Source organism: Anser brachyrhynchus (genome assembly GCF_964034855.1).
Source record: "Anser brachyrhynchus genome assembly, chromosome: 10".
Lineage (NCBI taxonomy): Eukaryota > Metazoa > Chordata > Aves > Anseriformes > Anatidae > Anser > Anser brachyrhynchus.
Window position 1 is genome coordinate 5,548,244 of NC_137705.1, and position 130,663 is coordinate 5,678,906.

A 130,663-nucleotide genomic window follows, 5' to 3' on the forward strand; every position below is an offset into this window, starting at 1 on the left:
TTAAAAGCGGCTGAGATTTTTTTTACTGTTTTTCGCGTGCATGCCGAAAAAAGTTGCACACGGCCAACTCGGAAGCTGAACGTGCAGTTCCAAACCCGGAGCCGATAGCGGTCTCACGCTCAGAGCAGCCTGCCCTGCTCCACGCAGCACGTTGCCAGCGGTTCCTCCAACTCGAGGGCTGTTTGTCCTGGGGGGCGGCGGCGATTTTGTATCGCAACGGCACTTAGGGAGCGTGGCCGCGGTTGCATTCCGCTCTGCAGTCGCTGGTTGCGAGGCAGTGCCCTCCCCCGTATTTAAGCACCTGGCTGCCGCTGAAGCGCGTATTTGGCCAGCACCGCTGGAGCGGGCACCGGGGCTCCGGGAGGAGCGGAGGGCGCGCGGGGAGTTGGGGAAGGCTGCGCGGAAAGTGCTGCGAGAGCCGGGCTGCCTTTCTGGGGGGCTGCTGCAACGTGCTGCCCCCGGCTTTGCTCTCAGCACCGCCTCACCTTGCACTTTTTCCATCGCAAGCACGTTTCCCAGCCCGCTCGTTTATTGACAGCGAGCGGGACCGTGGCGCACGGTGACACGAGCCGGGGGGGGCGGCTGCGGCCCGGCCCCTCCGCCCCCCGCTCAAGTTGCGGCCGTCTCCAAAAAGATGCTGCCAACTCCGGGCGGGCTGCGAGCTGAAGCGGCGTCTCCTTCCCCATCCCTCGGCTGAGCAGAGCCCGGCGCCGGAGCTGGAACAAGGTCAGGGCTCCGGCGGGGGGGGGGACCCGGGCAGCAGGGGGAGAAGCGGAGGGAGGCAGGGGGGAGAGAAGCCGGGGCAGCGCCACCCGGCTCTGGAGAGGAGAGAGGGGAGGGGAGGGCACCAAGGAGCCGGTGCGGAGCCGGTGCGGGGCTGGTGCGGAGCATCCTCCCCGCAGCCCGGGAGGGGAGGCGGCCGCGCTGCCCCGCTGGATGCGGCCCCCCCGGGTAAGCGGCGCCGGGGGCAGAGCGGGGAGGGGATGGGGGGGGGTGCTGGTGGTGGTGGTGGCTGGGGGGCGGCTGAGCTCAGCCCCCCGGGAACTTGCGGTGGCCGCAGCCGCTCCCCGGCTGCCTGGGGCTGGCTGGGTGCCGCCGCTGTCAGCCGAGCCCGGGGCGAGTCCGGCGGCTGGGCGGGAGCCGGCTCCGGCACCGCGATGGGGGAAGCCGGGCTGCACCGCTCCCAGGGCTCGGGAGAGGCTCCAGTGCCCGTTGGTACCCGCGTCCGGTGATTAATTCGGGCCGGTAATTAATTCGCTGCCGTAGTTACTCCAGCGAGTCCGGGCATTTGGATGGTGCGAGCAGCCGGACAAGCTCGCTTGCAGATATCACTCTTTCTCCCCACCCCCCCCCCCCCCCTTTATAAATGTTTTTAATTTCAGCTACCAATTTTACAGCTTCTGAAATACTTCCATTTCCCACATCAGGTGGTTTCTCGCTGCTGGCACTTTTACCTTTCTGAGTGGGAGATGTTGAAGATTTACTTTCTTTAAAATAGAGCAGTAACAATGCCCACTTCTTTCAGTGAGACGTGTTATTTCCTGACCCCACCAACTTCACTTGGACAATAGAAGCTGGAAATAGTCATTTCAGAGACGCTACTTTCCCTCTTTCAACAAGTTGCATTATTCCCTGCTCCAGTAATTTCCTCTAAGACTCCCGTTCGTCATCGTTATGTAGATGGTGTGTGAGATGCGTGATGTTCAACCTGCAGTCACTGGGGATTAATGCCTGGGCATGACATCATCGACAGCCAATGAGGCGGTGGGTTTGGACCCAAACTGACCCAAACTGTCTTCAAATTGATATGGTGGTCCTCCCCTGCTCCGAGGGAACAGCCCAAGTTTGGCCAACGGGGCTGGTTTCCGAGCACGGGCTCCTTGCGCTGCCCCCTCTGGGATAGGCAGGGCCCGTTAAACAGCCCCGTGCGTGCGGTTGGTCTGGTGGGTCAAGGATTTCATTTCTTGGCAGAGGACGTATCACTTTGCTGATATCGATAGTTACGGTGTGACTGAGCTGGCTGTTGGCAGCGTATAAGCAGCCAAAGTGTTCTCAGCCTCTGTGGCAGGAAGGCTGCCTGAACAGTGTGCTGGAGCACAGCGGCTTTACCTGTGCTAAACGCCTCCCTTTCCTCACTGCTTAGAGCTGCTCACCTGGAGGTAGGCACGGACTCGGTGTCGGAGGAGTTGTAGGGAAACTGTGCAGGCAGGAGGGTGCTGCTGCAGCTCCCCAGGCAGGACAGCGTGTGTCCCCTGCCTGCCGATCCTTGATGTGCTCTTACCTCCACCCCAGGACCTCGGCACCTCCGTGCCACCAAGGTCCAGCAGCTCTGAAGCCCTCGGCCTCTGTCCCTGCTACGTTGCTGTAGGGCTACTTAAAACTCAGCTGCCTTGGGTAGCTTTTGCAGGATCACAGCAGGTGTTATTAAGCACGGCCTGCCTCCAGAAATGGACATTTCTGCTTCCTTAACCTTCATCGTTTCACAGCAGATTTGTTCAAGTCCCCGCAGGTCAGCTGGGGGCTTCAGCGCAGACTGCCCGAGACCCTTTGTGTCAGGATCACCAAGATTTGCACACAAATCTTGTGTGCCGGTTTAAATGTCTTCTTCAGGTTCGCTGGACTTCCTACTGTTGAACGTAAATTTTTGGTCCAGAGTTCATTGCAAAAGTCTTAATATTTTTTTTGGATAGTTTATAAGCAGGTGCAGGTGAACTCCCCTACCGTTGCCTTTGCACCGAGAGCCATTTATATCGAGGGAACCACGCAGGATATTAGCAGTACGGCCAGCAAGCCTCAGAGGTGTGTGCAGTTCTTACGCCTTCAATACCAATAAAACATGACAGGATACATCTAATGAATTACCTTTAAATTAGAAAGCAGTAAACAAGCCGTTATTGGATTAGGGGAATATTAAAATTAGAAAAATGTTAGTGTCTTTTGATATCCCGTGGCACATTTTTACTGGCTAGGAAATGACATGGGTTACTGCAGAGAGAGAGGGTCTCTAGAGAGCTGTAATGATTTTCATCTGTGTGAAATAGATTTTTTTTTTGTTTATGCTATTACTTACAGCATTATCTAAACATAAGATGGTAGCAGATTTTTTTTTTCCTTCTACTTTTACACTAATGTTTGCTATTGTTTTTCTGAGTGACTTAGTGCTTGTGGAAGGTGTAGATTTGATGTACTCTGTTAGCTAAAAGCTCCTAATTATACAAGAAAAACACATGCAAAACAATACAAGAGGCTTAGTGATAGATTTCAGTCCAACACTGAAGAGCTTTTCTGCCTTGCCAGGGTGCAGAGATGATAGCTTGGGTTCATGCCCACGTATTCCATGTCGTCCTTGCTCGGCTACCTAGAAGGCTGCCCCAGCTCTGGTTTATGATTTAAATCGCATGAAAAGATTCCTACTGGCTTCACTGGGATTTACATCTACTCCTAAGAACTAGACTAAATCCACCAGCTCTCCCAGTTATACATCTCACCATGCAAGCGCTCCCTGGAATTGCCTCCCAGATGTGACTGCTCTGGATTAGATCTGAATTGGCAACTGGCTGGAGGTACTTGTGCAGAGCAGCTCCTGATCTCCCCATGCCAACCTTTCATTAATCCGGGGCCAACACCTGCTGTCCTTTCTCCGGCAAGATGCCCAACTAAGGACTGGGTTTTGAATGAAAAGGGCAAAATCTGGCCAGCACGGCTCAAGTGGTAGAAAAAAATGTATATTTAAGAGGCAAATACTAAAATATTTGGTGGAAAGTCATTAATTATCAGGTTCATCTAGAATAAAACTTCTTGTGAAATCTTGAAATTACTGTGATCCTGCAATACCAGGTAACTCTGGCCAATGGAAAATCAAGCCCTTAATCTAGATCTAAACTCAAACTAAACTACAACAAGCAGTGGTTTTGTTTCAAATATTAATATTTAAGAATACTCTAAGACAAGTTTTTTTTTAAACTCCTTATCAATATGAACATGGAGCAGCAAGCTGCCTTTGAGAGCTAAGCCTCATTCCAGTGTCCTGAGGAAAGTCTTGAGGATTCTGCTCTGTCCTGGATTTTGGAGGAGTGTTCAGAATAAAGAGCTCTTTGGTACGTGTGCTCGTCACCCAATATACTGCATTTTCCTTGTCTCACTCACACAGTTTATGGCCCTGGAACTTCTTGCCCCCTCTCAAGGTCTACTAGGAGAACTCCCTCAGCATCTCTTTTTCCCTTTTAAAAATTTGATAACCGTCATGCAAGCTGTTGTTTTGAAGCCAGTGTCAGCCCTGTAGATCAGGAGATCACAGCACACTTTCACCTGAGGTTAGGCAGTGCAACGTGAGCTGCTTTGCAGTGGCAAAGCATCCTGAATGCTTGCAAGCTATGGGGATTTCTACTGGGCTATGTCACTGAATCCAGACTTCTTTGCTTTTCTACAAAGGCTTATACAGAGGAACAAAGGGCTGCAGATTTCACCAGTTTTGGTTTATGTTAATTTTTTTGCATTGATTACTTTGGAAAGGCTGGTTAGCTGAAAGGCTGACTTCCTCAGAGCCAGCGCAACTGCTCCAGAGTGAAGCTCAAATAAAGGAAAGTAGTATCAGGTATCTCTGTGCCTCAAAAGGTGACCCGTTGTTTTTATTGCCCTTCTGTTGTGTTTCAATTTCAGTTACACTTTACAGAGAACATCTGTGGAATAAAAACTCTGGTGGGGGTCAGGCCTTTCTCCTTGGAGGATATTTCCCCTTGTGCAGCACCAGTTTTTCTCCCTCCCTCCTTTAAAATAACAAGTCAGGTGCCATGAACAGAAAGGATTAAGTGGCAGCACTTCCAGCCTCAGCCTCACATGGTGGTGAAATTCTGATTAAAGAACTTAGTCCCCAGCCCTCGATGCAGAGCTTTTGCCCCTTTCTGCTCTCCAACCTGCCACTTGCAGTACACCTTAGCTGTGTGCGTTGCGTCCTTCAAAAACGGAAGGGTTATGGTATAGCTGGGGCCAGCGTGACTTGTTGTTTCTGGACTGACCAAGTAAAAGGAGAGAGCAGGACACTGATGGTTTAACTCTTAAAGAATTTGTAGGCTTTTGTCCAGTCTGCAAGAAACTGCCAGCTAAACCAGACGCATTTCAGTAGTGCCTAGACATGGATAAACCAGTTCACACAACTTGTTTTAGCTTTTTAACACACATTGCAAATCTCAGGTTCACATTTGCATAATTCGGGTTATTAGTTGATGTGTTTGCATTTCCTAAACTACGTGCCAAATTCGCATTTGGCATCAGCTTCAGAGTGTTAATCTGAGTGTAAAGGGGAAAAGGAGAAAATTCAGTTGTTGTAGGCAGCATCAAATGGTTAGTGACTTTTCTTTTCAACAAAATTAAATGACTTTCTTTTTTTCGTGAGTCATTTCAGGTGTTCTATGAAAAATTTGGAAATTCTCTTAATTGATAGGGTACCTCGTCTTTCACAAGTGCATCTCCTGGATTTATATATATTGAGAATTAATAAAGCTTCCAGCGTATATTCTGAGCCTGTGTAATTAAGGACTGTACTTCGATGTCATTTGTTGTGTCACCCAGACTCCAGTTGGGGAGACCAGGGTATTTTATGTTGTCATCTGCAAGCGGGCGCATCCCTGCATGAGTGAATCTGTTTGAAGGACCAAGCTGTGGCTGCTTTAGTCTAGAGAGCATAGTTACCCTCGGATTTCTCTGCTGCTTCCATTATTCAATGAGAATTATGTGTGTTTATGATAGTCTGATCAGCAAATAGAAGTGCATTGCAGATACAGATATATTGTGAAGTACAGCGGTTTACATTAATAGGAAGGATTTATCTTGTTGCAGTATTGAATTTATGATGCTAAGCTGTGATATTTTCCTGTTTCAGAAATGTTATATTGCAGTGAGCTGATATCAGGGTGATAAAATAAATGTTTCTTTTTTAATTTAAGCCACTGTAACATGCTAATAATGTCGGAGACAGGAAGAGAAATGTCTTACTTCAGAGATGAATATAATACATTGATATTGTAATTTCTCAACAAAATTCATTTAACTTAGACTCCTAAATGAAACTTCTTATTTTGTTTAAATGACAAAACAGATGTGGTTGTGGTCTTTGACAGAAGCATACTTTTGGACACCAGTTTTGGGGTTGATATGCTCTACTTAAATTAGTTTTTGGGGCTACTTCTTCCCTGTGATTCTAAAAGAGAAATAGAGAAGCTGTAGTGGCTGGTGATGGTCCCTTCGCTGGACATCCTTGCTTCCTTCCATCTTCCTGACAAATGCCTGACAGATGTGAATATCAGGAAGGCAGGAGGAGTCATCTTTGCTGTCATCTCCACTTCTGGCTGTTGCCAGGGACCTTGTCAATGCCAGGGCTGTATTCAGGACTCCCAGTTGCCCTGTTCCTAGAACATGGGATGGAGCGTGAAGGAAATCTTTGTGCTGATCTGCAGCACGCTTCCACTGCCACCTGCATGTTGTGTATATCAGCTCCTGGGGGGAACTGGCCAAGCCCCATATTACTCAGAGATGCTCCCTGGGTTGTGCCTTGTGCAGGGAAGGGGAGTTTCGTTGGCCCTGCTCATGGAGCTGAGCAGAGAGGAGGCTGCTGCGGCTTGGTCAGCACTGAAACCTGTTTCTGGGGCCACAGCACTGCTCCTTCCTCAAGGAACATCGGGACGCAGCGAGCCAGTGAGCTTGATGCTGGTCAGCTGGTAGTGCTGTTATGAAGCTAAACCTTTTCCTCTTTGCACATACGGAGCTTTGTCTCACCCCATGAAAGTTTTAGTGATTTCACTGGAATGGGTCCAGCATGAATACAGGTAGCTGTAAAAGACTGTCCTGACTGCCTGGTGGGCTCCTGTTGATTGTGTTGCTGTTTGCACTGAGCACCATCAGTGTAATGACTGTGAAGCACCGTGGTTAGAAGTCAAGTGCTATAAAAATTTCCCCAAACGTACATCCACAGCAGCAAGTGGACTTGCACAGAAAAAAGGCCATTGAATTGAGAAAAAGGATTCGTAATTCTGTGGAATATAGAAAGATTGTTGTCTGTGTGTATTCCTGTTACATTAGTCAGTGAAACAGCGTCTTTGAATCTTTGCATTGATATCCTTTACCTGTAAGAACATAAGAGAGTATTTGACATTGGCTTGTTTAGCTGAAAGGTACTGCTGGAGCAGCAGTTTGACTGTGGAAATATTTACCAGTTCCAGGGTGTATAGGTTTAACTGGAGATGAAGAGGGAAAAAGCAAAATATGTATTTTAGTGTTGAATTATTCCCATATTTTTGGTATGCTGCTAAAATGATCTGTTCTGCTTTGGAATAGTTATAGATACGTTTCTTTTTAGGGACAATTAAAAGACCAAAATTTTGTTAGAAAATTTACTTTTAAAACGCTGCACAGGTTCTCTTAATTTATGAGAGTATCAGGTAAGAAGGATTCTCCCCCTGTTTCTACACCGAATTGACACAGAGGGATGGATCTGAGGTGAAGCAGGGCAATTTCTGGCAGAATTAGTATAACATTCCACCTGAGAAATGAATGGGTTCATTTGGTTCGTTAACTGTTAGAAATTAATTGCTATTGAGCTTATCCACATACTTAATAGCGTTTCCCTCCAGAACATTTCCTTCCTGTAGATGTTTCCAATGTATTTTTGTGATATATACTTAGGTTTAACAATAGAATAGACGTAGAAGCCCTAAACCTCCAAGAATAATTACTGTTTATAGCACTGAAAAAGGTGCAGCAACGTTAAATACAATTACTTACCCTGCCGGTGGGCATCGTTCACCAACCATATGCTTCAGGTTGTGTTTGCTCTCTAGTTGTGCCCTGGGCTGAGCCGAGCCGTGCTGTTGGGTGGATGAACAGGTAGCTGCCTCTACCCAGCCTCTTTGCAGATGGCTGTAGAAATGAGAAGAAAATTGGGTGTTTTGAGCAAAACTCTTTTTTTCTTTCCTGTTTTCCAAGTGCTTCTTGAAGAGAATGTTCAGCAATGAATGAACTATTACTGTTAAATCTTGCTTGGAAATATACTCGAGAGGGACAGCTATTTGTAATTAGCATATTTGGAATATAAATAATTGTATTACGGCTGAAATACTGATACATCTTCTGTTTTTTCCTCATCTAAGAGAAAAACTAAAGATTGAATAAAGCCCAACTGATCTTGTTTTAAATGCCTTTTTCTACAGAAGTAACATCTTCTGTTACAGTTAATGAGTATTGTTGTCTTTTGCTCAAATTCTTTGTTATAGAGGCTTAGAGCAGAGGGCTTTAATAATTAAAGGGACACCTTCTCTGGAATGACTGTCTGATAATAGTCCATAGGATTTAAGAATAATATTTTAAAATAATTGGTTTTCAAGTGAATAATTGTGCATTACTAATTGGAGGGCAAACGGAAAATCTGTAACCTCCAGACAAATGGTGGTGTCTGTCTTTAAATAGCCAAACAATTTTTCCTTCTATTTTTCCACCCTCAAGACAAAAATAGAATAAAATAAATCTCATTCAGGTTGCACTTAAATATGACCAAACTGATAATTACATTATTATAGAGAAGGGCAGGGTAGCTGGAGGATATGTACAAGGTGCATTAGTCCCACAGATAGAAGCTGATTTACTTATTGATAGTAGAGACACGTTTTAGTCACTTTATAGAATTAACAATTGATCAGCTTGTTAGGTTCTAGTTCTTCATAAGCACAGCATGTTTATTCATTATTGTCATTACATGGTGCAAGCAGCTGAGGTCATGATTAGCGAGGCAAAATCTAGAAACATTTAAACTTGCTTAAATATAACTTCTGCAACAGGCAATTTTTGAGCAATGCACTGATTCTTGCTTTTCACAAATAAATATAACTTATACCTGCCTGGGTAATTTGCATTTCATTTACATTTTTTTGAACCATCTGATCTGTTTTCCAAATACCAGAGAATCAGGCTTATAGAAGTGTAATAAGATGGGCGACGTAAGATGGGCATTGCTTTTAAATTGCCTCGGTCACTGTAAATATACACCGATACATAGTATTGCAAATGATAAACTAAACACGCTGCTGGGGGAGAATGGAAAGATGTTATTCCAATAAATATATTCATGATTGTTTGTTACTAAGCGTAAGTTATTTTTTCTAAATCAGCATTGACTTAAGCTTGAGCAAACTCAATAGCAAAAGTTCCCACAGAGGCTTCTCCTGCTACATATGACTAATATATTAAAGAAGATAAATAGTCATTTTTAAAATTTATTACACAGTAGGGTTGAACACAAGAGGAAACCATTTTACAAATCTGAAAGTTAAGGTCACCCTGAGAAGAAAAGGACACTTAAGATGACTAGAAAAAGTCTGCTTTCTCAAGAAACCGAGATTCAAAGTTTACTCTTTTCACGGTGTCTTTTATAAAGCTTTAGGATCCCAAGTGTAAAACCAGGGGCTGTTTTGATGTGCAAATAGTTTGAAGCTGTACAGCGGACAGGCATTTAGACACTCGCATCTAACCAGTGCTATAGATTAGCTTCCAGTCTCTTAATTCATTCCTGACTATGAAGCTTTTTGATAGAGGGTTTTTATAATATAACCTAGTATTAGGGATGAACTCTCCAAAACATATTATTGAACTCTTCTAATAGTTTTTAATAGTTTTCCCATTTTCTTATTCTATTTACAAATATATATTTTAAAATCTGTTATGTGTATTTCAGTCACACTGAACGCCATTAAGTTTTGGTTCATAATTCAGACTTCTAGGAGTAGGAAAACTTGCTCAGTAGCATTTTCTTAGGGCTTGTTAATAAAGTTAATGAATTATTTTTCTATTAGGCTGTCTTATCTTAGCTAATACTGCTTGCTTGTTTGAGCTGTAGCAAATCAGGACAACATCGATTTTCTTTAAGAGATGAATAATGAAAGATCTAAATTCTTAAATATGTAGATAAAGATAAGTGACTTAATTAAAAAATTATCAGTGGAAGGTAGTAAGATGAGTTAACTGTTTTAATTTGTTTTATATGTCAATATGCTGTAACATAACCTGGAATATTATATAAAATCCATTTCTGATATACTTTAATTTTTAGTATGGTTTCATTGTGTCTTCTGTGAATTATTCTTTTGCAAATTGCTCATGTATTGTGAATGTTAAATCCTTGGAACTATCTGTTCCAGCGTTAGCTTGCACAGGCCTTGCCTCTGCAGATATTTAATGTCCAATGCAATGCATCCTGATGAAAATAGCCCTACTCTGATCAATAGTAATATTTACAGGCTTTGCCTTCAGTGGTGGAAGGTAGGTTATGATTGTTTTTCCAGTGACTGGCAAATTCTTCTCTTTGATCACATGCTATGAATACCAGAACCAGGCTCAAACTCTCGCGATTTTTTGACTAGCTTTACAAATTACTCGTGATGAAAAAGGGAAGTCTTAGGGCCTCCGTCTTTCTTCCAGTGTTTCTTCTGGTGTCATGTATCTCTTGTTAGTGCAGAATCCTGTTGCTGCAATGGGGTGACCGGCTCTGTAGTGCAGAATAAAGGCGTTTGTGAGGTTCTGAGTGTGTGCCAGACTGGCTGGGTGCTCTCATGGGCATGATAACTGTGTGTGGCCGCTGCTCCCAGAGGAGTTGTTAGAAGGAGCTGCTCTCTTAAGACATGGTAGCTGAACTCATTAAAGGAGCAGATAAATAGATAAATGACCTTCTCTATTGCAAACATTTCCCCCCCCCCCCGCCTCACATAATACAGCATGCACCCACAAAAATTGCACGGGTGGATTCCCCAGTGGAATAATGATGTGCATAGCACTGTGCCTTGAATAAGACTTTCACAATTCTCATGCTTAAATTCTAAGTGACTCCCAAGTCATGCCGCTTTTCAAGCTTGAGGATCCTGTTTTTCAGAATATATTTTCTCAAATCTCAGTGCAGCTACAAATATACCATATGACAAGCATGGCTGAGCTTCTGCTTCAGGTCCTTGGGTCATTGCCTCTCCGTCGCAATTGCATTGTCCAACAGTTGTTTTGAAATTTAGTTATTCCTATATTTTCTAGACAGCTCTGTTAGCTTCCTAGCATGAGACATTAGATGGTTCACAAAGATTTTCAGATTTTGCCTTCTCCTACAGCCTTGGCTGCTCTCTTTGAAGAAACATAGTTGGATAATGGAAAGGAAGGGTGTGCTGTGGGTAGGCCATGCTTATAATGGGAAGGGATTGGACAGTGCCTTAAAATTAAGGTATTGGTGCATAGGACACAAGCTGAGAAGTCTGTTGGGATGTCTTTGTCTAGGAGCATCCATGGGATGACTTGACAACACAGTGGGTGATTTGGTCCTTGGCAGACAAATCTTTCTCTGAGGTTGTTACCCAGCAGCTCCCTGCCAAACTGTGAAGAGTTGAGCATAGACTGGTGCTTCAGGCTTTGCTTTATCTTGTTTTACTCATTTTGTCTTGCTTCAGCTTTTGATTAAACATAAAACTCATGTCAATGAAATGAGTAGCAAACACCTGCCGCATTATGGATTTTGCTACGTTAGGAACTACGAATGGGAGCCCGTGTTTCTCATTCAGAAGAGAAAGACTGCCAGGATCAAAGATGTAAATAAGAGCCAAGGAAAATTAACTGCAAACCTGTCAAGTCTGGTCTGGCTTTATTTTTATTACAAGGTGCTCAGCAGATCTTTCTTGGAGATGTTTTTTTTTAAAAAAAAAAATTCTGCTACTTGTGCGAATTCAGCTGAAACTTACCCAGTCACAGCAGATGTACTCTTATTGGTCTTTCTGTACCAGGGGAGCAATGCTGGGATTTTTTCTGTTCATCCTGAACCATTTCTTTTTTTTTTTTTTTTTCTATGCTGTGCAACATATAGACACGGGGTATGGTAGTGGTTCTGCAGCTGGAGCATGGATGTCAGAAGATGGGTGGTCTCTGGTGGAGGAGACCTTCAAGGGGTCCTGGTGCTTAATCCAGGCTTGAGCGCTGTATGCAGAGAGCTCAGCTAGCCCAGCACAGATCCAAGCACGGAGCAACAATGACGATGCTGAACCCCAGTCTGCTGTCCCCTCAGTACAACACTCATGCTTCTAGCCTGAATGCTGACACAGAGCATGCAGACCTTGGCTCTCCATGCGATAGACAGCCTGCTCTTCATCTCCACACTTGTGCATCTTTGCTGGAGGAGGATGCGCTGTCATCGGCTGACCTATTTGACCCTAAATCCTTCCGAACGGAAAACAGGAAGCTTCAGAAGCTATTACTTTCCAGTTAGAGTGACTATCACAGGGATATTCCATTATTAAATTTGAAAATTTTCATACTCTCAGAGATCAGATGTTGAGGCCCTCAGGTTCAAAAGGCAGTAGATTATTCATGTGATACTGCGCCTTGCAGGTAATAAGTTGGATGGTGGTACTGCGAGCAGAGAAATAATGAGGAAGTCCTGTACGCTTGAGTCAAATTGAGAAGGACAAAATCATGGCTTAAGAACCCAACTGTTTTTGGCTTGAGTGCAAAAAATAATTTAAAATGATAAACCACACCCCCACTGGACGTTTACTCTGTTTTAAGCAGTAGTGTCTGTATATGAAGCAAGTTATGCTGCATTTCTGCTATAAAGATGCTATAAACCTCTTCATACTCACAAACACCTCCTAAAAATTAAACAATTTGAATGAAGCTGAACAGAACTACCCAAGTATTTATCCTATTTGCTCAAAGCCATCACCTTAATCGTGGTTGTGCTAATCGTGGCCAAGAAGCTTGTCATTTGCAAGAAAGGGGTTTCACACGGAGAGGGGGAAAAGTAAATCTAGTAAGTGATTTTCTAGATCTTATTATTTTTTCCTCCATTAGTGGTTCTGTTTTGCATCTAATTAGTAATCAGTGTTAAAGTGAAAGGCCTACGAAATTCCTACTATGATCCCTGAGATGTAGTGCATTTTTAATAACTGCAGATTTTCATCTAAAACAGCCCTGTGACTATCCTTGCTTTCTTTCAGGTTGTGTGGTTGCCTTGCATATTGCCAGGCTATGGAAATCCTTTGTGCAATAATCTGAAAAATTTGATTCATGATGTAACCATTCCACGGGACTCTTTAAAAATATATCTCATCGTGCAGGAAATTCAGATGGGAACAGTTAAAATGAGAGAGTTTCACTTTTGTGTTTCAGTTCATCAATCTTTAAAGAGACACTAGTAGGTCAAATGGGTCTAACACTGATCGATTTACAAGAAGAATCCCTTTTTAAAGTGAATCACAATTCATCTCCAATAGGAAATTGAAAAAATAAAATAAAATGCAGTCACTGTGGTCCTGATTGGGGAGTATTTAATTAGCTCAGTCCCTCACACACTTTAGTTGTTCGTCCCTTAAAATCCATAAGCCAGTCTGATCTGCTTTTTACAGTCCATTACATTTTTGTTCAGGTAGCTCTTACTAGATTTGAGAATTATTTTTGACTCATGCCTACCATCAAGAAGGGCATCTTTTCTTGGGTTTGAGGACGGGTTTCCTGCAATATAACAATAAAGCATGTCTGTCTCCCAGTCTTCCTACCAAAGGCTGCTTGCTTCTTAACTGTAATTTAGGAAAATGTAAGACTTTGGTCACCACCCCATCACCATCTGGCAAATATCTGTTGAAAACTTGCCTTGGGATCTAGTGAAGCACTCGTGAACTTGTCTTCCTGTAAGGACAGCTGCATTTGAGCTACACCCGGTGTGCTGGTGTAAGGGTGCATCTGGCAAAAAGGTTGAAGTAAAGGAGGCATGCTGAGGGTATATTGTCATGGGATTATTGGTGGGGAAAGCTGCTGGAAAGTTGCTGTGACAAGGTGTGTGAGTCAACCAGTGCTCACCACAGGCTGAGATAAAGCTTTGGACAACGCTTGCTGAGTCAGTCTTTGTGAAAAATATACATAGGGTTCTGGTTTTTCTTTCCCATCTCTCTGGCAAACGGTATCTCATGCTAAATAAGTGAAATAAATGTGCCACCTAGGTGTTTTGTGTGTGTGTGTGTGTCTGTGTGTCTGTGAGTCTTGAGATTTTATTCATGAAGTCTCACTTCATGGATAAAAATAATTAGAGGAAATTTTTCTTTTCTAATTATTCTAAGAGAGTTAATAGCTCTCCAGTGGTGATGAAAAATTGATTAAAAGCTGATTGTTGTCTACCCTGAAACTAAACAAACAGTCAACAATTTATTACTTTCAACAGATCTCGCATTTTTAAGGCAATCATAATCATGGGAAAGTGAGGGGATCTCATACTTCTTTTCCAACCCTGAGCATTTCAAAGCATAAGCAAAATTACGCCACTTACCCTCCTCCCAGCTCCTCCCATCAATCACACACAGTTATGTGATCATGAGGTGGCTTGTGCATGAGTGAAAGGGCAATACAGAAACAAAAATCCATCCTAGGCAGATTGGGAACTGAAAACCTTAAGGTTCAGCCTTCTCTGAGCTCTGTGAAAAATGCCTCTCTTTTTTCAAGAAAGGAGAAAGTTTCTAGCTTCATCCCCGAAGAGGACATGCTGTTACTCATTCCAAGTCTGGCTGTGGTCTCCTTCCAGTCGGGGTAGCTGGTTGAGCCTCCTGTATGGAAACATGCTGTTCCCTCGGCTGTGACAGGTACCAGAAGGAGGACCCTGCTTCTGTCTCTCCTTCGTCACTTCAGGTGCTTGAGAGGTAAACACCATGCTGACACCCTTCTCACTGCTTCTGAAAAGCAGCGCCAGCTTGCTGTGGCTGCTGCAACCCTGTCTCAGCAGTGATAAGGAGTCTAAAACTGTTCTCCTTTCGAGGTGTGCTCCTTTTTCAGAGCTCTGTCTGGCTTCCTCGTGCCTGTAAAAGGATGAAAACAGCAGCCAGTAGATGATTAACCTCCTTTAAATGGGGGGACCTTCTTTCGCTATTGATCGGTGCATGAACTCCAGTGGGGTTTCTTTCCCTGCCTGCCAGCCCTTCTCCTGATGCTCTCACACGCTGCTGCCAAGCAGGCGAGCTTCCCAGAGGAGCACGAAGAGCTGCTATGTAAACAAGAAATAGGGCTGAGGAGGGACGGAGAAGGAGGCCTGAAGGATTGGGCTGGAAGGGGAAGAGACAACGGCAATCATTTCTGGGGGAGGAGGAAGCAGAATCTAAATAACAGGACTTGTGAAATTCTCTTATTTCAGGGCATGCAGCAACAGGTACTGCTGGAAATGAAAATACCTGGGAGAGAGTGCATTACCTGCTGTATTCATATTGATACAGGGATTTTTTTTCTGGTTACAAGGGGAAAGACAAGGGCATGTAGGGGAAAGGTAGAGTCACTCCATGTATATGCCAGTGATCTGCTGGGGAAACTAACCCAGTTAGGGCATGCTGCTTACACATCAAAAGTGATTCCTCTTTCTGAGGTCTTTCCACTTTCAAAATTTGCTTTTATTTCTGGCGATGTCATATCGATTCCAGTGCTACAGGACCAATGGCTCAGGAGATAATTAACAGATGTCTGCTCATTCTTCTTTTTGACTTAGTAGTAGGCTCTCGTCAGGATGCAGAAAACCTTATGAGACTCCTGGTACCTGAAAAGCACAATACAAATGGGTACAGCTACCACCTCACCCAGGTCTCTCGAACTCAATGAGAGTTAAACCCAGCTGTGCTGTGCCCATACAGTGATGGTGGTGCTCCAGTTAGCTCCAAACAGCAGATACTTCTCCAGGATACAAGGTTGAGCACTTAAGACGGTGCAGTCAGTGTTGGAATAGAAGCTGTTACCCCCAGCTCCGACAGAGCTGTGTACAGTGGGGATGCCCTCCGTGATGGTCAGTACTTCCATCCAGCATGGTGCTGCCAAGCCAGAGTAAGGTAAATACAAACTTTGAGACTGGTTCTGAACATGCTTTTGTTTATTTAACTAGGACAAAGATTGAACAAGATTGGGTTCTTCTTTAAAATGCAATTGTTTTATTGATCTAGTTCCAAATCTTCATGCCACACAAATGCTTTGCTGGCATATTAGCAATGTTTTGTCTCTATCACTGAATTACAGAAAATGAGGAATGATATTAATTAATTAATTTACACTAACAGTTCCTGAATTGACAGGTCAGGTACCTGGATCTGGAATTTGCCCATTAGGTAGAGGAAGTAATGATTTTTTAAAATAATTTGAGGAGCAGGATTTGATAAGAAAACATTTTCTAATACCAAGTAAAAAGATTGCCCAGGGGTACTGTAGTCAAGTGACAATAAAAGATCTAGAAGCTGGCTTATAGCTCTCCTTGGTCTGTGCTTTTCCCCTCCCATCCAAGTTTTGTTCTTCACTATTGCCATAAGAGATTCTGTATGCTGGCAGAATCTCCAACCAATCTCAAGCTGACTGTGCTATCTTTGTACAAAAATAGGAATATTAAAAATGCTGCCTTTCAATTTGCTGGTAGTTATCCTGTGCACTACCCTGTGACTGAGAGCGCAAACAGAAATAGCACAGCACAAGATATTTTGCTATTGGCTTGTGTAGTTGATAACACAGGTGCTAAAAATGTGCGTTCAGTCCATAATTACACTTCTGGAAATTTAGTGCTGTATTTATGAAATGCTTTTCATTAGAATCTTTTAACAATTAGCTAATGAGTCCCAAGTGGAACAATTATCCCATATACCCAGACAGTTGGGATTCTTCATCAGCCAATGTGCATCCACTGCTCATAAAGCACGTTTGCACTCTAAGAGCAAATCGAGCTGTTCTGTGCTTTTCTCTTGGAGGAGAGTTTCATGAGCTGAAATGAAAGCAGAGATCAGACTACACTGGTGACACAGAAATGGACAGACCCTGTCAGCGTCATGCCTGGTGGGGACTTGGGGGGAAGCATGAGGAGACGTGCTGTAACTATTTACCATGAGTGAGGTGTTTTAGAGAACAGGAAGATAAAATAATACTCTAATGCAGTAGAATTGCAAAGAACTAGACTTAGTTGCATAGATCTTCTCAGACTCAGAGGTCTGCATGGAAAAATCAAATAGATGTAGGTGTTTTTAGTTTCTTTCTGCCACTATTTTCCTCCAATAACTTCTGACAGATGTATGCTTGATGACTGTCTGCGGTCAGGGTTCTGAGGCATAAAGGGAACATAGTCCCCGTACAGCCCCTGAGCATCATGTAATCCCACCCTATGCATGCGGAAGGGAGCTTTGGCAATCCTGTAGGTGTTAAAGTGGTAAGTTAAAACAACTCCAGTGCAGCAGACTCCATGAGTCCTTTGAGCAGCTTGTCCCACTCATTTCCCACACTTAGACAGAAAGTTTCCCCCTGTGCACACACTAAACTATCTTTGCAACTGATAACAATTTTTTATGGCATTTGCCATAGCTACAGAGAAACACTTCTTTAAATCACACTCTTCTATAAAGCAGACCTCTTTGAGGAGACAGTTGTTATGTCTCTCATAAACACTTTCTTCAGCAAACGAGCACAGCTACTTCAAATTTTCTTCACTGATCATGCTTTCTGAATCTTTTAATTGCCATGCAGTTTCCTTGGGGTTGCCTCTTGTTCTTAATTTGAATGGTGACTTGCAGCTGATGATCATCTGCTTCTTGCATGTGAGCCCTGGCCTGGCTGCACAGCAAGGCAGAAAGCAGGTAGGTCTGGGACCCAGTGCCTTATCCAGAGGCACAAATGGATACGGGGCCCCTTTCTCAATTCCATCCCTTGTCCAAGTGAACTCTGCAGAAACACTGGCCAGCCCACCTGGGTCCATGGTGAGTGATTTGCTCTGTAGCTGTGGATCTGTTATCTCTTACTTCTGTGGGAGAAGTGAATCAAATTCCTACATCAATCCAGGGTATGAGAAACAGTGTCATTACTGCTTGAGATAATCTGTGCAACCACTTTACTGCTTTGCTACCTGGTAGGCAAAGTTTATAGTAGGGGAAAATGCATATTTGCTTTGTCTGAAATGTTCTGCTGAGAGATTTATTTCGAAGACCTGTTTCTCTGTGTTTCTCAGTGTGCTGCCTGCTTTACAAGAGTACTGCTCTGCTCCTCAGAGGTCAGCTGGGAGTGGAGCAGGGCACTGCCTCCACTCTGCCTCCTCTTTGAACAGGGTTGAGGCAATTCCTGTGCTTTCTTGAACGCAGCAACTGCAATTCTTCCCATCTCTTAAGTAGGCCATACACCAGGGGGTGGGAAAGATTTTGAGCTGTTTCACAGGCTGCAGCGAGGGCCTGAAAGAACCTGGATAATCACAATGAAAAATTCTCTCTGATAAATGTAGTTGAAAGGGTTGAAACTCTGGGCTGTAATGAGGCGATATCCTGTGTTTGCTGTCCAAGTTCGGAAGTCTGTGCAACCTTAAAAATGAAACCTTGATAAAAATACTTACCACTTCACGTGTTTACTTTGGCAGCAGCGTTCTTTGTAGGCTGGTGATGAATAATAAATAATGCTATATGGAGAAAAGGGTATATTCTGTCTTTGCTTTACAGCTATAATAGCTGTACTTTAGTTTCTGAGTAGTCCTGTTGGTCTCGGCAGAATTTTTCCTGAAGGAAAGATGTTGGCTCAGTTTGAGATGAGAGAGCAGGTTCTAAAATGTTTTTCCTAAAAAATCCATTTCTAAATGAGATTCTATCTCATTTATATGATCTTCTCATACACAGAGAGCATACTTTTCGACTGCAAGTGAGTAGTTATTCATGCCAGTATAACTCGTCTGCTGGTTATACTTGCCATGTAAATACAATTGAAAACTGTGTTCTGGGGATCACAGGTGCTCGAGTTAATGTACTTGAAAAAGTTACTGCTCCCCTGCCTGGAGGAGACCTGAACTAGGCCCTGTAGTTTGCACTGCATCAGATTCTAAGTAGATACCTGACTAGTTTTGCCTCAGCAGAGGTGGCAACGGCTGTGATTTCAAGCTCCTCCTTACACTCTGTGAACTTGAGAGCTTCTAGAAGTCCTCTAGTTCTCACCCTCAATCCCTTGCTTGAATGTGTTTTCTGATTCTGCATGCTACTGTTACTGCTTCTGTGTGCCCTGAGCTCTACCAGATTAAATTTGAAGGCTACAAACTCCCACTTAAAAACGTGTCTAGGAATGCTTTCCAGCAGAGGATCCACACAACTCAACTTCTTACTCTCTAGAATTAACTGGGGAAGAGTACACCTTTTGAGATGGAGAATTAGGGAGTCCTTGGCACATTTTTACAACCCTCCCAGGTTGTTCTCTTACCATGTCCACAATGTATGGGAGGTTTATCTCACCTCTAAAGGAGATAGTGAAGACACATACCCTAGAGAGAGCTCTGAATGCTGATGAAGACAGACACATCTCACCTAGACATATGGCACACAGGATGTCTGTGTGGCTGGCCCCACTGCTGGTGGGGTCAATGCCTCATGCTATGTGGATATAACAGCAGTTCAGTACTCTCTTCTTATGAAACCATGAGTTTTATTTCCTTTAGCTCTCACAGTACTGTTTTATTTTCCTCCCTGCCTCCCTCAGTTACTGTTAAGTCAGGATTTGAAACATTCCTGTGGAAAGTGCTGACTTGTGGTGACAGACGGAGGGGCCACCAGCAGAGGCTGATGTCATAAAAAAGCACTTCAGAAATTGCAGGTGAAGCCTGTTAGGAGCCTGATGATGTCTGAGAGGTGCTGGGAACTGCCACTGTCTCCCAGGGAATTTTACATGCCTGGCTTTCTTAAAAGTGAGTAAGCACACCTGCAGTTTGGTGCCCCCTCGATTAGCTAATGTTCTTATTGTCTGAAGAGCCTTCTTACTTCAGTTTGCTTTATGCTAAGGACCTTGATGTGACCAGGGCTCCCTCAGTGATACCCGCAGGGAAGAAAATGCAGCAGAAAAGTTGATGTCGTCTCTGGGAGTGAGGGATACAGCAACTGGTCCCAGTAAAAGATTTGCTTTCCTGCACTGACAGTGATCTCATGTTACTACATGCATAGCTTTGTGTCCATTCTCAGTTTGCCTGGCGTAGCTGTTAACGTGAGTAAGGATGGGCAGAACTGAGACCTTTAAGAACCAGACTTGTCCCCGTGTGGTGCACCAGCTGGATTGAGGAGCTGGATGGTACATTAGGTACAATCTGGAAAGCTTGTTACCTCTGTTCGTGGTATTAATGAAGACCATCTCTGGTTACTTTACCTTCTGATGTTCACTTCAGAAAACTTGACGCTGAGAAATCAGCAGCAATGCAGAGAAGAGCTACGTGATGGTTTTAATAGTGCAAAACTTCCGAGGAGAGGCTTCTTCCATCTAACTTATGTGAAGTTTGCTCAGTGAAGGCTTGCCCTCAGGCTGCAAGTGCCGTGTATGGACAGCGGTACCTGATAGCAGAGGAGAAGGAAAAAAAGGCCTAACGAAATCAGGTGCCTGGAAGCAGAAGCTGGACAAGTTCAGATTAGGAATAAGGTGCAGTGTTTAGAGTGAGGTTAATTAACTGTTGGAATAACTGGGCTGTGGTGAATTTACTGCCACTTGAAATCTTCAGATCAAGCCGAACTCACTGGTGGCTGTGACCTGAAGAATTATTTCCCTGTGGAAAAAATTCTGGGGGCTCGTAGAGGACCTGGGGGGGAAGGGGAGAGCAGCCTGTGGGGCAGCCCTCAGCCCCGTCTCCTCACGCAGCGGACAGCAGCGTGGCTCCGGAGGGGAGGGTGACCGGAGGAATGCGGTGACAGCAGCGTGCTAGTATGATTAATGACAAAATTTAATTTGCATGGACAGCTCATTCTCGCAAAAAGGAGTGCTTGAAGATGAGAAGCTTTGCAGCAGCCTTGGAGGAATCCCTCGGAGGGCTCAGCAGGGGACAACGAGCTGGCTGCCACGGAGCACTGGGTGCAGGGTGTCCGGATGGGCTTTAATGAGATTTCTGAGTCGTGACAGAACGGGACGTGCCCCACAGCTCCCCGCTGGATCCTGTGGCAGGCCGGGGCCGGCTGAGCCGCCGAGGGGCCGCCAGAGGGCAGCAGCACCACACGGCAGAGCCGCTGCCCGCCCGCCTCGCCCCTCAGGGCCCCTCAGCGCAGGGCGGCGCCGCCATGTCCCCGCCGACCACCGGCGGCCGTGAGCCGCCATGGGCGCCGCCTTCCCCTCAGGGGAGCCGCCTTCCCCTCAGGGGAGCCGCCTGCTCCCGGGCCCGGGGGGGCAAAGTGTTTCTGTGGGGTAGATGGGTGGTCAGTGCCCACCCGGTCTGTAGTCACTTAGCCCCACAACCGGCCCTCTGTGTGGGGGAGCTGATGGTGACAGGTGGAAATTGACAAGGAGGCGTTTGCTGTTTTTTTTTTCCATCAATTTCATCTTCATTTCCCCTCTGACTCAAGCAACGGTGCTTTTAAATTAAACAAACGGATTATTTTTTCTCTTCTAAGAAACTGCAGGACACCAGAGTTTAACAGGGATGGCAGGGGGTTCAAGCTCTGTGGCTGGTGCCTTGCCCCGTGAGATGTGTGGTGCATACATCTGCTTCCTTCTTAGCTGTGATTTTACAGAAAAAGTCTTTTAAGGGATGTGCTGTCTTTGGTTTAAACGAGGAATTACTGAGAATGGAGAAATTAAGGCCTTTTAAATATTTAATGGACGGAGATCCTCTAAATTATTTAATAGCTTATTATAAGAGATGGCTTAAAATGCTTTGGTAATTTATCCTTTACAGAAAGTAGCTGTAAGAAGTATTTTACAACGTGTAAATATTGGTAGGAAATAATACCTACTTTAAAATACTATCTTATTCCATCTGCCAAAGGAATTATATAGCACCCATGCAATTACCAAATAACTTGAGACTTGTATTGTAGCTGCTCCTGAAATGCTTCTCTGGCGTAGGACAATGCTATTTGTACCCCTTTTACTGGAGTGTGGGGCCACAGAGACAGGCTGTAGTCCTGTAGTCCCAGAACATAAATGGCCATTGCAATTTCCTTTGGATACCAGATCCCAGAAACTTAGTTTGGGTGTGCAGATGCCCTAAATGCTGAGCCAGGAGAGCTGAAGCAGGGACTGGAGTGACTGACGTGCAAAGCAGGAGCTGTTCGCGGCCAGCCCATGTGTAAATGCTGCGAGCGTGGGGCCCTTCTTGCACACTTCCTCCTTCCCTTCATTTTTAGAGCTTGGGTAGAGATGGTGCTGGGGGTTCCACTGTCTCCTGGCTAGAGCTCAGGGTATAAAAACAACCCCTTTCTTTCTGAGGTTGCTTTCCTTGGGTAACTTCTGTTCAAATCCTTCCTGAGTAAATTTACCTTGCTCTGCTGAGGTCAAGCACTTCATCCACAAAGCACGGGTTGTTTTCAGACGCTGTTGGCGCCTCTTGGGAGGCGATGCTGATCTTTATTGTTTTAAAGCTGCTTGCAGGGTTTGGCTGCAGGTGGCCAGCGGGAGGGTGGGTGGCTGCCCTCACAGGGCCCAGCAGAGCTCTTGGTGCAGCAGGTCAGGAGTGATTCGCTTGTTTGTGCACTCTGCAAATAGGCAGCTCTTCTTTCCAAAGCAGCGCTACGCCCTGAAACGGTGCGGGGGCCGGCATTAAAACCACCGGTCACAAAACACGCACAAAAGATGGTTTCGTCGTGAGAAGCCTGGAATTCCTTTCACTGTTATTAACCAGACGAGGCTCCCATTTCTGTTCTGTTCTCCATGTTTTATTGAAATGAAACAGCTGTATCTCAGACTCAGAATTGCACTGTAACAGTTTGCCTTACAGTTCCCTCAAACAACCTCATTCTCTTAAAAAATATTGCTGCCTGCAAGGCATCAGAAAGCCCCAAGATATGCTGGTGGCAGTATTATCAGTCTTCTATGCTGTATCCATTTAGTCAGAATGACTTAGAATAATCAATGCTTCCTTGTACTTAACCAGTGTTTAACATGTGTTTACAGAACAGGTTACACTAAAGTTAGTGTTTACCTGTAGGTGCATCTAAAGTTTTTTTTTGTCCTTCTCTCTAATAAAAGTTACGGAAAAAAGAAACACCCAAACCCAATTTAGTTTATCGAAATATTGATTTCTACAAGAGCACTGTAAGAACGTATTCATCTATCTACCCTATTATGAAAGGGATAAAAAAGTACTGCACAACCACCTCAGTCATTCAGTACTATATTGAAAAGCTTGTTTGCTTCTTTTTTTCCCTCTATAAATCTTTTCAGGCACAGTGATTTTTTGCTAATATTACATGTAAAAGAGCTAATAATAAGAGGCTTAGTATTGGATGGTAGTGCTTTGTCTTAAGACATCTCTTTACTCACATTTTGTTTTGATGATAAGTGCTGTGTTACAATTTTGGCTCATTCTGAAACTCTATATTGGAAAATGAAGACAGAGTAAAATGTGATTAATTATAGATTGCTGGCCTGGTACTTCTTTAATTCCATCAATTACTCTGGTTTCTCATGGTGTCCTGAACAGAAAGGAACTGTGTGTGTGAAGCCAGGGGCTTTCCTGTCCTAAGCTCCTGAAAGGTGTCTGCTAACCTGCCTTTATGACCCCAGAGATGCTTTGCCCTCCAATGTGATAGTGTAACTTTCTTAAAAGCAAATTTCTAATTGATCAAAGGAAGAGTGAAATGAAAGGAGTGGCAGGAGAAGATGAGAAAAGGTTATTGTGATCCCTCTGTCAGTGAAGACCACATTATTATTACTCTCACAAATTGCACTGTGTCATGTTTTCAATAGCAGAAGGTCAAGTTGAGCCCAGGGATAGAAGTGAGAGAACAAATATAAACAATAAAAGCAAAGAGACTCGAATGCCTATGAAATGGAGTGTTTGAGCTCATTATTCTGTGGAACGTGCGTCAGTACTGCTGCAAAACTGTCTCCACGTAGCGACTTGGAAATGGAGCTTCTGGATACAGGTGGGCTTGGCATGAGATGTGATGCCGGGAGCCAAAAGCATCGGAGGGAGCCATAATACATTGATGACACAGACACAATCCTACAGATGCAGCCCTACAGACCCTCTGCTCCCGAGGTAGCTGGAATCCTTGGCCAGATCTTTACGAAGACAGTGAAGGATTTCACCCTGTCTTTAATAACCTCTGGTTCAATTTGTCGGAGGTTTCAAGTAATCATGTGGAAATCTGTTTGCACTGTGGTGGTGTCTTTTCTAGATCTAACAGTTTCCACAGCATTTGTGTAGAGGCACATGGCTGTAAGGACGCAGTAAGCAGTGTGCATTGTGTTTGTAATTTCCAGTGGAGTGAACTCTGCTTTTAGTTAATATAGTGATATTTCAGAGCTGTCTTATCACTGTTTCTCTGTGTTCCTGGAAACAAGTGAAAAGAGCAGTGTGACTGCTGCCTTTTGCCTTGGATTGTACTGTAGATGGCAGTGTGAAACAATGATTTTGATAACGAAGATCTATTTTACAGCATCATTCTAGACATTAATTGCAGTGTAATATGGCTTTCTTTGTAGGTCCCCAAAGTGAAGGAAAGAATTCTGAAATGCAGAAAGGCTTATTTGCAGCCGCAAATGGGAATCTGGAATAACTATGAAAAACACACTGAAATAATTGTGTTTGACTGGAACAAAATTCTTGCAAAGTCCCCAAGGTAAGAACACTTTTTATCTTTCAAATGACACTGAAGATTTGCTGTTCTGGTTAGCAACAATATCCACTTTAATCCAACAGAGAACGAAGGCTTGACATTTCTGAGAGTGGCAGCCCACTGAATCTGAAGGGCCCAGCACCCCTTGTTGCGTCTGTCTGCCAAACTTCATTTTCTCTGTCTTTTTAAAGATCCCCCTGTATTTCTTTATACTAGTAGGCTGAAGACTTGTGTCCTGTCTACCTGCAATACAGACTGAAGTCTGCAAGTGTTATATCATTTTAATGGCACTGGTTGGTTTTAGCAGCCTTTCACTTTGGTTATATCTGTGTTTTCTAGTGAAGTATTTATTCCTGGGTTTGAATATAGTTACAAAGGGCTAGGGTTACCTTGTTAACCTGATTAAACATGGTTTCCTATTCCCTATCTGACATTAGGGTCATGGCTTCAAAGGAGTCAGATTTTCATAATCTGGAAAAACTTTTGAGATGATGTCAGCATAGATTTCCAGTGAGACCAGGCTTGCTCCTGTACTGGGAATGGTGGGAACACCTGGGTTCACTTACATGCTGAAGTAGGAGTTGTTGAGCTGCCAGTGCATGATCTGGGGCCAAATACCTGTTCCTTTCATCAACTCACACCAGAAATGGTATGCTGAGAATTTCTGATCTCTGGAATTTAATTCCAAGGATTAAATCCTGCTTTCATGCCTCAGGACACCTGAAGGAAGTCACTGTCTTTGTTATGTTACTACACAGTGATACCAGAGCTGGGCTGTCCACTGATACCTGGATCAAATTCCTGTATTTGTGTTTAGAGCAACTGAGGGATAGTGTTGCAAAATGGGCAAATCATGACTTCCTATTTAGTGGTAACTGGTGCATGAGGTGCAAGGTGTCACTATTCTCATGAAGGAAGAAAGAAAATTAGGGTTAAATTCAGCTGTCTCCTCAAGAAAATGATGTTACCTTGGGAAGATTTGGGCGACTAAATTCTGAAAATCAAAGCCTATTGGGCTGTTTACTTAGACTAAGATAAACAGCAATAGCAACATTTGTGCTGGTTTCACAGTGACTCAACCCCGTTAACTGCACTGGTTTATGTGCACCACTTTTATGTGGTTAACTGCACCACTTTATGTGGTTCACTGGGTGCGAGAGATGAATTAGGCCCATGTTTATTAGCTGAAGAGTAGGTGCTCTGAATTAGCCTGGTAGTGCTCTGTAAAAGGTTACTTCATGCTTGTAGAAGACTCCCGTACGCTGTTTTTTAAAGAATCTCAGTTTGTTTCTTCCTACACCTGTTCTTTTGTGTTTAGGGTGGCAATATATTGGGCTCAAAACAGAGCGTCTACTTAATAAAAGGAAAAGTCCATTTTCCCCAAATTAGTCCTTAAAATGTAGCTTCTTTAAATGATTTTTTTCTTAAAACTATAGGCATGGTGTGTTGTTTTTTTTTTTTCCACAACATTTGCAGAGCTTTAAAAAAAAAAGTTTGTGGGTTAGAGTGAAGTCTACAAGGACAGCTGAAGATGCTGGGTTTTTCATTCAGGTTTTGTTTCACAAGTGCAAAATAGTGTTTGTTGCTAAAATATATTTACAATGGGTTTTTGACCTCTAACTTTTGCTATTAACAAGTGATTTGTTTGGACTTTATCAATGTTACCACTAATACATGCTGAGAACAGTATTGTTTGGTGATGTGCAAAAGAGAAAAGCAAGCACTTTTAGATGAGAAAATGTGAGGCCTATTTTGGCTTCACTTGCAGATGGTGGTCAAATTTAAAACAGGACTGAAGTGCTTAACCTGCCTTTGACAGTGGAGTTAAGGAATTTTTTATATATATATATATATATATATTTAATTTTCAAATTTTTTTAAATCTGTCAGGCTGTTCAGCACTTGAATGATCTGACTAGCTGAACAGTTTCAGGTATCATAAAGATATACCGATAAATTATTTAGGAAGTACATGGAAGAATCAGAGCTGGAATCTGAAGGGAAAAGTTCTCAAAGGACTGTTTGGTGCAAATAAGCATGCTTGTGATAGGCTTGTCCAAATCCCAGAGTGCCGATTAACTACAGACTAACATCACCGCTTTCATAGCGGTATTTAGTTCAATTTATGCAAATCTATAATTTGCCTTTAATTAATTTGATGTATGCCTGCTTACAGCATTTGCTGAAAGTGTGGAACGTTACATCTAAGGGTTCAAGTGCATAATGCCCATTTATGTATTGCACGAGTAATAAATCATCATAACCGAGTTTAAGAAAATGATCAGGTTACCTTTCGATGTGATGAATAGCATAACATAAGCTATTGAGGGTTTTAGTTGTAAGTATTTGCAGCAAAATTACTGAGGATTTGTGGTCTTAGCTCTTACACATAAATGAGGCTAACAATATCTGCCTTCTTTAGGACAACTGTTTTCTGAAATGCAGTTTCTAACGCTCTGGTACAGTAGTGAGTCTTTGCATATTTGATTGAGCTGGTGGCTTCGTGACTGTTTAACCCTTGGCAAATTTATTGATCTCCAGGAAAGCTAGCAGATGCTGGTATCTTTAGCAAATGTGTCCTGAGAAGTATGAAGTAAAAAGGACACTTTTATGTGATGTTTCTATGATTTTGAGGCAGGTGCAGTTTAAAAACAGTAGTGCACCTTATAAATATGTATCTTTAATTTGAGTGTGGATGGGTCTTAAACTCCTCAAGATTTGTAAAAAAATATACTGCACTCGCATGATGTTATTATAAATGCGTGTGGGTAATATGATGTGTGATAGCCCTTGCATTGCTTCTAACCATAAAACATGCTTCAAAAAGAATTGATCCCAACCGAACTGTGAATGTGATTTTGTCGGTGTTGCCTTGTAATAAGATGTATTAGTTATTCTTCAGCATCTTTGCAGCTTTTCCTTCCCAGCATTGTTTTTATGTTATTCCCTACTCATATTGTTCTTTCACTCATCTGCTTCCTTTTCTGCCTCCAGGATGAGATTCTGTGCCAAATCAATGCTTCTATCTGACTGGCTTTTTCTGGTCTATGTGTTAATGGTCTGCTGTAAATTGTTGTCCGCCTCTAGCCACCATCCCCGGGGACATACAGGTAGGAGCTTTTTGAACTCATTGCATGCTACTGAGACCAATTAATACCACTTGCAGAGTGTTAGGGCCCTCTCTTTAGCAATGGATAATTGATGTGGCTGTTGACAGCATGCTATAATCAGTGCAATGGGTTAAAAATACAGCAACAACCAAATGAGTTACTGTAGAATTTCATGGGGTTTTCTGCTAGTTTTATGTAGTGAAATCAGTCCACAAAATCTGTCCAGTGAGCTTAATGACTGCTAGGAGTTTTGGATTTTTTTGTGCCCTCTTGCTTTATCCCTTTTTTGTACTGCTCTGAAATGTATCTTTATCTTCCCCTTCTTAATCCAGTAGTTATCAGGAGACTTTACAATGGTATCATTGACTTTGGTGAGCAATAGATCAAAGCCCTAAGACTACATGAGCCAGTTCTTTCACTAAGTAACACAAATACTGAACTGCGGTTTAGTTCAGCTTGTGGTATGCTACTTTTTTCCTGCATAGTGAGGCAAACGGAAAGATAATTGCATTTAAGAGAATGCACTATTCTGGTAAGATAATCTACCAGCCACGATATAGTATCTTATATATGACAGAATGACAGAAATAGCTCAGAACAAGCTGGGTTGATTTCATAAATTGATACTGGACTGGAACTTGGTAGCAATGGGTCTGTGCTAGGACCATGCAGAGACCCCAGCTTGAATACAGAAAGAAATATAGATGTATTAGTGCTAATAACCTGTATCACCTTTGATCCCAGAAGCAAGAGAGGTAAAGCTAACAAAATACCACCTGTGGGCTCTGCTTTTAGGAGAGGTTAAAAACCTGGCAGCACCCTAGCAATGAGAAGACTGGACTCTCAGTACTGTAGTTAGTGTCATGCTGGTTTGGGGATTTCTGCAAGTGCTCCTATTTGTGCTGTAGTCTCATTCTCAGATGAGGTGTGTGGCCATTAATCCATATATAGTGTTCTTAGCTCTGAGCCAGATTCTCATGGGTCCGTGTCTAATGTTAGCATCCACTTCAGCTCTGTGCTAGGAAGTGGGGATGCATTTGTTAGAGGGTTCATCCTCCAGATGAGACAACCTATTGATCTCTTTTCTGGCTGCTTCTGGTGGGTGTCTAGGTAGGAGCTGAAGGATCCTCATGAGCTTGCCAAAATTTTTTCAGTCCTGGCACGCACAACTGAATGTGACCTGCATACAGCTGCTGTGTTTATATCTACATGCTCACAGCACATCAGCAATGTGTATTAAGAGTTGCACAGCACACCTCCGTGCTCTGGGTTCCCTGGTGCTGTGGATCTTTCTTACCATGCTCTGACACGTCATCTGTCATGCCCCATTCAGACTGAGCCTGTTGCTTCATTCAAGATTTATTGAAATTTAGCCTTTTTATCAAGAAAGGAAATCTCTTGGGTTTTCTCTGATGCATGGATGAGTAGGGTTTATCAGCAGTTCAAGCATGCTGGTTTTGTTTGAACACCTTAGGTTTTGAGCTGTTTAAAGTGGATTCCAGCCCACTGCTTTCTGTTGGGTGTCTGTCACCTTTCAGTGGCAGAGGATTTGGCCAAAAACTACAATCCAGCAGTAAGTGTGCTAGAGGTACTGACAAAATGCCAAAATAATTGGGCACTATTTCTTTCAGGCCCTGGTAGATGTGTTTTCCATGCAGTGAAGTGTGTTTGCCATAAGATGCAGTCACAGGTCAAGGAGAATAACTGAGAAGTTTCAGCAAAAGCCTATAAAGTAATCGAATACAGGGTGAGGGAATGATCCACGTTACCTTTTTGCAGGTAGCTGTTAGGGAAACTGGCTAAATTGCTTCACTGAGGAAGGGGGTCTACACACAACGACAAGTTAATTAGGCCCTCTTGACCTTTCCTATAAACAACAGTTGCTTAGCAGTGCATTTCAGAGCTGATTAAACAATTGAAGTTCCTCTTCAGACCTCAGCAGAACCTGGAGAATAGACTTCTGCAGCGTTTGTCATTCAGGGAAGAGTCTTGTAAGAAGGAATGTTATTTTTGTCTTTTTAAGATGCACTTTGCATGTGTACCAAAGGGAAATACCTATAATAAGGCAGCAGTGATCTTCTTTTGAGGGCTCATATGATGAATACTCATTATGTGTCATGTAAATTATGGCAATCTTTTAACATAACATTTCAGAATGCTTGACTGCATACTTTTAACTGAGACTAAGAATTCTTTTCCCTGTATCAAAGAGGTATTGTAAAACACAATCAAGCTGCTCGACTGTTAAGCACATTTGCTTACAGTGCTTTTTCTGGTAGGCTAAAAAAAGGTTCTGCTCTTCATTAAATAGCGAGGTCAGATTGTGGAGCTTTTCTTCAAATAGATTCCATTGAAGCTGGAACTTCACGCACCTTTTTAGACTCATGGTGTCATATTCTTCCCCAGACATGAGTTTCTCTCATGCGTACACTGAAGTCACCCCATTCCACTTTATGATTCCATGTGCCAGTTGCAAATCACCCCCATTTTTGATTATCCAGCTCCCCGTACCTGGTGCATGGCATCATTGAGCATTTGGAGGACCCTACTGAAGGGGCCTGCATTTTCCACCTCGTTTTTGAGGTGGGAATTTTTGAGGAATTTCTAATGTATGATCAGATCTGTGATGTGATCTAATAAGTGAACAAAGCAATGTCTTGCTCCTTCCTGATTTGCATCAGGAAAGCAAATATTTTTTCTTTTAGCGTAGCCCATTTCATGGAAAGCAAATAATTAACCTCATCTGGTTAAAATAAATTAACATGTTCTCGGAGGGCAAATGAGATTAAAAACACAAATTCTGGTCAATAGACAGCTTTCACATTTTTCAAAGTAAAATGTCTTGGAGCATGTTAGATGGTAGAGAGGTGAATTCAGGCTTTGGGTTTGGCAAAGACTGTCCTATATCCCTTAGGTCAAGCAGCCATAACCTAGCAGGTTTATATTGAGGTGGGAATACCTGCTGTTTATGAGACATGAGGTGCCTACCTTATGATACTTTAGGGGCAGCTGTTTTTTAAGAATGTGTTGTATGACCCTGAAAATCAGTGTGTTTCAATCTATGTGTTTGACACCACTAGTTTCTTTTGAAAACATGCTTACTCATTACATCTAAGAAAGTTTATTAACCAAAGGCAGACAATAGAATTGAAGCTGAAAAGTGGGGATTGACTTTTTTTTCTTTTCAAAATACTGTGATTTTTAAGGAGCCTAATCCAGGAAAAGACACTTATCGACTTTGGTCGTGTTAGATGGCACCTGAAAGAACGACATTCGACAGCTGTCTCTGTAATATTCAGACAGGGACAGAGGTTAGATCTTTAAGGACCCAGAAGCCATCCTGGTGCTGAAAAGTGAGAGACAATGGTATTGAGCAATCCCTTTGACAAAAATGGTCTCACCACTGTAATAAAGCATAGGACAGGCCTAACCCATTCATTTGTTCTGCAATATATTCACTGTCATCAAATACTTCTTAGTGGAGAAAGAGACCATTCAATCTAGCAAGACAGTCCTGCCGTTGCTTTGAAGAAGTTTGGAATCTTGAGCCCAGCTTGGAGGTCTCAGCCTATTTTTCATTTAAACAGTGTAATTGCTTTGACTAGCAGAGTTAACTAGGCAAAAGGTAGGGGAGAAATGTTCCTTCCCTTTACTGTTAGATCACTGAGGATGCTAGTTATGCAGATTATTTCAGCAGGCTCCCTGTACAACTTTGTAGAGAAGACTATTTAGAATATGTCTGAATTCGTTGCTCTAAAGTACCCTTTTGAAGAGTTTGTCTTTTGCACTGACAACAGCAGAGAGAAGCATAAGCACCAACCTTACTAGAGCTATTTAAAATTGGGCAGTATTTCAGGCTCCCAGAGTTCCTAACTGATACCAATATAACTATCAATTCCATGCTGTGCTGAATGAAGCAATGTACATTTAGTACCAGGAAAGATTTGTTTCCACCTCGCTGTTGTAAGTCAGGATCCACAAATGATGAAGCATTGAATAGAAACTTCCTCAGGTCGCCTCACCTGGGGGCTGGACTTGTAGATCATTAATTGGTGCAGCCAGCTGAGCAATTTCTGTCATGAATTACCAGTGCAGCTTGGTTTTTCTTAAGGCTGCTGCATTTTATTTTTATGTGGTAGTGCTCACCTGAAATACTTCCAGCCGCCTTCTGCTTGCTGAACGGTCTAGATTTTGCAGAGTCCATTATTAATATGCCTGGAATTCATATATTTAAAATACACCTGTAGGGCCAAATTTGTCTCTGAATTTGTCTTACTTGGTTCATATTTTCTCTTTTTTTTGTGTGTGTGTGTGATTTCAAGTGAGGACTTCTGCCCTAATGGTCTGCTTGCTTCTCCCAGCTGCAGGATGGTGCAGAGCATAGGGATAAATCACTGAATGCACTGGGACACAGCTTGGTTGTCTTGCCAACTGGAGGAATGAGTAGTAACCTCTTTTCTTAGAGTTTATTCCTTGCTGCTCTGCAGATGGTTTAATTTACAGGGTTATCAGCGGTTTAATGGGAGAAGTCTTATTAAAAATGCCAGTGACAAGTCAAATGTGCATGACTGTGGAGATTGGGAAGTGGGTTCATAAGGGAATTACCAGCATCCCGAGCTGTTGAAAACTCTACCTCTTTGCTTAGTGAAATGCAGCAGAAAATCTAATTTGCTGCCTGGTATCTTGGATGTGATCTCCAGCAACCAGGATGCTGTCTTGGCTGGTTTTCAGAGGACCAGCGATTTCCATCACGTGTGAAGGATGGGCTTCTCTTGTAGACTGTGCTGTGCAGGGCATGCACCGGGACCTGAGCTAGTTTTCTGGGTTTCTATGAGCATTCTCCTTTGTGCTCTTCGAACTGATGCTTGAAAAGGGTGAGACAGATGCATGGAAAATATCAGCTCGCATAGGAGCAATCTGGGTGAATAATGCAGCAGTGCCCCGTGATGCAAAAGACAAAGGCTCTCCTTGCTTGCTGCTGCTCCTGTTCTGCCCTTGCTAGCGCGTAGGGCAGACAGAGCCTGTTTAGAGTGTGTCCGCCTCTGATTTCCCACCCGCCTTTGACTGCTCTCTGAAGAGGTGTAGGTCTGGCCTACAAGTGGGAAAATCCAGGTCACTGGTTTGTCACAGAAGCAGACCTCCTGTCACTGGGCATGGTAACACCTGTCACAGGTATTGCATGGACATGGGTCTGGTGCAAAGGTCTGCCGCTGCTGGACCGCAAACCAGGCCAGCTGAAGGCAGTACAGAGGGTTGTGTCGGGTGTTTAACAAGTCCTTTCTGTGTCCCAGACAGCAAAGAAATCAGTACCTTGGAGGAGTGGGAGAATCCCTCCCAAAACTAGAAGCCACTCTAACACACTGGGAGAGTATGTGCTGCGTTGCCCTCTGTCAGGCAGCAAGAGTCAATAGCAGCCAAGGTTAGGTAAAAACTTGTTCAGTTCCCTGCTTTACCAGGAGCACACCCTGTGCTGATACCAGGTGAAGAAATGAACGGCAGAGTTCTTCTGAAGGACAAACGAAGGATTCAGCGATGCTGTTGGACTAGACATGGGGGCTGAGTGGCAGGTGTGCGTAAATGGTACTGGGATCATCCCTGCACAAAACAGCAGCTCATGTATTGAGGCATGTATCAGACATTGTTTCGGTCTGCAGGGCCCTCTGAGTCTTTTTTTTTTTTTCTTCTCTGAATGTGAAATGTTACTGTCAGCTGGAATTCAGACCTGTTAATACCTCTTGATAGCGCTTTAGGTTTCAGGTGGTCTGGCAGCAGACAAGGTTGTTCCACATCAGTTGCAGCTGTTCACATCTTTAAATACTTTGTGGGCATAATTCTGCCCCTAGTAGAGTCAGAGGAAAAACATCTCCCTTATGCCGGTGCGGGGACTTCATCTGCTTAAGAGAAGGCTGTGTGTCTGAAAGATGCAGCATTGTTAGAAACATTGCTGCTTTCAAGGAAGAAGGGGGAAAAACAGGCTTCTGGTTCTCCCCTGATTTTCGGGCTGGGGAACCATTCATTAGAGCGGCGCTGGGGGTGCTGAGGGCTCGGCTCCCCGCTCCACCAGAGGGCTCCGCAAGGCTGCGAAAGGGGCTTCAGCGCACAGCCGCAGATGGGCACTGCTCTTGCTGATTTAAGTCTCCTGATTTAAGTCATAACTGTGCATTTTACTAATTAGAATTACGAGTCCTTTGTATTTCAATGGGTCAGATGTGGTTAATGCACAATAAGCTTTAGTCCTTTGTTCTGTTTAACTCGTTTTATGTCTTAATGTTTTATTCAGTGTGTTATTTATGCGTTTTATTATCCAGCTTCTAAATATAGGCTAGCTACAATATACAGCCCTGGCTGTAATCTCTTGAAGTAATAAGGTAGGAAAAGCAATTCAGTTGAGCAATAGGATCCCTTTAAGACAGAATGGAGCAGAGTTTGCTGCATGAAGTTTGCTGGGATATTTATTTTTTGAGAAGAAAAAAGAGGAAAGGCACAATCTTTTTTTTTTTTTTTTTTTTAAGGGTGCGGGGGACTTTAAATAACAGTGGGAACTTGTTATATGTGTGAGAGATTTTTTTTGACAAAGACTGTGGATACATAAATGCTACCAGTAACAAGAAATTCAGTGTTAATTTAGTCTTTTATAAGGTAAAACATAGCTTCTGTTACAGTTTTGCATGAATGTGCACTTTAGTTGAGAGGAATATGATTGTATATGAAAAGATTTATATATTCCAGGGAGTTAGGGGAAAGAATTACAGATGAACTGAAGAATGTGTAGGTTTTGTTTAGCATATTTCATCATGTTCAAAAGGGGTGTGTATGCATGTGGGGGAGTTATATAACAAAAAGAAAGGAGATTTTTGAAAGGTGCAGTCTCATTTAGCGCAAAAATGGTCAAGTCTATTGTATCAACGTGTGTACCAGGGGGCTGAAACCAAGCTCTTTCCAGCAATATCAAGGTGACCCTATTCTAAAGCCATTGGAGAAAGCTTGTGAAAATACTGTCTTTACTTTATTCATATTGCGTTGGCAACATCATTTTTTATTACAGCTGGTATGTGCAATAAATGGTGATCTTTATGTTCCATTGACCAAAGTTCCAACCGAGAAAGCTTCCTTTGTTCTTTTTTTTTTTTTCCTTTTAATCTACTTCCTCCTGGTTTAGAACTTGTATTACAAAACAGTACCCATATTGCAAATGGGTATGCTTGCCCTAATGTAGGGAGAAAGATGTGGCTGGATAAGTGGAAATGCACAAATAGGATGGAAAGCATCTTGCCCTCAGTATTTACTTGAGTGAAGTGATGCAATGAAAAGTGGAACATGTTCTACTGGGGAGCTGTGCTCTGGGTTTACATGGAGGTCAGCATGCTGAGTCCTTGGGAGGATGGATGCTTGAGTGATGAAGGCAGTAAATTGAAATGTAAAGGACTTGCTTTGAAATGATTGAAAGACTTGCCTAAGATGAAGTCCTGAACCCACCGAAGGGGGAGTTTGTGATTCTTCTGTGGTTTAGTTTCCAGCCTGCTCCAGATATGTGATACGGTTTTTGGTCCCAACAGAAAAGTTAGACTTTATAGTTATGATTTTATTAACGCTTAAGCCAGTCATTCTTACAGAATTCATCATTTAGTGTTTTGCAAATCACTGCCATTTTGAGGGATGGAAATTGCTTTAGGGTCTGTTCTGCTATTGATCGACATATCTGTGCTTACTGCATGGGTTGCATTGCCACAGCCTTACAATCACATTAATTGTAATAGCAGCTCAGAGCCTGCCCCAAACTTATATTCCAATTTTAATGTAATTGTAGGGCTTTGTGCTACTGGCGAGTTTCATCCCAAAAGAGTGACTGCAAAGGCTTGAGGAAAAAAAATCAAGTACTTAAGAGCAGGAAATCAGTTGTTGTGCTTGGCTCTACTGTGTTTGGCCCCACCTGTGCCTACTCCACAAAGACACGTGAAGAGCTCAGCTCTGTTCTCACGCCACACAGTTTCCCTTGCCAGAGAGCTGCCTTGGTGTTGATTGGGAGTTTATGGTGTGAATGTGGCTGGTGTCAAGGACATGGTTGGGCAAGCATCTTGTCTTGGAAGACAAAAATGTTTAACTAACAGCAGAAGAACCTGCAGATGGATTTTTTTTAAACTAACATTTAAGGATATTGTTGGAGGAGCACCTTCAAATTGCTGCCAGTATCCCTTTGCTGCAGCTGTCTGTTTTTCCGTCTTTGGCAGCTTTCTTGCATTCTTTCAGGAGAGTGACAACTGGTAGAGAACAATAGATTCTAAATCAGGAGATTAAAGATGTCTTGTAGGGTTCAGCAGGATAATCTCTCCTCATCAGACTGGAGATGCTACCCATCAGCACAGGAGCGGAGGCTACACCTGACATCCATTATCTTCCAGGTTGGCAATCTTTAATGATACTTTGCCAATAACAAAAGTTACGAGCAGAAAAATCTAGGATCAACATTTCTATTACTTAGTGTTTGACCTGCCTTTATTTTTTTTCCACTTTATTTCACTGTTGTTTCTCTGATGGACATCATCCACGTGCCTTGTGGCCTAGTGACGGTCACTATTATTTTGACTTACCTCGTCATCATCTCTTAAAAATAAGTGTGAGGCAGGTTTTCTCTGGGTTTTTATTTACTGCTTGCATATTTCTGATAAATTGTACCGTTAGTTTCACACCCTGAGTTTCCTTAAAGTAGCATCCTAAGATGCAGTGAGTATTTTAGGATAAATGGCTTTCTTTTACTGTGTTTTTTTTTTTTTTTTTTTAATTTCACAGCAACAAATTGCTGCAAACTAGCGTGGTGTTATACTTTTGGGGTGGAACATCAGGACTGGAATGTAACAGATCGTGATTGTGTTAACAGGTGTTTGCAGGGTGTTGCCTGTGGCTGATTTTGTTTCATGTTGGCTGTTGATGCCTGATTAGCAAAAATGAATGTAATTTAAATGTATCAAGGTAGTCTTTCCCATGCATTCTATTTTCAGGTTGGGTGAAAAAGCTTAGAGAATCTCTTCTGCTTTGTATGTCATTTCTTCTATTGCTCCTTTTTTGCTTGGGAGATTTCCCTCTACATTAGCAAGTAATGGAAGTGGGTAGAGAGCATGCTGACCTTCCTCCTTCATGCTGCCTCTGGATCATCACTGGACAGGACATGAAGATGAGGGAGTACAAGGCCTCTAAGGTGGCATTAGCCTGCTTGGGTCCAGCACAAGAGTTGTTCAGCAACTAACAGTGCAGAAGGGAACAGAACAGCATGCGAGTCCCTCGTTCCTATCTATGACCTTTGCGAGGTACCAGGTGTTGGATCCAGTGCTCTTCCTGATCCAATGCACAGCACAATGAAAGACAATATCTCTTGAAAAAGAATATGGAAAATGTGTTTTCTCTAGACAGACATCTTTATGGCTCTTTTACACTATCTTATGTGCCAAACAACTTGAAAGTATCAAGGCTTTCTGGCACATTCCCTCTTCCTGCCCCAGTGATGTCATTTGCACTGTCTGGTGGTATAATAAAAAGTCTATCGAAGCACTGGAAATTAAGGAACCATATTCTTTCATGAATAAACAATAATTGTGCAGGCACACTTTATTATTTAATGAGGGAAAATAAATAACTGGTCACCCAGAGGAATGGTGGTTGTCTCCTTATGACTTACTATTTTGAGGAGATGTCCTTTTCTAAGAAAGTCAAACAGGAAGATCTTAGGCTGTATATTGTCTCTGATGTTTGTTCGTACTCCTAGGTATTCCTAGATTGTCCTTAGAAAATTCAATTTACTGTAAGTACAAAAATCAAGTCAGAGCATAATTTGAACAAAATGCAAATTATGTCATTTGGCATAAATCACACCAGCAGTATGAGTGTCTGGCCCAGGTTGTGTATATGCTAATGATTTCCGTCTCTTCAGTCCTTTCAGCAGATGCTGGTTTTCCTCCAACAGAAAACAAAAGTCCAAAACCTAAATCATGTGAACTTTCTCATCTAAAAGTTGGAACGTAGAAAGAGGCCCCCTCTGTTGTCTAGGTGCACCCTGTTGGAGTTCATACTGTGGGGTCACTGAAGAATTAAAATTGTACTGATACTTTTATTTTCAGTGCTTCTAAATACATCTTGCTTAAAAAAAAAGAAAAAAAGGAAATTTAATTGCACTAAAAGTTGCCTTTTAGGACTGACTCTTGCTTGACTGCATGTCCAAATAGGCTGTCTGTTTTGGGGACTGCCACTTCTAACATGGAGTTTAATTTCCTTGTATTGAGTTACTTTTTTCAGATTTTGGGCTATCTCTAAGGTTTCAGAAGTGGGAAAGGAACAACATAAATGGATTTCAAGGGTTTTGCTGGTAGATCTATGCTCTAGGTGTGTGTGTTTTGTCTTTTTTATTTATTTATTCTTATTTGTCAGAACAACAAAGGAAAAAGCGCTAGGCTGGCATTTCATTTGGAAATATTGACAGGTGCACTATTCTTCCCCCTGCATTTTTTTTTTTTTACTGGATAGCCAAAAAACCCCACAACTTTGTGTTGACATCCTTTAGAAATGAAGTGAAATTGCTGCTGTCAGCAAAATGCAATTTACTGCAAGGGATGCAACAGTCTCCAAACAAGGAACCAAGATAATTAGTCTACAACTGACAAATAATTCTGCTATGCTAATGTCAAGAAACATCCAGACTGTGTCACATGGTAATTTCTGCCAAGCTAGACAGAAAAGAGAGTTTACTGTGAAAACATGTCCTCTTCTGGGGGAACAAATCTAATCCAACAGTGACTACAGAAAGCATTTTTCTGACCCTTCTCTAGTATGAAGGGATTTGGATTAACTGAATTCTGGATCAGAATCAAGGCCTGAGTAGGGTTTTCCGCAAAATCATTTCAATTTTTCTTCTGACTGTAGCAAGAACTGCGTCAAAACAGCATTATGAAAAACTGTGGCTGCAACATGATCAGTTTACCAGAGGGATAAGGGTGATCCAGTATTCTCTCTGTGTTGAGTCTCAACAAAAGAGAAGGGTCTTTGCCTCAAGTGCTTCAGTCTAAACAAACAGCGATTTGCTGGAGTAACTCAGCGCTGGCAGCCAGACTCGCTGAAATCAAAGCGATACAAGGTGTTTGTCAGGAGAACACCAGGCGCTTTACAGGCGAAGTGTGATTATTCCCATTTAACAGATATGGGGCTGGAACACATGTGCACGGTGAATATTTCCAGGTCCTAGGAACAAATTGGGCTCAGTTGCAGAGCGGTGACAGAGGTTATGTTTAGATTGCCTTGCCTGGGACTTGGCGGCTGTGCCAGTATTTGTGCAAACGAGAGTACGGTACTTAAATACCATCATTCACTGTAGCTGGACAGCACCGTGCAAAAACCTTTCAAAGCTGACAAGCGACTGGTAAGCTCCTTCCCAAACTTAATTCCAATACTTCTTAGTCCCGAGTCCATTAGCTAAGTTGGTCTAAAGGCCATGCAAAGAAATGGCATTTTTGAAATATTGTTAACATTTTGCATTGAATGCTAAATATTCTATTCTTGTAGTCAATTAAGTTTTGCTCACTATTTTTTATCATGGACTATGACACAAGCTTTCAGACTGAGGTCCATTAAATAATAAATAGTATTAGCAAGGTCATTTCTCAACCAAGGAAAAGTTGTATGTTTTGAAATGAATTCAGTCGAAAGGCGGGCAATGGGAAGATGATGTTTTGTGGCAGCCTCAGCAGATGGCTGTAATGAGATATCGCTAATTTTTACTGCTCTTTTATTAGCATGTCCACTGAGGACTGGTTTGCCACTTGCAGGTGGCCATGGGGGAGAGAAGTGGAGTCCTGTCTCAGGTGAGGTGATAATACAGTTGGTAATACATGCCATCAGGGTGACACTCATCTTGTACGGAAGTCAGCGTGAGACACAGGTAACACAAAGGTAGCTAGTGTTGAGAGGCAGCACGTCCTGACCTCTGGCAGTGAAATGTTAAGACCTCTCCCTTTAATCATGTCACAATGGCTCCTTGCTGAATCACAATGCTAGCTGACTCGAGGAGGAGGAGTGAGGAAGAAGCATCGTGGTGCCCTGCTCAGGTCTCATGTGAGGGGTGCAGTGGCTGTGACACTCTGGTGACATGTCTGTCCCTGTTCACTACACAGAATACTGTACCGTCTGTACTGGACATGCCACCCAGGGTGAGAAGCATGAAAGAAAGATGCCGGTCACTGGAGTTGTCTGGGTGATGTGGTGCGTTTAGAGCCTGTGTGCTCATAGATAAGCTATACTAGCATAGAAGCGTATGTTGCAGATCTTAACTCCATTTTGTGTTAATGGATTTCTTAAATACCCGTCTTTCCATTTTCTCTGCACTTTTTTCTGTAATTGATTTTCAATCAGAAAGTAGTATTTTTTTTTAAAGTCACTGATGTAGCGTACTGTAAATAAAGCATTAAGCAAAGAATTGATGAATATAAAAAGAAGAGAGCATGAAATACACAAGGATAAACACAGTGCTTCAATAAGAGCATCCCTGTTTAAAGAACAACATCCAATTGCAAAGTGATCTCTGGGGCAATGAGAGCTACTTGTTATTTTTTGCATAAATCTGATAACTTAAGCTATCCGCTCTGTGAAAGGAAGATAATGTCAGGCTGATTGATAGAATGAACAGGACATGACAGTCTTCAAGGAAGAAGAAAGGCAGAAATCATTTTCTGTGGAGACAGGATCTCATGATGTTGTTGAGCGTTTGATAAGCCAACTGAAATTCAGAAATCACATTTAAATTACAGAATGATGAAATGAGAGGAAGACAAATAGGTCTGTGCTAATGATTACATACTCTCTTGACTAGAATCAAAGATTAAATAATATATTGACATCTTCAGTTAATTCTGCTGTCCTGTATCCAAACAAGCATTAGAGTTTAAAACGGTTAAACAGTAACCTGGAAAATATGTGCAAAGGCTGGGATTACTCTTCATGTTATATGTTTACATGCTACGTGGTATTTTTTTTCTGTGCAATGTTTATATGGGTATGTGAATTAGCAGGGCTTTAATATTACATTTAAATTTTTTTTAAAAAAGCAGTGAATGGGCTTTTTGTGTTTTGGTATAGCAGCAAATCAAAGACATCTGTTTACTGATGAAACATAACTGTCTTTAAATGAACGCTTCTGAAATTAAGCACTTAGAGGCTCCTGGAGCTGGTGTCTTGCTCAGGCAAAGCTGAACTGAACATATGGCAGAAAATAAGGGCAGATATACGTGCAGATTTTCTGTAGAAAGCTGACTTTGGTGCCTGGTGCAATGTATAGTAAGTAATCACAGGGCAGCTCTGAGTTTTGCTTGTGACTCCAAGCAAATATTATTTATAGCAGCAAGAACTTGCTGGAAAGTGGAGGGGTTTTGTTTGTGTGCTTGCTTTCCAGGAAGGTTAACTTTTTTGTATATGGAGGACAACCTTTCTACTTTCTACAGTCTTTTCTACTGCTATATAAATCCCAAGGTTTATGTGGGTAAGTCCTCAGTGCTTAAAACAGATGAAATCTAAACTTTGATTCTTCCATTCTGCTGATGGTGTAGTTGAATGCCAGTACTGGTAGACGGTGTTTATTGTGACACAGTTTACCAGTTGTCTCCTGTACACCAAAAAGAAAGCTTCATCTCATTCTTGTTAACTGCCACATCACTACTGCTGTTTGTCTGAATTTGATGCTGCGGATTCAGTGATAATTTAGCTTGTAGTAATTCTACAGAAATATTATGAAGATCTAAAAAATAGATATAAAAGAACAAGAGTCTCAGCAGCATCTCACAAAGCAGAGTGCTGATTGTGCAGCTGGACTGCTGAGGAAAGACTTGTCTTTTACCTCTCTCCTAGTTTCAAGTCAGTCCACCCACCTCTCCTTGCTTCCCTCCCATTCTGCTTGATTTGCTGGAGGAGTTCTTGCCTATTGATGTCTTACTGTAGAGTCCCGTTAAATCAGAAGTTTATCTTCTTCATAAATTGCTCTTTAGACTGCACCGTAACAACTTGAGTTGAGTTTAAATTGTTGTCATTGCCTCTGCTTCATCATCCACAAGTAATGATGTTGATAATGAAAACGTTATGCTATCGTTTACCAATTCTGAGGCCCTCTGTTACCTGTGAGGGGATGCTAAGAGGATAACAGAGTATCAGAGTTCTTCTTTTTGCTCTGACCATCTCTACTCTGAGCTCCCAAGTATTTAAACAAGGCTGATGTGGGCTTTTAAGGCCAAGTTTAGCAAGCTATTTAGATCCCTGTTGCAGTGGATTAGCAGTCAGTAGTTGTCAGCAGTCTATTTTGAATGCGTGTATGCAGGGTAGTTGCCAAACTTCCATTTTAATTGCAATGAAATTTGAAGACTTCAAAGTTGTGAAGATACAAGTTGAGATGCTGCATGTTACGAAGCTCTGTTTAAGATCCAGCATTTTATAGAACATCCTGAGTTGGAAGGGACCCACGAGGATCATTGAGTCCAGCTCCTGGGTCCATACAGGACCACCCCCAAATCAACAGCGAACACCCCAGAATTACAGCTAAATAGCTGTGGGGTCAAAGCAGGTCGTGTCCTTGGGGTGATTTCACAGGCAGCACCAGGAATGAGCCAGAGCAGCCTCTCTTGTCCTTGTGCAGAAGGGGCAGACAGTTGCAATATTTTTTCATTCAGCACTTGTTTTAGTTTCTGCTTACTTTTGTCTTGGAAGATGTTGACAGCAAGGTGTACGTAAATACCAGCCTGACCATGACTCGGACAGCTCTCGTTAGCCATTGATCTTTACTCGAGTGCTTTCTACTCAACCTCCCCACTGGATGGCAGCAGCAGAACACATCCATGTACACTTTCGACTAAGTAGTGGGACTGTCCAAGTAAGAACATACTCTCTTCTCCCAGCTTTCGTGTGACTTTCTTCTTACTTGTTCCGTTATTTGCCTTTCTGTATCCAGCAGAAGCACAGCTCAGTTTTCAGTTTCCTTGTCTCACAGTGTCTAAGGATGCAGATTCCTGTACTCACTTTTAGTGGGGCTGAGTTGGCCAGGGAGTTGGTGATGTGCTGGGGTGGGTCGGGCCGCAGCAGTGCCCACCCCATCAGGCAGAACTTTACCTGGAAAGGGAACTGATGCTGTGCAGGAATATTTCCCTTACAATTTTTATTAGGCTATATCAGCAGCAATTAAAACAGGCAGGTATTTACTGCCAGATAGCTTGGACAAATAATTTAATTTCCCGCTGCTTAAAAAATGATCTTCATCTTAGCAAGCTTTGCAATTAGATTTGACCTTGAGCAATCCCACATTCTTCATGTTACTTGAAGCTGTATCTGAATTTTTGAGGCTACTTAAAATTAAAATTGTTACTTAAATTTTGTAACAACATATTGTGTAGCACTGTACCTTCATATCGTAACATGTTTCTTAACTAAATGTCATGATTTTATGCTTGGACCAATAATACGTGTGCCAGCATTTAAATGGGATCTAGCTCACCTCTGAGGCTAACAATCCATTGGGATGAAAATGTGGGCAGTTTACCTCAGTGTCAGTGCAGTATTTTCTAGCTATTTTTGTGCAGAGCCTGTACAGTAAGAGAAAAGAGATTTGTATAGTTAAGGTTCTCCGCAGTATGAGAAAGGCCCACACAAATTAATATATTAATGATGGTGAGATTTTTGCTCATCTAGGTGGAGACTGAACTTCAATCAGGAGAGCAAGAGCTTTCTTACTCTTTGACTTCTGGTCTTTTGTAACTAAATATTGAGATTTGATAATTTTTATTTTTTAAATTGTTCATGATTACTTAGTGCTGCGGCTAAAATGACAAGGTACATTTTTGAGCGTATCGCATGTTTTCTTTAGAGGTGATTCTAAGTTTAAGAGAAAATACTTGTATTTGATGAAGGGAGCTGAGTCAGGTATAAAGTATGTAAAGTAAAGAAGATATTACTGTTTGTTGCAAATGGGAAATAAGAGACCAAAACACAGACTATTTCCCTGCAGCAGCAGTACCTATAAATGTGACACCCAGTGACTGGAGAGTTAATGGCAATTCCACAGTAGTTCTTTTTGGTTATGTTGGAAAGACTTAATCCTAGCCACAGGTCCTAGTGATAGTGCTAGGCAAGCATGTGGATGTAGTAAAGTAAGGAAAATTATTATATGGGGAAAAATCCAAACCTGAAACTTACTAGCATAAGCCATATACATTAGCGGAATGTATTATCTGATGTTGTGCAGCGGAAATTGGGGCTGTCCGGTTTATGGGGCTAGAACAGCAGTTGGACGTGTCTGGTTAGCTTAAAAGACCAAAGGAAAAATCTCACTGAAGGAGAACTGTTAGGAGTGAAGAGATCTCTTAATTAGGGTTAATTGTGTCATTCAGATAAGGTAACTGGTTAGCATTATTAATCTACCTCTGTGATTGACTCTTTGGGAGTAATGCTGTGTATGCCCCAGGTGACAGATGACGGGAAATCCACAGAGAGGCCAGCAGTTCTAGCTGGAAGCCCCATGAAATAATCCATATGAAATTGGGTAGTTTAAAGGAAATTATGGAGTTTTAAGGGCACAGCATAGATGCGCACTGGGATTCTCTACTGTGCGTTCATTAGAAAATGATACAGTCTAGTCATTAGGTGATTTATGTAGCTGCAATAGTTATGTGAAAGGGCTGCTGTTAAGTAAATCCCTATGATGGTGTTTTGTTCCACGTATGGGGATTAGGTATGGGTGGCAAGAACAATGGTTCTCTGTTTTTTGGCCTCAGCAAGTTGTTTCTTCCTTCTCTTTAGTTCGTCTGTTCCATTTCAGTTTGCTCTTGTGTATTGTGATACTTGTCAATCCAGTAGCCCAGCATGTTCTGAATTAATTATGAAATGCTTCAGCGCGAATGAAACTGGGACTGTCACAAAGACAAGAGATGGATGAGACTTACTGTGTTTAGTGAGGGGGTTTAATTCGTAGTGCTTTCCAGAATGGGAACCATACATACATCTTGCATTTTAAATGCCTCTTATCCCAGAAGGAATAAGAGTTCCTAAAAAGGAGCAAGACGTATGTAACTCTACAGTCCTTCTAACTGTCACTGAATCCCTGATAATTTTTTGAACCTGCTGTTCCAGTTCCAACCAAATGACAGTCTTAAACATTGTAAGGTGCCTAAAAATTCAAAGAAAACAGCAGATTATGGCCCCCACTAAGAGGATGCTGCAGTGTGGTTATGAGGGTTACCTGTCCTGTGTGTCCTGGCACCTTGCTGGTTACTACACACCTACTCATGAACCAGTGCTAATCCTGTACTTAAGGTGCACAGAAGATGCCTGAGCACTGTGAAACAGATGAGAATGGACAGTGGTGTGGGATGGGGACAGAAAATAGACGTGTCATGGATGCAACTTTGATCATTATGCAATAGCACAAATGGTGAAGGATTATTTCTTAGTTGCCTCACAAAGAGACGATCTCTTCTGATATGGGATTTGGCTTGTTTAATGTAAAAATAAATATATATATATGTGTATATATATATTGGTTTCTTCTAATGGTAGAAGACAGTGATGATTTGGATGCTGTTTTTTTGTGGCACTGCTGCTGAGATGTGCCAGAGGCTTGTTGAGTGTGGGGGCAATTCCAGCCGGCCTGCGGTGGTAGAGGAGGGGAACAGGTATTGCCTTAGCTTATAAAATCCTGCAATGGCATACTTGGGCAGCTGCTCATGGTTGTGAGCTGTAGCTGTTGTGTCAGTGCAGGCCACAATCCCAACACTGGGGTCTATCCCTCCCAGGACGGCCATTGCTGGTCACACGTGTGTGTGTCTAACTTGCACTTGATTTCTCTTCAATTAGATTTTGATTATTAGACACATCTATTTGAGAAGTAGCAACAACCTTTCTTTTTTTTTTTTCATTTTTGCTGAGCAGGAAAGATCGTTGATTTTAATGCTCCTGGGCCACCTTTTAGACACTTCTGAAAATCCTGCCTGTGAAGTCTAACTCTTATTAGCCACTTTCATTATACGAGCGATGTCACTCCTCATCCTGAAGGGACAGGGAAGCACCAATGGCAGCCTGCCTACTGCGTCTCTTTAATCTTGTTTCGTGTTCAGTGCCAAAGTTCTGAAATGTATTTAGCAGGATCCCAAAAACAATTTCAAGCTGAGTGGAATAATGATGGAAAGCAACTGTTTAGCTAGCCAGGTCATAGAACTGCAGTGCTATGCATTACTAGGAAGGACTTACTCCAAGTTTCTTGCAGTGTCACTGTTTTGAACCATGGCAACAAAAAGGGAAATATCTACCCTTGAAACCTGGAAGAAGTCTAATTTGAGGAATTTTATAGATTTATTTATGTGATAGTTCTGAGAAGACTTGCCCCCAGTGACCTAATTATGTCACCTGCATGCTGCACAACTTCATACTCAAGCAAGACTGCCACAAGGCATGTGGGCTTTGTAGTGAAATTTTTTTGTAAATTGGATTGCATCTTTTCTTTTTTCCCCTCAGTACAAGCTGCTGACTTAAACACTTTACCTGAGGTTGGAAGCTCCACTGATTTTTGTTTTGTTTTTCCCTTCCAAAAGGCCAAGGATGCAATGATAAAACTCATTTGTCTTTTTAATCTTCACCTTGTAATTAGAGCTAAGAGAGGCTGGAAAGAGATGCCAAGCAAGTAAGCTCTTTTCCTTTAAAAGCTCTCCGGGCACATAACTGAGTCTTGGGAGAGCTTTAAAGGAAAGCAGTAATGAAAATCCTGCAGAAAAGGAAAAATAAGCCAACAAAATTAAGACTTAAGTGTGCTATTTTTATTCTGTGCTAGGGGGAAAAAGACTCTGCTACCTCTTGGGTTTATTCTCAGATAAAACATTTGAATCACTAATTATTTTTAAGCATTCTTTTTGTATAGATGAGCTTCTCTCTTTGTTTCTGCCCCACTGATTTCTCCATTATTGAGATTTTAGGTGGTTGAAGATGGTGCTGATTTTATTTGCAGGTTTTAGAATCAGTTTACCTCAGTGTTGTTTGAAAATCATGTTATTTCCACAGTGAGAGAGGTAATTTTTGCCCCAAGACACACAAACCAGCATGTTTGAATGCTGGAAATTTCATAGCTTTGGAATTTGGGCACTTTAATTTGAGAAAGAGTTTGAAGAGGACGCGTCTCTCACTCATGGAGAGCATTGAGTTGGAAACAAGGCACAGTCACAGCCGTCCTTGTCACAGCCTTCCTTCCACGGGGAAGGTGATGGTGGTAGCGAAGGAGCCTGAATGGCAAAGGGTCGGGACCTCAGTGCTGCTCCTTTGAGAAGCTGAAATAACAGTATTTGTCCTGCCTTTGGGCAGTGTTAAGTGACTAGATCTCCAATGGTAGAGTGACACAAGGCTGCAATTGTGCATCAGCTGATGGGATTGCTCTAGCACAGCAGGGTGTTTCTATGAAACGTGTTTGCAAAATGTCCATTATTTGTTCCCTTCTGAATGCATCTAAATGCTATTAGTGCAGGGAACTCCAGACTGTTCCTTTTGCCAACTGATCTTCTGAGAGTCCTCTGACTTCTGCCTTCAGTAGCTTTTTCCTTAGTCTTTAACATTTGTTGTATAAATACAGGTTTGTAGAATAAAAATGATGACTTTGAACATCGCTCCAAAATAGTCAGAGATGTTGCAGAGCAAAGGCACTTTTTTTCTTTGGCACATCGTGCTGAGCATGATGCTTACGGTTTTTCTTTCTGTGTGTGAGAAGGAACATAAGCATCATCTTGTGCTTGCATTCCTGAGGACAAATGGAAATGAACGTTTTGGAACAGATTTCTTTTAATAAACCAGTTGAAAATGAAACTCAAGTCCTTTTTGCTTATGCAAGGCTAGCTACTAGTTCTTTTAAGGAAGAGATGTCCAGTGGATATGCTGGGCCTCAGCTGGTATTACTTAGAATTATTTTTTTCTTTTTTTTTCTGTTTTCTCTCTGGTGGGGCCATAAATAGTTACCTTTACCTCCTTTTCTTTCCATTTTCCTGTTGCTTAATAAATATCCTTCAGGTTTTATTAATGGAAGTTTTTTCTTTTTTCCCCCCATCATTTTTGGTGGCTATGTGAAGATTGCTTTCTCCACTAACTTAGCTGGAAGAGAAGGTTGAAGATCAGTGACATATAATCAGTGATCTGAAGAGAGAGGACAGGTAGTCAGCAGTTAGGATTTAGCTGAATGGTAAATGATGGGGATTTCTAGATTCATAAAAGTAAATTTTAGCAGGTAATAAAATCCTCCATCATCCAAGCTATTCTCAAGTATGCGCCTAGTGTACGTGTATTAGTTTTTCCAGCGATCTCAACAAAGTCAATGGGCCTGACGTCTCCATTACCTGTGCCTTCGTGCAGTCACTGCCCCGGTATAAATGCTATCATTTGGACGTTAGCAAGCAGCTGTAAACCTCTATTCCTTATTGCTCCCTTGTAACTCTGTGCTATGATGCAGCTCAGCATGCAGATTTTTGAGTAAGGAGAGGCAATAGTTTTCAACATAAACAAGTCCACTGGGTCACATTAACCTCCTTCAGTCTCTGTGTTAAATAATTAAAATAAACTAGGTAGTGTTTAACTATACGTATTTAGAGGCTTACTCGAGGAGCTTATTAGTTCAATATTCTAACACACTGTCTTAAACCTTTCTGAGCTCCAGGATCCCTTGTTAAATATTTAGTGTGCATTGCTGGAAAAGTCAAGAATTGCTTTATTTTATTTATTTATTTATTTATTAGATGAAATTGCTATTCTCAGAACTCTTTTAGCTTTTAAAATACTGGACATCTATAAATAGTACTTATCTCGAGTTGTCACTTCTTGTCATGGAGAAGTAGTTTTCATTCGTACAGATCTTAATAGTACCCCCAAGAATTTATACTTGCAGAAGCCTCTGTAGTCCACTGTTGAAGTATTCTATAGAACCACCTCAAACACATTTTTAAGCAATTCAGTTGACAGCAGCTCCTTCAGATAGAATGAAGATGTGCTTAGATAGAATGAAGATCAGCTGCTGCGTGTGGTTTGGAGACATCAGTATTTCTCGTGTTTGCAAAACTCCCAAAAAGAAATTAGTCAATTGGTGAGTACTTTTGTGTAGTTGCTGTGGAATAGTAATTATTGGTGACCAGGGCTGCTACATGCACACTAATAATGCGCATCAGAACTTAAAATCTGAAAATATAAGGCATTATCCCACTCTACTGATATGACTAGCCATTTTGCCATATACTGACTTGCTGTAGAATCAAACCTTTGAGTTCAAGGTCTTCTTGCCAGGGAAGAGATTTCGCATGTGTACTCAACAATTTTGTAAGACTTGCTAGATAGCTGAGCAAAGGCAGCTTAGTGGATTAAAACAACATCAGTGATATCTCTTGTCTCAAGGGTAATGAGTTACGAGCAAAGCGAAGACCTCCAGGAAGGGATTTTGTTTCTGCAGAGTCTCTATTAGGTCACGCTGTATAGTAAACAAAAACAAATTGTCTCACAGAGTCCAGTGTCGTTTTGCTTAATTGCCTGTTTTGGTTCAGTACTGATGAAGATAAGACATAAACCACGTTATGCTTACTTTTACACCCAAGGAGTGGTTGCGTACTAAAAGAAGCTAGGGTATGTTTTTTCCCTCTGGCTGTAGCTGGAAACTGGTCACCCCTTTCTACAGGCTTTTCTTCAAATATTTTAATGAATCTCTTTCTGTGGTGTTCCACCGTCTCAGGCTGCAGCTGCAAGGAATACCTGTTCAGTTTCAGTAAAAGCCTCGGCTGCGTAGTGTGAAGGTACTTGGGCAAGCCGTTTACAGAATCCTGCAAACAAAGATGTTTTCCACTTCTAACAGTAAGCCTGCATAAATTGCCTGTGTGCCTTGAAACATACACTGTCTAATAATCCACATCTACCCAAATGCTTAAAATTACTTAAAAGCTGACAAAGGATAATGTGTTGGGCTGCTAGCACATTGAAAGTCTAATAAAGGCTCTATTCAGCCCAGTAATTGCCATCCACCTCTCCTCTGAAACTTACCTGTGCTTCGAGTACTGAATCATGATCAGTCTTTAGTCCTTTCTTGCTAATATTAGAAGGGACTTGAGAGAAGTTCTTTTAAAAAAGGTAGTCCTAATTTTGACAGGATGCTTCATGAACTTCATATCTGTTTTTTCCTCGTAGTATCTTCCTGATTTAGATGGTCTAGATGAACAGAGTTTTCCTCTTCTTTACTGGAATTTATATTGTAACTTGATGGACACACATAAAAACAGTTTGATTAAAAAAAATTCCTAGTTTAAACTGACAGAAAAAGTGAAAGAAATAGAAATCTGTTCTCTTAACCAATTTCAGCATTTTTATAGCTATATATTGCCACAGTTTCTGATAAAAATGTGGATGCTTTTAAATTTAAAAAAAAAAAGCAACTTATGATTTTCAAAAGACTGCACCTTTTTAATTTCAGGGCACAAAATGCATTCCTGCAGGAGATAGGCAATGCCGTATTTTCTAGTCTATTGAAAATAACCGTCAAGGTTGCTGCCAAATAATGTGTTTGATTTCATGTCTAATAGTTAGCAAGGTTTAACGAGTACAAACTGAAAAATGGAGTGGTTCTCAGTAGGAGGGTAGCTGAGTTCTCTTGACACACCCCGTTGTTCATTTTATTGTAAAAGATACCTATGGGTGGCCGTTCAGTGCTCTGAATGCCTCACCTGCGCTAAAGAATGAATGTTGAGCTGGGGCGCCTTGGAAACAAATCCATCCCAGCTCACAATCTGAATAGGTTTCAAGGGGAGGGAGAAAGGGTGGCCTTTGTAGCCAACATTAAGGCGTTGCTGGTCTGAGATTTTTACGGATGGTGTTTAAGGTACTTAAAGCCCAGAAAGGGAGTGAAACTTCTACTAAATAGAGTGATTCAGTCCTTTAGGTGCCTAACTGTTCTGGTCAGTTTGGAAGCTGTACGCGAAAGGTTTTCCAAGCTTTTCTGCCAGGAATCATCTGCCCACTGCGTAGGGGCAGCAGAGAAGTCCTTGTGAGAGCTTTCACACTTCAGTTTGAAGGACCCATCCCTGGCCAGTACAGTCTCCCTGGTGCTGAGCCTTGTAAGCCAACACTTTGAGCAGTTTGAAGTTAGGCATGCTCTGTGTTTCACCACATTAAACTCTGCATTGACTGTCAGCTCATTGATCGAGCTTGTTACATAGGTTTGAGTTGTGATTAAAGATAGATCATTATTTTTCAGCTTCTCAGAGTACAGGATGCTTGGAACTCTCTCGATACTGGAAAATCTGCTTTTACATGTGGCAGTGAACTATTTGGGGGTTATGCTGTTGAAGACAGATCTTTTCAGCTAAGGCCGCTTTCAGAGTGTGTATGTATGAGATAACCTCAGGCCATCTGATGATCTGCCACCAAATTCAGAATGACGAAAAATACTCATTCTAGATGAATCCTTCCTTATCACTGCTAGTGATTCACAGCAGAATGTATCTTTTACTGTATTTTACTGTTTTAAACCTAATAACTGTTTTGTAGTCATTCTAGAATCTCTTAAATCTTCCTCCTCTTTTGCTTCTCCCTCAACCTTTGCCCAGAAATAAAAGGACATTTTGCCTTAACTTCTGTACTGCCATATTTACATTCTCAGAAGCCAGCTGGAGACCTCAGTTTAAATTTCCTCCTATTTCATATGTAATGCATGAGTATAAAGTAAATGACTGTTAGAAGTATTCAAACAGGAAGCTTGCAGGCAATAAATCACATATAAAGTGACAAGAAGACTTTTGAAAAGCAATTTCTTTGTCAGCATTTTTATGCCAAATAATGCCATGCGTGCTGCCTAAGAATAAAATTTTGTAGTATTTTTTTAGGCAAAACTGAGATTTTTATTAATGCAGAAATGTAGGTATTCTTGTAGTTAAAAACAAAACAAAAACAAACAAAAAAAACCCCAGGGTATTTCATTAAAGAAGCTACAGCTTGGTGCTCCAGGTGTCTGAATTATTTTCCTTAAATGTTCTGCTTGTCAAGGTAGGATTAAACTGGTCTAGCCAGGACTGTCAATTTGACGATTGAGGGTTCTCTCCGCAGAATTGGTAGTGCAGTAACAAATAAGTTAATTATACTGCTTAATCTCAAATGGCCAGGTTTGCATACTCCAGGGGTGTATAGTCACTAAAATAAAGTCTTGTAATTTCTTGTGCTCAAAAGAAGCACTTGTAAATAATTACAAGATGCAATCACAAGAGAACAGGAAGCCTCAATGGATTAGTAACGAGATACGGAGCCTTTCACCTCAAGGTCATTGTTTCTAATCCAGATCTGCTTGGTAGTGATGGGAGGTGCTTTCAGACAGGTGGTTAGCGTGAAATTAGTTGGAGATTGCAGGGTTGTTAGTAAATACATCTGCCTAAGAAAAATTGCTGTGGCTGTGGTTTCTTTCTGGCTGTCTCCTTCCCTCACACCTGGATAGAGACAGAATTTTTGCTGTTTTCTTGTATTGAGCTGATTGGGTGAGAGTAACGTGATTTTGGCCAGTGTCACTGGTGCTGAGAACCACCTAGTGGGCAGCAATGATGCTGTCAGACACGAGTCCTCCGCTTTGGGCACTGGAGGCACACCAGCAGAGAGGTAGTAGAGTTGTTCACGTTTAAAGGAGAGGCAAGTGGAAGAGGGGGCACTGCAACCACATGCACTGTCCTACATGTCCTCTGAACATAACAGCTGAGCTGATAGGAGCTGAGGGGTGAGGTCTTTTTCCATGCCCTGTCCAGCAGTTGTACAAGTATGTTGTATTGACCGTGGAGGGCTTCATAGCTCATTATCGACAGTGGCGCTAATGCAGTTGTTACTGACTCCTGCTGTTGTGATTCACGACTGATTAAACTGACCTTTGCTTGGGTTCCCATGAACTTGAAGCAAGGGGTCTTGCAGGGAAATCTGCCTTTATGAGGCTGTACTGATCATGCACCACAAGCAACACCTGTTGGTCCTTCCCACCCTGTCCCTGGTGGGACACTAAATTAAAGGAAGTACCAGAAGACACTATATATAACATGGTGATCTCTATGGATTTGCAGTGTGTGTTAAAATTCTGAAAATTCAACTTTCGAGTGAGGCAATGCATGTTCTAAGACCAGGAAAAGTCAAACAAATAGAAATTTTTTAAAATGAGTTAAAATCAGCACAGATTTAAGAGGTAAGAAGAATAGGCATTGTAAGTGTTGATTTTATGCCTTTTTTTTTTTTCTTGAGAATTTGATCTGAGGAAACATTTGACAATTTTCCCCTTTGTCATGTGCACACTGCAAGAGGAAAAACCCAAGCATTTTAATTAGAGAGGACCATCTTTGTGGAAGGATAGTGGAACTAATGACAACTCTACCAGGTCACCTTTAATCTCATTCAGGCTGGGGAGAAGGTGGAGCATTTCTGTTAAAATCAATGGCTCTTGGGGGAATCTGCCTAGCATTGTGTAAGTTAATGGCATGCCCTCTCCTGCCACCTATGGCTGCTCCATTATCCTTGAAAGCAGCCATCAAATTTGCACAGCTTTAACAGGAACATCTGCTTCTCTCCCCTGGTTGTTTCCTTCACATCTGCAGTGGTTGTGACAGGGCACGTGCTCTTCTCTATTCACCCTTATTGCTCTGACCTTTCCCGTGGCTCATTTTTTATGCTCTGCCTCCTTAATGACTATTCTAATTCATCTCTGCATTTGCTGATGGTCTCATTAGGGCTGAAGGAAAATTCACCAGGTGAGGCGGCCTGTTGTTTTCTGGTTAGAGTAAAAGTTTGTCAAATCTGACAAGCTACCTGGGATACTTTGAAAAGACAATTTCACTACGTTGTTTACGCAACCTGCGCAGTTGTGACAAATGTTCCAGCTAAAAATGGGAATCCCCCTTTTCTCTAGTGCATGACATCTGTCCCTTTTTCTGGCTGACCTGTTTGTTTTTTGGCCAAGAACTAAAAAGACGTCCAAGTGTCTTCCTGCCATTTAAACATCTAATTTCCAATGTTTTCAGGTAGTTCCTATAGCTAAGATAAGAACATAAAAGCCTTTGGGAATCTGAAACCTCATCTTCCATTCTACCTCTTTCAAACCACCAATCCAGATGTGCTTTATCAAGTGTCCTGAAAATAAGCCAGTGACTGTCTGGCTGCATGCAGATGTGGGAAAGCGCTGTTATTGCACTGCTGCTTCACCCACACGCTGCTCAGCTATCAGGGAGCAAATTTCCACGTCGTGGTGGAAACCCACCTTCCAAATAAAATAGTTTGCAACAGTCTTCTTAGCCCTTTGGGTGATGACAGTGAGACTTGAATATGACTCCAGGATTAAACTGTACGACGTTCTCTCAGAGATGTGGTTTCTTTGTGTCAAAGCTAAGACATGGCATAGCAGTATACTGACTGCAAAAAGGCCTTTTGATGTGTAAGATCATAGGATTAACAATATAAAAAACATAGAGGAAATAAAGCGAGAGATCAGGATAGGGTGTGTTGTGGCAGCACCATTTGTGCATGCACCTGGGAAATGAGCACAGCTCTCCAGACTCAAATCTCCAAACTGTGTCTCTGGGAGTTTCTTTGGCTGCAACTTGCAACTGAAATGTCAAAATTTTAGATTTGCACCTTTATTCTGTGGTAAAGAAGATTAAAAAGTGGAAGTTAAGAGACTGAAGAGATCTGCAGAACCTTGAAAAAAATAATAATGGTGAAGCTTTGAAAAAGAGTCATCACTATGAAATAGGAGACCTAGTCCTTCATAACTTCTGAATTCTGACCTTTTTAGTTGTTATTTGACTGTTAGAAATATAATTCAGGATCATGAGTTATAATGTGAACCTATGGGAGACTGTGATCATGTTCTGATTGTTACTTTATTTGATTGTGACTGTATTTTATGGTTTTCTTTCTTTTTTTTTTTTACTGTTATAGTATGGCATAAAATAGTGGACACTTTGCGGGGTTATTTTTTTCAGTGTAAGAAAAAAAACTTTCTATAATACCAACTGAAAAAGTCTGTCAGCATTCTGGAAACCTCACTTATGCTTTGCCCTTATGGATATAATAGTTAAAATAGCTTAAGTTCAATTAGCTGTTCAGCCAGGTTGAATAGAGTCTGCACACGCTGAAGCCATTTGAAAGTCCTCATGTCACTCAGAATTAAAAATGCATTTGTGCAATTTAGTTTTATGACCTGTTATTGCTCAACTGGCAGCTGGATCTTATAGTTGGACTCCTGCGATGCTTTTCTTGTCCATTCCATCAGAATAAACCCAAGATAACCATTACAGCTATATAAAACCTGATATAAAATGAAGCAAACTCTGAAAATAATTAATCAGCGGTGATCAAGGCACAGGGGCTTTTCCAGGGATTAAAGACCAGCTGAGGAGCTGATGGCCTGGTGCCCAGTGCATTAACCGATCTGATTGCTTTCAGTGTTCCTCGAAATTCCATTTGCCTGATCTGCCTATCGCATGAAAATTTCATTGCACTTCAGCAGGAAATGTATCATTCAAACTCTCAGCGTTATCCACGGGTCCTTGTTTTTGAAAGAGACAATTCTCCTAGTAGCAACGAGTAGTGCTACATGGTCATAATAAACACAGACCAATTAATGTGAAGAGATTCATTGCAGAATTCAGCCTTTTAAACTAAGGCTGTCAAACAGGAAATGGCACCAGAAAAATTTTCATAAACACCACCATTTAATGACAAGTTTTTCTGGATCTTTCTTGAGCAGATTTTCCAATGAGAGTTAACTAATGAGTAATTACTTGTTTGCTTACCTTTAACTGCCAAATTCAGGCACAGTACTATTACTTTACAGTCCCATAAAAGTAGTTTAATTAAAGAAGAGAAACTTACTTTTGCCTTTTAAAAATAAAAAAGATAAAAACACAAGTTCTTTGTACATTGTGAATTTATACTGAAGTGCAACTGAACACAAGTTGCCTTGTTGGGTCTCCTCAGTTTTACCTGTTATATTTGGACAGGAGAATAAGAATTTAATTTTCACTTGAAATGAAGAAAATGCTTCTTTCCCAAACGTCTGCTGTGTTTTCTGGCAACTGCCATTTACCCAATCTGCAGAGGCTAAAGTCTTTCTGACAATTACTGTTTCATATTCTCTGAACAAACACAATTCTTGTCTGATGAATGACCATGAACTGAGTTAAAAATACCTCTGGTATTAAGTAGATAAAAAAACATTTGTTTTGCGCAGCTAAGCCCCAAACAGTCATTTGGTACTTCAGGTGATAAAGGAATGTTCAGAAGGGCACAAGGCCTCAACATTTGCTTTGTTGCATATATGAGACAAAGCTTTTCCTTTTTCTCTTTTCCCTTTCCCCTTTCCTTTCCTCTTTTCCATTAAAGTTTATGATAATATTAAAAGTACTTCTGGCACGCCACGAATGTGAAGTAATAAATGGTACAAGCGGAGTAGTAGAGAGGGCTGCAGTGAGCAGCTGCAAATGGCAGCAGGCTGCCTGAGGCAATGAGCTCGCCAGGGCCCCGGTGCCTGCCAGGGCAGCATCAATGATGTCTCACTCAGGATGGCTTCTGCCACGGATGAAGAGCTACTTATGGATGAGGATGGGATAATTCTTCCCTGTTGTGGTCCCAGACGTGCTACTTTTGCCTTCCTAGGGCAAGAGTGACCCTTTTTTGAGAGGCCATCATGCCTCATGATTGGGGCAAAAAATTAAATTTTAGTTTATAAACTGGTGAATAATTGTAAAATTGGCCTATACAGATGTATATGTACAGATGTGTATGTACCTGTTTTTTTCAGGCAAGCAGAAAACTCTACAGGGAACTAGTTTCATTCTTTTTTCCTTTCTCTCATGATATACTTGTGAAGGAAGAAACAAATAAGAGAAAAAGAGTTGTGCGCATGTAATAGCGAGAACGAGTGTTAATGGGACATGTGGGAAATACGCCTATATTACAGAACACAATGTTGCTCATTTGCCGCAAGATGTGATGGAAAACCAAATCTTTCCCCTTACTTTTTTCTCTGCCTCACCTGAAATAGCTACACAGTGAAGGTTTCCCTCAGGAGATGATTAGCACCACTTCACTGCAAGGTACTTCATGAAGTTTTATGCTTTAGATTTCATTCGTACAAGTGATCTGTGTGCTTGAACAAGGATGAGTATTACTGCCTGGCTGAAAGGTAGTCCTTATTGATTAACTTCAGCATAGCACCCAGCAGGTAGAGAGAGAGGTTCATGGTTTAGTTTGTTTTTGCTTCCAGGTCACTCTTCAGCCACTTTTCATTTGCAGCAACTTTTCCCTCCTCCATTTGCAGCACCGACTTCGGTCTCAGCTATTTTGATTTATTGACCACTCACATTTAATGCTTTGTTCCCTGGAGAAGTCTCAGTGTTTATGTCTGATCTACGGTCACCTACACTACTTATTCCAGGGAACTTTAATCTCCATATGGATGTGACCTCTGACATTTGCCAAAGAACTCACTGTATTACATGATTCATTCCAGCTGTGTCAGCATGTTCCTCTACCTGCACGTATGAAAGCTTATAGTTTTGATTTCATGAACTTTTCAGGTCTCATTATCAGGTTTTGAGGTCACTCACCATCTTTTGTAATACACGTCTAGATCAACTGTTCTCCAGGGTTCCTCTCAAATTGGTTGCACAATTCGGGAGTCATTTTCCTCAGGTTGTGACTTCTTGCCCAAAACAAATTAAAATGGTTTAGTGCTGGTTCCCTGCTCATCCAGTTGCAATGCTGATTATGATTTTCAACGTGGCACACTACTGGTTTCCACAACTGATGGTGCACAGATGTGCTGATAGGGACACAGGATGAAGCTTTATGGGCTGTGAAGAAACTCTTGGGTTGGAAGCCTGAGTACTCTGAGCATCAGTGTCAGTTCCTTAATCTGTGAGATCATTGTACCTCTGCTTGCTTGCTTTGTTACAGATGTTAGCTGTAGTAATCACACTGCTGCTGTGTTTGAGGAATGTGAATTTGATAGCAAACTGGTTACCTTGTTGGATACTTTTTTATTTATTTATTTGTTTTTGTGCTACATCTTACTTTGCCTATTATAATGGGAAGATAATGGTCATTAGGGGAAGATATTTCTCGTCTATTTTTTCTGTACAGCAGCTGAAATGTCCTTTTGTGGCTATCTCTGAACAGTCTCTTAACTGCCAACAAGTGAAAAGGTAAAGCTTTACAAGTGAAGCTGGACTGAATCGCATATGCAGAGACAATTTATGAGGAGCTGTGTATATATAAATATTGTGTATCCTTGAGGAAAGAGAGCATCTAAGTCAGGACCTTGACATGAATATGAAATAATTTGTGAAAAAATCCAGTAGTTGATGAATTGTTAGTAAAGAAATGCTCTGCTATAATTTTGTCTTAGAGGATGGTGTCTTCATTTTACGTTCCAAATCTCCCAAGGCCACCTGCCATCTTTAGAAACACTCCCTATCTACTTCCCTGCCCTCCCCTCAAAAAGACAAACAAACATGCTACCCCATGAGCTGGAGAGGTTCTCATAAGTATGCTTGGTAACAAAAAGTGAAAAATAACAAATATTATGTCCTTTAATATGTGTTTTTCTAGAATATTTGCCTCTTGGTGTGCATTTCTGTGTGTAAGCAGAGTTAACATGACATGAAAGCTGAAGAGATGATGAACTGTCACCAGGCTTTTTAGAGTGCTTCCCTCTTCCAAACAGCGTTGCTGCTGACTTCTAAACTCACTTGTTTCTCATACTGTTGCTGCAATATTAGGTTCCATAGACATTCATCTCCCTATTGACAGACATCCTCTTACCCTTTAAATAAATGATGCAGTTGATTTTTGTGCAGACCAAGCTTGCTGGTTTTGAGGCTCAGTGAAGAATGTGCTGTGCTAGGATCATATTGTCCTAGAAGTACTGTTCTTCGCAGTACTAGTTGCTTTCCTCATCAAAGAGAGCAGCTTATGAAACAGAGATTAAAAACTCCCTTTAAATATGTTGTTTCCATATATTTCTGAGCTAAGAAATTAGAAAAAAAGGAGGTTATCCAGGATTAAGGTTTTCTGATAAAGGCGTGCTGCCTACACGTATATTGCATTGAAAGAGTGCTCCTTGGGAGTGATTAGAATTAGTCACAGAGATGAAATGGATGTGGACAGAATTGGCTAGCAACTTTCTGAAGGCTTTCCTCTTTTTTGATATTTTCTTTGTAGTTTTAAAGTACATTACTGTGATGTTTGATATTTTATTAACAATAATTGTATTTTCCTTTTTTTTTTTTCCATTTGGGGATTTCAAAGAGCATTAATTACATATCTGTGCCTTGACTTCTTCGAAGAAAATGAAAACAAGGTCTTGTCAAATAATTAATAGAAAAACTGTATTAAACTGAGAATAAACAGCTCAGTGGTGATTATTTAGCCAAATATACATATAATACTTGTGCTGGCTTACAAGGCACAAGCCTAATAAATTCCTAGTTTGTACTTGCTCTTCAGAGGTGATGACTGCATTCTCTGAAAGCTGTGAAGGCTGCCTAGCAGCTCTGCAGAGTCAACTATCTTCTGGGCTGGAAAGTACACAAAGAGTTCATTCCTGTAGCCAGTTCTTGAGGTCAGTAGGAGGCTTTTTGGACTTGGGCACCTGGGGGCTGTTATTACCCATAGGTATCTCATTATGGAAGGCATAAAAATTCATAGCAGGCAGTGTCCCAGAGGCTGCTTTAATGAGCCCTCTCCTGGTATGTTTGTGTCCTGTATGGAGAGAGAGGGAATGTGTCCTTAGTTAGCTTGAATAGCGTTGGTATTTTTAAGGAAGCTAAGCTGTAAAGAAATTGTGATAAGGAGGACACCACGTGCACCAGACTCCTGATCAGAGGTAACCCAGAGTTCTACAGTTCTCAAGATTTGTCCTCTGTCCTCCCCAGTACTTGGCTGGCAGACATCCCCTCTCTTGGTATGCAGGAGGTGTTCAACAACAGGAACCTTTCTCTGGTACTGTTGCTGATAAAATGCATCTCTCCTTGGAGAGTTCTTTTATTTAAATGTGAAGATGTAACTGAATTTCAACTGCAAATATTGACAGCCCTTAGGTTGCAGATCTGAATAGGTTTACAGGTGAAGAGCTATGAATTTATGGACTTTTTATAAGTGAGCCCAAAGGGGCTTTGCTCTCCCAAGTCTGCTTTTCTACTATCTCTCATTGCAGTTCTCCCTGAAATGTCTTTCCTGATGTGTCTGGTATAGAATTCACTTACTGTGATCTTCACACTTTAAAACTCTTCAGTCCCTGCTCCTCTAATACGTTGTCTTCCTGAGAATCCATTGATTATAAAATATTTTAAGACTGTTCTTGAGTATTTCGGTCCTTATGTTCTCAGCTGTAACTTAAATGTACTCAAAACTTGAGATGAAGGTTTATCTAGCATAAGATGGAGAATAAAATTTGCAGGAGAATATTCTTGTATTCTTTCTTTTTTCTGCCTTTGGGCACCCGAATGTAGATACAACAGATATCAATAGATTTAGGCAAAGAATAGTCTGTTTGAGTTGATGGTTGGTTTTTAAGCTTATCTGTGAGTTTTGCTAACTCTGAAAGCCACACTGCAAACTGAGTGCTTGTCCTCTAGATGGCTGAATGCTGAGAAAAATGGTACATAGAGCTAGCACGTTAACGCTTAGCAATTGTTCGGCAATTGTTCACAGATGTGTCTGAATATTAAAAGGAAATGCATATGGGTGTTCAACAGAATGAAGAGTGTTAAGATGTGCGTGAACAAGCAGGAGGAAATATAGATGTGAGCATGTAGGAGGGAAAAGACTATTACAAGGGCAATCCAATTAATGCAAATGGTGCATGCAGATGTCTTTGGCTTTTTAGTACCTTTCGCTCTTTTACTCCATAGGATCTGCATGCTAGGGACAAGGGAGAAGAGCGCTGTCTTCCTTTGCATGGCAGCAGTACTCTCAAGCCTTAGAATCCTACCCATGGCAGCAGACAAAGAGGGGACACCTCCTCGTGCTTGCTTGTGTATGAATGAGTTTAGAGTAAAATAGATAGTGATCCAAAGGACGCGTTTATAATGGAACTTAATTTTGTTTTCTCCAAGTGTCTGTGTGCCTGTGGACTCCTCCCTCTTAAGGAGAGCAGTGTCAGTGCTTTAAAATTCAAACAAGATAACTCAAAATAACTGAAAGTAGCCTCCCCCACTCCCCACCCCCACCCCCATTTTTTTTGGACTGTATACTCAGGGTCAAATCCTGTTTGATTTATTTTGATATTGACTTAACAGGACTATTCACCTAAAGGAAGCAGGTTTAGGTCTTGAAAACAGACATTCTTTCAGCTACATATTGATCGCTGGAGCTGGATCTAGTCCATCCTTATGATGTACTTTCTGACAAAATGGCTTCTGCTCTTATCTTGGCATCTAATGTGTGGTGAATAATGACTTTAATTAAAACAAGACCTGACTGCTTGGTCTTTCAGATGAGATACATAGCAATTTCAAGCATGTGGCTTGAGCAGTTGCAAATTTTTGCTTTTTCTTTACTCCACTATAAAATGTCCTTTTCAAGAGACAGTCCAGACTGTGACCTTGCTCTCCTCAAGTCAGCTGAAATTTTGCTGTTGACTCCAGTGAGTGCAGGACCACTACTGTAAGCCCTGTAGGAAATCAGTGGAAACTTTCCCTGTTTACTCCAAAGAGTGTGGGCTCAGGCCTTTAATCCAACAAATAAATAGGTAAATGCTTTCAGACTAACAACCTCAGTTTATAAAATATTTTCCATCCGGATTTCTGTTCATCTACTTATTTTCTCCAAACATTGTCATGCTGAGGTGTTTTGTGGAAAAATACTTTGGAATGAAGTGGTGTGGCCGATTTTAATTTCTCTATGCATTTATTGCCCTTACTGATTTATAGAGAAGCTACTATCCTACAGGCTGGTAGCTGTTTTCACTTTTTTTCATGATACGGTATTAGGTACTTGCATGAAAATTCAGTCTGCCAATAAACTTAGTACAGTAGCTATCTAAGATACTTTTATGCTGTCTTCAACATTTTTCCAACTTTCTGTAAAATACATTATGCATTTTCCTACTGTAGCATATTTTGCTTAAAACCACAGTGTAGCTTTTTCCCCAGGAAAACAAACAACCAAACACCTCTGTATATAGAATTTCTTTTTACATTTAGAGTGCACAAATAAAGACTGTATTTTCCTTCCAAGATTGTATATACATAGTTTTCTGCCCATTGAGGTGGTTGTGAATACAAATTTGGCAACAAAAGTCAGGCAGCCCTCCAGCTGTGTTTGAAACACAAGCCCTCCAGCTTGTGAAACCAAACCACGCACAGCAAAGGAACATTGCCAAGCCAACCTTTTAAAAAGTTACGTATATATTTGAAAGCTGTCCTGGTTGTTGTTGTTGTTTGTTTGTTTTTGTGGAGAAGCCATTTAGAAGCCTAAATTGTATTCCTAACTCTTTTTAAGGTTGAGATTTCCCACTTAAATCAGCTCATAAAAATTTCTGTCCAAGCAGTACAGTAAAGTTAATCATTCAATAACAAAACCTGCCCATATTCTGTCAAACCAAGGTGTTCTCTATCTATCTAGTAACAGGTACTGTTTAAAAAAAAAAAAAAAGGGTTTTGTGTGTGAGAAGGGGTCAAACATAGAGAGATTAGGACTCAGAGCAATTCTCCAAGCTTGCTATTGTAGTGTTTTCATTTGTTTCGCTGCATCTCAGTATTTCTGAAAAATGCTCTCACTCTCACCTTCCTTTATCCTGCTGTACCTCCACTATTCCACACACCTACACTAATACCTGTACTGTAATCTCTTCTGATATAATGAGCCTGTACTACTTTGATGGTGAATAATTTTATTATTCTTGGCATTGTCTGTCTACCTCACTTATTAAAAAAACAAACAAGCAAAATAAAACCAAACACACACACACACAGTGCTGTTAATTTACAAGGTGCTTTAGAAACATAGATAAGAGGCATTCAAGGTTCTACTCTAAATAAGACAAGACAAATGCAAGATGAAGCACTTGAGAGCAGTTCAGAAAAGTGAGGAGGTGGAAATGACTTATGCAAAGAAGAGAGTTTTATAAAGTGGGGTTTCTGAGCAAGGGTTTTAGGCAGGACAGAGGATGAGTGGAGGAAAATGGTCAGATACAAGGAGCAGAACAGTTAAGGCGTGAAGGCAGGAGTGAGGAAAAGAAAACTCAGAGATGGCGGTGAATTGTGAGGAAAGGCGCTTGAGAGGAAGACAATTGATAGAGCATTTATCACAGGCGTGTTCAAAATGAGCTGGAAGGGACTTCAGGAATTCTGTATAGCTTTATTTTATTTATTTATTTTGACAACACTTGACTATCTATGACAGCTTTTTAGCCTACTTTGTTCGTAGCCTACCTGCAATGAAAGAAGCCTACCTACATGTTGTTATGATAGAGGATTTCTCTGCTATTTAAGCTAACTTTCTCTTGCATTAAATATTGTCCCCTCCATTGTGTCTGTTAGTGAAAGGAAAGAATTGAATGTAAAACCCGAATGCAAGATAGGAAGCCAGAGAAAGAAGCGTGCTCTTTCTCTGCGTGTCTTTTTGTCTGACATGTCTAGTTCACTAGTCCAATCTCCTTTTCTCCCTATGGTTTTGTAAGGGCCAAGGAAGACTGGCTGAAAAATTGATTTGGTATGCTGAACTAATCTTTATTAGTAAGAATAGGATAAACTCAGGGAATAAGCCAGATCCTACAAGATGCTTTATCCCTTCATCTTCTTGGGACTTAAATGGGTATTCGAGAGACTCGGTATCTTGTAGGACTGTATGTATTGTCTTTTTCTTTATACACTGATGTTTTATTTTGCTCTCCATCACTTATCTCTGCAATTATTAGGCCAGCACCAAGTTAAGCAAGGGACATGCGAAGTTGTGGCAGTGCATCGTTGCTGCAATAAGAACCGGATTGAGGAACGATCGCAAACAGTCAAGTGCTCCTGCTTCCCAGGGCAGGTGGCTGGTACAACAAGGGCTCAGCCCTCATGTGTGGAAGGTAAGCAGTCTCCCGCTCACTCGTGGTTCATTAAGATTGTTTGAGAAGTTTAGTCTCCTTGATTGTTTGACTTCCTACTGCCTCAAAAGCATAATCCTTCCTTTTGTTAATTTTGAAAACATTGCTGTGCATTGATGATAATGAGTCTGTGCATAAATCTGGGTGTAATTAATCCTCTTAATATATGTACTCGTCCATTTCATGTCTGTGCCAATAGAACTTGTTATTTTTTTCACACAAAAACTCTCCTTTAAAAACTAGTCTGAAAACAACATAAGCCAAAAAATTCAAGCTAATGATATTAACCCTTCCTGTTACCTTTAGACATAATAGCTTGGCCAAAATGTCACTGGATAATAAATGCAGTCCTAAGACTGGGCTTGCAGGTAGTGTTGGGACATCTGATTTTGAGAGCTGCTCTCCAGATGGATGTTTCAGTATTTTATGTGCCCAATGGGCTCTTATGCTGGATATCAGTGCTATAATGATGCCCCATGTCCATTCAGTTTTGTGTGTTGTAACCCAAAATAAGTTAGAGTTGGTAGAGTAGAGCAAGCATACTGCTGCACAGGATGCAGTGTCTAAGCCAGGACAGCTACCTGATGAAAGAAATATGTGGTGCAGTTGCCCTTCTCCATCAGCTTCCTGGGTAGATGTGAAATCCTCTCAGAGCTCAGTGTTGCCATTTGTACACTTCTAGCAGTTTTAGCAGTTTTCATTTTAAATGAAATGTGTTACATACACTAAGGCTAAAATCATACCTTTATTATAATGTTGACCAGGGATTCTGAAACTCTATAAAACTTCCTTACCCAAGGTTCACTCTGCACCTCATTCCCACCCTTTTCCTCTCTGTCTTATTGACAGTTCAGAAATTGTGGGTCGCCCTTCTCCCACCACCAGAGGCTATTCCCTGGAGAAGCTGCTGCTGATGCTCTTGTTATTAACTTAATAAGCAGTTATACTAAGACTGAGATTTTTTTTTTAATCATAGAAAAAGTCTCGTGAAAGTCTTCTGTCATGTATGTATAAGTAAGCATTCAAAAGATATTAAAACAGAAAGTTTTGTACGATCTACGCTTGAATTGAAACAAATCAAATTGAGACAATACTCAAGTAGCTCACTGCTAATTAATACTGATGTAGAAGTTAATAGATCCTCCATTTTATTAATTCATAAGGAAGATGCTTGTTTTCATTTTTTTCCACATGAAATTGCAACCGTTACAAGTTAAATATAAAACAAAAGCCTCAAAGTCCAAATTTTTTAAACTTTCAGAGCTATTTAGTTCTAGACATAAAATTCTAACTACATGCAATATGTCTGATTTTTTGTTTAACGCATTTTCCACCTTTTATTTTTAAGTAAATAGGTTTTTAACTGCTTAGACTTTTCATGCCTTGTAATTTGGAACACAATCAACTTTAACTGTACAATTTGTTAAATATTTTTTTTTGTCTATTGAGAAGTACTCTCTGTTTTTAGGTGATGCATCAAGCAACAGAAATACTTTTATATACGAAAGATAATAAAAATGAGGCATTGTTTTAAGCTTGCCTAAGGACTGCAAAGGTGACATTATCATTCCATGACAGAAAGACATAAATGCATGATACAGTGGGAGCTTAATTGAATTTGTCAATGCAAATAGTTGCTAAAAGAATTTAATAGCTATTTTTTCTTCAAGCATAGTTGAGATTAAATAAGACAAAATATGAATGTAAGGTTTTGGTTTCTAAAGTGGAAGCCTTTGATTCCACCTTCCCTCTTAGGGTAATGCTTTAACATATTTCACTTATTTTTGCAAGCATGTGAGACAACAGTCAGTGTTTTTCAGTTGCGGCAGCACAGAAACTATAACTATCTTTCCTTAGCCTCAGGATTAGATGTGTTTTCTCCCACTCTGTACACATCCTTCAGTAGGCTTCTATGCTGTGGAAACCAGAAACAGTTAAAAAAAAAAAAAAAAAAGTTTTGAATTTGCATATTTCAGACTGATACAGATGTTTTATTTTCCAACACCTTTTTGCCAAAAGCAGGGATCTTTAATTTGCCTATATTTTGCTCTGAGTTTAAAGGGAAGGATGCGTCCAAAGTACAGATTAATATTTCTAACCAAAAGAAAAGAATTTGCATAGCAATTGACTTATAGTAAACTTTTAAAGCATTTTTTTTTTGAACTTCAGACCTTATCCAGTAGTAATTATCATTTACATTAGAGTAGCAATTGTCTCTGTGCTCTTGATCATGCATGGCATGCACGTGGTTGTTGGTACCATAGTTTCTGCTTCAAATTGCTCACATGTTGACCTGTGTTTAGATAAAATGAGGAAACAATGTAGATCACACTCAGTTGAGTATGTGTCTGGTAAATGCCACCCACTTTTTGTGTCAGACTACAAAATTTTTGGTCACACACATGGAGAAGCTTTTACCCACTGAAAATCATGATAAAAAGAGGGTAGTGCTAAGTATTTTTTATAGAAGTTATGATTTATATATATGTTCTATTGATAACTTTTGTCTGGAGAGAAGTGCATTGAATACCTCAGAGTAAGTCATCACTAGCCAAATCATCTTCCATCCAGGCAATTCTGTTAGTCCTAGAATTTATGAGGAAGAAACACTCAGATTAGAAAAAGAATGCAAATGGGACTAAAGAATTTAAGGGTTTTCTAGAAGGTCAAAGAACCGCAATAAAAAAACAGGACACCTTTGTCTGAAAGCCCATCTGGGTTCCAGACTGAAAGGAAGAGGGCTTATGGAAAAAGAAAACTAAAAAAACAATGCATAGCAAACAGATAAAAGTACAAATTGCTGAGGAGATTTCCCTCCCACTGCTTTTGAATGTATTTCAGAATACTTGAGTACTCAAAAGGATGCTAATGCTGTGTCAGTATTCAAAGAGAGGAAAAAAAAAAAAAACAAACCACAAAATAGAATGAATAGTGTATTGCAAATTTGTATGGACAGCTTAATCCAATGAGGTAGGAAAGACATCTATATTTGTCCCGACTACAGACAACATGAATTTGTTTGTTAAAGTAGAATACAAAGAAATTATTTAATAAAAGTAAGTTATCAGCCCATAGTATGTGAAATATTGAAATTGCTAATGCTGAGGCAGGTCAGTGTCACTGTTCTGCTTTTGGTAAGAAATAGAATGGTGAAGTATTTTCTAGTTTGTTAATTAGAGAACCCACTAATCAAGATCTACTGGGGTTAAGCTTTTCATTTTTATGTTTAAATTCTGAACATGTGTAATTTACAGTCCTAACAAGCTGACTAATAGATTTCTGGTCAGTTGTTGAAATTTAAAATGTATTTTAGAATACTTGGGACATTCTAGATGAGCACTAGTATTGGGCCAATTTTGAGAAGGTAGGCAGTGTGGACTAGATACTTAGAGACAACTGAGGTTGATCTCAGTCCTTTGCAAAAAACTGAGAAGCTGATACAGTATCTAAATAACAAGGAATTCCTGGAGAATAGATAACAAGAGTTTGTGGTTTTCTTGAAAACAGATTTGCCAGACGCAAGTGATTTTATTTCTTGAGGCGTTTTCAAGACTAATACAGAAGTCCAGACCTTCCAAGTAAGCTTGGAAAATAATGTATAGCTTATTCAGCTAAAGATTTGGTTCCTAAATACTTTTGAGGGTTTAAGTCTTACTTTTTGTAAGCCATTTAACTTTGAACTGTATGACACATTATCGCATACGTGCACTGCTCAGCATCAGTTACCTAGCATACCTCAAAAATGTTCATCTCCACAGAGTCAGCAGTAGGAAGTGGTAGTCAAATGGCACATACATACTGAGATTTCATGGTGCTTAGCTCTACATCTGCCCCTCTGAAACATTTTCAGCAGTGACCTGAAAGCAAGTATAGAACCTATAGAACCTATCCTGACAAAAAATGTATGGATTTCATCTGATGGGGCAAAGCAACAACTAATGACAAGCCCAAGGTAGTCACATGGCATGGTCCTGCAAGGAGGAAGTTGAACCTCTTTGAAAGAACTCTGTGTTAATAAAGACAAATGCATTGTGTTGAGAAACTGAAGAAGTTCAATCAGCTCAGCTTATCAGGCAGAAGATTGAAAAGTTACTTGATTGCAACACGTTCAATACCTTCACAGGGAGAAAATGATGATTGCTAACAGGTCCTGTAATACAGAAGAAGAAAGCACAACAGAAGAGGTTCAAAAAGGAAGAAAAGCAAGGCTGTTTCATGCTGAGATTGTTTAATGTCATAAAAAAATGTCAGTGGGAGAAGTTTCTTTCTTCACCTGCATCAAAAATGGCTTGGAAGACACTGTGTAGCCAACCACAGCTAGGGGCACAACACAGTGAATTGCACGAGGCAAGACAAGATGATGTATTGGCACCTTTTGGCCTTAATCTCTATGAATCTACTGTTTCCATGGAGCCACATCATCTAGGGAACGATGTCAGCAGAAGATATATTTCTCGTAGGGTAACCACCAGCAATCGACTGGCAAATGTCAAACTGAAGCAGTCTCCTTTCTCTTCATGAGGGTGGTTGTATATGAGTATGACATAACTGCTCTCGTTTCTTAGAAAAGTCATCTGCTGAAACCTCTCCAAGACTGCCTCAATCTGAAAAGAAGAGGAAACCTTTACATTCTTCAGAGAGTCACACAGTTACAAGCACAACAATCGTTAAGGAACTCTTGCTCTGAAGATGAGTGTAAGGGTCTGATGGAGATTTTTAATAGACTAATCCCAGGAGTGTGCTTGACACAGCTACAGCCATTTAGGACACACAGGTGCAGAGTGGACATTAGAACTACAAAGAAATTGGACATAAAGTGGATGCAAGAATCAGTGCTTTGCTACAGCAGAATGAGAAATTTGCTGAAAGTTAATAGAATGAGATCTGTATTAAGTATTTCAAAGTGTTGCCATTAATCTGAAGAGAGATTTTGGCACGGAATAGAAATCAGTCAACAGAAGAGTAGCAGTCATTTTCTCTGTAAGTGTCTAAACAAGAGATGAATAGAAGGTGAAATAGGCAGTCTGTTGAAGAGCTTGTGGATCTTGTTTGAGTTAGATTGACTCCACAGTGTTTCCCACTCTCACCTGTGCTTGTTTTAATGAAAGATTGCACTGTTGGAAGTGATGGGCTTGGTTCACTGTCTTATGTACTTCATTTCCACATGGACCTCGTGGTCCAGAAAGTTACATGGGCACAGTTGTTCAAGAGTGCTGTGTGAACCCACTTCTGTGCTGCATTTTTGGCCAGTCAACTAGTGCCTTTTTTAATGAGCAGGTATTAGAAGCAGGGATTCTAGGCATCTGAAGGGACAGCTGAATGAGAGAGGTGGCTTTTTAATGTCTGAAGCTGAACTTACGTTTTTAAGGTAGCACTGTAAACATGAAAGAAGGTTCATGTGTCAGAGTGAAGGCAAACTCTTAGCATGTCCCCACATCCAGGCTCACAGCAGCACTGTGCGGAGCTGTGTGGTGCAGTAGCCAGGCCTCCCAGGAGGGCTCTGTGGCTTTGAAGCAGAGCTCTGAAGACACAGCCAGCTTACTACCAGGATCTTGTACTGAGGTCTCTGCAGATGCCTGCAGTCTTCTTGAATCTAGCCTTCTAGATTGGTCATATTTATCTGAAATAAATGTGGAATAGAAGTTGAAACAAATGACTAGACTATTTATCTGTAGTGGAAGTGATACATCACCTCTTAGGAAGCACAACCAGGTTTCATCCATTTCATCAACCATCAACCAGCATCAATGCAAATGATCTAAGATCCAAATGATGGGTGACAGGAATCAAGCATTCGTTTTATAATTTTATGAGGTTGAAAAAATCATTTATAAAAGCCAAACTGGTGTTTCAGAAATAAATTTTTCATAGTGCTCTTCAGGTAGTCTGAGAGAGAAAGTGCAAAACAAAAGTAATTGAATGAGCATTTTGGCAATATCCTGATGTCAGCTTGCCTGCTTGTCACCCTAATTTGAAGGTTGTAGAAATATGAATCTACCTTGAAATTAAAAGGAAAAAAAGTGCTTTACAAGAAGTAGACTAAATTATTTTTGTTCATCTCTTTTGGATGTAGTGTCTTTTAAAGCATGCAGTTCAATATTTTCTGCACATAGTAGAATAATGCAAACTAAATCAACATTTTCTGCCATATTTTATTTTGAAATCCAATTTAGCTTATGTACGATTATGAACTGATATATTTAAAAATAATTTTCTAGAATTTGATGAATCCTGTGAACAGTGCAAAACTGAGAAATACATGCTGAAGTTTGCAGTAGTGAAGTTTGCAGTAGTTTGTAGGAAAGTATATGTTACCAGCAGTATTAAAAAGTCATGACTATGTTTATAAAAATAACAAACATTGTCTTATTAACAGAAATTGGCTTAAGGCTAGAAAATTAATAAATTTGCACAGTTAGTGTACTACTGAAGTCCTCCTGAAACATATTGCAAAACTGGCAGTGTAACTGCAAGGAGATTTTTAGTTAATTATCTAATACTTTCCAATGGTTTCGATATCCTTATTTGCACTATTTGCTGACAGACCTCACATGCTTACATATCTGTGCAATTCTATTTTCTTACCCAGTGGAGGGAGAAACTGGCATTTCTTCATCCAGCCTCACATATGCATATCCTGGTTAAAAGAGAAGCCTCAGTTTCATACCACCTTACAGCAGATACATAGCTGGAGCATGCAAATGAAGGAAGGAAATCACCTCTGTAGATGGTGGAAGTGGTAAGGCACTTCCAGATGTCAATTCAAAAATGGGAGTCAAAACACTCTGTAGCAGTGCTTGGCTATCTTCACCATTTGCATATGTCATTTACCCTTCCGTGTGTTTGTGATTTCTTTTTAACCATATCTTTAGCTCAAACACTGTCAGTGTGATTAGCCGCTAAAACAATAACTGTGGGTTCTACTTTTTGTAATCAAACAATTGAACAGCAACCTGTTGAACTGAACGCACAACCTCCCTACAAAAACCAACAGTTTTAAAAAAGATTGTATTCTGTTTCTCTTTCCCATTTCTTTTTCAAGCTTCTATTGTTCTACAGAAGTGGTGGTGTCATATGAACCCCTGTTTGGATGGAGAGGACTGTAAAGTACTACCAGACTATTCAGGTTGGTCTTGCAGCAGTGGAAATAAAGTCAAAACCACAAAGGCAAGTACAGAGATCACCTATTTAAATATAGGTGGCAGTCTGCTGGTGGCATTTGCTTATTGCATTGCATCTGCAGGTGTGAGTACCAGTGCTGGACTCCTCAATGTTCTGGAAAGTGGTGGTTAATGCAATCATTCCCAGGGAGGAAGATTCTGAGTCAGAATTGCCCCTTCATTCCCAGCCTAATTAAGTTACTGGATGCTGGAGTCAAACCAAAGAAATATTTCAGTTGTGATCAGTGCTAGTGGGATAATCATGTTCCAGGATCAATTCTTCAACTTACAGACCGAGTACATAAATCTGAGGTCTTTACCAGTGTCATCTAAAGTTATAATCCTGTGCTACTGGAAAGTCCTTTTAGCTTTTGAATGACGGCCTTAGGAGTTGTTGAGAATTTGTACTGACATCACTGGAACTGTGGGACACTGAATACTAGTGGAAATCAGGCTGGTTCAGATAATTTCTAATTACAGGCTGTCATGTAGACAGCCTGTTTTTTAAACAAAGCTTTGCTGTGCCATCCTATTTCTTAATTAATGGCCAGCAGAAAGAAAATATCATGTTCTCTGTCTGCTTAACAATCTAAAATGAGTTCAGTGCATTGAAGTTCAACAAGTCATAGCAAACTGTATTTCTAAATGTATCATAAAACATGAGTCTTCAGCAGGAAATAGCAAGCAAAGACATATGCTTAGCTTTTCCCTTTCCAGCCTCTTCTAGATAGGAATGAATGTTGTTGATTAGGTAACAGTCTGAGTTAATAAGCAAATACTGACACCAAATGTTGTTTAATAATGGCTGTTATAAGGAGTGAAAACTGTACTAATTCTGGATGAAAGAAGGAAAATTAGATGGTTTGAGCAGCTGTGGTGTGATATCAGTGTCCAGAGCCCAGACACACACATTCCATGGTGGCAGGTTTGCCGGAGAAATCTGACTTAAAAAAAAAAAAAAAAAAATAGGGTCTGAAAAACCCTATTCCTGTTTTTAAGATCACAGAATGGTATGGGTTGGAAGGAGTTCCTGCAGGTCATCATGTCCATCCCCCCTGAGCAGACGGAGAAGTCATTGCAAATCATTTACCAAAAGCTGAAGATGTAGTCTATGGTGTGCCTAGGCCCAGCTGTGTGCTCTGTGACTGATACTGCACCCGAAAGCTGAGCCTAGAATCAGTATGGGAAACTGGAATTCAGTTATTGCAAGGTATAGATTACCCTCAGCCTTTGTTTTTTTTTTTTTCACAGTAGCTGACTTCAGCTACTCATATAGAGGTAAGGGGCAGTGTGGTAGCATCACACCGAAGGGTAAGACAGGCAAGTAGGAGTTCTGTGTATTAAATAAGACAACTTAATCTCTGGACATGCCAGAAAAGAGCTGACACTTTGTACCAATAGGACCTTATTGGGAAAGAATTAGCCAGGGTTAAATATCCATGATACCCTTCGGAGATTCTAGAGGGATGAAAGCTAGAAGAAGGAACTTTACATTGGCATTGATGACTGAAGGCCTGAGGCATTAAGTCTTCGTTCATGCGTTTGTCTCTTCTTTCCTATGAACAGTTGCCTTTCACTTCATTGAGGTCAACTGACCACATGAGTCATATAGCCTGTGTTCATGACTCTTGCTCTTAAACAGTGAAAAGAAGCAGCCTGAGCCAGTGGGATTTTACTAATAGAAGGGCAAATTTGGCATGGATCATTTATTTTATTATCCATGACAAAAATTGCAACCAGCAAACTACAGAATATGGTAATGCATTCTGATGAGTTTAGGGATGTCTTTATAAAGCTGGAGTGGGACAAATCATCCTGCCTGCAATTAGACCTGTGCAAATTCATCAACTCCAGTGAGTTTGTGTGGGTCTAACAGAGGGCAGAGTGTAGCAATATGAGTGCAAATGTTATTTCATTAAGCTCGTCCTCTACTTTGCTGGGACGCAGAGTGATGCGTTTTGCATTGATTTTTATCACCATAGGAGATTGAGGGGTATTTAATTGAAAGGATGAGCAAACTGGCACTTGTGCTTAGATGTGAATCATTCTACTGTGTTACTGACATGAGAGCTATTCCTTTTTTCCTTTACATGTTTTTACTTTCCTTTTGCTGCCTTTTTTTATTTTAGATTTGAGCACGTTAAGGTAGGACTGTATTTTATTGTGCAAGTGTTTAGCAACAGTGTAAGGGAGATCCTGGTTCTGATTGGAGTCTTGGGGTACTGCAACAACAGATTTATAGATATGAATAACAAAGTTAGTGGTTAAACATCTCAGTGAAATGATGAAAGAGAGTCCTGAACTTCAACTAGTGATTGACCCTGATTGGCTATGTTAGAGAAGGGAACAGGGGCCACCTCCCCACTAGATCAGTTTTTTTAAAGACCACTGGATTCACTCTGTCCAGCTGCAGACATGGTTCCAACCAAACTGAGTTGTTTAGGATTCTCCAAAGTCACATGGAGAGAAATGGGTGATTTCATAGCATGAGTGTGCCCATCTACAAGAGTATTCCCAGCGAGTACTTCTTTCTCTCTTCTTAAAGAAGACCCAGGTGACAAACTTACACGTAGATGTCTACTTGCTAGACAGCAGAAGCTGTGCCACAGAATTTATTCCTGCATGCATATTTCTTCTGTAGATACTTTGTCTGTCTCGTGGGTGGTTTCCTCTGTCTACCAAGGTACAGATGTTGCACAAATATAATGAGTAACGGTAACTGCAAATTCTGAACAGTAGCTTGTGGCACATGCAATATTGGTCTGCAAAGAAAATGGAAAGGAATAGAGAGGATGGAAAAAAAGATTCCCTTGATAGACAAAAAAGTATTGTATAACTTATTTTTTGATTTAAAAATGAACCAAAGATTTGTTCACACTCAGCTCCATCAGTAAAATATATATTAAATGCATTATTAAAACTCGGCACAAATAGAGGACTGTTGTATCTGATTGTGACCAGTAGTCCAAACCATAAATCAGCCCGTGTGGCTCAGTGCTGGGATACTTAAATAAGAAAGATACAGCAAAACCCTTGTGGACAATTATAGAAAATGTACCCATACATGAAATTCTTTCAATTTAATATTTGGCTTATATCTAAAGCATGAGAGTTGAGATCCATCCCATATTAATTTTTTTTCTGTGTTATGTAGCAAAGATGATCTCATTACCATTTAAATTTCTAATCAATTTTTAAAGCTTACTAAGACCTCGGGATCAGAGCTAGCTGGGACAATGAGTTCCACAGGTTAATTACACACTGAAAGAGGAAATGCCAAGTAATCACTTTTAAGACTTCTATCTTTTTATTTTGTGAAAATACGAGAATAATTGAAGTATACGAAACATGGGAGACTCCTGGTGCTACTCAGTGTTTAGGTGAGTAGTTAGTAGCTGAGTGGGACAGTTAAAATGTGAAAAGTTGAAGAGCTTGTGTTTTACACCAGTTACCTTAGGGAGGGAAATAAAAACTTCTCTGTGCTACGTCTGTTAAGTTTTGTAATGTGTCTAGACACTACAGAGAAGGGCTGACAAAGCTTCCTCCTGGCAGGCTGCCTATTCTCAACCATTTTCAGGATGGGAAGTCTGATGTGACCCCTCCTTAGTGTGTAGCCAAATCGACTGATCTGTAGTTGCCTTCCATAAGATGGACTGCTGGGAATGGGTAGCAATTTGCATGAACGGTTTTTGGGGATGTAAGTCATGCTCTTGTGCTGTAGGCATTGCTGTTGAAAATGACTCTAAGCAAAATAAAGCTGAAGATTTCCATGAGATGTTTTTGGCAATTTAATATTAAATAGCCATTTCTTTATCTGCAAGTCTTCTTTATACGATTGAATGACAGTGTATTTAACATTTGCATATGGAGTCTGTTCCTGTGCAAGTTTTGTAGGTCTGGCTGGGACAAGTTCATTCATGATGTATCCTTTATACAGTTGCTTTGCATCAGCCAAGCATGTTTTATCATCCTTGTTTGATTGATTCTGTGTAGGTAACTGTTTGCTCTTCTTTTATAGGTAACACGGTAGCAAAGAATAAACCTGTGGGTCACTACCAGCACAATGGCATATGCAACTGTGTTGCTTGGCTGTCAGACAGACCCTTTTTTGTGATGATGCTATTGACTTAATTCTTTGAACTTACAAAAAGAGTCAGTGAAAAGAACAATACTTCTCCTTTCAACTGTGGTTGCAGTTCCTGAATCTGGATTTTACTATACAGAACAACACAAGTTAAATTTTGCAAGAAAACACAAGGAGATTTGGTTCTATCTGAAACGCACCTTGGATTCTTCAGGTTCTGACCTAGCAGCAATTCACAGAAGCATACACCTGGACTTCTGCAGTGCATCAATAATAAGACTTTATGACATTAAGATATGTAAAATTGCTTTAAATGAGTTTAGATCATGAAAGTAATCTAGGTGGTCATAGAAAAAAAAGCTTATGCTACAACCAATAAGGATTTGTGTGAGGTAGTTCTCACGGTACAACAGAAAAATACAAAGCTGATCCCGATGCTGAGTGAGTAAATGTCTTTGTGTATTTTCAGCTGTGATTTAGTAACTATCAAGGTTGTTTGAAGGTGAAAAGATAGCACTTAAAATCAGTAACAATTATTGTGGGGCATACTTTGGTTATATCTGTGCAAGTAAATTTATTTCTTTAGGTAGTTCTAGGTACTTTAACTTTTACATTCATGAGTGATGGCAGGGAAGCATGAAGAAGAGACAAAATTTGAAAATAGACATAGTTCTTCTTAAAATAAATCCATTCTCTAGGGGAATACCAAAGTATACATATTCCTTGCCTCTTTGAATCTAGATATGGAAAAGAATTTAGCCATTAGCTAGAAATATTCATTCAGATGCTTGAAAAAAAGGAGAGCATGCTTGTACTGCATAAGGAGGGCTTACTGGAAGGAGAGTAATTTGTTCAGATTTTCATAGCTTTGGTTATATCCTAATAGGTAACTTACTTAAAATTCATGAACAAAATTCTAGATAAAAGTGAATCTTCACTTTCAATTAGTTCTTGTTTAGAATGATTATAATAATTAAATGTCCAGTTCTTTGCCAGACTGAATTTCCAAGTGATTACATTTTGTGACACATAATTGTTCCTTATTATTGTAGATGCATTTCATACTGTTTCTCTTATTTGCCTGTTACAATTTTTTGCCATCAGTCTTCATAAATAGAACAGTAAGTAGATGCGAAGCTGTAGCCAGGCTGATTCCCATTACATCATTTTGTGACTTAAGATGCATTAAAACCGACTGAGAATGCAATGATGCAGATGGATATCACGCAGATGAACTGCTGCTGACCCAGCTACTGAACTCATTGTTATGCTTTATGTAAATGTGAGTGTAACAATGTAAATCTAATTTTTACATAGCCAGGAAAGAAACCAAAATGAGTGTGTTGTACTAATTTAGATCATCGTGCATAAGCTTTCTGTTTGTGGGAAAGATACCATCAGCAGTGTGGAGCTGCTCAGAGTAATAATTGCTAGCCTTTGATTTGCTGGAGTGAGTGGGAGTATTCAGCCAGGTAATTCCATAGCAGGTAGTAGTGGAAAGATTAGCTCACTTTCAATTATCCATTTGATTACAGCTGGGATCATAGTGGTCATTGTACTTGGTGACAAGTAAACAAGAAATGTTCTGCTCTGTGCATGGACAGCTGAACAGGTATTCTACCTAAAAGACTCTGCTTGCGCTAACGAGCTCTGCATTCCTAATATTTTTTCATTGTTTCAATTTTCTGATTAAACTTTAAAATTACCTTTACTCTTTCTATTATTTCTGTGTATATCTGTTCAAGAGTATCATCAGTGAAGATGTTTTTTTTTTTTTTTACTGTTTGTACAATGTTGACCCATAACTGGTATTTATTTATCTTGGTAATTTCTGTATAAAAGCATAGTAAAAGGCCATCACTGAGCTGTTCTGATCTATGTGGTCAAACAAGAATTTTAGAGAAAAGTTGTTATTTTTCTTTTTTTGATGATAAATGCAAAGAAAATATGTTATTTGCTGGTGGTCGTACAGGGGATTTGTGGCAGAGTTGAGAACTGAACCAGAACTTGATGCATCTGATTAAATTTTTCTCATGGGGAGCATAAGAAGGAGAACAGTATGTTACACGCCTTGCAATAGCTGCCTGGAAGGGGCACTCAGCTTCACTGAGGAAAGGGAAAGCTAGAACATAAGTTTGATAGCATGGGATTATGAAATACAGCCCAGATGAATGACTTGCCTTCCTAGATCTTTAACTGATGACAGAGATTTTATATTTCTAAAACAGCTTCATTCCAGAGGATCTTGGGTTGATTTACAGCCTTTTCTGACTCATTGTACAAATGCTGTAATATATGCCTGTCTCTTTTTGGAGAATTGCTGTTTCTTCTAATGCTGTTGTCTGGCATCTGACTTCAGCATTGCCCTTCTGCTGAGCAATAGAAAAATTGAAGGCTTGGCCAGCAGCTGTGTTAGTAGAAGAGATCAGCATCACAGATATCCAGTGTGTTCTCTATGTAAGTGGCTTAATTTATGCATACCTTTTGTTCTGGAATAGCAGCACTTGTAAGCAGCGTGCTGGCAGTCTGTCAGAAATCTCAGCTTACTTCCCACTGTTACACTTCTGTGGGGCTAAAACCTGTGGGTCATCGTGTCCAGGCTTTGTTCAGGAGGCACTGCCTCCTGCAATCTGGTTCAGAGACTGATCCCTTCTTTCTTAAAATTGCAGTTTTGCCATACAATTTCTAACAAAAGATTGTTGCAGAGGCTAGCTGCTCTGATGAGATGTTATTCTGATATGCAGGCTGAATTGATTTATGTCCTGATTATACCTATATCTCACTTAACTGCGTTCTTTTATCCCCTCATTAGCATGACCCTGATGTGTTTCCCTTCACTCAGCCGACATTTCAATAGATATACAATACCATGACCTCTTCATCTTTTTCTCTAATCTGTGTAGCTCTCTTTGCATCCACTGCAATTTAGGTGAATTTTTTTGAACAAGGATTGCCAGAATTACGCACTTTATTTGACATATGCCATTGCCAGTTTTTTAGACTATGATTACCACTTTCACACCACTGCTGCAAATACTTCACTTTCCGTGGCCTGTGTTGCTTTTGCCTTTTACGTAGCTGCATCATGTTAGCAATTCACAGTCAGTGAGGGTTTGACTAATATTCTAGGATTGCTGCTTTTCAGCTCATGCCTTCCTGCTGGTAGTGTATGCCCTTACCAATGCTACCTCAGAGCTGACCTGGAAGTTTGAGCTGCTGAACATCACCCCTTGTTACCCTCTCTTCCACAGGCTGCGGTCACGAGGTGCTGTCTGTCCCCTGTGCTGGGGTTTTCTGTGTGCGTCTTTGCAAGGCCATGGTCCAATGATCCCAGCACTGACAGATGACGACCTCCATCATACCTCATTCGGAACAGAAAGTGACATTGTTCACTCTTCAGTGGGTTCCTTACCACTGTCCTTATCTTCTCCAATTAGATAAGAAAATCTCTGTGGTATTAAAATAAATATATAGATATAAATATATGCTTTAATATATAGATCAAACTAGATTCGTGGCATTTTATTTATCTAGAAAATAAATTATCTTAATGGAAATCCTTGCAAGGTTTCTCTTGCGTCCTGCAGGTCTGTTAAATCCATGATAGATTTTATTTCACTTTCCACTAAGTCTGTTATCTTCAAGGATTTCTGTTTGAATTTGTACCTGAAGAGAGTGAATAAAATTTTTACGTTTGCTGTAAATTTTCTCAAAAGGTTAGTTCATAACACACCTACAACAATAGGAAATGTCTTTAAAGAATAACAATTTGCTTGCAGACTGAGCAGACCCTGAGGTAAGAGAACAGTTAAGGCTTCTGTCACAGCAATAGACACTTCTATATCTATTGAAATATAGGTGGTCCTGTAAGAAACTTTTAACTATTTAGGGTAAATAAATGCCTTTAAACTGTTGTAATATCTTTTTAAGGACTGCTTTCACAGCACAGTATCCCCAAGCACTGCATTGTAGCAATAATTCTGGGCATATTCAGAATGGATCTGCTCATCTTGGGATTTGGAATATGCTGGTTATGTTGAGCTTCTGAGTTCATGAGGATGGGTGTTTGACAGTTATGGCTGCAGAAATCTTCACTGTTTGGAAATGAGCTGTGAAGATGGGGAGTATATACTGATTTCCACATCAGTGACCTTAATTCAGCAACTAGAACACCTTTGCAAAAACAGCATTTTCAATATAATGATAAAAGGTGTTTTTTTTTTTTCCCCAAATTGTGAATTTGCCTTGATGAGTAGGCAGTGCATCTTCCCTTGGTTTTCTATGTGTCTTTTGCTTGTTACATTAAATGTTTACTATAGAGAGAGAAGAAGGAGAAGATGACGAAAAGCTTAGGCAGTGTTTTCAGATTGTACTTTAAGGTTTGGGGCATATCTCAGCTACCAGATATTAGTTGCTTGGATGAAAATTCACACAAGTTAGAATAACAGCCTGTACTAACCTTCCAAAGACTTTTTGCATTTTATAAAGCATTATGGCTTAATTATTGTTATGAGGACAAAGTCACCCACAAGGAGATATTAATATCACTGTTAGAATACGTCATGGAGCATTCTACCCTGTTCTCTGTGTGTGTAACATTCCTGTTAATGCTAACAGAAATTACATGCGCTCAGAAGAAGAGCATCTTTGGTAACATAGATAAAAAGGTAGGTCATTATGATCATTTACACAAAATAATAGTTGATGAAATTTTGCCAGAGAAATCGCTACAGGCTATGCTGAAGCTGGAGGCTCAAGTCTCTGAAATGTTACTGTTGCATTTTAGAAGCCAGGGATGAGTCCTGGAAGGGAATGTGGCCAGCTTTCTTGGCTTCACTCTTGCCCATACCATACAATGAAGAAAGAGAATTGTGTGTACAGTGCTTGCATTCCTTTCTGTGCCTGAAGTTCAGAGAGTCATAGATCTCATCTAGCCAATGTAAGTTTTTCATTTTGGAGGGTTTGTATAGGCATGGTCAGATCACAAGTGATTAAGCAGTGCATCTTGACAAGGCACTGGTCTTAAGATGAAATGCAGATACTATGCATAGCTGTAGTCTACGAAGTAAAGTAAGGAAGCTTTAACTACTATGAAGGTTGTAGTTGGGAGGCAGTAACTTTTAAAGATGCATTAACTCTTTCATTTGTAGTTATCTGCTTCAGCCCTAAATTGAACTGTGTCTACCCAAGTAGTGGCATGGACATCAGATGATCTAGCACTAGCAATGACTTCTTCATTTAGGGTATTAAATGATTTTGTCTTTGAAAGTGCAATTTTATGGAACCGACTCTTTCCACTAAGATCCTGGTATTTAGTACTTGAAGGCTTCTCAGCAAAGGAATAGAAACGCTAATATTTTATACTCTCACTGAAGTTATGTTTCACTTCGTAACAATGTATGCTGACATGAGGTTGCACAGATTAGTAACGGTAATTACACAAGAACTTGTAGACTGTAGGAATCTACTATCCCTTTTGCTCTTTAATGTATGCATTGGGAGAAGGTTTGCTAATCCCACTCACATAGCTCTTGGCTATACAGTCCTTATTTGTGTTCTCTCGGTGATTCAAGGTTGTGGGTGGATGCACTTTCTTCGCTTTTTTAATTTTTAATTTCATTTTTTAAAATTTGAACCATCAGCGATGTTTTTCATGTAAATGCCTTTCAGCCAGGAAACTTTTTTCTCGGTCTTTTGAGTAGAGGAAAGTTTGGCTCAGGCATGAAAAGAAAGTGAAGAGAGGCAAGCTTTATCCTATCACACAAATGACCTCTGCGTGGAGCCAGAAGAGTAACAAGGTAACATTGGTAAGATAACTTCACCTCAGGATACTTAATACTATTTATATAGAGGGTTATTAGTTAATAGGCTTTTCGAGGATAGTTGACCTGTAGCCTTCATATTCCTGAGACTGAAGAGAGCAATAATAATTGGAAAAATAATTTTCCTGCACTTTAAAGGAGCATTTAAAATATCATCCATCAGCTACTATGAGAAAGAGATGAGGAATATTGCAACAGTGGAAAAGTAGCCTAAAAGATGATAAATAATTAGGTACAGAATATATTTGTCTGGTATATACTAGTATGCAGATCCACACAAACTAATGTGTTGAATGATTTTCCAGTTTCAGAAACATGGTATTTTTTTTTCTTACTATGTTTTCTAATGAATAAGCCCATTGCTTGAAATTCAGCAGAAAAAGTGATTTGCAAGCAAAACCGTCAGCTATTTGCTTACCCTTTAAATTAATTGGCCCACAAAGTAATCTACCACAGTGGTAAAATCAATGTAAAATGCATTATTCTAAGTCCCTGCAAAATAAAATAGGTCCTTTGTAAAATAACACTAGCATTCACAGGACCAAACTCTGTCCTCACTGGGTTTCATATGAAGCTTCTTGAGTCAATGAGTTCACACAGGTCCAGATGAATGCACAATGGTGTTCTCTAGTCTCTCTTTTAAGCTGTGGCCACAGACAAGGGGAAGCATTAACAGATCTATGAGGACTTGTTAATCCATGAGGATTTTGCAGGATTTGCAGGAAGAGTAGAGGAATGGTGCTGCTACTTTCAATGCCTCACATGCGGTCTTTGGAAAATAATGGTAAAGCTTTTCATTCTACTTGGGACCATTTCGCAGCCTATGGATTTGGCCCATAGGGAGCATAAGTATCGCAGAGACGTTATCAGTGAGCTGATGGCTTGCTGGTGATAGTTAACACATTTGTCAAAGACTTTGCAAGTTATAACGTGGCTGTGCTGAGTGCCTAAATATGTGTTTCAGGTCCTGCAAAAAAGAGGCCATGAGGATACTTGCACCCTTAGCAGACCAGATTGGTGGGGTGTGTGTGAAGGAAATGTTTTTTTTTTTTTTTCTCTTTTTTTTTCTCTTTTTTTTTTTCCCCTGCATGGTGTTTTGCCCCTAAACATTTTTCTCTGTACATCTGCTACAAATTCTTTCTAATCTTCTGACAGTAGGAAAATACGAACCATCACAAAGGGGGTGTGAATTCTTACAGCAAGGGCTAAAAGAACATTTTTTGTCACTTAAAGTAAAGCAGACAAGGTAGTGTATCCCGCAGGACACTAATGAGCCACCTGATAACACCAAGTGCACACCTGACCTCTTGACACATGAAACGAAGATGACAGATGTACTGTCAAAATACAAATCTATCAACTTCATCATGTAAATCTACCCACAGATGCTTTACAGTAGAGACCTGATGGGAAACAAACATTTTAACTTACAGAGTAACCTTGTAAACAGGAACTTTTTACAAAAGACTTGGGTTAATAATTTATGAATTGTAACAGTGCATGAGAAAAGGATGCTTAGCATTGATTTTTGGCATTGAATGGCAAGAAAGTCAATCCCCCAGTTTCCACAATAATGATACTCTTGCTGTTCTAGTGTTAGGGTGTATTGATATTCATAATATTTGCATAAAATCCTGTCTCTCATCTTTCATATTATTAATTCTGTGCCTTCCACTTCCTTCTCAAATGTGTTGTGTTGCTCCCTTAAACACATAGACTTCTATTCTGCAAGTAGGAAACATCTCGGAATCACTTCAAGACACTGATTTTTGCTCTTTAATTAGGGTAGTAAAGAGTTTGGTACTTAGAGAAGGAATTAATTTTTTTTTTCTTGTTTAGAACTAATTTATTGTGACCTCTCCAAATGATAGCATTTACCCTGTGTGAACACAGTTAATTTTCGAAGATGTGACAAGCATAGTTTTTAATTAGTTGGGGTAATCAAGTTAAAAATGGAACTTTCTTTTGTGAAGCATATGGATATTTGCATTCTTTTTTTTTTTTTAAAAAAAAGGGGTTTTAATTGTTATTGTTTTTATTTTATTTTTCCCATGATTGAAAATTAAGCCTAGCAATGAAGCAGTTCTGGAGTGTTGGAGTTGATGCATAAGGAAATATTTTTGAGCTGTTTATAGTATTTTTCAGGCCTCTGCTCACAGAACTGTATTTGTCATACAATATGCTTATCTCCGATGAATGTCTCAATATTTTAGCTTTCATTTTAGAAAGGTTCTATCCAAAAACATTTGCAGAGAAACCCTCAAAATGTGGGTTGGCTATAGCTGTGATTGTCATTGTTGTGTCTTTGCTCCCTCTTACCCTCACCTCTTTCTCCATTTACTCACCCACCAGGTTATCTTCCTTACCACGACGGTCTTCCACGAAGGCCATAAGAGCAGTTCAACACCCTGGGATCCTTTCTTGACAAGCAATGATGAGGAACAGAGCAGGGGGCAAGTAACTGGCTGCTGAGGCAGAACTCTTGCATGAGTTTTGTGCAGGTGTTGTGGGCCCCAGTGCACCACGGCAAGGTCAGCATGCTAACTGGTTACTCCCCCTTTCCCAAGGTTTTGGCTCCAAGCTTCGTCCTACTGCTCCATCCACTGAGAACATCTCACGTTGGAAAGGCAGGGGCTTGAAGAACAGAAGTGTTTATCCATTCAAGCATCCCACTGGAGTTCTGTAGTCATGGCGTGTAAAAGAAGTGGGGATCTAAAGCCCCCATAAGCACCTTTGAAGAGATTTTAGTTAATAGTTCTGATGAGGCTATTTCAGTCTGTCAAACCAAATCAGGCCTTGCTCCTCTTTTAGAGAGATGTACATTTGCAGACCTATGGTTTAATGGGCTGATAGCAATTTTAGAGATGCTATAGTCTGTTGAATTGCTGCAGCTGCATTGATGGGATAGACCCTATGGGCCTGTTACAAGCCATTAATGTCCACTGTGTCAAGAATATTTCAACACAGTTATGTTCCTGGGTCATTGATCTGGTGATCCATAGGTATTTAGAATTACATTCTGTCAGACAAACTCTGAAATTGAATCAGGGATATTATCTGGATTATTATCTCCAAGGATTGCTTTGGAGATTCCAGATTTTTATTTTATTTTTTAATGAAGAAATAACAGTACCGTATCTGCCAAAGATGTTCTCCCTGCTTGATGAGTAGCCTCTGAAATGATCAACAAAATTATTTCTTTTCTTAACTTTTCTACTGTAGCATAGTACATTCTAGGGGTATGATCCACTATATCCTGAAATGTAGGAAAAATCAATGTTTGATGAATAACACAGTAAATCCTTTTTATTTTTCTCACTCAAGTCCATGGATGTTCTGATCTGTACAATGAGGAAATTGCTTATTAAACTTTACTTTTATTCTAAACAGCACCTGAAGAACATTGCCCTCCAGAAGCCCTCTGTTGCAGTTGCACAAGCAATGTTCTAATTTCAAACATAAGGGCTTATGAACCGAAGGAATATTTTCCATTTCTTTCTCCTTACAGTTTTGGAAAGCCCTTTCCCCAAAGAGCTAATTTATAGCAAACCACCCTCCTCAGCACCAACAAAACTCTCCTTCCCAAATCTTAACCCGCTACGTGTAATTTCTATCTTGCTAGCTCTCAGTTGATTTTTGGGGAGCGGCCAAGGAGGAGAGTGGGAGAAGGTCGCCTGGCGGAGAGAAACGCTGGATTTGGTCCTGCAGTTAATCAGAGTCCTGCGATGGGGGCTGAATGTGAGATCCAGTTGCAGACTCTGTTATGTACGGAGAATGACAAAATGGTTGAGTAAGTGCAGACAGTCTTTTAAATACAGTGGATATCTTAACATGCACATTTATCACACAGAACTTCTGCATGAATGATGGAGCCGATACGGTTTCAATCAATGTTTGAAAGCAATTACATCTCTCTCTGCCTTATTGCTTATGACAGCGAGGGCTAAGAAGCCTCGTCTGTTTCCATTCTGTCCCCGAGGCACAGATCCCAGGGAGAAGCCAGACCGCGGTGCTTGCCTTGTGCAGGTTTCCTGTAGCCTGGCTGTCTGCATCTCTCGTCCTGCCACGTGGTGAGTAGGTAATGTAAGATGCGAGAAGCTTTGCCAACTCGTCTATCAAACATTGGCTGTGTGCTGCTACTGTGAGGCATTATGGGATAAGCAGAGGAAGATTTGTCTGGGTGGTAAAAGTTAAGTCTATACCCAGTCTACCCACAATATAGATCCAAATTCTCCTCATTTCTGTCTTCTTTCCCTTCCCTTTCTTATATCCAAACTGTACTATATATGAAGACACATTCAAAAGTCAAAGGAGAGAGATTTGTTACAGCCTCCTGCACTGCTGTTGCATGGACAGAATTGGATGAGAGCCTTTTAGAATTAGATGAGAGCCTTTGCTATTTCCTTTCAAAATAGCATCTTCTGTTATTCAAGAACATTTATGGTGTGCAGCAGGGGAAGCTCTTTGTAACAGAATTTAGTTCTTGCAGGCAGGTGCCGCAGCATTGTTTCCCATAAAGTGTGGGCTTGAGGTTTGCCAAATGCTCCACAGCTGCAACCAGATGCCATACTGACACAAGACAGCGGTCCTGAGAGCGTGTGGGAAGCTGTTAGCTCGCTGATGTTGCTCTCATTTATCTGTAACTGTAGACACCATACCAAGTCACCGTGGAAATCCATAAAAGGATTTCCTTTTATGAGGCTGGAAAGGCTTTTAGATCCCGATGCTGCAGCGTGCGTGGCACAGCATGACTTGCATTATCACTTCTGCTGTTTGTCCTGTGATAGTCCCTGCTGGGACTGATCTGGGTCTGTGGTAAACGCACGATGAAGGCAGACAGATTGGCACATAGTGGTGAGCCCACTGTCCGAAGGGAGGCAGAGGTGGAGGTTTTCCAGCAGCACAGTGATCTGCCACTGGCTCTCATCAGTCTCCAGCACCAGTGTAGCCGGTTGGGTGCTGCAAAGGAGTAAGGCATATCCCACACTTACTAGTACTTTGCTTTTTTGTGTGCCAGGGAAGTACTGAATGCACAATCCTGTGCTGCGGTCAGGTTGCAGTAAGGAAGAAGACAGACAATGCCAGATAAGAAGGTGTGACTCTAAATGCTCCTTATTTCCTTCATCTCTTCTCCTCTAAATTGGCTTGGTCCTTAGTGGTAGATTGAAATTGTGTGAACTGAAGGCAAAATGTAATTTTGTTTAACGTATTATAAGCAGCCTAACCATTTTTTTTAACCTATCATAAGCAATGCATTTCATTTCTTAACTAAATTAAATGATAAATTTGCAGAGATTTTATTTTGAGAAATTCTACCAAAAATCTGAAACTCATTTATTTAGCTTGATGGGCCAACATAAGCTTTTCTTACTTTTGTTGCTTCTTCAACCCAAGGAGAGTGTCTTCTATGGCCCTGCAGATGTCTCTGCAAATCTTAATAAATCCTCAAACTTCATTTAATGTCTTATGTATATTAGTCACATGTGAATTTAATCACCATTATGAGAGCCTACCATGGGTCATGGTTGCAAAAAACATTTCCCTTGGAAATAATTAACCTCAGCTGCAGTATAATGTGTTAACAGAATTGCTTTAAAGCAGGATAGCAGCCCTATTAACACTTGTCATTGCGCTGTGTATTTTCAGTATGTCTTTCTCTTCTATTGTGTACCATTAGAATGGAAATGGCTTGGATGCAGTAAATAGTCTGGTACACACTGGCAGCTGCGAGCAATGAACTGACAAGTGATTTATTCAAAAGGAGACATCCAGCACTCCAAAGACACTTGCTTCCCAGACGCGCTTGGACTGACACAGGGTACGGCTCTGTAGCCCTTTGCTCAGAGTACCCAGGTGAAGTGGTCTGTTCAACCGCTCTGTGCTGGCTGCTGCTTGATGTAGGAGCTGCTGAATTGAGCTGTATAGCTGCACGTGCCAATTGAGCTCTATGACAAGCTTTTCTTCATTAAAATGACCTCAAAAACAGAAGAGGAAACAGAATCATGAGCAGGAGGCTTCTCAAGCCTCTAGGAGAGCGTGCAGGTGTTTCTTTGTCTCTGGATCCAGTGATGCTGGATCAGCCCACGCGATGTGGGGCTGCTTCGGGAGGTGGGAGCGCGGCTGCCCTTCCCACACCTCCACCAGTGGTCAGAGGCACGTGCTGGTGGGCAGCGGGCTGAATTGCTTCTCACGGAGAGAGCGACTGACCCCGTCCCACATCCCGTGAGAGATGTAAGCACTGATGAGCAGCCTGAGTGGTGTCAGCAAAGGGGAGAATTTGAAAATCAGTTGGCTGTTTGATGGCTACACCCAGAAACAGTGCTTATCACAGAGTGTTTATTTTCTACAGCTTCAGCAATCTTCCTTCATAAAAGGAAGACTCTGTTCATTATATTAAATTTGCAGCAATTGCAGGAAATATGTGACTATAGTATATTTTTTTTTGCATTGCTTTGCTTTTGCAATTAACTTGTTGGCATAAAAGTCATTATCCAATGACATCTGGGAACAACAAGAAATGTTGTCTGGGACAAAGGAATCCTGCCCATCTTGAGGTAAACACTTCTCTACTTCTGTGCAAACAACCTGATCACTTTTTTGGCAACTGAAATCAGCTGGCATCATCGCCGTGCTGCAGGTTCCGTCCCAACGCCAAAGGTTGATAAGTTATAAATGCTTGAGTCAGACATGACCTAATGCAGGCCTCCTGGAGCTTGGAAAAGGCTCGCAATATTTCAGCCACAGCAGGTGCATTCTGTAATCCTTTATTAAAAACTCCTGCCACACACCCCCCCAACACGTGAAGGGGTCTTATGCAGATTAAATCTGACATGATATGAAGTCGCTACAACCTTTTTCTTGCTCCTAATTAAAGGAAAAAAAGCAAAAAAAAAAAAAAAAAAGGATGAAGTACTTCTGAACAGAAACGTGAGGCAGGTGGGCAGAAATGATTGTGCTGTGTTTGGCAATCGCTAGGCCTGAAGTTCACAGGATGGGGAAGGTGCTTGACCTACTGTTCTTCCTGCGTGTGTGTTTAAATTAAATCGTAGGCTTTCTGTGAAAGGTAGCTGACATTGTTTAATTAAAAGCCTCTCTTCTGTTCTACCTGGACTTCTAATTCCAGTGCAGTGTGTGGGCACACGGTGCTTTGTCTTCTCAGGGTATAATTAGACTTAGTAATGCAGCTGTCCTGTTTACAGTGTAAATCCCCCTAATGATAAATGGAGTAGACTTATGGAGAAACCCTGATGGTACTTCAGACAGGGAGAGTGGATGATCTTTGCAAATAGCTGGTGGGTAGAAAGTAAATCATTATCTGCTAATAAGCCTCTGATTGCTGGGTGTTTTTTACCATGGAAGATTAGAAGACTTGACTTTGCTTTGTATTAGTCCTGGCTGCAGAGCTGGAGCACGAACAGGGAGCAAGCGGTTTGTTGTTGGGCAAGATCCTGACCTTGCGTCTCAGGAACCTCTTCGAGAGCTCGTCTCATGTTAGAAGCTTTTCAGTGGTGCTGGTGCTAAAAAATTCAGAAGTGGCTGGTCACAAGAAATACGGGGGAGCAGGTTTTTAGCTATCTGCGTTATGAAAGCAGCCAGCATCCTGAATGAGATGTGAGGCCCTGTGTTAAGTGCTCCCTCACCAAAAAACAGGAGACCTCTGTGTCCCGAGAAGCCCCCAGCATCAGGAGATGGGCTGGGTGAAGGGTGGGAGTGAGGGCACGCTATTGCCCTCACTCGCAGGTGTGGATCTTGTTCCTGAGGAGAGCAGAGCAGACTGACTGCAGTCACTGACTTCTGCTGGGGGGCCACAGAGGGGAGGTCACTTCAGCTGTCAGATTTCAGATACCAAAGACTGCTCAGCGGGGAAGAGATGAGGAACATATGGTGCGGTGGGAGGAGGTGACAGTGGTACTGAAGAGCAAGGAATTATAATAAGAAGCAAACTTTTGGTAGGGTGCTGACTTAGGAAACGTTGTGGCAGAGGTCAGGAACTGGTGAAGCTCTTGGTTGTGTGCACAAAGGAGAAATCAAAGCATGTAAGGATGGGAACTGTGAACAGGGATGAGTCTTGGGAAAGAAATTTGGGTGGTGAAATTAGCTTCCATCACTCACGTACTTCTCATGGCATATGTCAGCCTGGAAGCCACTGAACTGCTGATGTGAATTATAAGAGCAGTTTGAAAGCTGGATGATCTATGTCCATGTGTTGTTCCCCAGAGGAATTAAAACTGGAGACCTCTGCCGATGGCTCTCCAGCTCTGATTTTGATTCAGGAGGGGACAGAACCTATTTGTCTGGCATGCATGATGGTGAACGCAGTCCTGGAAGGAGGAACCAGCCCCTGGAGGAGCTGTGCCACCTACCCTTCCTTTCCCCATCGTGCCTGGGGTGGCTCCCTGGGCCCACAGGAGCTGTTCCAGCAGAAGTAAATGAGGAGGAAGCAACTGATGAGCAGTCCTTCAATGGGACTGAGTCCCATTTTTCCTTACCCCATGCTGCTTCAGCATCAAGAGCTTCTGGATGTCTGAAGATCTGCAAAGGAATTGCTCCAAATGGGTTATGGTTTCTTGTAGAGTTTGGGTGTCTGGTATGGCTGGGAGGGGACTTTTTTCCTAATTTATGGAAATTCAGCATTTGAAAATATTGCTGTCCCAAATTAAGGCAGAAAATTAAAACCGCAACAATTTGAATTGTGATTACTGCAGTTTGGCTTCTGCCTAAAATTTAACAGAAGTATCTGCTGATCATTTTAAATTTCAGAGAAAGCAAGCAGTTCTACATAAAAAGCAGTCTGTTTCAAGTAAAAAATGTGTATTAAAAATAGTGGTTTAAACAGATTGCATTTTTTTTTCTAAGTAACTGATTTTTAAACCTTCCTTTATCTACAAAATGTTTTGATTTAGGTGAATTGGCATTTACTGATGTTTCCTCAAAAAAAAAAAAAAATCCAAACCTGCTGTTCTCATGATCTAACGGCAGCAGTTTTCAGTGGCTTTTTGCCAATATGTTGTTTTTGTGCATAATTATATTGGAATTATATTAAAAGGAAAAGTTTTTTTCCATAATGAGAATAACCTCTAGACAGATGAAAATGAATATAGAGTTGTAAATGAAATGCTCTGCAAAAGGTGCAAGTTGCACTGCAAGTAAATCCATGCTCTGCTTTCAGGTCTGGGATGGTAATAAATTGAACACAGAGCATTACACAGACAGTGTCAGATATAAAATATATTAATCTTGTCAGAGAGTGTACTAACTCTCCCAGATTTATGATCAGGGGCACTTAAGTGCTGTTCTTCTCATTAATCTTGATTTACAAAACAGTAGCCTTCAGAACAAGGGGTCAGGAAAGAGAAGAGAATCGTAGATGTGTCACTTGGACAACTCACCTTCCCCAGCTACCCTGTACCTTTCAATGACATCCTTCCATCTTTAATTACTGAAAGGTCTTTAATCTTGTCTGTGTAGGGGCAGAATATGATGAATGTGAGGGGTTGCCTGTGCCACTCTGAGTGTGTTTTTAACAACGTATGCCATAGACATTGGTGGGGACAGCAAGATAATCCCTTTTACCAGTAGCTGGGCTCAATGCTGAGAAAGATCAGCAGTCTGGGAAGGGGAATGAAATAGGAGGAGAATGGTTGAAGCCAGTCACTTTCCAGTGAAAGCAGCCTTGTGGAAAAAATGCAGTTCCCGAAGCTTGACACACAAATGGCATATGAGATCATGTCCATCTGTAAAGGACTGTCCCTTTGTAATTCTTAAAAATGTGGGGAGCTGGAAAATCAAATTTCTTTCAATGCAAATAAACCTCATACTTCCACTGGTCAGTACTAGAGACAAATCAGTCTTCTGCACACCATTGTGCTAGGTAGGATAATGTTACCCTGGACACTTGTCGAGGTGGTTGAACTGGAGAAGGAGCACATAAAATGCTTCCCAAATTTACTTGTAATTCTTAAAGGGAGTGAACAAAAAATTCATGAGGAAGCTGCACAGCCTCCAGATGTGAGAAGCTAGGTGTATGCCAAAAGAAAATGTCTTTTTAACCTCCTCTCTGATACAGTGTGTGATCAAAAGAAACCATCAAGGATGGATTGAAACACAGACTTAAATTTGGCTCTGTACATTCTTCCTGCTCTTGCTTTTCCTTAATTTCTGTAAGGGTATTTAAGGGCTGGAGCATTTGTACTTTGAGGGCAGGATCAGCTGAGGTGTTAAATTTCTAATGGACTTCACAGAGCCTCTTCCAGTTCTCCACAAAGGATGTAGAAGCTTGTGACAGTTTATCAGCAACAGGTGAGAAAATTGGGAAAAGTTCTGCAATATAACAGTTATCTGAGTTGTATGTTTAAATTAAGAAGTAAATCCACCTCAAAGAAATTATGCCTGAAGTGTACCAGAATTTGGATTTGCCTCATCTCCACTAGAAAAATATTCCATAGCAATTGATAAAAAGGGCCTGTTTTCTTCACAGCTTTCCTAGGTGCTTTGTTCTGAGCTTTAAGATCTCTCAAAGGAGCACTGTTGCCATGGGGGTTCATGGATGAAAATTCAGTCTTTGATGTAGTTGGGCCTTGAGACACTAATTGCTTTGAAAAATAGGACCAGGGCCTTGAGTAGGCATCAGATGCTGTCTGGGAGCTATGTGGAAGACTTGAACACAAACCAGATATGCTGCTGGCTACGTGAGCCATAGAAAAAGCAGTTGTTCCCCATTCCCAACCAGCTGGATCTGGTGTACAGATCCCAAACTGAACTTCAAAATGTGTTGAGTTGTTATAATCCAGCCCAGAGGTGATAAATTCATGGATTACTGATGCCACCTAAAGCAGCCAGACTTCTCAAGGTGTCAGACGCAAGGCATAGATAGCTCTGACAAATGTGGGCAGTGTGCTTTTCCACGGAGCGGAAGACGATGCTTCGACGAGTTCTTTAAAAAAAAATCCTTCTTCTCAACCTGCGTTTTGGTTGTGCTTGGATTCGTTCACTTCAGCCTTGCTTGGATTCAGTTCAAGCCATCTGCTCCTCTCCAAGAGCTAATTTCCTGGAGGTGTTCTGGCGTGCTTTTAGTGTCAGTGGTTGTATCCGTGGAGAACGAGGACTCTGTCATTGCAGACTGTTGGCAGCCCAGCCCGTAGCACCTCTACGTCTCTCCTAATCATCTTGTATAATTAATGGAGAGAAGAAAGGATTATGTGGATGTCTATGGGCGGTTCAAAGAAGGGAGAGTCTTCTGTGTGTCTCCATTCTTAGGTCTGCTGAACACCAGTGGTAGCAACTACTTTGAGGAGCAGGGAGGTGGTAAGATGCATGCAGGAACATTCAAGGTCAAGGATGAATATTTGAAAAACTTTAAGAAGCTATTTATTGTTGGAAGAAGTACTTTGAAGTACTGGAGTCTGAATTAAGACTTTTTGTGGAGAAGAAGCAAAGGTTAAAAGGGATATATTTTCAAGAGTGAAAAAAAATAATTGAATCGTGTCTCAGTGATGCAATCAAGACTAAATACATCAAAACTGAAATCCTGGCTAGTCTGACTGGTTTTATTGGCATCTGATCTTGTAGTTAGCTGCTAGAACATTACACTCTTTTTTTTCTCCTTCCCTTTTGTTTAATGGTGCTGCAGAATGAGCAACTGGCTTCAGAACTGATTCAACATATGGTGTAGTTGGAAGAAATATTTTCTGTGGATTTAGAAGGTGTAGGACAATGGTTTTCCAGAAACTTCATCCTGCTGGTTTCCAGTTCCTGAGCCCTGGAGGGTCTCACTTATCTGCTGTATTTTGCTCTGTATTGGGAGATTTGCATTTGTTCTTTAGCCGTGCGCAACTGTTTTAATCAACTGAAGTATACTTCAAAGAGCTGGATGTTTTTGAAAGATGTCAGAGCCAAATGTCCAAAGACCTTTGTTCCACTGATGTGGCTGAGGCCAGAGCTGTGGTTTGAAAGGAGATGGCCATCTGTGGTTGGGAAAAAAAATTATTCAGTGAAGCACCATCCCACAGTAAACTAGCGAGCATTGGTAGTAACTGCGAACACACCATCCGTGGTACTTATCTCTACCAGTGCTTCCTGTGTGTGCATGAGCGATGCTCATGGTGAGAAGTAACAGCAGATGTAACAAGTTACAAATTTACTTTTTTTTTTTTAATATGTAAAGCATAAATTAGCACATATAATAGAAAGCTGAAAAGCTGATTTTTATCCCTGAGAGCCTCAGCTCAGAATGTTTCTTTGTTTTGTCAGATTGGAAAGGCTTCAAATTGTTTTATTTATTATTTCTCCCCATAGGATACTTTTCAACTTGGTGTGCATTTCGCATTGTATAGTTTGGAATCTTCTCAGACTGGAAAGAGCAGACAAAAGGATGCCAATTTGTTTAGACAGGGTCTTTTATATCTTCCACACAGCCTTAATGAAAACAACAACAAACAAAACAACAAAACCCACTGCCAACACCAAAAAAAAAACCCAAAATAACCAAAAAAACCACAACCCAAATAATAGTAATTGTTAATTTGGTTCATTCAGTGGAACTAGAATTTATATAAAAGCCTCTTCAAAGACCAAACCATGCAAATAAAAACTCGTGTCTAAATACAAGTGCAATAGGATTCACTCCCAATAGTTCTCAGAATAGTTGAAACGAGATCTTTCAGGAATGGTTTAAGTAGATGTGCTCCTCTGTTGATACAGGGGGAATAAGCTGGGTAGACTTTTTCAGGCCCTTTGTGGCTCTGTCTTCTGTAATTCTGTAATTCACTGCTTTAATTTATTTCCAAAAAAGGAGGGATTGTTTTAATAAGAAAAGCTTAGTAACACTACAGCTTACTTGGTCAGAGCACCATGAAAGCCAGATGAAGAGAAATAACTCAAGTACTGGAGGTTTCCCATGCGTTTCAGCAGGACCTGGGTTATGCTGCTCAGTATGGAGAGGGCTCAACGGGACACGAAGACTAAGCTGGATTTATGGGTATAGTTATATAGGAGTAGGTTTTGCCTCTCAAGGTCAGCCCACATGAAATGTATGTATATAGTGACATTATAGAGAAATAAGCTATAAAACCATAAAACGTACAGCAGACTGAGGAGATGTCAGGTGGATTATTACTTCAGCAAACTCATGAGACCAAAGCACAGGTGCATCCTAACAGCAGCCAATAAAGTAAGTGCTGCCTGCTAACGAGGGCTCCCAAAGTGCAAAATTGCTAATACTCCAAGGAGACTGCTCCTTGGGTAGGAGCTGTTCCGCCTTGCTGCCTTCCAGGGCTAAGATAAGGCTAAGACACCCCTAAAGGGTGGATAACTCTGCTAATCCAAAAGCCGTGTGCTCTCTCTATCCTTGTGAAGCTGTGCGATTTCCACCGGAGTCGCGTAATCCCTAGCATGAGTGAGCATACATAATGAAATTTGGGAAAGGCCGGGGATAACGTCCCACACCACAGCAGCCTTGGAGATTTGTAATCATCAACGCTGGGAAATCTAGAGTTCCTGCCGAGCCAAGTGGGGAGAGCAGAGAGCTTCAACGGGGTTTGGGTTTGTTTCTCCCTCTCAGTGGGGGAATAGAAGTGGGGTGTTGAATGCTCACCGCCATCCTTTGCACCCGTGGTAGTTGGGAGGAACCAAAATGTTGTTCCTGGCTCATGTCCCGGGTGAAGGTACAATATTCTGAGTGTTTTCCTGTGCCTGCTGTTTCTCCCCCGCAGAAGTGCTAGCAGTGTGTCAAATAGAAAAGATTACACTGAGGTGGCTTTGTTGGCTTCAGCAGCTCCAAGATATAGGTTTTCCTGGCAGTGGAGGCACCGTGTACCTTGCTGCCTAATTTGATGGAATGAGCTTTGCGAAAATGGATTAAACTATTTTCCGTACACCTAAGGAAGGGCTAATTAGCTGGGAACAGAACAGACAGGAGCAAGTCACAAACACCGCACTTTCAGACACTGCCTTTGATCATGCTACTCCTAGGTCTGCAGTCGTAAATTAGGGTGTCCTATCTGCAGTGGATGGGGCTTCATGCGCATTGTGCTCAGAGTTGCAGTTTTCCTTGATTTCCTCTTCAAATACCTTTTCTGACGCGGAGACTTCCAGACTACCCTGGACTCAAAGAAACTGTGCTATCTCCAGCAGGCGTTCAGAGGAAAAGGCTGCCTTCCAGTCTTCAAGAACACAAGATTTACCTTCATTGAATTTGAACTAAAAAGCAGGATCTTCTTTGTGCCTTGTGGAGATGCTTACTGAGAGGCAAAGTTAATTATTTAAACCTCTGTTTGTTGAGACCTGCCTCTGTTCTACATAATAAATGTCTTTTCTGAATGACTAAGGCAGACCATGTGGCCAGTGAATATCTAATAAAAATATAAAACATGGTCACAGTCACCAAACACACTCTGTTACCATAGCTGTGATCGGTGGGCTCCGGGCGGCAATCCTGGCAGAGCTCAGAACCAGACAGACTGATCAGTCTTGCATGTTTTTATTCCCCTCAAAGTCCTTGTTCATTCAGTTGCGGAAAACCTCCATTTCTGTCCTTTCCCCTCACCCAGCTCTGTCTGTAGTATCTGCTCCCCTTGGAGGGGCTGAACTCCAAAGGCTATCACTGACGTGAGTTCTGTGTTCGTGCCTGGGGGGGCTGCACGGTACCCCCTTTCTCCTGCTCACTGAATACAAGCGTTTGCTTTTCAGTTTTGCTGTGGGTAGTGGCAGGGAACTGCTCCTAGAAAACACATGTGTCTGTAGATATGTCCACAGAGAAAGGTCCTGATGACAAATGCGATGAGTCCAATACAGGAGAGAAAAACAAATTCCTTTTCTATTATGAGAGATAGAAAGGAGGAAAGTGATGGAGAGACTCTGGGGCTGCTGTGCTATTGCTTTGAAACTCTGAAGGAAACCCCTTTACATGAAGGATGGAGGAACAACCCCTCTGTTAAGTCTGAGTCTGCCAGGTATGGGAAATGGCGCCTGATGGAAGCTCCTCTGTTACCAAGTCTCTTGCAACTTAATTTGATATCTTGCTTCCCAGGAGGAAAATGAAGCAGCTGGAAGGCTCTTTGCAAAATCTCGAGAAAAACATGGTGAGGCTGTCACAGGGTGAAAGTCCCTACAGCCCTTGTGAGAAACCTCAAGTAAATGATTCAAAAAGGAAATTTCAAAGGATGCTTCATCAGTCTAGCCTCCAGGACTTGTGTCAGAGAGGTCCTGCATTTGAAGTCCACCCATCTATGGGGCTCAGCTCAAGCTGTTAACATTTGTTTCAGTGCTGGATGTCCTGTGTCAGCGCCAGGTAGGTCAGCCAGGAGGGTGACCATCATGTTTCCCGCAGAAAAATACTGATCCTGCACTTGAAAATAGCACTGACAATGAGTGTGCCCCAAGCACAGGTTATTTCTGGAGCCAGGTCACACTTTACTAGCAAAGAACCCCCAAAATGTTATTTTGCTTTGAAAAAAGGGATTCTTTCTGTCCAAAATCCTGGGATCTGCTTTTAGAAAAATTAAATCCAGGCATTTAGGCCTTAGCAACATAAAAATAACCCCTCTAGGTAGAGGTTTGATAGAGGAAAGGAAATCGTATTATTCTTCATGGGATTTGTCATTTCGTATTATTGATGGAAAAGGAAGAGGAGGATTGCATTGAAATGGTGGGGAGATGCTGCTGGAAGTGGTTTGTGCTGCAGAAAAGCAGGCTGTGTGCAATGGAAATTGAAGAGATGGGGGTTGGAGCAGCAGGCATGAGGCGTATATCAGTCACAGGTTTTGTGTTGATTAGTTGTGCCCATGAGCTGCTGGAAGGAACAGCAGGGCAGCTGCTGGTGTGTGCTGGTTTCCCTGTATGAATCCCAGCCCTCGGTGTCCCAGCTCTCTGCTGGGTAATTCCAAAAGCCTCAGGTGCCCTCTGTACGCAGGATAGTGCACAAGTGCCCCCACCTTCCTGTGCTGTGCCTCGCCTGCCCATCTTTATGTCAGCATTTCTATGGTGACCAAACCCTGGAAAGGATTGGGGACTGTGGAGATGGGCTGACTTTGTATCGTTTCCCATTCTTTTGGCCTGGTTACAATGACAAAGATTGCATTAGGAGCTGAGCAGCTCATAAATTCCGAGAGTTATAGCTGTAGGCAGTTCATAAAGGGGAAATTGGGACTGGGTAGGTTTTGAAATTTGCATATGTGCCACACCCACTGCTATTTAATTTGAATTTAATTTGCATGCATCATGGTTAAATAATACTCATGCGGTACTTTTAAGGGGTGAGGATTGTATCAGTTTGTCTATGATTTATATCACTTTTGCTTTAAGTGTAATTTTATAGAGTAGTTTGGAGAGCATACAGTATAAACTTAAATTAAATTTCACAAAAATGATCAAATAACACTTATCAGCTGTAAATATCCAGTTCTCTTTGAAAATAAATGGTGTTTTCATAAAGATGCCAGATTAACAGCACTGCAGCCTGAAGTCTGCTGTTTAGCCACTGAAAAATCATCACACAATGCAATTACAAACTTCCCCCCACACTGCTCTGGTACTGGCATCTGCCCGGAGCTGAGTGGGTATTCAGGGCTCGTGTCTGTACAAGGGTACACGATGCCTCCTGCTTTAGGGATGGTGAGCTTGGTTTAAGGTCTGTCCCTTTCTTGTTTGCTTTACATTAATGATCCTTCCAGGCTGAACGCAGGAGCAGATTTATGAGCCCAGGATGGTAAATGACTATCATGTAATTCTTAGCTCATTGTGGCTAGGGTCTCTTGTGGGAAGAGAAAGTAGAAAAACATCTTGAAATATCTTTTGCATTGCCTTTTTTTTTTTTTATGTGAACTTGTCATGAATTCAAATGTAGAAAGTAAAACCACCTGCTACTGTTTATTTTGTGCCTGTCTTGATGGCTCTGAAATCGCAACATCCTTTTTAAAAAATTTGTTTTCCTTTTAAATGTGTGTCTGTTCTTTAGTACAAAGACCGGTCCTGCAAAGACATTTCTGACACCTTAAGGTACAAGTAGGTGCACAGACAGCTTCCAGAAGCACCGAAGCAGGGAGGTGTGGTGGGCCTCACTGGGAGGACATGAAAAATTTCACTAAGCTCTGCCCAGGAAAAAACATTTCAGTGCTTTCTTCCCTAAGGATCTGGGCCCACGTACTTCTCTGCACCTTCAGGCACCTAAACATCTTTTAGCTCTAAGTATGTCTTTGGTCATGCATTAAAACCCTCAGAGTGCCATGCAGTGCCATCTCCTCCTCCTCTGCACGCACTCAGAAATCTTGCATTGTAATCACCCTCTCAAATGAAAAGGAGCAGGAGCAGCTTTTCCTGGTATCCCAGCAATAAATCTGCTCTGAGACAGAATATTTCTATATGGCAAAACAGAGATCTTTATGTGTCCCTTGGTGACAGTGGCTCCGCAACACAAGCACCTGCCCGTTGCTGCTTGCTGTGCTACCCGTAGGCTGCCTGAAAGGTTGAAGTTTGCCTTAAATGATCTTCCAGCTAACAAATAACAGTGTGTCACTCTGGGAACCTGTGGTTAAATTGGTTTGAGTCTGTAAGAAATGCTCTTGGTTTCCCTGTAACCTCCCTGCACCAGCCATAACTCAGCTCTGAACGTGCAGCCCGTTATTACTGGGAGCCTTTGACACTTCCACCTGAAACCTCCCTCCCCTTAACCTGGTCAGGCCTCTGCTGGTGTGATGGACATCGAGAAGGTCTGCTCCGTGGTGATCAGCAGCAGTGTACTCGGGAAGCAAATCTGTAATCGGTCACTTTTGTCTCAGTGCTTCCATGCTTTCAGGAACTTGCAGGTGACGTCTCACCTCCCTCTTGTGTTGTCTTTAATCCCAGACACCTGCACAAAATGCTGGCTGGAGAGGAAACTGCTGATGTGCTCTTATGCGGGCTGTAGACATGGTAATTAGCAAAACAGACCGAGCGTGGTTTTGTGGGCGTGAGGTCCAAGAGCCTTTCTCCGAACTTTATGCTCTTTTTGTTGCTTTATAATGTTCAAAAGGAATTTCTCCCAAAGTCCTGAGTTAATATGACCTGATAGGGTATTGCCTTCTGATCCTTCTGAGAGTCCTCCAGCTATGTTGCTTCATTTCTGTGATCATGTGTAGCATCAAAACCAGTGTAATTGCTGATTTTCTTTGTCTAAGTTGCTCAGATGGCCTCCAGCTCCTCTGCAAATTACAAATGGGTGTCAGTCTCCTCTCAGCTTGCTTTTTATTGATGGGGAAATATAGGTGTGTTCACTTAAGCTCAGAACAAACCCTTTAAGTTTTATCTCCTCATCATCTGGCTTTGCACTTGAATGGCTTTTATTAAATTCAAGCCATGAATGATCAAAGGTGTGGAAGAATAGAAGCATGGGTGGACTGCTGAGCGGGATTTCTGAATAAGACCTTGGTGACTTAGGAGCCCAGTTGCACCTTTGAAGATCTGAGCCCTCGGAAACAACTGTACGAGAACAGTGGCACAGCCCTGAATGCGTTGCCCTGTGCCTTTCTACCCTGCTGCTAATGGCTGTGCAGAGATTTTCAGTTAGGAGAGGACCGAAGCAGGAGGATGGGCTGGTTTGTCCTCTCTCGTAGCCTTGTCTGGCAGCCCTCGAAGGTATGAACTGTCACTTGCTGGCTGTGGTGTTCCTGAAACTGCTCAGGCTGCAGAGTGCCGCTGCAACCTTAAAATCCCCTTGTTTACCTGCAAGTGTCCTTGGTGCCATCAGCTGCTGTCTGGTGCCCTGATGTGCTCGTGAGCCCACAGAGGTGGAGTTAAGTTGCTTTCTGCCTCCATCTGTCTTTTCACATTGCCGAGGCTGCGGCTGCCTAAGCATGGCAGCATGTGTGAGGCTTGGAAAGCAATCTGAAAGAAAGCCAGTCACTTGGTGTTTGCAGAGCAACAGGAACGTGCTGTAAACACATACCCTTCCCGAGCCTGAATAAAATAGAGCAAGACACCAGGTCAAGCAAGAGACATGTGTAGCAGAAGGGGAAGTGGCAAAGAAAGCCATAAATATTCAGTGGAGGAAGTGGGAAAACACATTCTGATTACAACTCTAGCTCTAATGTATGCAAATGTAATAGTTTCCTCCCCTACTAAGGAATCATGTATTACATACATTACATGATGTACTACTGTGTAGCAACATAGTTTATGACTCCTAGGAGAAGAAAATCATAATTCACAGCCATTAACAAAAATAATAGTGCTTTCACCCAGAGGAGCTTTCCTTAGAAAGCCTGCACAGATTCTATCTAACCTAATTTAAGCAATGTCATGAGTTGGAACAGATCGCTATCAAGTCTGTCATGCTTGTCATAACATGGCACTTGAATAGAAGACATCGCTTCCCAGGAGAAATTCCTGCTAAGGAACTGTATTATTTAATGGAGTTTAAGATTCCTTTTAAGTTTCAGAGCTTGTTTGTTTGAAAATTGTTCCAGTAAAAAGCAACTCTTAGCCAGGTTTCATTTAAAGAGAAATGAGTTTCCACATACATGATTATAGACTGCTATTCCTCAAAGTTATAATTAACCAGGGGCTGCAGAGGGGAAGCTGCTGCAGAGGAGCAGAGCACGTATCAGATGGCTTGCATCTGGCATATATTTTCTCGGGGATGAGGTTTTCTGGAGCCTGCAAATGGATACGGGTATTTACACAAAGAGACATTCCCCCGTGACAGCCACCTGTCTCTGTCGCACCTTCCCTCAGCCCTCCTCCATTTTATGCAAGCAGCTAATTAATTTCCGGCTTTTAGTGTGTAACGAGGCAGAGAGCCTGAGAAGGAAGTGGGAGCCTACAGTCTCACCCAACAAAAACACACGGTGCCAAGCAGCAGCTTAGTGAAGATGTTTATTTAAACCCTTGGGTGGTCGCAGGCTCGGGCCTGCAACTGCTCATTTAATTCCCGATTTAAAGCAGCAACAACGACTGCCACGAGATGCAGAAGTTCAGGTTAGCTACCGAGTGCTGCTCCCGTCGCCAGCTTTTCCACGTGCCGTTTGTTCATTTATTTCTGGAGAGCCTTGTGCGGGTGCTGAGAGGCAGATTGTGGGCACCTTGCATGGGTGCGCTCCGTTAGGAGCACGGGGGGGCCATCTTCATTTACTGGGGAGCCTCCTGCTTGCGGGAACCTGGGCAGCTTGTCACAGCACGTCACAATCTGCTTGTATCCCAGAGTTTGTGCTTAATGCAATAAATAGAGACGGGGAAAATTGTGTTACTTACATTTAGCTGATATCAGACGACGTGAAAGAGGAGTTAAACTCATGCCTTCCTGTCAAACACACAAAATATTTATTTTTCTTACTTTATTCACTCCCCTAATTTTTATTTATTTATTTACACAACACCTCTAGGTTTTACATCTCTCTCTTGAAAATGAGTTGACATATTTTTCTTTTCACATCTCTTAGGAGACATTGAGGAATACCTGAACAAGAAATATAATGGGAACAACAGCAACAAAGGTGTGGAAGGAAAAAAAAAAAAATCCTTCATTTCTTCTCCCTTGTTCCCCTGCCTATTCACAAACTTCTGTGCCTGGACCCCACTTTGGCCTTTGGAAACTTTGGTGTCTAGCTCTGAAACCGTATTCAAAGCAAAGCCTGCCCCGTCCTGCAGCGGTGTGCATGGCTGATCAGCGCCGCTGAAGTCAATGGAAAGGCTTTGAGTAAAGGCAGTGGGCTTTGGCTCAGATGTTGAAAGCATTATCATCACTCTCTGGCTGATCCTCTTGATACCAGTTCTCTCATCAAACCCTCTAAGAGAAAAAGAGAAAATCCAGTCCCTGCTGGTTAAAACAGCAGTTAAACACAGACTTTTGACAGATCTAAACCACCGCTATGGAGAAATCAGAGTTTGCCAGCACAGAGGTACACAAACGCGACTGCTCAAAACTCCCCTGATCTTCAAAACTTCCCAAACACCCCGAATTACCCTGCAGGTGGTGGTGGTGGCTGAAGGGGTTTGTTTTCCTGGTACATCACCTGGCTGGCAGCAGGGCATGGGGGAGCAGAGCTGGGGGCACAGGGAGCGTGGGGACCTGCCCCGGCCGGGGACGGGGCTCTGGTGGGGGCAGCTGGGCGGTGCAGGCGCCTCTGAGGACTCGATGGGAGCCTTATGAGCAGGGTTTTGAGTGAGCAGGATCTTGAGTCTCACGGAAATAGAGCTGAAGATGGAGAGCTTGCAAACCATAGCCAGAGGAGCAGCAGGAAGCCGAGTTTGTAGACTGAAAGGAAGAGATGTTTAATGAATATTCAAGATGAATAAATAAATAATGCCACAGATGATCAGAGTTTCTCTTATTTCCAGTCCTCCAGTCCTGGCATCTGGATACCAAAGACCACAGCAGAAAGCACACAAATCCTGCCTCTTGTTTCCATTTCGGCTGCAGCTGCATCCCATGGGTTCAGTCTCTGGTGCTGCAGAGCCGGCAGGGGCACAAACCCCAGCTGCAAATATTAAGCAGCTTCTAGCTCAAACAAGAAGAGAGAGCTAAGCAAATCCCCCTTGATTCAATCAAATACCTCTTCCCAGCCAGCAAGAGTAACAGGCTTTGGGTGTTAGATGGCTGGCCTGAGTGGATTAATAACTTGCTTTGTATTATCAGCCGAGTTTCATCTAGAAATAAATCCCGTCTGATCTCTGTGAACATGACATAAGATTATTCCGGTGAGTGTGGAGGTTGAGATGCTCGTTGCAATGGTGCAGAGCCAGGAAGGGCTCTGGGCTGGGGGGACAGGGAGAGGGTTTTGGGATGGTGCCCTCTGCTCCTCGCCTGTGGGCAGGGCTGCTGGGTGCGGCAGCGTGGTGATGGGGTGGGACAGGACAGGGAAAGAAGCCCAGCAGAAAATTTCCTCTCCGAGGGAAGTGGCTGCATCCTATCTCTTCCTGAGACTCCCACCACGAGGCTCGATTTCCTTGATGCCTCCCATGGGAAGTTCTGCATGGCTTTTTAATTAGCAATAGAAAGACATTTAAAGAAGCTTGAGGCTTGTAATTCCTTACCCATGCTTTGCCCATCCACTATGTGCACCTCACTTAGCCTTTCATTCTTGGTCTACATTAACAGTTCTTTCAGTTTTATTTGACCTGCATTTAAACAAAGAAACACAGAGCACAATTGCAAGTGATTTGGTGAAAATATGCCCTTGGGTTTTCTGCTAATTTCTGTACTAACTTTTCTCTGTACTGAGGGGACCCCTGGTTCTGGGGGTTTAGCTCCATATGATCCACAGGCAGAGCTCATTCAAATCCCTCAGTGACCTCTGGCTGAGCCCACACAATGCTCTGCTCTCCCTGGGATTTTGGAGGGTGGGTTCAGCCTCACTGGGCATCAGCATCTGGACCCATATGGAGGGGTTTGTGTCCAGGTACTGACAGGGCCACTGAGGCAGCCCTAAACCAGTTATTTTTTGAACTCCCACCCCCAAATCAATAAGACAAAAATATATAAAAATATCATTTAAATATTTATTAATTAATTTAAAAATTATTTTTCCTGAATCAAAATAAATAAATATATATATATATATATATTTTTTTCCCCCTCACCAATACACTTTTTCCCTTCTACCGCAGCAAGCTGCTCTCTGATTTGGAAGTGCTTTCACCGCCACTGGTTAAGTTTAAACGTCCGAGGTTTCTGAGCTGATCTGTGCCCTCTGGAGGATACCCACATTTATTTTTACCCGTCTCTCACCTCGGTTCCCTTTGTCTTCTCCGATCTGCTCCGTCGAGCCCTCCTGTGGGAACAGGTTGAAAACTTTGTCATTTGGTCTCCCATCCAGTCCTGTTCGATGGTGCTTTTGACTGGCAGGATGGGTGCTGCTGTTACCTCTGACCCCGCCTGCCTTTGCTGGTTTCAAAGCCAATGGTGATGCCAGTGACGCACTGATCCGTCTCCATCCCTCAGCCCCACACAGCAGGCACTGAGAAAAGGCAGGAGGAGTAAAATCACTCAACAAGGTAGAAGTGGAAGGGACCGCGGTTATGAGAGACTGTGAGAAAGGAGCCATAAAAGGAACAAGGCGGGCAAGGTAAAAATGGGGATGAAAAAATAAAAAGGTGACCCGGGCCAGCTTCAGCAGCATTGGCAGTGTGAGGATGCGGGTGGATGTCACTGTGACCATCCGTCTGCCCTAGGACAGAGCATGCTCCTGCACCAGGCAATAACAGCACGGGTAAGGTCAGTGCTCTGGTACAATCAAATAAAGCTCACCAGGCTCGTCCCATAACTGTGATCCTTAGTCTGGCAAAACCTCAAGCTTTCCTTGATTTGTCCAGCAGTCCCGGGCAGGATTACACAACAGGGTTTAGTTTGTTTTCTTTCCTTTTTTTTTTTTTTTTCCTTTCCAGCTGGAAAAATATCATTTTCTTTCTGTCCAAATAGAAGGGGTGATTTTCTTGTCAGTCTTTAAATTGGCCTCCTTGGGAACGTGCTCTGAGATGGTGATGTCTACATTACAGAATAGAGACAACTCTCACCTTGCCAAAAAATAGAAAAAAAAAAAAAGTGGTTAATAGAAAAAAAATATCTTCTCAAAAGACTTTGCAACAAACCCCTACAGACAGACAGCTCTCAGACTGTGCCTTTCCTTAGGGTCTCAGCTATGAGCTCTACAGGGACCCTCAAGACCGATTAAAGCCCTAGGGATATATATATATATATATATGAACACATGAACTTATAAAAAAAATACCATAAGAATTTCTCTATTGACTTCAAAGACATTTCAATCCATAGTAGTAATGCAACAGTATATTTGTAGCTGATTTGAGGATTTAGGGAATCTCTCTCTGAACTCCTTCTGAAGCCTGTTGGAGATTACAGCATTACTCCAGGTAGTTCTATTAAATTACAGACCCTGCTCTGATTGCAGCCCTAGTCTGCCCGTGCTGCAGTCTTTTTATTTCTGTCTTGGACTGAAAGTCCCAGACGCGGCGATGCAGGATTAATAATAGATCGTGCTGCTCCTGGAGGAGAACTTCTTGTTTACTGCTCAGAGGAACCAGGGGACGGGGAAGTGGCAGGTCATTTTGAGGGGAGGGAGTTAAAAAGTCACATCGTGTGGGTCATTGCGCGTCCAGTGGAGCTGGAAGGTAGCCAGGAGGCCTGAGCACAGGAGAGAAGTGAGGAGTCAGTGTTGGTGTGTGGGGAAGATTCAGGAAGTGGTTTTGGAGAAGTCAGGGTGCAGAAGTGGCTGGGCCCTCCATCGCCTGCTTTCTCAGGGTGAGGGTCGGAAAGGAAAGTGTTCTGAGGACGTGCAGATAGGTAGATGATATATGCTTGTATTACAGCAGTTGTCTTAGAGACACTATGCCTGATTATTTCTACTTGCTTGTGAAAGTTTAGGCTGCAAACCGGAGCGCCCGCTGGGACAGCCCGTGCTCAGGGGGGGTTTGGGAGCGCTGTCAGACATCGCAGCATTCACACAGTGCCTCAGATGTTAATCCTACCGGTGGGCGATGCCGTGACAGCCTGCTGCCTCCGATCTGTCCGAGACCCTGTCAGCATGGAAGTGCCAGCATCTGCTGGCTCTCAGGAAACTGCACCCCTCCAGCCCATCCCGCGTTGTGGGTGTGGGACCAGGAAAAGAAGCTGGCTACGAGAATTAGCCCAGAGCACCGATATGGGGGTGTTGTGAAATGAGATTTCTGGATCCAGATGGGCAAGCCAATACAGGTGGCATGAAGCTATATTGTTTTGGAGCTGCAGAAGACAATTCAGCCAGTTGCTTCAGCAATTCAATAGCAATGTATTTTTAATGCTTCCACATCTGTAAAGTGTTAGTGTTCCTTCCTGCTAACACATAGGTATCAAGCACTCACACGTGCAATGCTAGTTATGCAAAAACCAAGGATGATTTTTGGGAAAAAAATGTATTTTCTGTTACTAATCTGCTTACCAAAAAGGACAAGCAGAAATATTAGTTATTCTTGTTTGAAAGATCTTTGTGACTTTGATCAAGTCAGATGGCAAGTGAATCTCCCATAGTTACGGTTTGTTGTTAAAAAGGTCCCTGAGATTAAAATACTGCAAGAAAATGGCCAAATGGACAATAGGTGCATTTTCAGTTTTGCAGTTCAATGAATATAGTAGTAGGAATATTTACAAATCATTAGAAATAGGAAAAAGGGAGCTACTTGGGGTTTCATCTTGTATTATTCAGGCCAATGTGAGTTTTGCCACTGATGCCCCAGGCAGGGGCAGCTACACTCCATTCCAGACATCCAAGAGCTGTGTCTTATGCTTGTGCCTGATTTGAAATGCAGCATATGAAACGTCCCATATGCATCTGACCCTCGTCAAACTAGCTGGAATACATAATAAATTTTCAAGCTGGGGAGAAGGTAATGAAAAAAAGATGCATTAACTCATGTTTTGAATCTGCTGTAAATTATACTGTACTGGGGAGAAAGACTAAAGGAGATTAGTGGAACTACCGCACTTGATGTGGGCAGATCTGTGGATGAAGTATCTATTCCTGAAACATGAATATTTAATAATCACTTTTCTGAGCACAGGATGGACTTTATTAGTGGGTGGGAAAGTGTATGACGGTGCAATGGAAGCAGAGCAGATGAATTGCATATAGTGCCTTATGAAGCACTGTATTTGAACTCTTTGGCTGTATGACGGTGCTTTTGAGAGCAGCAATGAGACCCTTCCTAGTGGAGGAGAACGGCTGTGTGCCTCACAGGCAGCATCTTTGGAGCTGTAGGTGCTGGGCACTCACATAACTTTTAGAATCAGGGCCAGAGTAGGTAGCAGAAGCAAAGACCGACTCCGGCTAAAAACAAACTTGAGGGTAAAGTGTATATTTGTAGTATCAATAGCTCTAACTTCACGGTATAACGCTGGTACAACGCTTTGACATTCAGTGAACATTGAAGCATGATGATGCAGAAACCAGGAATTTCAATGGAATGGTCACAGCTAGTCGGTGTCTTTAAAAAAAAATGTTTTTCCTCACTTATTTTCCCAAGTTCAGTTAAAGCTTAGAGCTATTTAGCTGTGTAACAGCATGGTAGTGATAACAGGTAATTGAACAGCATCTAAAAACTTGGAGTTGATTCTGTGCTGGCACAAGTCCATGGGAAGGTAGTGGCATCTCATCCGTCCCTCTGCTAGGCTGGGGGCAGATTGCTGGTGCTGCAGCAGCATAGAAATGAACCCTCTTTTCCTTTGCATGAGAGCAAGGATTCATGCGTGTTCCCCTTGCAAACCATTGTTTTTTCCCTTGGTGAAAATATTAAGAAGAGGTGTCCTATAATAATAGTTCTGCCTCAGCACCTGTAAAATGAGCTCCAGAGAATGAAGCCCTGGTAAGTCAACCCAGGGAAACACTGGACTGCAGTGTAAGGTCTGTGCCACCTTTGCCCTCGTATGTTTGGCAGGCAGAAGGTTTCCTTGTCTGCCTTTCTGAACTTAGTTTTAAATAGATTTTATGAGAGAGAGCAGGCTCCCGAGCCTTTTGTGATCTCACTGTATTAGATATTGAAGTAGTGCTGAAGCCTGTTATGCAATCGCAGGTAAAACAAAACAAAACAAGATCCCCAAACCTAAAGAAAAATAATTCCCCTCAGGGATTTCTCCTGTTTCTTTTACTTACAGGGAGTGGCTCCTTATGCTGCAGGAAGGTAGTGCCAGCACTGGAGTCACTGGAGACAGGGCAGTTTTTCCTGGGGGACAGTTGATAATTGTAGCCATATAGGCTGTATATTGCACCCAAATGGCTAGATCAAGTCTTGTTTTCTGCAGATTTTTTTTTCTTTTTTTTTTTCCATTCTAATGAGCACTTAGATTTTTTTTTTCTATTAGCTGATGTATACCTTTCAACCTGAACTATATCAAAGTCAGCATTTAGCACCGTATATTTACATACAGTTTGCATGCGATTTGCAAATGATATACTGTACTTTTCTATAGTTAATTTGTACATTTCAGTGTATAATGCACCCATGGACTTTCTGAATTTTGAGCTGAAAGTATGATAAGTAGGTTATATTATGCAGTGAAGGAGTTGTAATACAAAAACACTTCCATATCATCAATTATGTACTAGCTTAATACAAAATGATATTAATACATGAATCAATAAAGGAAGTTGTATAATAGGATTCTCATGGAATAGAATCTCATAGGATTCTTATTCATCAGACATGCGTCTGATGTTTATTAAAGATGTAAGTTCCACATTAAGAAGGAATACTTTGCTTTATTCATTTATTTGATAAGCAGCTCAGCTGCCCTGAATGAAATGATTTCATTGTATATTCACAAGGAACTCTTACATGGATTTCTCATTTTTCTTACAGAGTTCAGAAATTTAATAACCAATATAGATATCATAAAAAGCTGACTATTGGTTTATGGTCAACAATAGCACTTCCTTTGAGCAAAGAGGAACTCGGAGGCTTAGAAAATGATTCCTCAGGGTGCCACACACTTGCGTACCCCAGGTGTAGGCTGCTAGAGCTGGCTGGGATCACAGCCCTTGGTCCAAGGACCTTGTGCTTCTGCACAGCATGATCCAAGCAGCCCCAGAGTTGTTTTTTGCCATGTTGCTCCCCTGCTTATTTCACCTGGATCTCAAGCTGTGAATGCTCCACTCCTCCCAGAAATGTTTTCGGTGCCAGCTGCAGAGCCAAAGCTGCTGGGGAAAAATCAGGTTTGAGGGTTCTTGGAGGCATGGGTTGGGTTTTCAGGGTCAGCTGCAGTGTTTTGTGGTGAGACTAATGTATCTCCTTCTCTATTTCAATTTGGATAGAAACACAGGACAAACTGGATTTTAAGCTCAGAGGAAAATGGGGGTGTAATTCCACATTTTTATACCAAGAAGTTAGCAACCCTATTACACCAAGGCATTGGTTCTCCTTTAAAATCACTTGATGGGTAGGCATTAACTAGAGTCTGAGGTTCTCTAAGAATGGCCTAGTATTGTCTGTAGCTCCTATTCATCTTGGTTTTACCATCTTGGTTTTACCAGTATTAGGAACCAGAGTTAACACCTCTGAGATGAATGGTTTGCATGCTGCATTGGTTTTCACTTGATTCATATCCAATAGCTTTTTTGAGTACTACCTATGGTGACAGAATGTTTATCATTTTTTTTTAAACAAACATTAAGATGCTTTGGTGATTTGTGGGTTGGCAAACCATGTTGTACTGCAGCTGACAATCACCATTATTTCCTCATCACTGGCACCTACAGGCACCTGGGTATCAAGAAGACCCATGGATACTTTAGAAAGAAATTCTACGCAGCTGGAGGAGCTAAGAAAAGAAATTCTGCAAGGCATCAGCATGAAATGCTGCACAGACAGCAACAGCAGGAAGGCAAAGCTTTGGAAAGCACACTGCTGGAAGAATTAGAGGGAACTTCAGGTAAGCAGCGTGTGGCAAAGATTTTGCAGCACAGATTTGATTGAGAAGAGTCATTTACTGAGCAGAAGTGAGATAATATGAAGAAGAGCTTGTGCAATACCCAAAACTGGGTAAGGAAAAAGATTGACAAGTGTGTGGTGAAAGTGAGAGGGAGGGAATTGTGTCTGTGTGTGAGGGAAAGAAGAGCAGCAATCAATATTAAGATCTGCCCCCAGTTTGTTGGGAAAGGTCATGGGATATACAGGAAAGCATAAACAAGGTGATGGAAGCACGGGAGAGCTGATGCAAAGCCCCCGGGAGTCAGAGGCAATCTCTCTTCTTCCTTGCCAGGTATGAAGGACTCTGCAGGGAGCTCACAGCCTAGCAGCCAGACAGATCAGGTGCTACATATGGGACAGAAATTAAATAATAACTCAATTACAAAAAAATCCCTGCTTGTCCCAGGACCCCTAGAGGTAGTTTCTGTGGGACAGTTGAAACACAAGTCACTCTGAAGCAGTTTTACTGAGGTCCACAGCAAGAAAGTTGCTTTATTATTCATTTTCTTTCCCTGCATTGCCAGCTCTGGGCCCCCGGAGCTGAGGATGGCTGCAGGGTAGGAGTGAGCTGAACAGCCCAGCAGAACATGTCCTGCTCCTCTAGCCATGGCCTTGAGGGCCTCAGCTGGCAGCTGGAGCACATCCAGACTGGTGCTGAGCTGCCCAACCCCATTTCCCAGCTGTGCTGGTGTTGGAGGCAGGAACTTTTAGGCAAAAGTTACCAAAAATATCATCCTGCACGCAGTCCCTGAAGCAGATGTGAGGAGTGGCCGAGTCAGTAGGAAATCTCACTTCTTTGTGTGATTTTATGTCCTATTTCTCATCCCCAGCACTCCACAGAGTGATGGATAAGCATTCAAAACATGGAAAAACCTGAAACAGGGGAGCACTCCTATCGCTAATGAAGATGCATCATCACTGGGCTTGGTTCAAAGACCATTAAAACTTCCGAGTGGTTCCAGTGGGAATGAGAACAACCCTTTTCCTGGAGAAATAGAGTCATATATTAAACCTTAATTGGGAAGAGTCTCCACAAGGATTTTCCCTCTGAGGGGAAGGAGCTTTTGTGGATATAATTGTTTTGGAGGGAGTAATTATTCCATGGACATTTCCCAGGGTGAATGATGGCTTTTTTGTCTATTTTCCTGAGAGTAGAAGAGCTGTAGCTGTTTTTATGGACCAATGGCATTACCTAGCAAACCAGGGACAGGCTGCTGTTTCAACATATATGCACAGCAGTAGGAACAAGTTTTGTACGGTTTAGCTGAATATTTCTCTATTATTCTTTACCCTGGAGCACGACACAGTTTGCAGCAATTGATTGACTTAGCTGGACAGTGAGATAAAAAATTACAAATAAGACCGGCTGGAAGCTGTTCCTCTGTTGCGATTAGAAGCAAAACAGCCACAGCCAGAGCCGTGTTTTGCCCAGGGTCAGATCAACAGACCACAGATTTTTTCTTTTTTAAACATGTTAATTTTTGCACAGTTTCAGGAGGGCTGCTGATCATCATCCCAAAAAACTCTTCATGTGATGGAGTGTGTGTGTCACTGTGAGCTGCAGAATAATCACTTCTTCCTCCTGGTCGGGAAGGCATGGCAGGGTGATGATATGCTGGAGGGAGAGGCTGGCTAAGATCGGAAGGAAAAAGGGACATAAATCTGGGACGGGGCAGAAGGAACAAGGCAAAACATAACAGAGGGGAAGGTAGATCCCTGAAAAGAGAGCTGTCATTGGTGAATAGCTCAGTGTTCTTGCTGCTGTTTCGAGCAGTGTGAGCAAAATCCTAAGGGCTGCTCGCCACCTCTTGCTGGGGTGAGCTACCATTGAGAGATTGCCTGAATAGGGAACGAGCCCGGTCTGATGGTCTTTTAGCATAATCCAGCCCTCCTGGAAGAGATACTGCACAGTGCGGAGGAGGAGAAAGACACTTGAAATGAGATTGCTGCAAATTAGTTACAAAATGGTTTTAAGCTAAGTTTTCTTTCATCATTTCCCTCTTTTCCGCCCCAGCCTCCCTGTTTGTCTTATCAAATCTTGGCAGAGATATCTGCACGGAATAGGGAGCTGCTGTTGAGAAACTGTGTTTCCAGCGGTATAATAAAGCAGTCTTACTGCAATGAATTTTAAAGGCTGTTTTTGCTGCCTCAAGAAATGCTGATTTATGACTTGAATGAGTCATGCTTTTTGCAATTAGCAGGACACTGTCTAGAAGTTATAGACCATCTTAGGCAGAAATAGATACTGTGCTTATTCTTTTTTTTTTCTTTTTTTTTTCCCCAGTTAACTTTCGTTCAAACAGCAAGTTAAATAATCTCCAGGAATAACGAAGCTTTGGCAGTAAGGCTAGGAAACTTTCTTTAGATTTTGCTTTGGAGTTGATAATGTTATCAAGTATGGCTCCCCAGGAAAAAAAAAAAAAAAAAAGATTGCCTTGAATGCCACGCAATTCATTAAGCAAACTAATTTTCATCTGAAGGCACTAAAACCCGTTACATTTCTTTTAATAAAACACTTATTTTTTCTTTAATAAAAATGCTTAGCAAAAATAGAATTTCAATAATGAATCTGATAACATATTCAAGCAGATATCAATTAAAATTTTCATTATAAGAGATAGCTTTTCTTGAATTTTTTACGCGCTGTTGAATTTTTAATCAGTCATTTTTTAAAAAAAACTTTTTTTGGGGGAAAATAACTTTGAAAAGTTTAGACAAGAGTTATGTATAAAACACAAAGCACGATAAAGTAAACCTGTTTATCAGATTTTTGTAACCTAGAGGACATGCACAAGGTTAAGGTTACATGTCTTTTTACTAACAGTCTTCAAAACATGGAAGGAACACTTATATCTTCTAGCTCATCCAGTTTTGATCAAGGCTCTGCTCTTGCTATAGGAGAGTTCTCCTGAGTTTGCTATTAAAACACTTCTGTTAATGCCTGGTGCTTGCATTACTAGGAGATACTTCTGGAACTGAAGAAAGATGTAGAGTGAAATACTAAGCAATGAAGAGGATATTTGCCTCAAATGTAACATTTGGAGAATGATGAGTATGGAGGAAGGAGGTCACCAGTGCAAGCCTAATGCAAGCACTAAGTCATTTGTACTCCATCTTAGTGTCAATTATCGCAGACACACAAAAAAAGAATATGCTTTTGGAAGTTATGGAATGGAAATACTGCCCATTGTAGTGTTTGAAATAAACACATTATCCTTTGCTTTCCTATTTGAAGCCATGGCTATATATAATCATTCATAGTTATTATAATAGCATTTCTCCTTGCCATGTCCTCATTGGATAAAGTACCTCTTGGTTTACTATTAATGCACATTGCCTCAATGAATAACTTCATAAGGTAAGAAAAAATGAAAGCCCAGCGTTAAACTAGTAACTGCATTCAAAAAGCATTTGGTTTATCAGACTCCTGCTGTGTCTGTTATGTGCAGATTTTGATGTAGCCAAATGTAGTAATGTAAAATGTGGAACATGCAAGCCTTAATGATGGCTTTGGCTCAGTATTCACCATATTTACAGCAGCAAAAAATCACATTTTAAAAGCAAAATATGACCTCAGGAAATATAAGGTTTATATTCCTGCCAATTCCTCTTGTAGTTTCCCAGGGAGGTGTTAAACCCATTATCAGTCATCATAGACAAAATCAGCACTTCCACCTTTCAATGCTGTTTGATTGAACGTACATAGTGAATGACAGGCTTGAAGCAAAAAATGGGTACTTTGCACTTCTGTCCACATGTACACGGAGCCCATTGGGATGAAAGGCTCAGCCTAAACTCCCCATATTATTACTTGTTCAGGATTGCTCAATAAAGCTGATTTTCCTTTGCTTTGAAAGCCCCTGTAATTGTAGCTTCTACTCTTTCCTTCCTAGGTCTACAGTGCATACAGAGAAAGACAAATTATGATGTTGAAAAGTGATGACTTCCTAAATTTTCCAACAATTTTGTGACAGAAATAATGCAAGGAAATGTCAGAATCATTTATGGCTAGATTAGCTAGATATGGAGTGGCGTCTGTCAGCATTTCTTGTTTATGCGGATTTTATTATCTTGCCATTTTCTAGTTGCATTGGTTGGAAAACTTGATCCAGGGTATATATCATCTTTGTGTTTTGTAGAAATAGGACATTATGTACTAGATGACGTTCTACTCTCCACTGCCAGAACGACTAAATTGCTACATTTCATTTCTAAATGCTCTAATCAGAGATTTATTTGAAATAAAACTATCGGAGTTCTGGTTTGCCAACAGAAGCCGTAGTTCAAACAAAGGCAGATAAATGTAATAGTAGCATGGGTATCTGAGGAAATCACCCCAAAGCCTCCTTGGACACCAATGCCTATTATTCTAATGCCAGTGGTATTTCCCAAAGCAGTGCTGCAATGCTCTGATGTTACTCCACGTGCAGGTATGTTATTCACACATCCATACCAATCATGATACTGCTGTTAGTGGTGTGCAACTGCAGTGCCAGCTGAGCTAATGAACTGTTAGGGAGGGTCAGTGGCCTTCAACCCCAGTGCAGGAATCCCAACCTCTTGCTGCCTGGGGCATGTGCAGCACTGGGACAGGTAAATAAGTCTGGGGACGAATGAAGCTGGACAGCAGCTGGCACAAAATTCTGGCAGGGACGCAATGCCCTGAAGCTCACATGTGGGATTTGCGGCAGACTTCAGCCAGGCTGAGCAATGAGCGTTAATGTTAAAGTGCTTTCCTGAGAGAAATGAAAGCCCGGTGGAAGTGTTGGTTGATAACACCACTCCCTCGCTCTTTGAGGCAGGCAAGAAACATCCTGTTACCACCTGACACGCAGATACATCGAAGTGCACTTTCACTTGTACTTTAAAGACTCTGTAAGCCAGAGTGGTACAAAGAAGTCCTAGCATCAGAGAATTAAGCCTTGAGGCACAAAGGCCAGATCTGTACTTGAAAAGGCTCCTTTGTGTTGCTGTGCTGGCAAACCCTCCTGCAAGGGATGAAGCATATAGGTAAGGCCACACAGAGGAGGAAGAGAGTTTTTAAATAGGTACACCCAGCTTTGTACACCAGGACTTATGTGGATAATACAGAGCGTTCACAAAAGATGTGCTCATGGAATGATCTTGCCGTGCAGGCAAAAATTTCTGCTTGGCTGAGAGGGGGCAGGTACAGGCAGAGAGAGCTCTGGCCTGCCTTGGGAGCTGGGCCAAGGCCTTGCTGCCATGCGTGGAGGTACACCAAAGGACCTTCTCAACAGTGACCTGTGGCAGTACCATCTGCTCTGATGACCTCCAATGGTCCTCTGTGGGGTTGGTGATCCCTCTCTACTTGGCTCTGGTGATCCCCCTGTACTCGGCTCTGGTGAGGCTGCACCTTGAGTACTGTGTTCAGTTTTGGGCCCCTCGCTACAAGAAGGACATGGACGTGCTCGAGAGAGTCCAGAGAAGGACAACGAAGCTGGTGAGAGGTCTGGAGAACAAGTCTTATGAGGAGCGGCTGAGGGAGCTGGGGTTGTTTAACCTGGAGAAGAGGAAGCTCAGGGGAGACCTCATCGTTCTCTACAGGTACCTTAAAGGAGGCTGTAGAGAGGTGGGGGTTGGTCTGTTCTCCTACGTGCCTGGTGACAGGACGAGGGGGAATGGGCTAAAGTTGCGCCAGGGGAGGTTTAGGTTGGATGTTAGGAAGAACTTCTTTACTGAAAGGGTTGTTAGGCACTGGAATGGGCTGCCCAGGGAGGTGGTTGAGTCACCATCCCTGGAGGTCTTTAAAAGACGTTTAGATGTAGTCCTTAGTGATATGGTTTAGTGTAGGACTTGTTAGTGTTAGGGCAGAGGTTGGACTAGATGATCTTGGAGGTCTCTTCCAACCTAGACGATTCTGTGATTCTGTGTTTGTTCTTTCATTTCTGTATTCCGAATGGCTCTCCTTCAATCCCTTCCTACCAGGTGAGGTTCAAAGCCATTCTGCTGACTAAGAGCCAGCAATCTTGTCTGGCGTTATTCTGTGTAACCACATGGTTGTAACCACATGGTCTCCTTTTTTTCCTCACACAGCTGGCATGCCAGACAGTTCTTCAGTGCAGAAGCTGTCTCGGAGAGTAGGTTTCCTGAGGAAAGGGGGGTGACTAAGGATATTTCCTTTTGACTATCCGTGCAAGTTCCCGTCTGCTTTTCAGACCTACAATTCAGCAGAAACAAAGGAGAAACCACGCTGGTGACAAACAAGCCAGAGTGTGCGGCTGCTCATTTTATGCAGAGCTCAGAGTTTTTGGTTTTGTGCCTGCAGAGTCACCATATTTTAAAAATGGTAATTTCTGGGACCAATCTAAAAGGCTAATTGTTGCTGTTACTGATCTGCTCTAAAAGCCATGATTAAACCAAAGAGAACAGTCACAATTCCTGCCAGCTGTGGGAAACTTTGTGGCTGCCTTGTCCCAATTACAGGTTTTTTTTTTGTAGTGAGCACACTGTATTAGCATAGCTGCAGCTCCCTTCAAAAAACAAGTAATCACGAGGAACACTTAATGGCAGGCTACGGACCCTGTCTTTCTTCCCTTTTCTGTATAGCATTAGGAGTGAGACATTCTGGTGCCCCTAAAACATTTTTTTTTCCAGTTTAATAACATGGCTGGAAAAAAGACAGACAAGGTTCATGTTTATGTATTCACCCTATTTATTCCTTTTTCCAAAAAGAAGTAGGTGTCCCAAGGTTTGGATGGCAGTTTCTATTCGTGGATCTCAGGTGGCATCTCTCTCTTCTTTCACAAGGAGGGCAGGTGGGACAGAGGGGTGTGAGACAACTTGCCCAAAACCACAGAGACTTTAAGGGGAAGAAACTAGACTGCTCCTTTTCCATCACTTGTCTGGACAGCCAATGACTCAAGAAACTGTCTTCAAAAATCAGCCGACCCACCCCACCCTCCCAGTAGCCCAGGCTCTCTTTTAGAAAGCTGTTCACAGACATCACTGTTTTTATGGTCAAAACAGTCTTCTAGGAACAACACTGCAATAACACTGTCCTTGTCCAGCCAGTCATATTCTTCCTGGGACTTGATCCAAAGCCCACCAAAGTCAATCAGGACCTCCCACTGACTTTATAATGGCTTAAGCTCTGTTTAGTTGGAGTTACTAATCTGATTTCCACAGCCAGTGCTACTGTCTGTGAAGCCCCAGTGCTGACACATAAAATCTCATTTGCTGCCAGCAGTAGCATCGTTATGGTTCCTGCTGGTCTCAGCTCTCTCTGAAGCAAATATGTTCCTATAGCTGAAGCCACAGAAACTTGGACAGAAGTCTTGTAAGGTAAGCTAATTTGGGCTTTGTCCATTGTGAATGGAAGACCTCCAAGAACAACCCATGATATCGGCAAAAATCAACCATATAATTCAATAAACTGGCACTCTTCTGCTCAGTGCTGTTCCATTGGTTCAGGGCAGGTTCCTCTGCACTGGCAAAGGTCATTTCTAGTAAGACATATGATTTCAAGCCAGTAGAGACTGTTAAGAAATTCTTCCAAAGCAAGAGCCACTGCTGAACACGTTTGTTATCAATTTATTGAACAGAGAAAACTGAACTGTTTCTTTATATTTGATATGTGATAGTGATACCTAACAGCCTGGTGAGGATATTGTACCAGCGCACAGGTGGACACAGCTTTTTCCCCCACAGACCTTACAAGATTACTCTCATGTGTGCTGGAGGCCAAGAGTATATGACAAGTTGATGAGTTTCTGAAATTAATTCCTGACTTAGACACAGATTTATCTTCTGGTGTGACTGAGAATATTTTAGTTTTCATCTTCCTCCTTTAGCCTACAATTACTCTCAGGAACTCTTAGGAATCACTCCTGTTTATCCCTCCAGATGCACAACCCTATGGCTCACTAGTTAGTGTTTTCTAACTTAAAATTCCCTTCCTGCAAGCATTTAAGATAGGCAATTGATCGTTTCAAAGTTCATGGACAGTGAAAACACTTAGGGACCCAGCAGAACTGAAAATAAATTAGAGACCTAGGGAAATACTAAATAATTGTTTGATTCAACTACAATGTCCACCAAGACGTGGAAAGGAGTGCACCAGTATTTATTTCTTGCTCTCCAGACCAGCTGCACAGAACAACAGCAGTTAGCAGAGCAGTTACCTGTAGGTAACCCTTAGCGTACATTAGGGAACCTTGAAAATGAAAAGGTCTTTATGACTATAAATCAATATCATTCACAAAAAAGGGTATCATGTCCATAGCAAAAATGGCCATTGAGCTGTGCAGTGTCCTTTACGTTACTGTTGAAGTTACTTTGTGTTTCAAGATTTCCTGTTTCTTTTAATTGCCAAGAAGCTGGAAATGAAACAGTAGCTATAAATCCTGTAAATCCAAAAGTGCCAGGTGTATAACAGCAAGTAGTTTATCAACTTCCATTTATCTGGAATTTCTTAAAACTTGTCAGATACAATGATGATCATTGCTGACTTCCTACTAAACAGGTCAATAGGGGCTTCTGTCTCTGATTCAGATACCAGATGAGTCGTCTATGAAACATCCATTAGGACACAGACCTCAGGTGCGAAAAAAGACAACAAACAATTGCAGAGACTTTCTAAAGGAAAAGTAATTTAAGCCATGATCACCTGCTTTCTCAGAAATAACTGGTAAAATCGGTGATATGATTTCTAGTGATGGCTTGCCTGTTTTGTGTCAGGAAGCTGCAGCCTCGCAATATCTGATTAAATGTTTCTAACCCTGTAGCATTGTGCTAACAGATAACAGTTTTAGCAAGAAATGTTGTGCCATCCATTTTGAGGGTGGGAGTGAAACATCTGCCCTGAGCTCTGCCTGGAATGGTGCTGGGAATGATGCCAAGCGTGGTGTGGAAAAGAAATTTTATCTAGAGGAAATGTGAATGTGGTGCCATGCAGAAGGTAATGGGTGGTCCTCAAGAGCAGTTGTACTGTGTGCTGCAGACCCAGGAGGTTCCGAGTAGAGTGGGACAAGCTAACACTGCGCTTACAAGCAGAGTTTGCCTGGTAAGTCATCTATTATGCTGTTAAAACGTGATAATTAGAATCCATGCATTACCAAGGGGAAAAAAAAAAAGGAAAGAAAGAGAAGAAAAAGACAATAATTAAATACCAGACACAAAGGGAAGTGAATTCTCCAGGACCATTTTGTGCAGAGAGAGGTATTTGAGGGTTTCAGCAAAGTCTTTATGAAAACCCCTGCTCCTACAATGAATCTTTCCAACTCTCTGGAAAATAATCTAATTATAGTTAACACTATTATGTTCTTTTGTGCTTTGAATAGAGCTGTGGGTAATATTATGATTACTCCAAAGCAAATAGCTATGTGGTTCAATCTGACATTTCCTATTGATAAAAACATAAACATTTTATTAAAAACAATGGGTAAGAGAAATTATTCATTTGCTAGGTAACATAACAAAAGAGGGGAAAATGCCATGGTTTTCTCAGCAACAGGAGAAATATGCTCTGCCAGACTCCGTTCTGTAAATACATTTAATAAAAACATCGTATTCCTCTTTTCATGCACTCTAAGGGAAAACAGGTGAAACTTAACTTTCTCTTTCTTGAAATCTTCCCATATAACTCCCAAAATAAATGAGTATCTTAAGAGTAAGACATTCACTTGAAGGCTTATAACCGCACCTGAAAAAGAAAGATTAAATATGAAAGAATGGTATAAAGCCTGAAAATGTGCATTTAAATCTTCCAGTTCAATCTCCGACAGACAGACCTCATTTTTATTTTTAATTTTTTGTTTAATAAACTTCCAACTGGAAGCCAATGAAATTGGGAACGTATTGGCTTTACTTCACTTCTGGTGTAATTAGTCACACATTGTTGGATACTGACGTTAGATGGCAAAATACCCTTCATCAGCCTCTGTACAGAAATGAAAATGCAATTGAAATTCACTGCTGTCCCTGAAGCTGGCTTCATCGAATCTGATTTATTTTCATAGTAATCTTGTTGCTAAATGCAGTTAGACCATGGAGGTTACCTGATATTAGTGCAACACAGGTTCACGTGGGCATGACTGCATGGTCAGGTTTTATGGTAGGTTGAGTCACAAACCAACACCTCTGGCATTTAGGAGATAGGTGTCAGGAAACTGGGCTAGGGGTGGTTCAGGAGCTGGTGGTATGGGAGGCTCTTAGCAATCCCCTTTCTCCCCATGGGATAGAGAGGAGAGGGTTTTGGGGTTGGAGGGTGGCCTCTGCAGCCCTTGCTGACCTAAAGCTCTGCAGGCAACGCAGCCACCACATGTCAGCCTTGTGCATGGCTCATGAGCTGCTCATTGTGGATGTGCCCTCCACGGTCCATCTCTGCGCCTTTTTGAATTGCAATCCTGCCCGCTCTTGCCTGGCCAACCAACTCCACTCGCACCACAGGGCTCTGCAAAGGAGCTTCTTGGGTGCAGTTGCACAGAGCCCAGGCTCACACACTGCACAACGTCGAATAGAGTAAAACCAGGCTTTGCTGAAACCGCATTAGATTGGAAACGAGCCTGTCTGCTATTTGACTAGGTGACTGACACATTATATCTCCCCCCGAGAAAGCAAATATTTTTTTCTGTCAAAATGCCTGTAATACAATCCATTCTCACTCCTTCCTTGGTGTAGAAGCAATAGCTTCTATGATTTTAATCAGTGCTGGATTTTGTGCTCCCACTAGTATTAGAAATCCAAGAACATACAACTCTGTACTCTGGAGACCACTGGAGCTATTCTTTTTTAAGGTCACAGCAAATGTAATAATGCCAACAGCTCATAGCTCTCTTCATTAGGCTGTGTGACTTTCCAACGTGTCAGTCACTCAGCGGAGGATGTTTACTTACTTTCTTTAACAGAGTGACTTTTTTTTTTTTTATTGATAACCTTATTTAAAGTCTCCTTTATGGGACAGATGGGGCTGACCCAGCTGCTGCTGGGAATTTGGTGATGCAGAGCACAGAGGCAGCAGAGGGATTTCACCACCCCGAGGAAGCATCAGGAGTATTCAGATGTCTCCAAAGGCAGCCAGGTACCCAGGGCACCATGCGCCCCCCCCCCGCCCCAGACCTCCCTCCCACCGCAGGGCTTGGCGCTGGGTGGGTGATAATTGAATAGGTGAAGTTTGTACTTGGAAATGTCTTCTGTCTATGCAGGTCAGATGTATAATGAGCCTCTGTCGCACACCGGGAGTCGCTGAAACTTTGGAAAGGAGGTCATGGTCTGCTGCAAACCCTGCCATGGTATTAGGGTTAACTGGGCACCTGACACTGCAACACCGGGCAGCCTGGATTCTGTCAGCAAGCTTAAATCACCATTCACTCTGTCCTATCTTGCAACAGAGAAATCTTTGGAAGTGAAAATGCAGAGCCACAGCTGCAGTCGGCTGAGCAGCATGGCGCTCAGGCCCCGTGTTTGGCTCCCCACGGCTGTCTCTTGCTTGCTGGACGGAGGCTCAGGATCTCCCCAGGGGCAAGGCAGAGCTTCAGGGGGTGTTAGCAACAAGTCAAACAGAGATGAGCAGGACCCTGTGAGCCAGGGGTGAGGATGGACAATGGGTATTGTTGGTCCAGGCTCCATCTTCTGCCAAGCTGCTCCACATTTGGATGCCTTCTCCAGCGCAAAGGGCCATTCCTGTGGGAACCCCCCTTCCCTTCTGCTGGCTGGGAGCAGAGGGCCCACAGCCATGCTCCAGCTGGGGTTTCCTGGTGCCCTGCCCATCTCCTGGGCGCCTTTGTATGCTGTGATTTACTTTAGGGTTTTTGGTGTTATTTAATCAGAAATTTGGGCTCGGGTGGTTGTTTGGGGTTTCTTTGCTTTTGTTTTCTTAGCATTAGTGGCTGGCTCCTGGGAGCTCGCTGCAGACAGCCGCGCTGACAGCACTGGGCTTTGGTGTGGTGCTGGTGCTCCGTGCACAAATTGAAAACTGGGATGAGGATAAGGCTTGGCTCATGCCCCTCGTGGAGCTGCATGTGCAGGGTAAGAAGGTAAAGAATTATATGGGAAGAAGGCAAAAAGAGTGGTCCCCTGCCTGGGAAGCCAGGCTGGGGCTGTAAGGGGCTGAGGGGCATCAGTGCACTGGAACTGTTGGCACAGGGAGGACTGGATGAAGCACGCCAGAAGGTGCTGGGCTCCTACACTAAGCGTGCTCCTCTGGAAAATGGTCTAGGAAAAAACGTGCGTGTTTTATATTGTGAGAAGTGAGCTCAGAATGTACTGAGCTGTCTGAACATGGTGGCGAACAAGGCGAAGGAGAGGGGGCAGGCAGGTGGGCAATAAAATGCTTGCCGTGCTTTGAAACACGTGGCCACTGCTCCCGAGTGGCACAGGGTCACGCTCGGTGCCAGCGGGCTCTGCGCAGCAGCCCAGCTTGCAGGAGAGCAGTGCCTGCTTTTTGGGGAATGAGCAGGTGGGAAAAAGCTTCTTCAGGAGCAGGGGCTGGTTCTCATCCTGGGACAGCAGAAGATGCTTGTTCCCTCAGGCGGATGACAAAAGGAGAGGCATGTTGTGTAGATCCACTCTGCAGAGCTCTGCTTAACACAACAGCACTGGTGGGCACGGGGCCGGCACGGCGGGCTGCTCCGCTGTCGCATCTATTGTCTGACAAGAGTGGCAGGCAGCCACACAGCAGCTGGGCAAGCAAGGAGAAAAGCAATTTTCTGAATGCCTTCTGCTGAGTGGATGCAGGGCTACAATACAGCACAAGCACTCCATCTACCTGAAGTGGAGACCCAGTGCTGCCAATGCATTAGCCTTAATGCCCCTGGAAGTTTTAATTCAGATAAGCAACCATGTTTCTGGCTGTATATGTGAAGTATCTCTTTGTGGTGGAAATCTTCTTTTTTTTTGGGAGATTATGTCTGTAGATGCCAGAAGGTACTTGGCAATAAGTGCCTTCTGTGTTTGGCTCCCTGTGCTGTCTCCTTAATCCGTTCGCTGCCTGGAGATGGTCTTCAGCTGCAAAATTCAGGCTTACATCTTTGCTGTCCTAAAGCTGTCAATTCCAGAAGTTTAGGTTTATCTGATCAGTATTTCCTCCTTGGGAATTTGGTCTGGGACTAGCTCTTCATAAATTAAATAGTTTAATACATTTTTTTATTATTTTTTTAAGGTTTTTGCAGCGAAGGCCCATCAGGGAATACTGAGATAATCATTTTGAAGAAAATCCCAAGAAACCTGGCTGCACCTCTCCAAATAGGCCACCCATCAGGCAGAATCCCTGAAAATTGTATGGGGTACCTCTGAGATACCCTCCAGATTATTTATGGTGTTATAATTCAATTAAGTGGTGGCAGGGGATCAGTGAGGGTGGCTGTGGGATCCTCATGTGCTAGATATTTCTGGAACCTATGGAGGAAGAAATGAGAGTATTTAGGATTGAGTAATTACAAAGGTTAGGATTTAACAGGGAATTCAAATTGCAATCTGTGGATATTAGACTAGCAGAGTAACTTTGTATGGGGGCATAGTAATGAAAGCACTCATCAAACAGGTAGTTATGATGCTGCTTACAAATAATTGGTAAATGATCTCTGGAAAAGGAGCAGATCTGCTTAGACTCTTTTATGACCACCTCTAAATTATGGAGAGAGATGCTCTAAAATGTGAATCTATATTATAAAGAGCAGGGTTTTAGGTTAGTAGAACACAAATAGGTTATGGGGTAAAACCAGATGGATTCTTTTCTGCAACAGACTGAGAGCAGATCTTCCTTCAGTTATTTAAAGGGACTGGGCAAAAAACGTATAGGTAAAAGTATAAAGCATGCTTTAATGTAAAGGGCTGAAATGCTAGCAAAGCCCTTTCCCAGGCAAGGAGTGTTCACTCTCAGGATCAGAATTATCCTGCTGGAGGTGCGGATGAAACACGACTGAGCTGAAAAGTGAGCAGAACATTGCTTCAGTTCAGCTACAACGGGATAACGCTTGTGCTGCTAGGGCTGTGCTCTCACACACTGGCTGAGTTTAGGACACCTCCTTCAGAGGAGGTCTTTGCCTGGTCTTTCAAGCGTTCAGGTAGTAACATACATTCCTCATGTTTCAGTAATAACATACATGTTTCAGTAGTAACATACATTCCTCGTTTACTTGAAACATGAGGTTTCACTAAGCAGGGCTTCCTAGCTGGTTTATCGGACCTCTGTCTGCATTTTCTGTGTCTCTCATAAGCAATCAAATAACTGCAGCTCATTAAAAAGTTGCTGTCTTGTCCTCACCCCTGCAGTTCCAAGTGAATAAGAGTGGTCTCCATCTGTTAATCCACTTGGTGAGAAGTGAGGGACAGCTTCGATGGCATTCCCTTATGTGGCTGCAGAGGATGCTGTCACTCACCTTGTCAGGCGCTCCTGATTTTCATCACAATTCATCAAACCCCCAGGTTGCTCAGTCAGCTCCACAGCAGACTGTGTGTTTTCAGCCTGAATTATGTACAGGTAGGTGAGCAAAGCCTTATTCCCAGAGGCATTCGGGAAGCCCTGTTACATGCTCAGCTGCCAAGGGTGTGCTGCTCCTCTGAGCCAGTGATGCCCACAGTGCCCCTGCCACGGGTGGCAAGGAGGGCTCCATGCTAACCCTCACCTGCCTGTATTTGCCCTTTCTGTGAGTCCTCCCTGACAGATTCACTCAAAATTCAGGGACTGGCAACATCTATTGCCTGTCTAAATTCAAGGATACTGCTTTGATAAATGGGCGAATGAAATCCTGGAAGCGGGGGGACGCCTTACCATCCTACGAGCAGTCTGCAGTCATGCTATCTGTTATTGTCTGGATGAGAAATCCACATTTCTAGGCCCTGCTAACCATCAGTAGTGAACTGCAAATCTAATTTATCTCTTGTAAAGCCATAAACAGACATGCTGTGGAAGGGAAAGCGGTATTTAGCAGTTCAAGTCCTGCACTGAGATGCAGCTAGTTTGGGTTCGGTTCCTGCCTCTGTTGAGAGGGTCTGACAGCCAGGGCAGGGTTCAGGGCCAGTGCACAAACCCCATGGGTGGGATTGCAGAAATATTTAGGCTACTTCACTCCACTGTGGTGCTCACTTAGGTGCCCTAGGTGGCCACCCTCTCACTCTCCTATTGGGAAGTTAAGACAGAAAATCAATGGGGTCATGAAAAGGAAATAAACAAAAGAGAGCCGAACTGTCCAGCCTAGGGAGAAAGGGACCTCAAGGCTCATTTCTCTGTTCCTGGGAAATTTTTATGTTTTTCCAGAAAACACAGGGAAATTTCAAGGATTCCTGTAAAGACACCAAGTCAGCATCCCGTGCAGTGGTCTGTATTCTCCTTCATTCCTCACTGCACAACAGCTCAGCTTCAGTAGGAAGATGGGGGCCAACAGCAGCACCTCTAGACAGTGGCCGTACATTCAACCCCCTCGTGATGGGGCAACCATGGGATGCGGTTCCTGGGGGAGAAAACTAACCATGACAGAGCTTCAGCTCAAGGCAGCCCCATTTCCCATTCCTCAGACTGGGCAGCAGCTCACCCCAGCCCAGTGTGCTCCTGAGATGGGATGAGCCCTGGGCACTTCTGAAATGTGGTGGTTCCAACCGGACACTTTGGTTGAACACTGGAGGGTGTGGACATAGTCTAGACTTGTCTCAGCAAGGGAAGAGCCCCAAATATAGGGTCTGGGCTAAGAAAATAACCCTTACTTTTAAAGGAAGCAGCCAGATCACCCAAGTCATTCCTGGAAACTGAAGAGCTCATAAACAATGACAGAACTGAATGGCAATTTATGAAGAGACCTTGTGAGTTACCGAGGATCCCTAAAATGGAAAGCTGCGCTGTATTAGTGGCATAATAAAACAGCTTTATAAGAAACTATCCATGAACTAGCTGTTCTCTGGACAATCAAATCATCCCACTGTCTACTCTGACTGCTTTTGTCAGGCTGGAATACTTCACACGCAAGTAAATAAATATAATGAAAAAATAACCCTGACATGCTCATTTGTCTACACTGTCACCAGTGATCTGTATTTTTGAGGATATCCTGAGATGAATGGCTGCAAGAAGACCCTGAGCTTGTTTTCAAAAACACAGTCTGTCCTTTTAAGCGAGATGATAGATTTATCTGAAGGCCAAGTGTCCCTCAAATATTAATTCCTGTTTGTTTTTAGGAACAACATGTGCTGTTTCTGGCTACTTCATGGAGTCTCTTTGATAGAGAAAATATATGCAGATTTAAGGCTACACAGTACCATTACGTGTATGCAGAGATGTGTGCACATGCACATTTCCACACACATACACGTTCTGGTCCCTATTGCACTGTCACAGCACAGGCAGCCATGGGTAGCATGTAAACAGCTGTAAGTGCCTATGGACAGCCATAGGTAACCTGCCACACTCCAAACATGCACCAAGAGACGTCACTCCTGCTTCACATTTCCTCTTGTTGACTGTCTCTGGTCAGTATTAATCACTAGGCAATTATGTTCTTTAAGATAAATCACCACAAATTTCTCTTCAGTAAACAGACAAACAGCTTTTCTTTGTAAAGATTGATTTAGTTGCCCTGCAATTTCCTGTTTAATTAAGCAGGATCAGTCTGACAAGTGCAGGTTTTTAAGCACTTTGTTTCTAGCTTTTTTTTCCTTCTCCTAGGAGTATACCAACAATGGACTTATTTTTCATGGCATTGAGAGGTTAGCTGGGTTAATACCAGTCATTTTGCCCTTGGGCATCAATAATATCAACTACATCAGATAATCTCAGATAAAGGGACTGCCAGAGAGATTCCATGCTGTCCTTTGCAGCCCTCAGCTTGTACAAAAAGAGTGTCAGACTATCCTGAACCAGAAGATGTGTTTTGCCCAGATGTGGGACATCTTTGCTCGTGTTTCTTCTGAGCTGCAGTGAGCCCTGCTCAAGGGGACAGAAACTTTGTTGAATGAAATCACAGATCTGCATGTGGGGCACATACATAAAGGGCTGTGTTTTCTTCGGAGTGGTAAAAGGTCTCCTGAGCTGGGGCAAGAGCCGAGAAATCCATGGACACAAAGCTAAGGAGTGTCCTCAGATGGGTTTTGGCTTAAAACAAATATATCCCCAGGCAAAGCACCAAATTGAAGGTCCCGGCCCTCCTTTTCTCTGGAAGAAAGCTGAGAGGCCCATGGCCATGGGGTATAAAATAGTGAAAGCAGGAGGTGCTGGCCAAGAGAAGGACCAGCCAAATTCACAAGCCACATGTCCAGAGGTTTTCTGTGCATGTCGAGAGAGTGCTGGTTGAAACGGGCCTGACCCATGGGGCATTTCTTATCTTAAATGTTTCCAGAAGCCCATCAGGCCCTCCAAGGATGTGCTGTAGCAGCAGTGCTGCCCTCCCCGTGCCCACAGCTGTGCTAAAAAGGAGGTGTGCCCTGCAACATAGATTATTGCCTTATCTCAAAACAGTCATCAAGATGAAGTTAAATGGCCTGGGAAAACAGTAGACTGTCACATTTTTATTGGCTTTCAGATAAATGTTCCCTGACATCGAAACCATCTGCAGATTCACTCCTGCCACTCCTTTTATTCCTGCCTTTGTTTAAGCAATTTATTGAAATGAGAAATCCAAAGGATCATTTATCTCCTTTCAACCTCTCTCCTTTGTATCCACCTGGGGATACCACAGACCACCCTACAAACAATTAGCAGTCACCCTTCCTTTATACTTAGTACCACTAGTGTCCCCACAAGACAAAGGTGTCAAGTTCCTGCTGCTTGTTCTCAAAACCAGTAACAAGAGCAGGGATTTTTCTGGAAGAGATTTTCTTAAATTTTCACTTTGGGGTTTTAATATGGCACTACGGAGCTGTTGTGACCTGAGCTAACCCTGTGCCATGTTGAACGCTGCTTATCTTTTGTTATTAGTTCTGTTCCATAAGAAACAGTTTTAAATGTCCTACGGGTTCATGTTAATCCCATTCGACATTTGGGCTGTGCTTGTAAGGTATATCAAAGTAATTCCTACTGTACATATGTACATGGAATAAAGAGTGTTTTCTTGGGGTTTGGCAGAAACCTGTGGCAAAACTTCTTGCAGAGATCTGAATGCTCTCTCCCCACTGCCTTTTGCCCCTTTGCCATGCAGAGGCAAAAATCAAAATGCACGTGAATGTTCTGCAGACACGTGCTCTCGCATGTTATGGCAGTAACAGCTGTAGGACGTGTAGTATCAGTGCTGACTGGCACATCTATGGCATCACTGCCATTCAGGTACAGCTCTGGTCTTCAAAACTTTATAGCCCCACCAGCTTGCAGTGCCCTCTCCTCACTTCCTTCAAGGACCACACGTTGACCAAAACAGGATTACACTTAATTTGTGTTGGACAAATGGTGCCAGTGCGTCGGGGAGGCTGGTAATCTTTTGCAGGGAGGTGGTGCCAACCTCCCTGTGGTGATATGGTAACATCGTCCCTGGCACAGTGGGACATGGAGGATGTCTGACCACAGAGTAATGCTGCCAGAAGTGACTCTCATCTGCCCAAGAGCTCAATCTGTCTGCATGAAAGCAAAGGTGAGGAGGTGACACAGCAGGAGCTATCAGCCCGAGCAGGAATTGAACAGGCTGTGGAGAGCTGGCCTTCAACGCCGAGGCAGCTGGAGCTGAAAGAGAGCATCATCCGTCTCTGTGAGGCTTTCCTTGCTGCTTAGCCTGCTGAAACATCTTCTCCCTCAGGCTAAGTGGTTCATGGCTCTCAGCTCATTGCTGTTACAAGACATTTATGTTTCATGGCAGATGGCCTACTGCACAACTTGTTCCTTTTTTTTTTAAAAAAAAAAAAAAACACAAAACAGCCTACAAAACAGCTAAGGTAGATCAGCCAGTAGCAGTTCAGTCTTGGGCAGCTCTGGGTTGAGACTTCAGTATTATCCCACCTTTCTTAAAAGAAAAAAAAAAAAAGGGAGGGGAGGGGGAGATTATGTTCATATGCATGAGTTTTGTCAGGCTTTATAGAATATCTGGCTCATATTTTTTTAAAGGCCAAAATTCGATGTCACAAGCAACTTTCGAAAACCTAGATTTTCCATTAAAATTCAAAATAATGAGTGAAAATATCCACAAGGCACTACAATCCTTTCTAACTGAATGCATACAAATGCACTGACTTTAAGCTACACCACATGGACTTTGACCTTGGCACAAAGGATGGCATTTCTCCACCTGCTTTCTGACCTGTACCTTTTCATGCAATTCGTAGATTTAATTTACAATGTATTTCCATATACAGAGGAAAAGTGCTACAACTTTATCTGTCCATGGAGTCCCAGCAGTGTCAGCTTACCAGCTGTTCCTTACTCATTTAAGCAGTGCATTGAGCTTTGCTCAGTACAATAATTTTAAAATGCAAAGAGTACGGGGACACATAATGAAGAGTTAAAGGTAGTGGCTGTAAGGGTAAAATGTTTCAGAAGAAGATCTATTGCAGTGTGTCCAGCTGCATTACCATAACTGTGGGTATTAAACGCAGTGCAAAATCCTTATAGATCACTCTGAGCTGTAAATTATATTTTGATTTCTTTTCTCAAGGCCAGCAACCTGATCAATAACCTTCATTTAAAAATAGGACCTCACTGCAGGCGAAGTCTTTATTTTGACTCAAAGCCCAGTGATCACCAGATCAGTTTTGCTCGAACAGTGATTGTAACCGGCTCTGTGGTGAGAAGAAGGCTTGCCACCCTTTGCACCAACCTGTACAAGGCCTGGTAGAGCCACTGCTTCTTGCTGCATGTGAGGGAAGGTGTGAAGGTCAGTTTTTGTAGACATACACTCTCCTACCTCTAACAACGGACCTGAGTGTCTGGGGACAGAGTCTTTTGTGTAGCTTTCTGATTTTCAGTCCTTTTCTGTCCAGCCCTTGCTCCCTGAAGCAGCCTGGTCTGGGCCAGGCATCACCCTTGGAGCGGGTATGTGCAGTGCAATCTATAGAATCTCTGAAAAGGGCTCTGGTGAGTGCCATGTGTTGGAACAGAGATTTAGGGAGTTGTACTACTTACAGATTGAGGAGCAATCACCGATGAGCGTTCATTTAGCCCCCTTCCTCAGCAGAAAGGCTGGAGGTGTCCCTACCCTTCGTAGCAGCGGAGCAGAGCAGCACAACGACCATGCAGGGACCTCACCTTGAAGGCATCACCATCAGCTTTACTTCCATGTCCAAAAAATAACACCGAGAGAAGGTTTTGCCTCCAGGGGAATAGCTCACAGTGTGACCCAGGACCTGCCAATGGACATGAAGGGGCTGAGGGATATCAATGACAGCTCCTGAAGGGTGACCTGAGCATGCTGAATGATGCTCATGACACTCCAATGTGTGCACCCTATGCTGAGTAGGCATGGCCAGGCTCTACTTCACTTCAAAACAGACTGTATGGACACAGGCCAGAGTTGGGCAAAGAATGGAAGGAGAGTTTTCAAAGGCAAGAACATTGACAATCCCTGGACAACCTTCTTGAAATAGAAAAAGCTTAGTGGAAAGAAAAAAAAATAATTATGTTTTCACCCAGTTCACAATAAATAAATAAATAAATATAATCAGCTTTTTCATCTGTTGAAAGACAAACCCCAAGTCCGTGTTTCCTACAGAAATTGAAATCTGAGCACTCCACATAGTTACCTGAGTATTTACCTCTTAAGAAATGTTGGAACTCTCTGTTGGAACGTGAGTTTATTACACTTTAAAATATGTTATTCTCCCCTCCAGTAATTTACTGAAATAGTACAAAATTCTCAATCGTCTTACTCAAGTTTGTAGTAAATTATTTTTCTATATATTTACAGCAAGGTCAATTTTTTCTCCCTGAATTTTCTTGCATATAATTCATTTGAATGGAGTGGATTCTATGTCAGCTTTAATCTTCTAAATGCATCTTATGTCCAAATTATAAATCCTGGAAAGGAGTGACCTATAACGAATTCTTAACCACAACTATATTGCTGAACAAATATACTTCTCTAATATGCAAACTGTTAAATGTTTTCTTATCATACTAAAAGTGTGAATTAAATTATAATATGATGAAAAAGTAGCAGTTTGCAGTAATTCCAAATGTGGCAAATCTTCAGTAGTGCATAAAATTATTCAGTGAACTGTGGAAAACATCAGAGCAATTCTAGCCTTAAAGCTTTTCTTCCAACAACCAAAAAGTGCCAAAAACAAGCAAGCATAGCTAAGCATTTCATCTTGGAAGCAGCTTATTGAATTAATAAGACAAGTCAATTAATGTAATGCTCTGTTGCTTCAGGATAAAACATGAAAAGGAAAAATATGGAGCTGTTTACTGTAGTGAGATCAAGCAACCATGAAGTCTATAAAGCTAAAGTTGCTCATTTCTCTAAATCCTAAGGAAATCATCAGCATAGCCATTGTATATACGCTCTTTATTTGTAAGTC

At 41.9% G+C, this 130,663-nt stretch overlaps 1 protein-coding gene and 1 long non-coding RNA gene across 6 annotated transcripts; both read left to right on the forward strand.

Moving 5' to 3' along the window:
* The first annotated feature begins 816 nt into the window (after positions 1-816).
* Positions 817-76,749, forward strand: TAFA4 (TAFA chemokine like family member 4). 5 transcript variants are annotated; one of them, XM_080606475.1, is made up of 6 exons: positions 817-951; positions 24,427-24,563; positions 27,555-27,670; positions 63,621-63,776; positions 70,837-70,920; positions 74,973-76,749. In XM_080606475.1, exons 1-6 carry the CDS (start codon positions 937-939, stop codon positions 75,083-75,085), a joined length of 621 nt encoding a protein of 206 aa, XP_080462601.1. In that variant the 5' UTR covers positions 817-936; the 3' UTR covers positions 75,086-76,749. The 5 variants fall into 5 exon arrangements, with proteins under 5 accessions (XP_080462601.1, XP_080462600.1, XP_080462598.1 ...); XM_080606474.1 differs by lacking the exon at positions 817-951 and adding an exon at positions 15,044-15,863; XM_080606472.1 differs by lacking the exons at positions 817-951; positions 74,973-76,749 and adding exons at positions 17,522-17,759; positions 72,206-74,929.
* Positions 76,750-108,078: 31,329 nt separating this feature from the next.
* LOC308200565 lies at positions 108,079-111,249 on the forward strand. The gene is made up of 3 exons (XR_013955697.1): positions 108,079-108,528; positions 109,072-109,244; positions 110,113-111,249. It is a non-coding gene; the product is annotated as an uncharacterized lncRNA (long non-coding RNA).
* Positions 111,250-130,663: the final 19,414 nt, after the last annotated feature.

Coding starts and splice junctions, on each gene's coding strand:
- TAFA4 (XM_080606471.1), top strand. CDS start 17,580: ATGATCATCTGCTTCTTGCATGTGAGCCCTGGCCTGGCTGCACAGCAA. Junction 27,671..63,620: donor CCATCCCCGGGGACATACAG/GTAGGAGCTTTT, acceptor TGCAATTATTAG/GCCAGCACCAAGTTAAGCAA. Junction 70,921..74,972: donor AGTACTACCAGACTATTCAG/GTTGGTCTTGCA, acceptor CTTCTTTTATAG/GTAACACGGTAGCAAAGAAT.